The following is a 144179-nucleotide window of genomic DNA, read 5'->3' on the forward strand; positions in this document are numbered from 1 at the left end:
TTATTTTGGCTAAATTGGGCTAGAACAGGTCATAACTCATAACCCACACCACTCAGTGTTTACTAAATTTATTTTTTTGTTTTCTTATAATTTATTTGATTATCTAATTAAAAAATCTCTTATATAATCACTATATATAGCACATCAAATAAAATAAAACTCTTTTTAAAAATATTTAAACAAAATATTTCATGGATCAATATGAATTACATATATGTTCAATTTTGAAATAAATTGAATTAAGCAAATTAAATTAATAAATAAGTTGATTCTCATTTCTCAATCCACCTAAACTTAAACAGGTCAGTTGATTTCACCACCACTAGCGATTAACATAATTTTGAATAATTCCATTGATTTATGAGTCTTGGAGTACTTTTGATATACCAAATAAACATCATGTAATATGGATGGATATATCGCCCAACATAATTATATTAATCATACACCTTGTAGTTGCTAGAAAAAGTTATTCACTCACTTAAATGTATCAAATTAATCATGCTACAATAATTGGTCAAATATAAAATCAAATCATAGATTCATACAACTATATATATATATATGTAAAAAGTTTAAATTTAAATCTAATTGATCATTCACAACCTCAACCTCCAATACCAGTCTCTCTCTATATATAAAATTCAACATTGCATATTCCAGCTTCTTAGTGCAACTTAGGAGTTATATCTTATCCGATCCGATTCATCCATTTGCACAACTCTAATAAATTCAAGCAACTCGAGTTGACTATTATTACAATCGCGAAATCTGTGAGTTGATAGGGAAGTAAGAAAGAATAATTGGAGCACTTGATGATGATTTCTTTTTAGTTTTTGCAACTGATGATTCTAATTTGTTTGCATCATCACAAACTCTTGAAGAAACACTGTTGCTACTAAAACAGCTCAACAAACCTGAAAAAAATGTCATATCTTATGATTTTAATTTTTTTTGCTAATAAAGGATTTACTATTTTTTTTTTCTATTGAGAGTTAGCTAAATGGAACCACCAGAAGAAGAACTATATATAGGGAATTAATTAAAAATGTACAGTTAATTATGTGGCTTTTATTTTCTTGTTGACCAAGTAAATATAATAAGAAGATGCATGCTGAGGTTCATTTTTCTTTATCAATCCCTATCAACCCTCTGCTGCATTTTCTCCTTATGAATTAAAAATATTATATCTTAACATAGTTTTTTACAATTAGTCTTGCATTGTGGTCTAGGTTAGGTGGCATGTGATGATTGAATTAATAAATAAGTAGATTAATTATTGGCTTATTCAAAAGTTACTTGGGATGAAATAAATTTAAAATGGGTCATAATCCAATTTATTTAATTTTTATTAAGTTTTAATATTTTTATTTATTTTTTTATAATTTATTTGTTTACCTAATAAAACATTGTTCTATATTATGACTATATATATAGTAAATCAAATAAAAAATTTCTTTTTAAAACTATTTAGATAATTTTCACATGGTCAATCTTAAATTACATATCAGCTCAATTATTAAATGGACTTAATTAAATGGATCAAAATATATTGACTTAATAAACTTATGATCAACATTAATTCCCACTGATTAAAGTCTTGGAGTACTTTTGATATACAAAATAAATATCATGTTGCATTGACGGATATATCACCCAACATGATCACTAGTTAGTAGTTTCTAAAACTAGACTATTAAACGATATAAAATGCACGTTTTTAGTCTGATAAACTTCTGAATAAAAATGAGTCAATTTCCTAAATGGTCACCCAAGTTTAGGGAATTGCCTTAAAATATCATTTTATGTTTTATTTAGGATCAAAATACCACTCAACTATCACTATTTTCCTTCAAATATACTTAACATTTTAAAAGTCTCACCCTCTCCTAGTTGGCATGTCATGACATCATATCATTGAAGCCTTTTATTTTAAATAATAGACTTATTTAATTCATCAAATTCATTTAACTAAAATAATGATCTTACTATTTTAAAAATATATATATATTATTAGTTTATTGAGAAGAAATTTCATACATAAGAATCTTTTATCATAATTAACTTTTTATTTTCTCATGCTATGAAGAATAGCTTTTTAAAACTTACTATAATGTCATCAATTTAAATACTTATAAAAACATATATTAAAAAATTATTCATATAAATCTCTCATGAATGCCAACTTACATCAATTAATCATATATTATATAAGGAATTAATAATATTAGAGGTCAATTAACTATTAAAATATGATTAATTGTGTACTTTGAAATCCATACTTATAATATCTTTTTTTGGAAAAAATATAAATTGAAAGTGGATAATATTTATATTAGAAAGTTAAATTCTGATCTTTATTTATCAACATATTAATCTCATATAATATGTGTACTATTGAATTTAAATAGGCAATTTAATTAATTATTACTTGTGCTTCATGAATTTGGGATGAGATAAGAATATATATTGGTGTTTAATTGTATGATAAGTTAAAATATATATAATATCAATAAAAGAATACAAATAAACTATTAAATTAAAAACAAAAGTTAAATAATAAATTTCTCTATTTTACCAACTTTTTTGTCAACCTTACAAATTTATTTGAAAACTTTTATGAAAAATATTGTTTAAAATCTTCAAATAATTTACATATGGTTTCAAAAACTCTCAGGTAACAATTGCACACAAAAAAAAAAATCATTGAATTTTGTTTGGTAGGAAAATATGAAGGAATTAGATTTTTTAAGTTTTTTTTTTTATAATCTTCATAAATTCTCACGTACGTAATTTATATATTTGTTTTGTAGAGGCATAAATTTACTGAATTAAATAGGTTTATTTATTTTTTACAAGATACAAAATTTTATACGTAGAACACGTGTGTCTATTTATTTAATTTTATACAAATTTAAGTGTCTATTTATGTACGTCCAAAGTTAAAAATCATAATTATAATCTGAGACCAAATTAAGAGTCATATTCATATTCATGTATTATGAATTAATTCTTTAGTCCAATTAACTTCTCTATCGCTAAGCTTTTTCTTTCCTAGACGTAATGAATACATTATAAAATACTACCATATCCCATGATGACTAGTCTTCTCTCAAAATGATGGTAATACTTTGTAGCAGCCATATTAATAAATAAATCATAATTAAGGACATTCTAGAATTACCTCTAATGGCTTTCTAAAATATACCTGCACTTCTGAAGCATTTATAAGTATACTGCACCTTATTCCGAAATAAGTTGGGATCGACTATTAAAATTCGTAATTTTTTATAAGATACATTTAAAGAGATGTATAAACTTATTTAATGATGGACAATCATAATAACTCAGTTGATTAGCTATTTGAATTTTCACCTCGTTTGTAAAAGTTCAATTCTCCTAAATTAGTGGACTGACATGAGGTAAGTGCTTAAGTCATATCCTTAAACAAAAGTCCATAATTTTAACTTCTCTACTAAATAGTGAAATTATTGTTCCCTTTATATACAAAGTAAAGTATTCTTTCCCCAAAAAATTCTCCAAGAAAAAAAGAGTTAAATTTATGATACAAATATGGGAGAGGTGAAAGTTCATGGTATTTTTGCAGGGCCATTTAATAAAAGAGTTGAATTAGCCTTGAAATTGAAGGGGATCAACTATGAATATATTGAAGAAGATAGATCCAATAAGAGTGATGAACTTGTAAATTATAATCCAATTTATAAACAAGTTCCAGTTCTTGTGCATAATGGGAAGCCAATATGTGAATCAATAATAATTCTTGAATATATTGATGATACTTGGGAAAGTAATACTATTCCTCTCTTGCCTAAACATCCATATCAAAGATCCATAGCTCGTTTCTTGGCTAAGTTAATTGATGAAAAGGTACATATATATTTTTCCCACTTTCTTGTATTTACTTTTTTCCTATCTAACCAACTAATCTAAATTCGCAACGAGTAGAGTCAATTAGGCTATGTATGATATTTTTCGATTTTCTTATGTTTGATTAGTCAAAAAAAAAAAAGAGGCAAGTTTTTTTAAGAATCACTAAAATGACTTCCTTAATAAGAGTAAGAAAAACAAGTTTCGTCAAAAATAAGAAAATCACTTGAAAAATCTCAGTAGCTCAATTGATAGACTATCTAAACTAGGTTTAATTCCTCGCCCTATAATCCCCTACCATTCTCCACCTCCCCTACCCCTAATTCTTTAGAAGATAAGAAAATCAATTATTTTTCAAAAAATATTTTCCTATGGGAAACTTTTTTCCTTCCTACCAAACACACAACTATATTACTACTATACTATGAAGTTTGAACTTAAAAGAGTTTGATTTAAATTTAAAAAGAGTACCAAGTGTTTTACATTTAATTTATGATATTGTCTACTAACAACAATGTGTCATCAGTTAATGGGAGCAATGTACAAAGTTTGTTATGGAAAAGGAGAAGAAAAGGAGAAAGGTTGTGATGAAACTTTTGAAGTCCTAAAATATCTAGACAATGAGCTTCAAAACAAGAAATTCTTTGGAGGAGACAACATTGGATTCATCGACATCGTTGCCAGTTACATAGCCCTCTGGTTTGGAGCAATTCAAGAAGCAATAGGGATGGAACTATTGACTAAACAAAAATTTCCCAGGTTAAGCAAATGGATTGATGAGTTCTTGTGCTGTAGAATTGTCAAGGAAAATCTCCCTAATAGAGAAGTATTAGTGCCTTTATACAAAGCTCAATTTGCAGCAGCAACTCAAAAGGTATCCAGCTGAATTTATGTCATTAAAAATAAAGTATGTTGAACATTTTGCTATTACTATACAAAAAAAGAGTTTGAGCAGCTTAAATGCACAGTAAGCAGGACAATCTTTGTACAATGATGAACATTTTGCAATTATTATATTCATCACGGATGCCACTTCCACCTTGTTCTGTATAGCTTAATCACTTAGTAATGCATAATAATTTAGACAAAATGACTGCCAGGATTATACGTCTTCATGAGCGCTGCATCTCTGTACAATGTTTTAACTGCAATCACATTGAGATTTGTTAGGAAAATAACCATAGAAATATTTGTGCTAAAGACACCAAATAGAAGAGAGCTTATTCAAAATACAATCCAAAAAAGTTTTAACTTCTGCATTGCTGCACAGTAATTTAACTGCATTTTACAGAAGGAAAATCACACCCTGATGTGTCAACAAAGCAATATTCTATAATACATGTATGTGTGCGTGCACACGACTGCTGCTTTAGAGGCATAACAAGGCTATTGGAGTCTTGATCTTCAGATATCATTGAGAAATAAATAGGAAAAGGTGCTATCGAACGATTTCCTGCAACTCTTCCCACTATGAAATGAGTAAAAGAATCAAGTCTCTATCTATATGAAAAGCATTGGTTTTTTATTAACTGAAGCTTTGGGATAAATCTACCTCTGAAACTTTTCTGCATTGACAGGTCAAAACTAAGCTAATAAGACGACTGTCTTTAATTTGTTTAAGCAGAAGAAAGGGTGCAGTCAAAACTAGGACAAATTATACCTCTATATGTAGATCTACACAATGGTCTCATCTTGAAAATTTCTCCGTCAGTTTGGAAGTCACTTTCAGAGTTATATCACCATAAGGTTCATGTTGATTCGCACGTACAAGTCCACAATTCCCCAACACCTGTATTCAATTTCCAGAAGGATGACAGTAAGGATCTTATGAAATAACTCCTAAAACGATACACATTATACCAAATATGATTGATTAAGCAATAAAGCATACCGTAGACAACTAAACAGAGAAACTTATATATACACCTTTTCTTGACACAATTCAAACACCCACAAAGAGTTCAAAATGAAAAAAATGATATTAGTACTACAAGCTATACGAATATCAGAAGACCTCTAGGCTCCCAATATTTGAAAATTGACGTGCATCCCCAAGTAAGAGCAATTAATCATGAAAATATTGTAAGGACTTACCAGAGTCTCATAAAACATTCGGGCACATATTCTTTTCTTTTTGCCTTCTAAAATTGCATTTAAGCTGATATCTCCAGTCTCTTCTGAGATGGGGGTTACTGGTGACTGCCCCTTCAAATATTGAGCCACAGCTCTGCAATCATAGAGTTAAAAGACTATCCTGCAAAGTAAATATATATTATGAGAAGAATGTTGATGGAGTGTTACCTTGTTCTAGCAGATAATGTGTCAAACTCTGGCGTTCCCTTTTGCTTACTTGATAAAGGAGTTCCTCGAAGTCCTGGTTTAGCATATGGATATATAAGCTTCAGGCATATGTTACATCATTAAAAAAGATATACAGAAATACCATGCTGCAGACAGTAGTACATAAAATTGACCAACATTATCCAAATTAATGCAAACCCTCAAAACTAAAAGGAAAAAAAAGAAGAGGTTCTTAGCATACCAATAGGAGTGTCGTCATCTTGTTCTAGAAAACTTAGATCCTGCATTGGCATTTAGTGATTTATCAGATGCAAAGCAAGGAAGAACTAGTTGAATAGTCATATTGGGTGACAAGTTGACCATAGCAGTGCACTAGGTAATGAAGCATTGAATGAGAATAACCGTAAGAACGTCAAAATATAAGCCCTTTACAAATCTAAGTCTAAAATTGATTAAAGATGTGTTAAAGGGTCAATGAGACTACTATGGATGATACAAAGCTGCTGAAAAAGTTATCAAGATAATTATCAAAGTAGATTCACAATTTAATAGAAAGTGACCATGATCAAACATACCCCAGCAGAATTATCAAACTCAGGAATATCAGATAGAACAGTATCCTCCACACCTAGTCCTTCTCCAAACCATGTTGAAGGGGTCTCCATATCAGAACCAACATGCCCAGTAGAAGCTGCTGGGTCGGGCGTGGGCTGCACCCCACTATCCATGGTTCTTCCTATCTGACTAGATTCTGTCCCAAAAGTTGTAGTAGCAGGACTGAAGTCATCTCTTCTGCTTGTGGAAGGCATGGACATCAGTGGAGAAGAAATGAGTCTACTTGGGGACGGCATAGACATCTGTGGAGAGGAAATGGGCCTATTTGGTGAAGGCAAAATCTCAGACAGCAAATTGGTGCTTGCAAGGTCTTGGTTATCACGTAATCTTTCAATTTCCACCGGAAGATCATTCTCAGATGGAGGGGCTTGGTTATTGCTGGGTTCCGCATGATTCTCCTGTGAGGAAGCCATCTTGACTTTTGCTGAAATGAAGTCTTTCTTGTAGATATTGCAAAGATCATCACATAATCCTACAGATTAACAGAAGCTGAATTTTTAGGCGAAGAACAATAGACTCATTAGATAATGACTGTGAGACACCCACCAGTTATTATAGGCTCAAAGAAAATTCCATCCTTTCTTAGTCTCTGGTTTTGTTTCCAGATGTCCAAAGAAGAACAAGGAACCTTCTTCTTTTCGCGTGGTTTTATACCAATGCCCTTTAGTCTCCTTTTCATCTCACTGTAGAGTTGAACATGATACATTGTCAAAATACCAATGGTTGAAGAAAATATATAGTTAATGATGATAAAACATTAACATACTTATTTGGCAATACTATGTCTTTATCATAGATGAGTAGCTTTCGCTTTCTTCTTATTTTTGGCGCCTCGAGAGGAGGTGTTGAAAGAAGTGCTAAATCAGGTGACTGATGCCCTGAATATCCAAGAAAAGAAGTTTCATGTTAGAATATCAACATGGCAAATATGTAATTTCAGTTTAAGAATAAGAACCCTGCATGCCAGCACCCACCAAATGATATCTGTGGATCAGCAAATTCATGAGCCTCCGCTGAAGTAGTTGACGGTGGTTCTTGTCGTTGTTGAGATGGGATTGAATGTCCTCCGGGGGCCAATATCTCTTTCACAACTGGGCTTGCAGTTTCCTTGTCTCTCATGATCTGTTCCTCCAGAACTCTATCTGGTTCCATCACATCATTCCCTCGGTCTGACCACAAGGGAACATTCTCAAAACTGTGATCATGGACAGCGTCACGCATGAGTTCAATATCTGGAATATCTTGAGGGATGTCATCACAAACAGTTCTTTTGTTTAGTCCTTCCTGATTTTTAGGGGAAGAATGTTGGGGTTGAGCAGCAGTTTCATCTGGATTTGAAGGATCAGAACTGCATCATTAAAGAAATGTCTATTACAAACATGGCAATAAACAGAAACAATCCACATCTATAGTCAATAATATGCGTACTCTATCTCCATAGGCATGGCACCTAATCCAGAAACTTCACCTGATTTTGACAAACTCTTCACTATGTCCTGTAAAAACAGACTCTTTGTCAAACTAGTGTTGCAACTTACGTGAATAAATCTAAACTTCCCTGCTAATTATGAAGCAAAAGATTTACCCACCTCATCAATGAAAATAGCAACATACTGATCTTCATGCGATACAATTTGATCTATACAAAGAAAAATTCAGAAATGAAAGTTCAATTGAAAATGAAACAGAAAAAGATACAAAAGAAGAATTAAAGTAAACACGATACATACCTTCCAAAGTTATCTCTTCGTAACTTTTAACATGAGTATCCTTAATCCTGAAATTCCAAATGCACGTGTAACTAACTACAGATTCTAGATGACAACTAAAAAAGTACTAAAGAAAATTACCTGTTCAGGTCAAGATCTTCATCAAAAACTATGGCATCAAGTTCAAACGTTTCTGGTAAAGTGATGGAGCTGTATGGTGCATGAGTGGCATCTTCTGGGAGATTGACATTTGTGGACGAGAAGGCCTTTATAACTCCCATTAGTAATGTTTTGCAGTCCTCGGAAAAGTATTCAACCTGCTTCGAGTATATCCGAACAACTCCAAGTAGAAGGTGGCCAGACGTTCGCAGTGCAATAGGTACTTCAGGAGTCATGATGCGCTCTACAAATAGATTTCAAAAAATAAGGAACAGTATCATGAGCAAAGACAAAAAAATATCATATGCATATCAAAGCTACTGCTATGTTCTTGTGTAGAGCAACTTATACATCCTTTCTGGCTTTTATGACATCATGCTTAAGTCCAAACCTAGCAACATCAGTGGGGAAAAAGCTTTGTATTTAATTAAAAAGCTATCAACTTCAGCAAGACTTCTTTATGACCGTGTTGTCTGGCTAATTTATACACACCTTGATAGTTCCACTGAGTACCCAAGAAAGCATCAAAGACTAACTAATCAAAACAAAATACATTTGGCATATACCAGAAAAAATAGCAACATTTGTACCATTGAAAGTTTAAGGTTACATATGTGCAAGATTTAGTGTCCAGCATAAGATAAATCTACAACATTCCTAAATACTATGACATAATAAAAATTTTAAAAATCTAATTTATCCCCTAAATAATTCAAAATGGGAAATCTTTGCCCTCCATTAGATTTGGCAGAAAAATACCCTTATCGTCAATCAAGTAGCTAAAAAATGTCCTCATAGTTAGCCAAGTAGCTCAAAAATATCCTCCCTCTAACTATTGCTTTAGCTCAAATGCAAAAGGGTTAATTTTAGCCCTAAACTTATTGAAATGGGACCATTTTGTCTTTCTTTCGCTATAGTTCAGTCAATATCAACCAAAAAATTGTTGTTATGATTGGATTGTTGTTTGCATTATGTCCAAATTCTAAGAACATACTTATTTACTTAACTTGTCCAACCCTTTTCCATTACCCCTGAAAGCTTCCCCTATAAATGCCATCTTATCTTTGTTAAATTCTATCACTTATCGAGAAATGGAAATGGGGCAATTTTTGAGCTATTCGATTATTGATAAGGGTATTTTTGTGTCCAAAGCGAAACAAAGAACACAGTTACATTTCAAATAATTTAGATGCAAATTTGATCCTTTTCCCAAATAAAAATCATGGATAGGATCATCTAAACTTCAAATCTTTAATCTCTCTTCAAGAGAAAGATCCAGAGTTCACATTTATCATACAAAAGATTCCAATGAACCTTATTTTATTTGTGTGATGAACACATTTGTTCTCTCCTACTTACCTAAGAACTTAAGAGTTGATATAGTGTCTAAGTTCATGTTCCAATCTTTTATGCTTAGAGTTAAAGTAGTCCAGTCTCCTCTAAATATATTAGTAATTTTTTTCACAGCTAAAAAACAGCCCATCATATCCTCCTTCCCGCTATTCAATCATTATCATATGTATGGAACATGCATATTACTCTTCATAGACAATTTTACCACTTAAAATTCAAGATCAAAATGAAAATACTCATTTTGACCTCTTAAAATGTTCAATGAAGAACTAACAACACAGGTGACAATACACTGTACATAAGCTCAGACTAGTCCAAGAGTTCAACTATCACGACTAGAACAGAAGAAAAAAATCTCCACTAAATTAGAAATCAATTCATCTTTGCAAATGACAGAAACTTCTGTATCAAACCAAATCCCAATACTTAAATCAAAAATGCAATCTTTAATGTTAAAGAATAAATCTTTATCTCACAGAAAGATCCTAATTGATATCAGCAAAACAAGAACTGAATAATAAACTAATTCTCAAGCAACAAAAATAACATTAGAAACATAAAATTACATTCAATCAACACTCAGCAACAATGACTTGAATTATAAACTTAAAAAAACACATTTCAATCTAACCTTCAACTAGCCTTACTAAAACAGAGAGAAAACCTTGAAGTACGGGTATTCATGCGTTCAAATAAAACTTCCAAGCTGAATTAAAAGATTCACAAGAGCAAATCTTTATCTCACGAAATCCTCAACTGATATCAGCAAAACAAGAATCGTATATCAACCAAGAGAAATTAGGAAAATCAATTTTTTTCTCTTTTTTCGAAAATCTCAAGAAATAAACAAAACAAAACAAAAAAACAATCCATTAAAAGAAAAGATAAATCTTGGCAATGGGGCAAATAAAAAGGAGCAATTTTTTTCAAGAAAAAATTAAAGACATTAGAAAACATACCAACAGTAGATGGAATGTTAGTAGAAGTATAATGAGGCTTCTTCAACTTGTGTTGCAAGTGTGCAGCGCACCATACAGTCCCTAATGGACCCTTTCGAGCCAAGAATGTGTGCGAATAAAACATTTCTCCGTCAACAAATTAGCAACCAAGAACGGCAATTGGCGGGCGATTGATGGTGATTGGCGGCGAACGGCGGCAACCCTTTTCAGTTCAGAGGATTCTCCGATGACCTAATTCTCTTCGGCTCAGTTCTGTGTGTATAGTTAATTGGGGTTTTATGTTCGAAATTTTTGAGGTTCTAAGACAGAAACCGCGGGAGAAAGTGGCGCCAATGCGGCAAGAAAATAACTTAACGCTTTGTGTTTCCTTAAAAGGGCTGACTGGTTTTGGTTATTTACGCAGACGCCACTTCTGTTTAATTCGCGTTAGTTAAACGATACCGTTTTAATCAGGGAGAATTGTACGGTTATGCAAACCTATACTAGTTAATTAGTCATTATAACTCCAATTTATTATCACTCGCGACTAGTATTCGGTAATATATACATGGGTTGGGTTTTAAGTTTGTATAATTCGAAATTTGTATAATACACTTTATTTTACTTTTATATAATGTAATTTGAATAACTGTTTAAAGTTCAGATGTTTGTATTTGTATAAATTTGTTAGTTCGAGTTTATATAATAATAACTCAATTAAATAAACGTACCCGCAAATTATGCAAACTCGCTGTGTAATGAGGTTAGAATGCAAAAAAAATATGGCTTCAAGTTTATGTCGAAATGGTGCATTTAATCTCATTGATCACCTCATCCAAAACCTTCAATTAGATCAATGTATTCAAAGAATTTTAAGATTATCAACAAATTAGTGAACTATGAAAGACGATAAGATATCAATATATATTTATTGAGACATATAATTAATTTCATAGAGAAAAATGTTTGGTTAATAGTTAGATGACCGTCAACATAGTTAGATGACCTTCAACAAAGTCATACGTTACTCTTTTGAACCAAGAGAAAATATAAACTCACGACAGTATAAAAATAAATTACAAATACAAAACAAAAAGAAGTCATAAAGAGAACTACAAAAACAAATGCATCATTATTCTTATAATCTTAATCATTGAAAAAAAAATACGAAATCAATACACAATCTTTCGAGTCCTTGTCGACATCCATTCTCACAAGCCGATCATCAGGGGCGGACCCACATGGTATCCAAGGGGTTCACCCGACCCCCCTCGGCAAAAAATTGCACTGTATATATAAGGTAAATTTTATGTATTTCTACAAATATATATTTTTTGAACCCCCTCAATAACAAAGAGAAATTAATGGCGCATTGGCAAGTACCCCTGAAATTAAGTTGTATGTCACCGGTTCAAATCCCAGTGAAAGCATTTTATTTTTTTCAATTTAATTTTTTTTTAGTTTTTTTTAAAAAAAAATTCAATTATGTTTTTCAAGTTTTTTTTAGTTTTTTTTTTTTACTTTAAAAAATGTGCTAAAAGCTTGGTTTTAAACCCAAAAGAATTCAAGATTTTCATTTCTAACGGCTTATTTGCACATTTATACTTTTATTTTTCGAACCCCTTGAACGAAAATCCTGAGTCCGCCACTGCCGATCACCATTCAACAACATTCATTTTATTCTTCAAATCAAACTAAAATATGAATAAAATAAGTACCGAAAACATAACAATAATTGAAAAGGCTAATGTGATCATTTTTCCAAAATCTTACAATGCTTTTGTTTATAGGACTATAATATGAATAACAAATAATCTCATGAATATGACTATTAATTATTTTAGAGTTTATGGTAATAAAAATTACGAGAGTAATGAAAATAACGACCATTAAGTTTTGCATTAAAATAATGAAAGAATGATTGATTGATATATTTATTATTCAGCAATAAAAAAAATAGAATTTTGAGCCAAAGATTATAGTAAAGATGAAAAACTCAAGAGACTTAAGGCACTATTGTGTGGATTTTAGTATTATTTAAATTTTGTAGTGAAGGATTTGTAATTGAAAATTCATGGGGAAAAATATATTTAGACATTTTTGAGGAAGTTAAAGACCAAAAAAAAAAGAAAAAGATAAGAGTCAATTATGTCCAACAAAGTCATAACTTACTATTTTGAACCAATTTTTTTTATAAATTTACAACAATCAAACTTTATATAAAATACAAAAAAAAGAGATGAAATAACTAAAATAAATAAATAAATAATACAATATCATTCTTACGATTTAATCATCAAAACATTTTTAAAAATATAAAATCAATGTACAATCTTTTGAGCTTTTGTTGATGTCCATTTCCACAATCACCATTCAATAGCCTTCGTCTTATTCTTTCAAGTCAACCAAAGCATCAAGATAATAAGCATCGAAAACATGACAAGTTAAAATGTAATGTGCTCATTTCAACAAAGTTTTACAATATCTCTATTTACAGGACAACAACATAGAATACCAACTAATATCATGAATTTGACTATTAATTATTATAGAGGTTATAATAAAAAAAAGTCACGAGAGTAACTAAAAAAAAGACCATTAAGTTTTACATTAAAGGAAATTAAAAAATGATTTTGTAGCAATTTCACATTAAGCATTTGATATAAAATTTGCATAACTTGAATTTCTTGTCCAGCTCTTACAATAAAATTCAAGTAATAAAAGTATGACTTACGTATAGATAAAATTCAATCCGTTCATCAAATGTCATGAAAAAAATAAAAAATTTCATTCAACAAAAAAAGTACCTGCAATAAAATAATCAAATCTCATAGAAGTAAAAAACTAATATATAAAATAATATTTTATAAAGTTGTAAAAAAACATTGAGATTCTTGGCCAAAAAGATGAGATGACTTTACCTAGTTAATCCCTAGCTTTACTATACATATAAATTTGATCATTTCTTTTGTAACAAAATTTTCTAATGCTTCTATTTATAGGACCATAATGGAATACCAAAAGATATCTCAAACATGACTATTAATATGAATTAAAAGTTATGATTATCAAAAGTCATGAGAATAATGAAAATAAAGATAATTAAGTTACTATATTAATATGAATAAGTGGAGTAGGAATTGTTCATTTTTGTACAATAATAATAAAAAAAAAATAGAAATAAAAAAAAAAAAATGAGAAAAAAGATAAATAGGATCCTTGGTCAAAGAGAGGTTCCACATCAATTTTTCTTTTATTTAACTTTATAATATTATATATATAGAGATTATTTGACTTACTTGAGATTTAACTTAAGTTTGATTTGTTATCAATTAGAAAAATCAATTTATCTGAAATAAACAAGTCACATTCAAAATTAAGCTTTAACATAATAACTTAAAATGTGATTAATTTATGCTAATTAATTTTGATAAAATGATTCTTTTGTTCCCTTTTTACATAAATTATTTGTTGCTGTTATTTTGCAAATGAACCTTCTTTTTTTTAAGACACACAAGGAGCAATTGCCGTTTAAAAGGTTTGAGTCAATTTTGGTCTTGAAAATTAAGAATCATAACGTTGGTACTTGGTATATAATGAGGACAATAAATGCACCTTCAAATTTCAATACACTTTAAGGTATTGGAATAGACTATATTAATTAATACTTAACGTCAATTATTTTTTTAATAAGTGTGTCAAATTTAATTTTGACAAGTAAATAAAAATAGAAAAAGTACTAGCTAGTATTAAACTCCCAAAAATAAAATAAAATACTACTAGTAGACGTAGTAAACACATGCAAATCAACTTTGCTCGTTGTTTATATTATCGAATTAAAAAAATATATCTTTGTCCCATAAAAAATAGAATAAAGCGGATAAATATTTCTTGTCTTCCCTTCTTCATTTATCTATCCTCTTTTTAAATAATTAATAATAATTGTTATAGTTAATTAAGGAGAATTAGTTACAACCAAATCAGAATTCATCATTAATACAATGACTAATTCAAACGTTTAAAACCCAATTAATTTTCTCCACCTTTAGCATATGGCCTTCCATTATCAGTTACTAATCAAATCAGAATTCATCCTTAATCAAATATCTAATTCCAAAAATTGTCACAATAAAACTAGTCGTCTACTAAATCAAAATTTTAAACAAAATGCCTATATTTTATTTCTTATTTTTTTCAAACTTTTCTTATTTTAGTCTAACTTTACAAAGTACTGGTCATGAGATTAATTCAAATTAATAAGATATTACATAAAAAAATTATTTACCAATATGATGATTTGAGTAGATTAAAAGTCAAAATTCTAAAATATCATCTAATACAAAGACTAGACATATTTTTTTCTTTTAATCTAAATTCTATATTGTTTGAAGCAAAAAGTTCATTATTATTTATTAATTTATTTTTTGGGCAAACGTTTCATTAGCCTCACTAATTCAAACTTTAAAACTCAATTATCAGTTACCAAAATCTTAGGAGTCCATCCCTATTTGTATGAACTTGTTAAAACTTTTCAAATAAACTTGATCATTACCTTCTTGAAAATACCCTCATCAAGCTTTGTTCTTGCTATACTATGTCTAACCAAAAGAAAAACCAAAACCAAAACCAAAATCCAAGTAAAAACCAAAATGCAAACCAAAACCATAACAAAAACCAAAACCAGTATCCAAATCAAAACCATAATTCATATCCATTAGTAAATGAAGATTTTAATCTAAAGGAGACAAAACCAACTCTTGGTGGTGGAAGAGTTACTGAAAATGACAGACTTGGCACAGCATTTGATCTTGTTGAGCAAATGCATTACTTATATGTAAGGGTAGTCAAGGCAAAGGACATACCTTTAAAAAAAGATGGCAATAGCAATCCTCATCCTTTTGTTGAAGTGCAACTTGGGAATTTAAAGGGTCTAACTTTTCACTTTGAACACAAGTCTAGTCCTGAGTGGAGCCAAGTGTTTGTCGTGTTGAAGGACCGGATTCAATCAAGAGTTCTTGAAGTTTGCTTGAAGGATAAATCAAGAATTGGTGATAGTGATGATGGTTTAATTGGAAAAGTAAATTTTGAGATCAATGAGGTTCCGAAAAGGGTACCTCCAGATAGCCCTTTGGCACCTCAATGGTACTGGATGGAGAATAGGAAAGGGGAAAAAGTGAAAGGAGAGTTGATGTTGGCTGTTTGGATTGGGACACAAGCTGATGAGGCATTTCAAGAAGCTTTACATCTAGATGCCACAGCAGTGAATGGTGACGGTGTTGCGAATATAAAATCTAAGGTTTATTTATCACCTAGACTTTGGTATCTGAGAGTTAATGTGATAGAAGCTCAAGAATTGGAGATAGGCAACAAGAACAGGCTGCAACCGGAGATTTATGCGAGGATTACACTAGGAAATGTGGTTTTAAGGACTAAGAATTCTTTGAGTAAGAATGTTTGCCCATCATGGAATGAAGATTTGATGTTTGTAGTTGCAGAACCTTTTGAGGAGCAGTTGGTTTTGAGTGTGGAAGATAAGGTGGCACCAAACAAGGATGAATTGCTGGGGAAGTGTGTCATATCTTTACAAGATGTAGAAAAAAGGGTTGATTTTAGTACTCCAATTAGTAAGTGGTATGGTCTTGAGAAGGAGGTTGTGTCTGAGGGTGGCAACAGCAAAGTTTCTAAACTAAACAGCAAGGTTCATTTGAGGTTATCTTTTGATGGTGGATATCATGTTCTTGATGAATTAACACATTATAGTAGTGATCTCAAGGCAACATCCAAGGAGTTGTGGAAACCAAGTATTGGGGTTTTAGAACTTGGAATCTTGAATGCTCAAGGTTTATCACCAATGAAGAACAGAGATGGCTGCGGAATAACAGATCCTTATTGTGTGGCGAAATATGGTCAGAAATGGATTAGGACAAGAACAATTATCAACAGTTTCAATCCCAATTGGAATGAACAATACACTTGGGAGGTGTTTGATCCTTGCACCGTGATCACGATAGGAGTGTTTGATAATTGTCATTTGCAAGGTGAAGATAAAAATGACAAAGCTAAGGATTCAAAAATTGGGAAGGTAAGGATTAGACTCTCTACACTTGAGACTAATAGAGTTTACACTCATTCATATCCTCTCATAGTGTTGACACCAGCAGGGGTGAAAAAGATGGGTGAAATTCAACTGGCTGTGAGATTTTCTTGTTCATCTTTATTCAACATGTTGGCTATGTACTCTCAACCCCTATTACCAACTCTTCATTACCTTCACCCGCTGACTTATTACCAGATCGATAACCTAAGGCATCAGGCAACACAAATTGTTGCCACGAGGTTAAGTCGTGCAGAGCCACCATTGAGAAGAGAATTGGTGGAGTACATGCTTGATGTGGGCTCAAACACGTGGAGCATAAGAAGATGCAAAGCAAACTATGTTAGAATAGCTGGGATCCTAACAGGCCTAATTGCAATTTGCAAATGGTTCAATGGGATTTGCACTTGGAAGAACCCTTTCACAACTGTGCTAGTGCACATCATATTCTTCCTATTCGTGTGCTTCCCGAGGCTGATCTTAAGCAGCATGTTCGTCATTGTTTTCTTCATTGGTACATGGAACTACAGAATGAGGCCTAGAAAGCCACCACATATGGACATCAAGTTGTCACAAGCTGAAAGAGTACCTTGGGATGAATTGGATGAGGAGTTTGACACTTTCCCAACGTCTCGAAACAATGATGCTGTGAGAATGAGGTATGACAGATTAAGAAGCATTGGATCAAGAATGCAAGCTGTTGCAGGGGATTTAGCTAATCAAGGGGAAAGATTCTATAACTTGTTAACTTGGAGAGATCCAAGAGCTACTGCTCTTTTTCTTATCTTCTGTTTGGTTGCATCAGTAGTGTTATATGTCACTCCTTTTACAGTTTTAGTGAGTCTTATGGGATTCTATACAATGAGGCATCCAAAATTCAGAGAGAAACTCCCTTCTGTGCCCTTAAGTTTCTTCAGAAGATTGCCTGCAAAAACAGACAGCTTGTTGTGAGGATATGAATTTGTAGCCATGCTGAGTTTGGTGTTGGATAAGGCTGCATACAATAAATCCTCGTGGTTTGGCCCTTTCCCTGGACCTGTGGGAGCTTTAGTGCATCGGGCTGAATTTGGTGTTGGACTTTGAAAGCTACTTCCCTTTATTTAATTGGTTTAGTTTTTGTTGTTTAGGTCAGATTGTGGGAGCATTTACATTCTGTTCATTAGTGAATGGACTGTTTGAATCAATCTTTTACTAATATAATTCTTTTTCCATGCATTTTGTCTGAGACTTCTGCAACAACAATATAACCAGTGAAATCTCACTAGTGAGGTTTGAAAACGGTAGAATATGCATCACTAACTACCTCGTGATGGTAGAACGATTGTTTTAGTATTTCAACCTTTTAGTGTTTGTTTTTTCTGCATTGAAAGTGCTCATAGAACAATAGGGACAAGCTGGGAGAGCATAGAATTGCTATAGTTTCTTTAATTTAGAGGATTCATTATATTAAAGGAAGTAACTAATAAGCCATCAAAAGGGAAATTGTGGTTTCTATTTTTCTGTTTTTTTTTTGGGTAATCCTTGATGAAAAAATATTAGTGTTATAGCTGAAAAAGATAAGAACTATATTTGCTAATAATTTGATCAAAAGAATTAAATATATAGTATTTATTAGTCTTAATAGCAGCATTCATTTGCTCTTATTTTTTGTCACAGTATAACTAAGTGCCAACATTCAAAAATTCAATTTTGTAGGATAAAATTGTCTTTATCACCATTATAATAATTAGTACTACTATTCTTTAATTTTATTTTTTTCCCGTTGGTAAAACTGTGAGTGAAAAACAGAAAATAGAAAACAGTGAGTAACTTTCTTCCTCTTCTCATGTTTTTCTTGGGTTTTATATTATTTATTATTTTTTGTTAGTTTATGTGCTTTTAATTTATATTAAAAAAATAACTTGTTAAATCATGCAAAAGTATCTTTTTCAGTCAAATATTTTAAAAGATAATATCCTTAACATGCCTCAAGCTACAATTTTTTTTTATAATTTGCAAAATTTATGTCCAATATATCGATAATCCTTTAAATTTGTTTTTTTTTTAAATGGAGAGAATGTTTGTCTACGCAAAGAGTTATAAGAAGAAATTATTTTCTTAACAAATCGTAAATTATAAAAAATATTAAATATAGCATATTGGCGAAACAAAAATACTTTATATAGTACGTGGCAGCCATTTATTAATTTGCTTATAAAAGGCGAGTCGTTTCTAAAACTCGTCTTGTGTATTTTTTTCTTAAACCCTAAACCCTAGCTGTCTCAGTAATTGTTTCATACACAGCAGCAAGAAGATGGAAGAAGAAAAGCCAAAAACCGAAGGAACCAAGGCAATGTCACGGCCTCATTTGGTGGCAGAGAAAGATTACTCAGCTTTGAAAGAGCTATTCAGTCATCATATTGAATCTTTTGATTATATGGTCGATAATGGACTTGAAACCATGCTCTTGAATATCAAGCCTATTGAAATTGTTGATTCCTTTTCCTCCCTCAAGCTAAGAAATATCCTTTTCTTGGGGTTTATTCTTGCTTGTGTTAATCCGTTGCTAATTCCTTTTTATTTTTCCTGAATAAAACTGAAAATTCAATTCTTCATTAAAGATTCGATTTTTAGGTATGCATATTTATTGAATTTCTGACTATTTTGTTGCTGCTATGAGTTGATTTTTAACGTCATCATTGCACACGTTTGAGGTTGCCTTAGCTGTGTTTTTAATTAGTATAGGAATGCTGTGGATGCTTCTCTTATTAAGTGTTTTTTTTTTGTCTTAACTTCAATATTAAGTTCCATCATCTATTTAATAATTTTTCTTAACCTGAGAATACTCTGGTTCGGCAAACCTGAATTATTTCCACCTCAAAAAGAACGCGCTTCCAAGACCATGCATGATGCTTTATATCCTTTTGAGGTACAAATTTATGTTCATGTATAGTTCTGTTAGTGGATATACAGACCTGCAGCTAATCTATGGTCTATTGCGTGTGTGAAACAGTGTAGACAAGCTAAACTTTCATATACAGGAAAGTTTTTGGTGGATATCTGTTTCCAGTATGGTGATGGAGCTGTAATCCGGGAGAAATTTAATTTTGGACAGTTCCCTATCATGTTGAAGGTGAGTTTTATATTTCCCTAAGTTTCAGCTAATTTTTGCTGAAAATGTTGCAAGTTGAGAAAAAGAAAATAGACATGGTGGGATAGTTACAAAAAAAAAATCCGATGATGCACCCCTTAAAAGTGATTCTGATCATTACATGTGTTTTAAGCCAACATCTATAAGTCACAGATGTTTAAAAAGTAAGCTCTTAATCGTAGAACCACCAATACAAAATGTGTTGCCTCCTTTTTTTCCTTTTTAATGACAGTACTATTGTTAATGCTTGTATGACCTTTATTTGTTCATTTTTCTTCTTTTAGTCAAAGCTATGTCACTTGAGAGGTGCTGATGACTCCAGAAAGTTAATTGCATACAAGGAAGAGCCATCAGAAATGGGCGGGTGAGAGCTGGAATTCTAATGATCAATCTCTTTATCCCAACTCTATTCAGCTCCTTTTCTCTGCTAGTTTTGGGTGTCCTGCCTTTTTCCATTAGGAATTATAGAACTTGAGAAGAATCTGTCATATTTTTGTAACTCAGAAATATTTGTTGGGTGTGTTCACAGATATTTCATTCTTAAAGGGCTTGAGAGAGTTATTCGTCTTATAATTTTGCCAAAGCGAAACTATGTGAGTCCTCCTTGCTTATTTGTTCTCCGTCTATGACAAAGTTTTGACACTTCTATCATTTACACTGGTTTCTCTACATTATGTTTTACTCCACTGGGATATTCTTTTCATGTGATTCATTGGTTTCATTTAACATTTTATTATAGCCAACGAGTATGGCACGGAATTCATTTCGTGATAGGCGAGAAGGATATTCTGATAAAGCTGTTGTTATAAGGTTCTTTCTCCACACTCTTACTTGATGAATTGTTTATGTAGCAAGTTGCGTTTGGTTCTGCTTTGGTGCTTGTTTATGAAGAGATGCTATCTTGCTTGTGATAGTTCCTGAAGACTGTGTCTTTGTAGTCTGCCGAAAAAAATATCGTCTCTGAATAAGGGTATTCTCATGAACATTGTGTACTAGAATTTTTTTTAGAGATCCTCGTGCTGACAAATATCATAAAAAAGAAAGCAAGCAATGTACTATGATTAACGGCAGTAAGACATCTGAAAACAGATAACACTTTCTAGCTTTTTAAAATATCAAGTAAAATAACTGTGAAGGCTGAAGGAAGGGGTGGGAGAATGAAGAGGTGAGATCCTATTCCGTCATGCTGATAGGGTTGGTTGAATTGCTAATCTTTCCTCTTCTGATAGGGTTCCAATGGTAACTACTTAAAGATTACATCTACAGTAATTGTTTTGATCTTGAGACTGCCTAAAATAATTCATCTATAGGACAAAAAAGTACAAAACAATGTTTTACATCTATTGTGATCCAAGGAAAAGTTCGTCTAGGAGTTGTATATTTTACCAATAAACAATCAGTACACTTTAAATCATTTATATATCAGTGAAAATTACTAAAGCTGATTTGAGGTTGCCTGATTGACCATATTGATTTTTCTGACTCAAGGGAGGAGAGAGTTTTGGATAAGGTTGATGCTTTCTGATACTTCTTTGCTATCTGCTATACAAGAAGAACCTTTGGCTTATTTAGTCAGCAAAAATAAATTAGGATGCAATAAATGTCAAAATGTTTTTCCCATCTATTATATGATACTGCCTCAGTTCTTTATTTGTGGGGCTCACATGTGTTTTGGGGCAATACTAATCCATCTATTTGGACTTCAGATGTGTAAGGGAAGATCAATCTGCAGTCTCACTTAAATTGTATTATCTAAACAATGGAAGTGCAAGACTTGGATTCTGGTGAGGAACTAAAACTTAGCATGATTGAACTGTCTTCTTGTATGATGTCTGAGACATGCTTCTTGCTATCTGCTTGCAGGATACAAGGAAGGGAATACTTGCTCCCTGTTGGTATCATATTAAAGGTAAACTGGCATTCTCTAGTCTTGTTAGATTTGTCTTCGAGAGACTAGAATGTTTTGATTTATTGCAATATGTGAAACTTGCAATCAAATTTTACATTAAAAAGCTAAGCATTACATTTATAACTATCCTTTCAAGTAATGGAGAAGTATCTAGTAATGTTGAATTTTTGTTCATGGCAATTTGCCGAGTATGATCTGACATTCTGGTGATCATGTTCGAGATAAACTGGCTGGCATAGGAAATACAAACAAGGCTCTGCCAGTTGGTGATTCTGTTTTCACATTTCTCCAGGACCTATGCCTTTGGATTTGCTTTTAGCTCCCAAAGGCATGCCTAGATAAGTAGCTGGAAGCTCCCCAACCTTTCCACCTAGTTTGCTGGCCAAGCTTTCTAACAAGCACATTGTTGACGAGATAGATGAGGCTTTTCCCCCACTTTATGTGGAGATCAGAGACGGCTTCAAAAATGACAAAAATAATCCTCAGTATCGGGGTTTGTTCTGCCTATGCTTCACAGAACACCAATGTATCATCTTCATATTGTAGATGAGTTATCTCCATATTACATAATTCTCCTGCTTGGAACCCTTTGATCCACCCCTTCCCCCTTGCTGTATTAATTAGGTTGCTCATCCCTTCCTTTGCTAAGATGAATAAAAGGGGGAGAGAGGGTCCCCTTGCCTCAGGCCTCTCTGAGAAGAGAAGAATCCAATAGGTTCTCTATTGACAAGTATAGAGAACTTAACAGTGCCAATACAGTGCTTCATCCATCTATCCCCAAAACCTGTTCTTTCCGGAATCTGGGTAAGAAAGTCATAAGCTTTCTGTATATCCAACTTGCATGCAATTCCTCGCTTCTAGCTCCTCTGTTTGGCCTCTATGCATTAATTGGCTATCAAAACAACATCCATGATCTGCCTTCCCTTAATAAATGCCATCTGCTGTCTATCCACTAGGCCTATGTATCACCATCTTGAGTTTTCTGCTAGAAGCTTTGCAATGATCCTGTACACCCTCAATATGGCTAATGGGTTGGAGTCTTTTAATTCCTCAGCACCCACCTTCTTTTGGATCAAAGCTACAAAGGTTGCATTCAGACACTTTCCAAAGTATCTTCATGGAAGTTCTGAATTGCTTCAACCAGGTCCCAGGTGATGATATCCTAACTTTGTTTGGGGTCTCCGCACCTCTGTTTCCGCATAAAGGTTCTCATAAAGGCCACTATTTCCTTTTTGATCTCTTCTGGATCCTACTTTATCACCTCCCCCACTTTCAGCCTGTCTATTGTGTTAGCTCTCCTATGTGCATTTGTGGTTCTGTGGATATAAAGCATCATGCATAGTCTTGGAAGCGTGTTCCTTTTGAGATGGGAATAAATCAGGTTTGCCGAACCAGAGTATTCTCGGGTAAAGAGAAGTAATTATATATAGATTGAGGATAAGAAGAACAGTAATAAAAGATTTCTTACTGCATTTATCTGTCCCCAAGGTTGATCTTGCTGCATCGCATGTAGTTTTAACACAAGTTTTTCCTTCGAAATCCGCATTAGGTTTGCATAGTAATTTGATCCAGCTATGCTTGTTCATTCTGCTAGATTTCTTACTGCATTTTATCTGTCCCCAGGCCCTTGTTGACACCACTGATCACGAGATATACGTCAATTTAACATGTTGCTACAATGAGGAATGTGACCGTGTAAAGGGATCTGTCGGCACCCAGCTTGTCGGTGAAAGAGCAAAAATTATCCTGGATGAAGTTCAGGCCCTATCTCTTTTCACCCGAGCACAGTGCCTGCGACATATTGGTACTTGTTTTTATTTACTATCATGGTTAACTGTGATCTTATCACATGACTGTCAACTGCATATGATCAATCTTCCACTTTTCAGGGGAGCATTTCCAACCTGTTGTGATTGGAATGCAAAATGATAGTTACAAAACTGTAAGTGTTATCTTGGTTGTACTTGACATGATTTAGTTCTAGTAGTCAGAACAGACATCTTTGTCTAGAGATAATACCCTTACATCACATCCTCTCTCTCTCACTTGACAGGTTGCTGATGCTGTGCTTAGAGACTACATATTTGTCCATCTGGATAACAATCATGATAAATTTAATCTACTTATGTTAGTATTTTTTTCTCTGGCAAATTGTCTTGTGATTTTATGGTAACTCTTCCATCTACCGTTGTATGTTTTGGCTATTGATATATTGATACTCCTGCTTTATTTAGCTTTATGTTGCAGAAGCTTTTCTCTCTGATAGATCAGACTTCTGTCCTAGACAATCCAGACTCTCTGCAAAATCAAGAAGTTTTGCTGCCGGGTCACTTAATTACCATATATCTGAAGGTCCAAACTTTAAAATTACCTTTTTAAGGAATAATTGTTATGTGACATTGAATGTAATGCTTATATAGTAAGTGCCTCATAGAAATGTGTATTGTCATTCTTCTTTGTGCTAAAAGAACCTTATATCCCGGATCAATTAATTGGAGAGTTAAGTGATTATTCAATCAATCAACTACACCTAGTTGGCTATTGCTTTATGAACCATCTGTATCAATCATGCTCTATTCAAGCCCATCGCAGTCCAGTATTGAGTACGTTTTTTAAGTGGAGTGTTAGGCATCATCCAAGTGCTAAAGTTGTCTGTGACTTCTTATGGTTGCAGTACATGATATGAATGAATGTTTTCTTTTGGTTTCACAAGGCAAAAAAGAATGGGTGATGTTTTTAAGGACAATTGGCCACTCTCGACTGTAATAGGTTCTGTAGTAACCGTTTGCACTTCGGTGTTACATGGGAATATCAAAGAAATGGATGGGTACTTATAACTTTTGAGCTCCTTGGAGCTATACAGTTAGACGTCACTTCCTTAGTAATCTTTACCTGATTAACAGAGTACTTTAAGGATCTTCTATTGCATTCTTAATTAGCAAGAGACTTATTGCGAATATTCTATTCCTGTTTGGCACATATTGGGTCATGCCTCTACTTACAAGACTGCATTACATCATGGTCTAGTTTGAAGATAGGAAAGAAGATAACAAATTCTGTTCATGAGTCTCAATTTTAATGCTTCTTGTATCTTATTTATAAAGAAGGGGATCTGAAAATTGGTACAGTTCATGAACTTCCTAAATTTCCACTTGATTAGTTTTTTGATCCTTTCACACTTTCTACTTTGATTTTTACTTTGCTTCTTCTTTCATTCCACTTTCTTGGTGCTTTTATTTCCACTATTCATTCGCTTTTATCAGAAAAACATGAGGATGAGAATTGATTGTTTCATTCGCTGGACATTTATGAAATCAGTTGCAGAAGCTTATGACTTGAAATGTCTTAACTTGTTCAAGTTCTTTTAACTTTTATATGCTCAAAAAGTAATGTTATTTAAGTATGAATATGTTAATCTGATTGTGTATGTTAAAATATATCTATAAAATAGTTGTCACCTGAATCTTTCAATATGTTGTTTTTTGAATTTGAGTTTATAATTTATATGAGTTGTGATATATACCATGTAGTAGTTGACCAGTTTCAGATTAAGTCTAGTTGATTTTATGTTATAATTCGTAAAGCGAGGAAGAAAGTGTTTATTAAGTGCAGAATCACAGAGAGGCTACCTCAAACAGAAGAATACAATATTTTCAAGAGACGGAAGGCCTCTTTATCGAGTATTCCTACATATTGCATGTCCCTATTCAATTCACCTACCATTGTTATTAGGGAAGTTGGAAAGGTTGAAAAGAAGCTTTCTTTGGCATGCGATGGACAGGGCAAAGAAATTCCACCCTGTTCATTGGGAAACTGGGACAACTCCTAAACAGTGTGGAGGGCTTGGGGTTAAAAACGTGAAGGTTTTAGATTTAGGTAAATGATTGTGTGGAGATTTGGAGTGGAGGGAGAAGCTTTATGGAGAGGGTTGATAGTGTACAAATTTAGAGTAACGGAGGGGGATGGAGAACCAATGTGATTACTATGTCTTTCGGCTATGGTGTGTGGAGGAATATAATGAAGGGATGATAACATTGTAATGAAAACATTGCTTTGAAAGTTGGGGTTGAGAATAGAGTTAGTTTTTGGGGGCTAAAATGGTCAAGGAGGAGTTCCTGGTATTGTATAGAGCTTCTTGCCAATAGGAATTGTCTGTTCAGCAAGCTAGGGGACACGAGGGAATGAAACTTTTTGGGATCTGAGGTTCATGAGCAATTTCCAGGATTGGGAGGTGATCGAGATTTAGAGATTTCTTGCTTTACTTCACATACAATGCCAACCAATTGACAGACTCGATGCTTTAAGTTGGGAAATAACAAAGTGTTCTCTGTCAGTCCTTCTATGAGAAGCGTCTGGTTAGGGCAGAGGATAGTTTCCCATATGAATCAGTCTTGATACCTAAGGTGTCGAGGAAGGTGTGCTTCAAGTGGAATAGAGGGGTGATACTGACGGCGAAGAATATTAAGAAGAGAGAAAGGCTGATTGCCAAAGCTGGTGTATCTTGTGTAAGGAGGTAGGTGAGGACATGGATCATATGCTATTGCACTGCAAAATAGCCTCGAGGTTATGGTGGGATATATTTAGTTGGTTTGGAGTTTCTTGGACTATGCCAAAATCCGTGTTGGAGTTAATGTTTAGATGGAAGAGTGGAGCTAGGAGAAGAGGCACAAAGCTTGGGATGTTACTCCTCTTGCTTTTTTTAATTCTAGATCATTTGGAAAGAGAAAGTATGTGAGCTTTTGAAGGGGTAGAGATGAGCTTTGATTAATTGAGGAGTAGTCTCCGATATTTTCTTTTGGTGCACCTATATAGTTCCTGTTTGCATAGAGAATTGAGTGTCTTCGGGAGAGAACCACATTTTGTAGATCTCTCCTTTTTGGTGTACCTCTTGTATACTGCCATATGACCTTGTTATTGTCAATGAAATCTTTTACTTGGATTTAAAAAAAATAAAATATATTAAGCGACCTTCTAATTCTGTTATCAAACACGTCTAATGTCTTTCTCACCTGATATATTCAATTTTTTATGTTTAGTTTTGTTATCAAGCAGCCTTTATAGCTCCACACCATTAATGAATTAGAAGGTCTGTGTTATCCATATGAGATTGCTATCTGCTTGGTTTTTGCACTGTTTTGTCTTGACGTTCTCTAACACATCTACAGGAAAAGCTACAAGATTGGCTGCTTAAATTACAACGGTCACTTCAGGAAGAAACTGATGGTGAAAAAAAGAAGTTTGAGCTAAGTAGCTGTATGTTCAATCAACCTATTTCATCTATCTTAGTTTGTACCACTTACATAGATAGCTGTTCGTGGCTATGCTACACCATTGTATGGTGTGGGCGCCACCCACAACATTTGACTGGGTGTGGTCACACTAGTAAGAAGTAATTAATGTTCTGTTCCAAACCAATTCGTTTCTGGTAGTGAGATTTTCAGTTATCCTCTTCATTTTTTAATTTTATCTCTCAGGAAAATCTTCCTTTGTCCTATTTTTTTTTTTGTTGACTCCTAGCTTCACAATCTGTTAAAAATCTTGCTCGTCTTATCTGTTTGCTAGTTAGAGTCACAGGGGGAATAAGAGATTTACCAAGAGCCTGTTTGGATTGGCTTTTGACTTATAAGCCACAAGTAAGCCAGAAGTCATAAGTTAGAAATTCTAACTTATGGCTTGTCTTATTTTAATCATTTTAGCTTAAAACCAAGTGCTTATAAGCACTTCTTTAATTTTACCCGAACACTCCAAAAGTGTTTAAAAGTTATTTTGGCTTAAAAGTTAAAATAAGACAATCCAAGCAGGCTCTAAGAAGCTCCAAGTTTACATGCTTTTCTGTTAGTTTAATGGTGCTGATAGACGTACTAAAGTTCAGAAGATTTGGGCTTTCATTTTCTTCTTCTTTTAATCATCTCAGTTTTTACATAGATCAAATCCGGGCATATTGGATTCTAGAACTTGGTTAGAATTTTGAGTAGACTTCATCTGCTTTTATGGCATATTGCAGTGACAGACGTCAAGAAGGCTATTGAAAAAAATGCTCCCAAACAGATTGGCTTGGCTATTGAGAGCATGTTGAAGACTGGGAGATTGGCTACACAATCAGGTCTTGATTTGCAGCAGGTATTTAGTTGTGCAGCTTTTATGTGAAGCACCACTAACTCTTTTTTTTTTTTTTTTTTGACAAGGTAACAGACAAGCACCAATAATTCTTTATTGAAAAACAACTGTGAATCCCAGTAACTAGGAAATTTACATTGCAACAGATGTATCTTCGTTCCAGTCTTTTTCTTGTTCTTTGTATGGCAAATTTCGAACTTCTTTATCTTATGAAAGGAAAACTAAATTAGCATTCTCTATTTCATCTGATAACCACCATAGGATGTCATATAGGAGGGTAGGCCTATCAAATTAAATAAAAAAGACAACATACAAGAATACTAACAGAAATTAAACAGTTAATAATAGGAAGAAGGTTCTCAAGGAGGGAAAAGCTAATTACTATTACCAGGAAAAAGCCAAACTAAACTGACAGAAATGGAAAAAAGTTCAATTGAATTACGTCTGAAAATTCTGTCTTCTTCTCCCCCAAAGTTAACATACATACAGTGTTGGATGGAAATACTTGACAAAAAATAATACTCAAGTGCATTATTGAAGAAGCTCTGCACCAAGTAGATTGGAGTACCATTTCCTCCAGGACTCTGGTCAGTGGCAAGAGCACAGTTGATTAGGCGATGAGTTTGAACCATGCCACAAACAAAATCCTTGTATTTAAGTGGAAAAGGGTAGAGGGCGGGCTCATTATCCACGGAGTTTCGACCGTGCACCATTAACACTCCGGGATTTCTCGGTTATGAAAATGAAAGGTAGATTGGAGTATCATAGCGAGCAAGAAGAATGTGTGCTTAAAGATATTCGATTTCTAGTGGTTTTCTATGTGTCTTTGTAAATCTTTACCCAACAACTTGTGAGAATAGGGGTTTTATCTTTCATATCAGTGGCAAAATTGTCTTTTCCCTTCATGATAAATCAACAGGGTTTATTATAAAGTGTTTTTTTTCACTTAAAAAGAACTGTATTCTAATTGCACCAAAATAATAATTAGTATGTTATCACTCCTTAGTTATCCAATAGTTACTGCAGTAATTTCTCTTTAGTAGCAGTTAACAGTTATTTTCCTGTAGTAGTGCAATCTTTCATTCCAGTTAAGTTAGGAAGTCATGTCCTAGTTTCTAGGGGTAGTTATTTTATAAGTATTGTATTTAAAATATCTGGTGTCTGAGAAAATATAAGCAGAAAGTTATTCAAGTCTTTGAGTACTTCAAACTCAAGAGATTGCAGGTTCTCTCTTAACGAACCAGCACCATAGGTCGTAGGAAGAAAACATTTGATTTCACACTACAACGCCCCATAACCAGATCCATATCAGGGGACCATAACAACTTGGTATCAGAGCCAGATGTTATGGCAGATCAAATTCAACATCAACTAGCACTATTGGTGAACTTATTTCAAGAAGAATGTGCAGCCAATATAGCGAGACAGGAAGCAATAAATGCTCGCTTAGATGCACTCACAAAGGATCTAGCGAATTCGAAGGTTGATTCTGAATCAACTGATCATACCAGTCAGACTCCGGGCTGGAAGGGTAAAAGTGGAGAGGTAGAAGGGTCAAAATCAGATGCAGGAGGAAGTTCCTTCATTCCTAGGTATACAAAGTTGGATTTTCCACGGTTTACTGGCCAAGGGGACCCTTTGGGATGGCTGAACAGATGTGATCACTTTTTTCGACACCAACAGACTCCAGATGAAGAAAAAGTTAGTCTTGCTTCTTTTCATTTAGAGGGGAATGCACAACTTTGGTTTCTTCAACTAGAGACAGATTTGCCTGAACCGTCTTGGGATGAGTTCAAACGTTATTGTAACCTTCGTTTTGGGCCACCAATCATAAGTCAGAAGTTAGGAGAATTGGCTAAGTTGCACCATATTGGGTCCGTGGCCGATTACCAAGAAAAAATTGAGCAATTAATTTCGCAGGCTGGTATTCTCACAAAGTCACAAAAAATTGAACTTTATATCAGTGGTCTTGCTGATTATATAGCAATTGAGGTTGAGTTGCATAATCCTCCAGATTTGGCTACAACGATGAGTTTATCCCGGCTTTATGAACGCAAGGAACAATCAGTTTATTCACAATCGTTAGATGCTTGCAAATCCAAGACAACAGATTTCTCACCTCAACAACATGCCAGATTTGTGAAGAAACTAACCAGACCTGAAATGGAGGAAAGGTGACTTAAGAGACTTTGTTTCAATTGTGATGAACCATTCACCCGAGGTCATCAATGCAAGAAATTATTCTGGATTGACTTTATAGACGATGAGGAAGAGTTTGTTGGAAAGGAGGGAAATACTAATTTCCGCACTTAGCGCTTGTCAGCTTGAGGACAAGCGCGATTTGAAGGAGGAGAGTAATGTTATCACTCCTTAGTTATCCAATAGTTACTGCAGTAATTTCTCTTTAGTAGCAGTTATTTTCCTGTAATAGTGCAGTTATTTTCCTGTAGTAGTGCAGTCTTTCATTCCAGTTAAGTTAGGAAGTCATGTCCTAGTTTCTAGGGGTAGTTATTTTATAAGTATTGTATTTAAACTACCTGGTGTCTGAGAAAATATAAGCAGAAAGTTATTCAAGTCTTTGAGTACTTCAAACTCAAGAGATTGCAGGTTCTCTCTTAACGAACCAACACCATAGGTCGTAGGAAGAAAACATTTGATTTCACACTACAATGCCCCATAACCAGATCCATATCAGGGGACCATAACATAGTACAAGTGTGCAAACAGATTCACTGTGAATGTGCGATTCAGGGCTAAACTTTTGGCAGTGAATCAATATCGGTTTGTAATGCAACGTCCACACGTGGAGCTATTCAAGAGGAATCCCTGCACCCCAATTTCTTGTCCATAGCTCATAGTTAGACTGAGATGAAGGCCCTCACTGTGATTCTGTTATTCATGTTGTAGTTCAAATGATTGACAACAGAGGGGTTTGATAGGATTCTCTTCTTTCCTCGAGGGTTATTGGCGTTGGATAGAATAAGAAGCAACAACTTGCAGGTGTTTGTGAAACATCGAGTAGGTTCTCTTTTTTTTATGGGGTGGGGGGTGGGGGAGTGTAAAGGTGGGTACAACAAGAACATATCCAGTGTAATCCCGCAAGTGAGATTTGAGGAGGTTAGAGTGTACGTAGACTTACACATACCTTGTGGAGGTAGTGAGTATAAAAGTGAGTGACTACATGAAATAGATAGATGGATAGCAGCTTTGCGTTGGATAATCTGATTAACTGTAAGAGAAATTTTACTCCATTTTCAATTGCTTCTGCTAGTACCTCTAGTTAAGCAGGTTCTTCCCATTTTAGAGGAAGTGAATTGCTGTAATTAATGATGGTTGTTACGAAAAAAAGTTGTATGAAAAAGATAATTCTTGTTGCAGAAGATAGCACAGCTCGTACAGAATGGAGGTTAATTTTGGCTTCTCTGATATTAGACTTATTTACATTATTTTATGGAAAGTAGACCTTTGCAATCATCTACTCATGAGTATCTTGACTTGGTTGTTTTTTGGTTAGAGAGCTGGAATGACTGTCCAGGCAGAAAAGTTAAATTTCCTCCGTTTTCTTTCACATTTTCGAGCGGTTCATCGAGGTGCTTCATTTGCTGGTCTTCGTACTACAAGTGTGCGGAAGTTGTTACCTGAGTATGTTGTCTTTTTATCTGTGAGCCAATTGCTTTATTTTCATGAAAAATCACTTGAGTTTCCATTCATGTTTTCCTGGTCCACCATTTTTCAGATCTTGGGGTTTCCTTTGTCCTGTTCACACACCTGATGGGGAGCCATGCGGGTTGCTTAATCATATGACTGCATCTTGCCGTAAGTTACTTTTTTTTTTTTTATAATATCAGTTGTATACACCAACCTAAATTTGTGGATGTAATCTTGTTTTTACTCTTATTTTCCTTGGCCTTTTTCTGTTATGGAATGTCGCTTTTGCTCCCATTGTCCAAGGAACATTTTTATTCTTGGCCAGTTTGAGAAGTGACAGTGTTCCTTATGTTCTGCGTTCACAATAAATTTTCTCCCCATCATATTGATTCTGCCAGAGGTGAAATCCAGTCACCATTTTTTGGCAAGAGTTCATACAAACTGGTACTTTCAGGGGTGGAGTTAACCTTTATATCACAAATGTTTATATATTGCTACATACATTGCTCCAATAGCCTATTATTTGCTGCACATATCTCTAACTCCCTGCATCATAATCACATCACTGATTAAACAACTCATATCACACAGGAAATGTGAGGTCCTGTTCTAGTTGTGGTTCAGATTGTGTCTTTGTTATTTATTAGTCAAATAATGAATTTTTGCACTAAATGCATTCATATTTATGATTGTAAGTCCTAATCCTATTGCCGTTGATTAGTTTTGTTAACTTCATTTATAATACACAGTACAATATTAGCTCCCTTCACTTTAATACAATCATTCTGTCACCAGGCATAACCTCATACTATGATTCAAAGGGCAATGTTAAAGACTTCTTCAAAATGCGGATGTCCATATTGAATGTGCTGATTGCAATTGGAATGACACCACCATCACCAAAGCTTGTGCAAGCTGGTCCTCCTGAATTGCTGTCTGTCCTACTGGATGGTCGTATTGCGGGCTATATACCATCGGATTTAATTGAAAAAGCTATTACCCACTTGCGGAGATTGAAATTGTCATCAACATCATCGGTTTGTTTCTGATCGACTTCTTTTAGCCAAAGATCTTTTGCTTAGCGACTTATTATGCTCCTACTGCACAGTAGATTCCAGTTGATTTGGAGGTTGGATACATCCCTTTGAGCATGAATGGAGCATATCCAGGCCTATATCTGTTCACATCTCCTTCTAGGTTTGTTCGTCCTGTAAGAAACATCTCTGCACCTGCTGAAGAGGGCAATGATCTTGAACTCGTTGGACCCTTTGAACAGGTGGGTTCTTCATTTCTTGATTTTTCCTTTTATAAATTTTCATCTTCTTTTATCAACAAACATGGACTTGATGAGCTTTTTTACTAATGAGAACCTCCAATATAATGATTGCTAGGTTGTGTATTTGTAATGTGCAGGTGTATATGGAGATAAGCTGCCCGGATGGTGGAGATGGAGGAAGGAAAACCTTATTCCCTGCCACACATCAAGAAATTCATCCAACTAATATTTTGAGTGTTGTTGGCAATCTTACACCTTGGTCTGATCATAATCAGAGTCCACGTAATATGTATCAGTGTCAGGTATTGAGTTAAATTTGAAATGATCTGTGGATAATGTTATATGGACTGCTGAGGCTCAATACATTATTGTATCTCATGTTTCATCTATTGTGCAGATGGGTAAACAAACAATGGGTTTCTCCTCACAAGCATTAAATTGTCGTGCTGATCAAAAGTTATATCATCTTCAGGTTTGTCCTGGTTATTATTTGCAATTTGATGCGTTCATGAGTTAGTTGTTGCCGGCCCCCAAGTTGAGTTCAATGGCATCCTATTTTAAAAGAGTTTTTGAAGTGCGTTGTTGATTTATATTGAGAATTCGGTGCTTGGGCCAGCACTTTTGTGTAGTTTTTCTTGTGGAAGGGATGTTGAGGCAGAAAGGCAAGAGATGTATGGGATTAGTTAAAGGAATCGCAACATACTGTTTCCATACAGCAGTTTACAGTGAATAGAAGAAATAATGAAAGCATGAATGGATTATGTTATATTTGAAATTGATGCTCATGTTCTTGCTGTTTCAGTGACCAAGGATGTTTGCTACAGTGAGCTGATTTTTTTTATGTGTTATGCATCTTGGTATTATTTATTTTTATCTTGTGAAAATGCGTAGCAAGCAAGCATTCAGCTGAAAGATTCTTTGGGACAGTGGGTAAGGTGGATCATCTTCGAATAGGATAGTTTTATGAGACTATCAGTCAGAGCATGCTTAACATATTCAATAAAACATTCTTTATGGTGTTGTTTTTGCTGTTGTTGGATTACCTGTGGGTATATCTAGTTTCAGATGCTACTGGTTCACATTTTTTTATGTCATTTCCTTGTAACAGCTGTAATTGTTCAGATTTAAGAACTTATGATGATAATTTTCTTGCTTTTGAGATATTATTTTCTCCTGTTTGATCTTTTTTTTTTTTTTTTGGGAAATTGGATCTTTACAGACTCCTCAAACCCCAATTGTACGCACAAAAGCTTATGAGAAGTACTGTGTTGATGACTATCCATTAGGAACAAATGCAATTGTGGCAGTTTTGGCTTATTCAGGGTAAGAGTTCTGTACCGTGCCTTGTTTTTTTTTTCTATCAGCGGAAACATAAAATACATACCTTCATGTTATGCAGATATGACATGGAGGACGCTATGGTCTTAAATAAATCATCTGTAGATCGTGGTATGTGTCATGGGCATATATACCAGGTAATATTTGACATTTTAAAAATCTTTTTGGACTTTGGTTTGATTTAGAAACAACTTTTTTTGTTCAACCTATACCCCCCCCCCCCCCCACCCACCCCACCCCCACCCCCCCCCCCCCGGAAATACAAATACAAAATACATCTTACTGAACTATGATATTTTCCTTTTGATACGACATTGATGGAGTTTTAAGTTTTTGAGTACCAATGATTTGTCTACGACAAGTTTTCAGAAGGATGATTCTCATCAATTCAAAACCTTCTTTCTGAGACCACACACAACACCACGAACTTTGATGCTTGATTGTCTTTTTGTTTCTCTTCTTTAGTCGGAGGGTCGGAGAATGAAAACCAGATCTATCTCTGTTCTTTTTTCCTATTTTGGGTTTTTGGATTCTTATATAATTAATCCCTCCCTTGCTAAACTGCTTATCCTACTACTCTTTGTGGAGGGAGTTTTCTGATCTTTCATGTGGATGTCTTTTATTGACCAATATATGATCTTCTGATTTGCAGACAGAAACCATTGACTTGACTGAGCAAAGCGCCAAATCTGATCGTGCTCAGAGATTGTTTAGAAGAAGCAAGTTGGATAAGTCGTCTCATCAGCTGATTGATACTGATGGTCTTCCATACGTGGGACAGGTAACAGGATATTTTTTTCTTATTTTTTTGGTGAGTCAAGTTGCACCTGAACCAACATGATCATTTGATTGCAGAGGATTAATCCCAATGAGCCATATTGTAGCATTTACAATGAAATAACCAGTCAGACAACTAGTATGAAGTTAAAGGGTTCGGAGCCTGTTGTTGTTGATTATGTTGCTGTTGATGTGAAAAATAAAACACATCTGCAGAAGGTGAGCAATTCCTAGATATATTTGACTCTGTTGTTACTTTTACTGGGTTTCTAATCCACTTTGCTGTTGTTATCCTCTTTGTTAGGATATATAAGTTGGGGTAATTCTTTCATCTTTTGCTTTTCTGTTTCTCTTGAACTCAATGTCAACTTTTATTTAGCATAGATGACTCCTCAGTGAAGTCTCTGTTGTTTGCTATAAGATCTTCGTATTATTGCCAGGTCAATATCTCTCTTTATTTCATTGTATCAAGGTAATTTGATGTTTTCTTGGGTATTCATGTTCTTCAGGGGGTTTTGGTACTATTTACTGTCTTTTCTGTCTTCTAAAGTATGGGATGATTCCTTTGATGCTGCACTTGTAGGTTTATTGTGCTTGTCAAATTTTGCAACTATCGCTATCAGTTTTTTTTTGTTGTCGGTGTAATAACAGAAATTTTGGTAGTTCATAATGGACAATCCTCTCTTCGCTACAAAATTTACTTCTGGTGTCATGACTTCAAAAAGCTTCAAATTTATCAACTTATTTTCATTTGTTCTGGGCAGGCGAATATACGTTTTAGGCGCTCCAGGAATCCTGTAATTGGTGATAAATTTAGCAGCCGACATGGGCAAAAGGGTGTTTGCTCTCAATTATGGCCTGATGTTGATATGCCCTTCTCAGCAGTTACAGGAATGAGGCCAGATCTTATTATTAATCCTCATGCTTTCCCTTCAAGGATGACGATTGCTATGCTGTTGGAGTCAATTGCTGCTAAGGTCTGTTTTCTCTTCTGCCGTATGGTGTTATTTATTTCAAGCAAAAGTATTTTGGTTACGAGATTGTAGCTCTCCAGACAATAATATATTCAAGTAGTTTTTGTGGTAGTTTATATTTGTTTATTGGGTGATGGCTTCATATGCTGAAGATTTCTCTCTCTTATGGAATATATTGTTCATCTAGCTTGACATGGATGATCACAAGAACTTATATATATGCTATCTTCGAACAGGGAGGTGCTTTACATGGGAAGTTTGTTGATGCAACGCCGTTCTCTAACACAATGAAGGAATCAGAATCGGAATCCAGTTCACTGGTGGATGACCTTGGTTCCATGTTAGCGGCTTGTGGCTTCAATCACCATGGTACGGAAGTACTATATAGTGGAGTATATGGGACAGAACTGACTTGTCTAATATTTATTGGACCTGTTTATTATCAGCGTCTGCGACACATGGTTTCTGATAAATTTCAGGTTAGTATCACCTAGATATTAGAGTGAATGATCCTGTCTATTCTTCCTGCCCGCTTTGACCCATTTACGCTGATTTCTGTTTTCATCTAGTGTAGCAAACATTGACTGTTTGATGAATAGCTGTTTACATAACCATCTCCTGTGCTCGACTCTGATGTAAACTGTTAAGTTTGAAAATTGGAAGCTAAAACAAGAAAAGAACGCGATGTTCGTGCTCATCATTGACTTCCAAATGAAACCAAGATCAAGAAATGCTTCCACTACCTAGTTTTCCTTTCCTGCTTGAATAATTCATTTATTACATTATTTATCCTTGTGCACTCTGGGGTTGACAGATTTCATGCTATGGGTCTCTTTTTTCCCATTTAACCCCACCCACCCCCAAAAGGAAACAGATTCAGTTCGATAATTGAACTTCCAAGTATTACTTTATATATCCTTATTCCTTGTCAGGTTAAATTCGGTACTGAATTTGGCTTGTATTGCTGTACAGGTCCGTTCTACTGGACAGGTAGACCATATCACTCGGCAGCCTATCAAAGGGAGAAAGCGTGGTGGAGGTGTCCGCTTTGGTGAAATGGAACGAGATTCACTCCTTGCTCATGGAGCAGCATATTTGCTGCATGATAGACTCCATACAAGCTCAGATCATCACATTGCAGATGTGTGCTCTGAATGTGGAAGTGTCCTAACATCATCTGTTATTCAGCCGCCAAAACGAGCAGTGCAAGTGATTTTGAAACAGCTACCTGCTAGAGAACCCAAAAAGGTTACTTGTGTTGCTTGTCGTTCAAGTAAAGGAATGGAGACTGTTGCAATGCCTTACGTGTTTAAATATTTAGCGGCTGAACTGGCAGCCATGAACATCAAGATGACCCTCAAACTAAGTAATGAGGCTGGAGCTTGATACACATTTCTGGCAGTTGGAATATTCTAATGCCTAGAAGCAAGCAGGGAGCTTGATTACCATTTCATCTGTACCTGTACTTTCTCAATGTGCAATATGTCCAAAAAGGGGTTTGCAGCATCAGATAACGGGATTCTGGCAACAGTGATTTGGTTTAGACATCGGAAGGCCAGTTTCCTAGTGGGCTACCAAGAAAGAAAGTGTGCTGCAAACAAGACCCGCTGCTTTTCATCTCATAATGCAGGATGGGTCAAAATATAGAGATAAAGAATCCCGAGTTTTACAGTTTTGCTGTCTGGCTCAAGAGGTGCAAACACCTCCTTATGATGATGGCCATGTGAAGTGTAGACTAAAATATAGAACTGTGTTTTTTGCTTTATTTGTTATAGCTTTTTGTACATTGTGGGGGCTATATTGTATCATGGCTGAGGCTCTATTGAAGCCAATGTTTTTGTTCATCCCAGTATACTTCTAATTCACTTTCATGAGATAAAATTATTTTGGCCATACAGTAACTTGTAATGTATTTAAATTAAAGGCTATCTTCTAACCTGATGTAGTGACCAAAAGCTAAATCAAGAGTAAATTCATATATTGTCTTGGAATTTTACATAAAACTGCAACTTATAAGAAGGATTAACCATGAAGATGATTATATTGAAATACAGACTGGAAAAATAAAAGTAGAGCTGGACGTTGAGCCTCTTGCATCACAGCATGCTATCAGTTCTGGCTGGTAATCTCTTGAAGAAGTTGCTGGGAACAGAAGGCATCTTGCTTCTGAACCTGGGATGCCTCAACATATATAACCCAGCAACTAAAGCCACCACTCTGAAGGGAGTCACATAAAGCGTAACTGCAGCAAAAAGACTGAACATGATAAACAAGCTTGTTGCTCTTGGATCTCTCCAGCTTAGCACCCCCTGCAGCCTCTCTCCTTGTGTTGCTATGTCACCGACCACGGTCTGAATCCTCCCAGCCACACTTCTCAGCCTATCGTACCTCATTCGAACAATGTCGTGGGGTCTAGACGTTGGAAACGTGTCGAATTCTTCATCAAGCTCATCAGGGTGAGCTGTTTCTGCCCATGAAAGCTTAGTGTCCATGTGAGGAGGGTGCCTTGGCCGGAACCGATAGTTCCACAGTCCAATGAGGAACATATAGAGAAACAGAGTTGGAAGAATCAACTCCGGATACCAGATCAGTATCAGGAAGAGGATGTGAACCAAGACTGAGGTGACTGGATTTTTCCAGTGACATATATCACCAAACCATCGATTAACAGAGATTAAGCCTGAAAGAAGTGACATGATCCTAAAGAAATTAGCCTTGCTTCTTCTCATACTCCACATGTGGGAATCCACATCTAGCATGTACTCTACAACTTCTTTCCTGAGTGGTGGTTCAGCTCTAGCAAGTCTAACAGCAACAATGCTCATAGCTTGGTACCTCAAGTTGTCTACTTGGTTGACAGTAAAGGGATGAAGGTAGTGCATTTTGGGAAGCAAAGGGTGGCCATAAGTATGTATCATGTTGGCTAAAGAGAGGCTTGTGAATCTTACTGCCAATTGGAGTTCCCCCATTTTCTTAACCCCTGATGGGTGCAGAACAAGAAGGGGATAAGAATGAGTGTAAATTCGATGAGATTCTAACGTTGATAATCTTATACGTACCTTCCCTATTCGTGAGTCTCGTGCTGCTCCAGTCCCTTGCTTCTCAACTCCCAAATGACAGTTATCAAAGACACCCAATGTGATAACTGTGGAAGGATCATAAACTTCCCAAGTGTATTGCTCATTCCATTTGGGGCTGAAAGTGTCAAGAATGGTTCTTGTCCTTACCCATTTCTGACCATATTTAGCCACACAATAGGCATCTGTGCTTCCTCTGCTGTCCTTCATCTTCATTGGAAGAAGCCCTTCTGCACCTAATATGCCAACTTCCAATATTCCCACCGGTGGTTTCCACAGCTGTCGTGCTGTTGGCCTTTGATCACTTATGTACATGGTTGATTCATCCAGCACGTGATATCCCCCTTCAAGGCATACTCTGAGGTGAACTCTGCTTGAAAACTTGAGCTCTTTCCTCCTGTCAACTTCCAAGGAACCAAAACCAAACTTCTCAAGGTTGAACCAACGAGAATGGACCGGCCTGTGGTCAAGCCTCTTCTCGAATGTGTTGAGTGGGAAACTTATCTTTCCAAGAATCTCATCTTTCATCGGGTGAACACGGTCCTCAATGCTGAGGACTAGCTGCTCCTCAAAAGGCTCAGCAGCTACAAAAACCAAATCCTCATTCCACATTGGATTTGCTGTTCGAGCAGGGCATATATCGGTTTTGAGCACCTGATTTCCCACCTGGGCTTTCACAAAAACTTCAGGGAGACGGCTCTGGTCATTCGGGATGATGTCTTGAGCTTCAATAACATTTACTCTCAGGTACCAAAGTTTTGGAGAGACATAAACTTTGGACCTGACGCTCATTACCCCCTCTCCATGAACAAAGGCAGCATCTGCATGCCAGGCATCTGAAAATGCTTCATCTGCTTGTGTTCCCATCCAAACAGCAAGCATGATCTCCCCTGTTACTTTCCTTTCTCCTCGTCGATCCTCCAGTCTATACCATTGAGGAGCCAGGGGACTATCAGGAGGAACTCTTGTTGGGACCTCATTCAAGTCAAAAACCACCCTTCCAAAATTATCATCTCTTCCCATCATATCTTTATCCTTCACATAAACTTCAAGAACTGAAGACTGAATTCGATCTTTAGAGAAAGCAAATACCTGGTTCCACTCTGGATTCATTTTCTTATCAAAATGCTTTGTCCTTCCTTTGTAATTCCCCATCTTCACCTCCACATATGGGTCACAGCTACCGGTGAGGACACTTGGTTGAAGATCTTTGGACTTAACCACTCGAACATAAAGATAAAACATCTGCTCCACAAGGTCATATGTGCTTGCATGTCTATCACTGTTCATCCATCCTCTTCCTCCATAACCTCCACCACGTGGCCATTGCTCACCAAGCTGAGGATTCGTGTCCTTCAGCTCATAGTCATCTTTAGGGTGGTTCTGCATAGTTCGGGGTTGGTCTACTTGATACTGCATTGGCGGTTGGACACCTGGCTGGCCATGAATAGCTCGGGGGTGGTCTACTTGATGCTGCATTGGCAGTTGGACACCTGGGTGGCTAGGAATAGCTCGGGGGTGGTCTACTTGATGCTGCATTGTCGGTTGGAAACCTGGTCTCTTCCTTATTGATATGACTGGTTGCTGCATAGCTTGATGCTTGAATAGAAATTGAGATGTTTCTTCAATGTGCTCAACTGATTCTGTGGCCTGCTCACTTGGAGTAAGATGACCAGTTTTTTCTATTACAGCAAAGCTTGAAGACTGATCAGCAGCAGAAATTGCAGTGTTTTCAGTCTTTTGTACTTCTGAACTGTTACTAGCTTTAGGAGTATCAAGACTAGAAACTTCAGAGGCAGGAAGTGAAGGTGGTGGATTATCTAAATGTTCTGGATTTTCGATGGACGGGATATTTGAAGGACTAGAAGATTTTGGGGTTGGCTGGATAGAAGTTTTTTTAGGATATAAATTTGGATCAGATGGTGATGAAATATATATTTTTAGGCCAATCTCTCCTTTAACAAATGAGGAAAACCATTTCTTTTCAAGTTGGAATCTTTGATAAACTTCTTCCCCTTTCTTGACAATATTTGAGCAAGGAATTCTCACCCTTCCAAGAAAGTTTCTCCCTGGTATAGGCCTTCTCTCATGATACACAGAAACATCAATGTATTTGTATCGATGATTTTTGATATCGTCAAGATGGAAAATTAGTTTATGGTTCCAGGTGGGGTTGAGATTTTTTGGGACAGTTCTAGTTTTGCTAAGTTGGTTTTCAAAATCAACTTCTACAAATGCACTTACTGATCCTTCACCATCTTTTGGCATAAGATCATAAGCATCTATTACTTCTACTATTAGCTTCATATCTCCCTCCCTTTTTGTTCTTGTTTTTGCCACCAAGAAATAACTCTTTTCAAGATATCTCAAGACTCAAGTCTCAAGCAACCAGATTCTAATATTTAACAAAGATAGTTTCAGAGTAGTAAGTTAAAGGAATGAAGTAAACAACTTTGTATTTGTTGTTTTTAGTGTAGTATATGAAGGTGCATTCTACAAGAAAAGAATGATTTGATGAAGAAGCTGTTCAATAGTTCTAGGAAAATATTCTATGAAACAGAAATAGAGTGAAAGGAATAATTTTTTTGGCAAAGTAGAAAACAAATTAACAGTACAATGTGATATATGCAGAGAAAAGAAGAGGAAAATGAGAAAAATATAGAAGAAGAATGAATTTGTTAATGTATGCTTGAACATGAAGCAGTTTAACTTATATGTACTGACAATATTATGTACGTCATCACGTTAACATGACCTACAATAACATGTAACTGTCGATATAAGCCTACTGTATTACACTGATCGTGTAAAAATTCTTTATATTATTCAAACCAACCTAGGAAATCTTGGCAAAAAGTGAATGCTGATACTCTTCTAATGGTGTCAAACATACACTTTTGAATTAAGATATACTCTTGCTGGTTAATTTGTTCCACACTTCATTCTCTTTTAGCTTTTATTAGTTACTTTAAGCTAGAAATTGAGAACATTCTAGATGTAGATCCAATGATTATTCTTTTCTTGTTTTATATTCTTGCTTTAAGTCTTGATTTTTTTTTTTATAGTTGCTATGATTACCCCGACTTGAGTAAGTTTAACCACTTTTAGGCAAGAGCTCCTCTCAAGAGCTATGGTCATCCCCAAAAAGATACTATCAGATCGTTTAAAAGATAAAAGTAAAATCTATAACTTGGACAAACCCTCTTCAATATTTTAAAATGCATTGATAGTACGGAATTCTTTTGAGACTGACAATGTATATAGGTTAATCTTGCAACAATCGGCAAAACATAGAGAAAAAGATTTTTTTTTTTAAAAAAAAAAAAAGAGAAGAGAGAATTTAAAAAGGGAAAAGGAGAGAATAAAATGAAAATGCCTTACTTGGATCTTGTGATCTTTTAAGGCATTCCATTCTTGTTAGTAGAGCATGAAGAGAAGCATGTGAGGATCCAAAGATGTCACACACTCAACTGAAGCCCAAAAAAAAGGCTAAAGCAAATACTTAAATTCCCAAAGATGCCTTTTAATGCTTTATTCTTTTCTTAATCACTTCCATAATTACTTCCCTTACTTTGGACTAGAAAAAAGTTGCATTTCCTTTACTCTCTGTTTGGATTATTATTACCTATTGTATTGTATCGTTACCATACCTACAATATTTGTTTTGATTGTTACTTAAAATGTATTGTATTGTATTGTTAAATTTCGTTGTTACATAACAATGGAAACCCCCATTTTATGGAACAACCGATTTGGTGTGTTTTCATTGTTACTTAATTTCTTTTTCCAATTATATCATGACATAATATTTCATAATATTTTTTTACCCTTTACCCTATATTATTTAATTCTAGTCAAACCTCCTACCCTAGAATAATTAAGGATATTTTAGTAAATTTATAAATTACAATACAGTACGATACAGTCAAACCAAACAATAAAAATGTTATTAAACAACAACAAACAATATAGTCTAGCCAAACATTGTATCTACCATATAGTACAGTACAATATAGTACAATACATTACAGTACATTATGAAACAATGGGTAACAATGATCCAAACAGAGTGTTAAAGAATTATTTCAATATTCACCTAGGTTATCTTAGTAATCATATAGAGGATTATATTTTTTATGGGTTTAATTTGTGATAATAATGTATACTAGCACATCTGATTGTTCCCTTTAGTTAAACTGAAATAATTATGTGATGAGGATAGTGTGAATCTTTTGCTATTTGACACTATAAAAAATTAATCTTTAGCGGCAATTAATTAATGCTAGTAGACTAATTGCTGCTAAATTTTTTTAAGAGGCTATTAACACTCTTTGTAAATGTTCCTAAAACTTACAATGACATTGAATTTAATGGTAATTAACTAATATCGTTAAAAATTGTTAATGTGCATATTTTTTATCGCTAAATTATTATTTTTTTACAAAGAAAAAAAATATTATTTTTTGGGGCCAAAATTTTATAGCAAAATCTAATTAATTTGTTTGACATTGCTAGACCTAGTTCAATTTTTCATAAATATTTTAAATGATTGAATTCAATATTGACAAGTACAAATGGTCAAATTATTCCTTGTAATTACTAGAATTCAATATTTAATTAAAACACTACTAATTTTATGCGCAAAACAGGAATTACTTCACCACCAATTCATTCCACGGAGAATTAGTTAGCTTAACTTTGATAATATTATGCAAACTCGCACTATAATTTTATAGTACAGTATATATACTTTTTTTTTTACCCTCCCTAGGAGCTCCCACGCCTTTTTGCTTCCTTGGTGACTTGAACTCGCAACCTTCGGGTTGGAAGTGAGGGGTGCTTACCATCCGAGCAACTCCCTCTCGTCAGTACAACTAGATAATGTTGCCCGTGCTATGCACGGGCCCAATAATATAAATGGTATGTTTTGGGGCTAATAACCGAGTTTTTGAAGCGATTGTTTGCGTGGATAAAGGAATAAGTTTTTTTTTTATCACAAACCTGTACTTTTTTTGACGCTATTTAAGGCATAATAAGACTACCCACATACAACATTTTTGAAATATTTTATGTTGTCAATTACCATGATTTATAGTATTTTTACGATAGATTCACTTCAAGAATCAGTGGAATTTTTTGTATTTTTTTCAAAACATATTTTATGTTGTCAATTATCATGATTTATAGTATTTTTACGCAATTTTAAATATAAAAAAAAACAAAAAAAAAATAAGACAAATAAATTAAAATGGACCCAATATATGTTATTTTTGTTGTCTCAATTTATGTGACACAAATGAAATTTGGAGAGTCATCCAAATTTTCATATGTTTTTTTTTAAAAATTTAAGTTATTAATTATTGTGATTTATAATATTTTTATGTAACTTTGAAATAACGAACATTACTGGTCACATTGTCCTAATTTATGTGATATGGATAAAATTACAAAATTAACCCTTTTAAAATATCTATATTTTAAGTTGTTGATTATTATTATTTATAATACTTTTTTGGTAATTTTAAAATGATATGTGTTATTTTTTCTGTCCCAATATATGTGAGTCTGATACAATTCTGAGAGTCAACCTATTTTATTATATAGCTTTTAAATATTTATTGATAATTATTATAATTTTTAATGCTTTTTAAGTCATTTGTAAATGATATATGTTGCTTCCTTGATTGAGACTTTTCCATTTGTGACATATATATATATATATATATTTCTACTATATTATAAAAGGGAGTTTAGGCCCAATTATTTTTATATATATATATGTCACAAATGGAAAAGTCTCAATCAAGGAAACAACATATATCATTTACAAATGACTTAAAAAGCATTAAAAATTACATTAATTATCAATATATATATATATTATTTTAAAAGGGAGTTTATGCCCAAGTTCTACTATATAATAAATATAATATATAATATTCAAGAAAGTCCCAATTTTGAATATTATATATTATACTTGGGCATAGTAGAAATTTTAAAAGTCCCACAAGTATAGTATATAATATTCAAAATTGGGAAAAGTCTCAATCTTGAATATTATATATTATAATTGGGCCTAAACTCCCTTTTATAATATAGTAGAATATATATACATAATTTGTGTGGAGCTCATAAGTCATAACATGTCACTATATCAAAAATAATTTTTAACGGTAATTTGTTAACGACAATAATTTTACTGCTGCTAAATATGTTTTCTAGAGGCAACTAATTCTCTTATTAAATATCTTTTAAGTCTATAACAACATTGATTTAATTGCAATTAACTACTCCCTCCATCCAACAATACCTGTCCATTATACTAAAAATAGATGTCCATGGAATCCCTCACTCTCAAGTCTCAAGTCCTCCACTTATATATGAACACTATAATTGTGCATCAATAATGAGAATCGTAATATCCTCACGCAAATTGATAAGTCTATTTCATCCTTATCTTGTTTGGTCGTGTTTTTGTATTCAAATTTTGATCTTGTGAGCAGAGGTGGAGCTAAAATTAGGAGTTTGGATTCTAAATTTTAGCATAAAAGATTGATAGTGGGGTTTGAACCCACATCACTAGTGTGGAAGACATTTTCATTGCACCTTCCTTACCACTAATTTGTCAATCAATTGTTGGAGGATTCACATGTTAATATACATATATATTTATTTAAGGGAAAAAGGACAAATATACCTCTGAACTATCGTAAATATTATGCAAATATCCTCCGTCATACTTTTGAGACATTGGTGCCACTGCCGTCCAAAAACTAGAGCATATATGCCCTTCAATCTAACGGAAGACTAAATGGGGACATGCGACACAATCTTATCTGTCAATTTGATATTTAATAAATGTCGGATCGACGGATAGGATTATGACACGTGTATGTCCGTTAGTATAAAGGGTATATATGCTCTAGTTTTTGGACAGCAGGGGTACCAATGTCCCAAAAGTATGACGGAGGGTATTTGCATACCATTTACGATAGTTCGGGGATATATTTGTCCTTTTTTCCTTTATTTAATTTTCTAATACAAATACAAAGTCTACAGAAAAGTTAGTGTGTTTGTCCGAACCCACGAAACCCCACCTAACTCCGCCTCTGATCTTGTGTCTCCGGAGTTTGACAAACTTTATATTTATCCAATAATATCAAATCCAAAACCATCCCAAACTGAGTTACATGTATTGGTCATGTCTCGAAAATGTTAGTGATTCCTTATTATCAGATTGCTATAATCGATTATTCTTACCTCATCAATACATCAATTATTTACCTACTCTAAATCGTTCTCTCCATACAACTTTATCCACAATTTGTTATTAGTTGTCATGCTATAGGGTATTGTTATTACATATTTCCAAGTTAAAAAATAATCTAAGTGTGACTTTAAAGGGTGTGTGGAAGGTTAAATTATTACGTAAGTCTAAACTTCTAGAAACAGAAAGCGTTGACATTATTCCTAAATCCAAATTTATACTCTATGCTAAAAAATAAAAATAAAAAAGAGGAAAGAAGAAGGAAAAACTCAAAAAGCCACCAGGCACCAGCTTTGACATTTTCTTGGTCAAATTTTGTCTACCCTTTTCGTAACTTTTGAGCTTCCAATATGATCCTTTATTCTTTCTGCACATAATTTAAATCTGCAGTCCGAAGAAAGACCATATTTTAACTATACCTCGTGTTTTATCAACGCATTCAATTGCCAGTACTCTGTCTATTGTGAACAATATCTGAGGCAGGGGGGAAACTACCTGATTCAAAGAGAGTTCAATTGAATCAAGTTCATCGTAAAATTATATTGTGCTCTTTTAGCATAGTGGCAAAGATGTTGGCTCAAAAATTGTTTTAGGTTGCAGGTTTGTATTTTTAATTTCCTTGTTAGAATTTCTGAATCGGCGAGTGTGTGTTTTATCCATCCATGGGGGATTGGGTAATTGGAGCGTTAATCAATTTGTTAGGAAGCATTTTCATCAACTTTGGAACAAACCTACTTAAATTAGCTCATGATGAGAGAAATTCAAGGGCTAGGATGAAGCCCATTATATACTTCCAAGCATGGAGAATAGGTATTCTCTTCTTCACAATTGGAAATTGTCTCAATTTCATTTCATTTGGTTATGCTGCTCAATCACTTCTAGCAGCTTTAGGATCTATACAATTCATCTCAAACATCGGATTCGCCTACTTCGTGTTAAACAAAACAGTGACAATCAAATTACTGTTAGCCACTGCTTTTGTTGTTGCTGGAAACATTTTCCTTGTAGCTTTTGGTAATCACCAGTCCCCTGTTTACACAACAGAGCAATTGGGTGAAAATTACATAAACATTGTGTTTCTCGTGTACTGTATCAGTTTGTTCTTAGTTGTTATTTTCCATCATTCAATTTACAAAAGAGGAAAAGGGAAAATGCTGGTTCCATTTTCATATGCAGTTGTTTCTGGTGCAATTGGATCGTGTTCAGTATTGTTTGCGAAGTCTCTTTCAAACATGTTGAGATTGTCAATGTCATCGAGTGTTGATGGTGATGGTGGTGGTGGTGGTTATTCAACACTGCACAGTGGGTTCACGTATTCAATGCTCTTGATGTTTATAAGTACAGGTGGATTTTGGATGGCGAGGTTAAATGAAGGGCTATCGCGATTTGATGCAATTCTTATTGTCCCTATGTTTCAAATTGCTTGGACGTTTTTCTCAATTTGTACTGGATTTGTCTACTTTGAGGAATACAAGGTGTTTGATGCTTTAAGAACAACTATGTTCGTTCTTGGAATGATTTCTGTGTTTGTTGGCATTTATTTGCTAGCACCGGAGGATGATGAAGTATTGAAGGATGGTTCTTTAGAAGTGGAGAGGCTTTTCATGCCATCTGATCAAATTAGGGATATAGAGATCATTTGGACGAGATATGCTGATGAAAACTGCTGATATGATTGGACTACGCGAGCGCCAGGTCATTGGTGTGTGGTGACGGACATGACAATGACACATGCAATTATCTGTCTCGTCGAAAAATTATATTGTGTATATAAAAGCAATTTTTGTGTGTATATACATTGGTAAATTCCTTTTGATAGTAGTGAAGCTTCTATTGTAATTGGCAAAAGTAGCTTGAAATTTTGTTTTAGGTTGCTAATTAACTCATGAGGTACTAGTGTATCTTTGCATTTCTTCCTCCTTATATATATGGAAAAAATAATCAACAATTCAGCCTTTACTTTTCCGTTCAATGTTTGTTATATGTATTAGGGCCTTATAAAATCTTATCAATTCCTCGTCATAATAAAGTGCTTTCAATCCATGACAATACTACTCATCTAATTCACTTATTAGAAAAAATAACTTCTTTGCATATTCATCCTAGATGTAGTCTCCGTAACATAATTGGACTTCTTTTATAATGTTACTGATCACGTCGAAAATTTGAATTATAAGTGTTCCTTTTCGAGACATATTATAAGTCAATTGAAGAGCAAAGCATACATTGACATCCAATGATAAAATTCTTCACAAAATCTAGTTCTTAATTCCGTTATAAATGTTGTTACTTAATCGTTATTTATCATTTATGTAAAATTAATATTTTGAGCTAAGTGGAGTATGAAGATAATTTTTTTTTACTTTTAATTATTAATGATTTATCTTGAATTGAATATATGAATCAACAATTTCAAATGGTGCTATGTTTATCTGTTATTTGTCTTGAGCAAACAATAATTATCAGGATATGAGATTACTAATAATTTTCAGATTGACAAAATGGCATGTTCAACTATAGTCCACTTTTAGTTGGTAACTGTAAGCATTTATATTGATATCTATTTTATCTCACGATCAAGAGTAAATAAATACTATAAAAAAAAAGGTTTCAAGATTCATATAAGGTGTTTTTAAAATAATACTAGTTGATTGACTTTATTATTCTAAAAAACAAAGTTAAAAAGTAAATGAGTACTATAAAAAAGAGATTTCAAGGTGTTCATACCATAGTTGATTGACTTTATTGTTCTAAAAATAAATAAAAGTTACTTTGATAGGATATCTTCATGAGTTAAGTATTTTTCCTATCATAAAAAGAACAAAAATAATTTTAACAAGATATTTTCATAAACTTAGTGACTATCCAAAGAATTAACTCAACATAACTTACGTAAAATATTATATAACTCCGTTGACTTCTAATACGATATAGTAACTCTTTTTACTTCTCCCTATCCTCTTAATATTTTGAATTTAAAAAATAATATCCTTCACATTTCGATTAATACGATGAATTTCCTTTGATCTTAGATCAATAACTAAAATAAATTAGATTATAATACTTTTTTAAGATGTCAAGTAATTACCAAAGCATATATTAACAAAATGGAATGTAAGTTTATCGGAATAATAAGTTTATATAATTATTCACAGATTATTATAATGATTTAATAGAGTTCAAAAATGATAAGAAAGATAAAATCTGTATTTAAATGAAATTAATATGTATAAACTTTATCCTTATATATTACTTACTTAAAATTAGAAGATGGGGTGAAAGTGAAATCATAATATATACATTACTAAAATGTTTTTATTTCGGAATTATTAATGTTTAAAGCTCCTCTTTCTTGGAGAAAAAGAAAGTTTAATTTTTGTTTCCACACTGTTCTAAACATTTGCGTATGCCCTAGATTCACTTTATAGAACACAAAAGATCTATATATTTGTCAAATAAGCCCCTGTATTTCAGTCTAATACCCAATTAGGCCCTGTGAAAGGGCTTCCACAAAAGAAGGAGCCTCTGATACTACTTCCGCCATTAAACTAGAACCTTCCATTGCAAAGCTCGCAAAGAAGCTTGAGGCTTGTGGGTAGACGTCTATATTCTCTATCAAAACCCCATCAATTGAAAAGGCCAATCTCTTTTCACTTGACCAACTAGGGTTTTTCTAGGGTTTATTATAGTTGAGAACCCTTTTACTTTCTGTTTTGCTTTAGATTTTTTCAGTGTACTGAAATGGTCAGCTCAAATGGTCTTCGTCTTGCTCACCGGCTTGCTCGCTGCACCTTTTCTTCTGTATTGTCCTCTCCTTCTCTCTCTGTCTCTCTCTCCATTTATTTTTTTGTATATTGATGTGTGAGCAATGTTAAATTTGTAGGTTACTGGATCTTTGTTAAAGGGTGGTTGTAGGGGGTATAACACGGCAGTGTGCAATCAAACAAGGGGATTGTTTTATTTCAATTCTAAGAATGGTATGGGTAAATTGACCTTCTGTTTGTAGCTATGGATGCATAATTCATTTGCTTTAAAAAAAATTGAATTTGATTTTTGATATTGTGTACTCATAGGGGGCAGCGAAAGGGATTGGTTAAGACTTGGGCAATTCAAATCCAATTTTGGTGCCACAAGATCAATTCATGGAACAGGTACCAGTTAACCACTCCCTTCCAAGTATTGAGCTTCCATTATCTCGCTTCTGAATATGGCCTTGTCTACATTTATGTCTCTCTATCCGTGCCTCATTTAATGATCTTGAGGAATTATCTGTTTTGTGTTAGTCAGTTGGTCTACTGCTCTACTTGAATGTAGTAAATTTTAGGTCTTTATGGACTCTAAATTGGAGTTCTTGTGTAAAACAGATGAATTGATGGGTAAAATATTTCTGTAGATTTTTCTCATTAGGCTAATGGGACCAGATAAAATACCTTGTTTTACCATCATGTTCCTTGTTGCCAGTCGATAGCATAGATTGTGGCAATCTAGCTATAATTTCTTCTGGATGTGTTTAATGTTATTTCTAGGGGTTAGTTTCATTAGGTAAATCGGTTGTTAACTTGCTGTCCTTTGACTATTTTTCCATGTTAATTGAAAAACATTTGGCCTCTAAAACCCAGTGTTGTAAAAAGCGCAAAAAAGCGCGCTTAAAGCGAGAAGCGAGGCGAGGCGAGGCCCTTGCGCTTTTATTTCGTGAAGCGAGGCGACATTGAAAAGGCGCTCGCTTCTACTGTAGAAGCGAGAAGCGCAGAAAAGCAAAAGCGTAAAAAAAGCGCGCTTAATTTGAAAAAGCGCAAATTAGGGTTTTTTTTTTTTTTTTTTTTGACAAGGTAACAGTTTAGGGTTTCTTTTTTTAAAATTGTAAGTTTTTTTTTTTTTTTAATTGCTGAAATCCTTATGCGACTTAATATACTCTTTGCGACTTCAAATTCTTTTTTGGACTGCTCTTTTCCTTCTTCTTCTCTGCTGCATGAGTTCTCCTTCTTCTTCTCTGCTGCGACTGCTCTTCTCCTTCTTCTTCTCTGCTGCGTAAGTTTTCTTCTTCTCTTCTTCTTTGCAACTGATCTGCGATTTTTTTTCTATTTTTGGTTGCTGCCAGGTTGCCACTGCTGTAAGTTCTCTTCTTCTTCTTCTTCTCCTCCTTCTCTTCTTCTCTTTGAGGCTGCTGCTACTGCTTTTTTTTTTTTGGTTGCTGCTGGGTGTTATCTATATTTTTATTGCTGCATTTTTTTTTTCCAATTTCTGTTTGCTGCTCTGTTTTTCAATCTCTATTACTGACCTGCTTTTTTTTTCAATTAATATTACTGCTCTGTTTTTTCCAATTCTTTTGCTGCTCTGTTTTCTTTCCACTTGAAGAGTTTGAGGATCTTGTTGAAGAATAGGAGTTTGATTCTTTTGTGATTTAATTATGTTTTTGATTTTTTGCTTTATATGTTATGACTTATGAGTATTATTGACTATCTATTTACTTTTAATCTAAGAATATATTACCTCTATTCAGTTATTTAATATTTTTTTATTTTTATACTAAATATCGCTTTACTTAAAAAAAGCGCGCGCTTCGCTTCTCGCTTCTCGCTTCTGTGAAGCGAGCCCTCGTCGCTTTTTTCCGCTTCTCGCTTCCCAAAACACTGCAGTAAAACCTGATGAGTACTCATTATGCATGTTCATAGAGACCGGTAAGACGGAGGTAGAAATTGTCACACTTCCACGGCGTTTCTTGGTTTCTTCTGTAAATTGCAAGTCTGCAACTTTTTTCCAAGAAGAGGTAAAAAAAAGTGGTACAGAAGCTCTAGCTAGCAGGCAGAGCTTGTTTATGCCTTCTATGGAGAATGATGGTAGGCAGATAGATAGGGTGTGTGTTTGTGTGTGTGTATATATGTGTATGTGTGTGTGATTATTTAGAGGGGGGGGGGGGGGAGAGAGAACAGCTTGTGTATAATTGGAAGAGGAAAGCTCATAGCAGAGATAGTCTAAATTTATTTTTCTTATGCCCAATGGTGCATTCTGAGTTTCTCCCAGAGAGTGGAGGTGAGGTGAAGATTAGTCACATCTACTGGTTTCTTCCTTTAAATCGATAGATTCTCTTTTTTAATTGTGAAAAAAATAAAAAAACTTTTTAATTGCTCTCTATTTTCCCCTTCAAAATTGTTGAATGAGATCTGTTATTATGTATACTAGTAGGTGAATTATTCTTTCTAAATAAATTTAGTAAGTAAATTGTTGAAGTAACAACTTGATATAAAACTTTCCATCTCACAAAAAAGTAAAAATTGTGCTCCCAGGGCTATGGTCTAGTTGTAAGAGTGCAGCGTGTGATGTGTGGGTTAACCGCACGTCGTGAGTTCGAACCCTGCTCTAGGCAAAAGTCAGGTATTTAAGTGAAGAAGGGGGTAGAGGGGCGGGCCCATTATCCAATTTATATAAACGTTATCAAAAAGTAACAAATTCCTGGTTGAAAATGTTTCATATAGGGCATGCTTTCATTATCTTGGTTTCCAGGATGTGCAATGGTTACATCTTACTCTGTTAATAACATATATGTGACTAATTTACCCATGTGAATGGTATATCTGTGTATCTGGAAGCAGATAAGATTTGTATTATAAATTATTGTTCACTGTGAAATGCTTTCCATATCTGTGTATCTGGAAGCAGATAAGATTTGTATTGTAAAACATTATTGTTCACTGTGAAATGCTTTCCATATGATGTTTCATCTTGGAAATTTTGGTGGTAATCTTTCAAAGTGGTAATGGAGGTATTTGTTAGAATTAGTTTTTGATTCTCTGGTATGTATTTTCATATTAGATTGGTTATGAATTTTGACTAACATAACCTCTTCCCTGTTCAATGTTTGGTTAGGCATGAGTATGAAAGATTTTTATGAGGTTCTTGGCGTCAATCGAAATGCAACTGCCTCTGAAATAAAAAAGGCTTATTATGGGGTATGTTTATCATCCCCCCTTCTGGATTAGTTAATATTGTTTGCAATTATAAGATTGGCTAAGTTCTAGTCAAGTAGGACTTTGTAATGACTGAACTAGCATCTTGCAATTCAAAGTTTTTGGAGTTAGTATCACCTTATCTTTGTTACTGATTATACATTGTGCTATGCTTAGCTTGCAAAGCAACTGCATCCAGATATGAACAAAGATGATCCAGATGCTGAAAAAAAGTTTCAAGAAGTCTCGAAGGCTTATGAGGTACTAGCCACTTTGGAGAAGTTTTTTGCTCTATAAAGAAGTTATTGCTGAAGTCATTACTGTATGGAATTTTGGATGACCAATTGTTTGTTCATCTATGTGGCAATTGCAGGTTTTGAAGGATGATAGTACACGTGAACAATATGATCAGGTTTGACATGCCTTGTGGGTTACTTTGCACTTGAACCTGGCAAACATTTACTTTGCTGTTTGTTTTTATTTGCATATTAGGGTTTTATTTGCCTATAAACATTCATGACTTTGATTATATTTCCTCTTGAATGAGAAGCATTCTGATGCATTGTTGAATATGCAGCTTGGGCATGATGCATTTAATAATATGAACAATGGTGGAGGTGGAGGTCCTGGATTTGATCCATTTGGTGGCTTCAAAAGTCCATTTGAAGACATGTTCAAAAATGCTGATGTAAGGACCATATTCTGGTTTAGTTCTGATAATTCATTTGCATTTGTCTTGGAAAATTACTATGGTGGTATTCTGGATTTTTAATTTTTTCTCTAGCTGTTTGTTAAGCATTGAATTCTACTAATTCACCTCTGATTCAAAAAATTGGTTCTTGAGCTAGATACAAAGTTGAGTAATTGTGCTTTTCATGAGAGAGGTCCTCTGGTGAACTGATATGACCCTCTGTTCTCTCTTCCACAGATATTTCAAGAGATTATTGGTTGTGTTTTTGCTAAACAGCATCACAGCCGGCATTAGAGAGTGTGTGCACATGATTGCCAAAACAATCTGAATTATTCCCCTCCTTGACTTTTTCTCCCCTTTCCATGAATTTTAGCCCCATTTCTAGAAAGCTATTTGAGTCAATGACGTTTGAGGGAGTTTGTAGAAGGATAGAGTCTACAAAGACAATGTTTGTGAAGAGCTACTTGTTCGGCAGCGAATTAAGTATTACTCCCCTCTATACCAATTTATGTGGCACTGTTTGACTGGGGATTGAATTTATGGAAGAATTGAAGACTTTTGGAACTTGTAGTCTAAAACAAGCCTTGGACATTTGTGTGGCTTTAAATAATCTCATTAAGGGTAGAATGACAACTTTTTTGGGACATACTAAAAAGCTAATTGGGACAGAAAGTAACTAATACAAATATTGGAAATAAAAGAGTAATAAATAGCTGATGTCATTTTTACCTGTTGAGGTGTTCGATGAGGTACTGTGAAAACAGATGCTTTGATAGCTCTCTTTAACCTCTTAGGCATCCACTTTTATGGTCTTTTCAGATGCATCACGACTGTAAAAGCTTAAAAGTCATTTTATGCTAAACATGCCACAATATTAGGTGAACCTGCAACAGATTACTCTGTTATGCCCATTTCTTTGCATCCTTACTTTCAATCCTTGAGATCTAACCCTTCTCCATTTTCCGTTGGCATTTATTGGAGATTAGATTTTTGGCAACATCTTTAACAGAGACATGGGTGGAGAGGATGTCAAGGTTTTCTCCTTTTCTGTCTCCTTCATCTGTTGTTGTGGCTGTTTTTATCTATGTTCTTCCGCCATTTATCTTTTTAACTGTTTTTGTCCCTTATACTGCAGGTTCCGATTGAACTATCCTTCATGGAAGCTGTTCAGGGGTGCTCTAAGACTATAACATTCCAAACAGATTTGCCTTGCACTGCTTGTGGTATATATGCACTTCCAGCAATTTGCTTGTTTGCCTTTTTTCCTTTTGGAGGGGGGGTGGGATGGGGTGGGGGGAATCTAAATAGGAGATCAATGTCTTAAGTACTGTTGTGTGATACATGAGCATTGAAGTGCCTACAAGTTAATCAAAGTCTGGTTATTAACAAGATTAAATAAGTTTTTTTTCCTGATAAGGAACAAGACATTAAATAAGTTACTGCTGGGTTTTGAGTGAGAGCTGTGACAGGTGATATCTTGCGAATTTGCTTATAATAGTTTGTCTGCCCCTTTCAACCTATAAAATTTAGTCAAAGTAGTCCAGACCTGCTAGCTCATGTTAGTGAGGTGGACTCCACTGTACTTGGTACTTACTGTAGCTCCTTTTTCTTCTTCTTCCCTTGTTTCTCTTTTAGGTGGAAGTGGTGTGCCCCCTGGCACTAAACCTGAAACTTGTAGGCGCTGCAAAGGTTCAGGCGTGGTGAGTACCTCTTTGCTTATTTCCACTCTTTACTTCCAGCAACATGCATGTTTCTTTGTGTATAATGTTGGCTCCTTTTATCTCATATTTTCAATAATCCTTTGCAGTCAATCTCGCAAACTGGTCCTTTCACACTTCAGACGACTTGTCCTGCATGCAAAGGAACAGGGAAAATCGTATCGGTATGACATCCTGTCTACAAAAAACAGAGTTGTTAGTTACGCATGCATATAACTGATTGGTCTTTTCCTTCTTTTTTAAATGGAAAATGATCATTGTGCTTGGTTTGCTACATAAATAGGTATAGTTATTATCCTTAACAGATGTCATGACCATCGCAGGAGGAATCTTTAATTTCACTTCATCCCAGTAGGGCAAGAATATTATCCAACATAAAGTTCCTAAATGTACATCCTATACAAAGAGTGTCTTCAGTCGGGTGATATTTGGAAGAATTACTCTTAGGTTTTTAAAAAAAAAGGAAGAATACTACTCTAGTTTACGGAGGAAGTGTCTGATCTCTAGTGTTCTATATCCCGTAAGATGATTGAAGTCTTGCTCTTGAAACAATGAACTGTTAAAAATTATTCTTTTCCACTCTTCACCTACGCTTTTAGTCGTATAATTATGTAATGCGTACATTACTTAGAGGAGGAGTGCAACAATGATCTTTGGACTCTTAAACCACTGCCACTTGGAGTATTAACTAGCAGTTCAACTTTTACTTTGATGAATTGGCTTTGTTTGATGCATAGTTGTGTTAGAGATTGAAACATTAATATAATTATTCTTTGCCTACAGAGTTTCTGCAAGTCTTGCAAAGGAAACCGTGTACTACGAGGACCAAAGACAGTGAAAGTAGATATCATGCCTGGTATGCTGTAACCACAGATATATCTATGCACGAAGTAATTATGGTGTGAAATATACCTGATTTGTCAACATAATGTATCTTGATGCATTTTTTGTAATCTGCTGGTTTGAAATCCATTAGTTAGAGTCTGTTCATTATTGATTTAGCAACTTAAGTTGATGTAACCCATGTTATAGAACTATAGCATAGTTGGGACTTGTGCACCACAATGGCCCTTTTTGCCCTTCGCCAAAAATATGCCAAAGAAACCAAAATGAGGAAAATATAATGTCAGATGAAAGCATCTTATTGCTAAAATATGAATGTGGGCTGTTGTGAATTTACTTCCACTCAAACTTTTTTTCTTTCACCAATGGATGCTCATACAGTTCTTTTAGCATTAGAGCTTCTATATAGCACAGGGTAAAACTGTGTGTGTTGAACAACTTTTGCCTCCACTGTTTTCTCTATTGCTATTCTGTGATGTTTAATGGTTCTTTGCCTCTTCCGGGAAACCGAAGAAACAGATGAAACCATAAAAACACACATGGATAAGTATCTTGTCCATAAAAACACACATGGATAAGTATCTTGTCCATAAAAACACACATACAAATATTCTTGTCTACATACAGATCAATTCAAGAAGGGGAAACCCATACATGCTGTAGCAAGGGACATAATATGTTGTGGCTTGTGCCTATGCATGCCCCTAGATATTCTGTATCACTCATTATTTTTCATCAACAGGAGTTGACACTGACGAGACACTCAAAGTGTATGGAAGTGGTGGAGCAGATCCTGAAGGCAATCGACCTGGAGATCTTTACGTTGTTCTTAAGGTTCGGTTGAAAACTTTCATGGTTCTTTTGTATGTCAGGTTTCTTCTGTTCTCAAATTTGATTCATGTTACTCATAGAGGCCTTTGGTATTCCTTTTTTAGGTCAGAGAAGACCCTGTTTTCCGGAGAGAAGGCTCTGATATTCATGTCGATGCTGTTTTGAGTATCACCCAGGTACTATTTCCATAACCAACTATAAGCTTTGTTGATCTAAACAAATTTGTCGCTGCAGTATATTAAGGAATATAGAGTAACTACAGTTAACTATTCCCTCGCAAATCTTGAGTAGATTTTTGCCTACTGTTTCCAGTGTTATTTTTGGCATCTAAATTATCATCCTCATTTTACTGTTTCCTAGCGTTTTTTTTGTCTTCAAATCTTATTCTTGTGATGATAATATTTTAAACCTTTCAAAATCCCATTTACCTCTAAACAAAAACATTATGATGTTACCTAAGTTCTTGACGTAGATTAACACTGATTGAAAACTATATGTACTTAGTGGATAGAGGATACCAGATGAAACATTGTGCATTAATATTCTACACATCGAGCTAATTGATAAATTTTATGACATTAACACCTGCTGGGAACTCGGGACCAAAAAGTAATTATGCATCATTTCTGGGCATCTGATAGCCATAACAGTTGTCAACCTGAGGCCACATACTTCCGCCATTTTGTTGTTTCTTTTTATGGTTCCTAAAGCTATGAATTATGAATCTTCTCTGTGTATTATGGTTAGATTCTGATGAATACTTAACTGCAGGCAATCTTGGGAGGAACAATCCAAGTCCCAACTCTGACAGGAGATGTTGTTGTTAAGGTACTAAAATACTACTAAGCTAATCATGGTTAATCTTTATCCTCTATTTTCCTTCTTAGAATGTTTAAAATTTTGATGCTTATGCACTTTGATTGTCTCTACAACTTGGTAAAGTGAGATGCTTCTTCCAGCATATCTCAGCATGTCTAATACTCATTGTAAAAGGCAATGTTCAAGTAAACACTAAAAGGGTAGAAATATGTTTGGACGATACTGGTTTTATGATGGTTGGGCTTAGGGTTGAAAATAGCAGGAAGAGATGAACCACAGGGAGCACTCAGGGACTACTGGGAGGCAATGTTGAAAGTTGGATTTGTTTCCGCATTACCCGGAATTTTATGAATTGAAAAGTGAGAGCAGCATGATATTATCATGAAATATAAACACTAATGCATGTCATATAAACTGATAGTGAACAAACTCATTGTACTACTACATTTTGCTGAAGTTCTAGTGAGGGTCCACCTAAACTATTCAAAAAAAATTAAGTGGAAAATCTCCTGACAATTGAGGCTATTTGATCTATAACTGCAACTGCCAAAATACCACTTGGCCAGAAAGTTCCCGGAGTTGGAATTTAAGGCAAAGAAGTAGATCAAATATTCTGCACTTAAACTAGGTGGTAAATTAGGCAAGCTCTTGTTTGATCTGTATCCAGATATTTATTAATTCCTTTTTTATTTGGGTTAAGAATCTTCTACTACTTGGCCAGAAAGTGTTTCCAAACATAAAAAGTTTAGGGGATAAAGTAGATTCTATTTTCTGCACTGACTAGGTTAATTAAGCAATTATCGGTACTTGTTCAATCTGCATCGAGATAGTACATTGTCAGTTTTTGAGTCTTCAAATCATTCTTACCCTGCATTATATGAGTTCTGAGAAGTAGTTACTGGTTTGTTTCTTGTGGGCAATGGTCATTGCAAGAATATTAAGGTTAATTAAGCAATTATCGGTACTTGTTCAATCTGCATTGAGATGGTACATTGTCAGTTTTTGAGTCTTCAAATCATTATTACCCTGCATTATATGAGTTCTGAGAAGTAGTTACTGGTTTGTTTCTTGTGGGCAATGGTCATTGCAAGAATATTAAGGCTCTTTATACAAGCCGATTTGCTTTATTGTCTGTTCAAAATAAAGGAGGAATTAATTTTATTGTTTGTTCCTTTGATACTTTGATCTCTGTGCCCAAATTTTGACATCCTGTTGTTTGTAGGTTCGTGCTGGCACTCAACCTGGCCAAAAGGTTGTCCTCAAAAAGAAAGGTAAGAACTTCATTTACTTTGTTTGATGCAGATTTTTTCTTCTGGTTTAGTTCTTTTGATGAATGCTCAAAATATACTTGAATGTCAGTTGATTTGGATATTTACCATTATCATCAAGTCACAGTGTGAGATGTAGTTGGAGTTGTATCAATTTACAATCTGATGTGTGTAATAACAAATAACTACATTGTTCGCAAGGCCTCCCAGCTTCTCAAAGCATTTTTCTTTAATGTGCACAGAGTCAGTTAACCTTGTTATAAACTTTCTCGTTCAAGCTTATAACATTTCTGTGTGCTCATGCAGGAATAAAAGGACGGAATTCCTTCTCATTTGGGGATCAGTTTGTTCACTTCAATGTCAGCATTCCCACGTAGGTGCCCTTTGTGTAAAATGTCGAAACGACTGCCAACTACTGCACTTTTTTACTACCCTAGACTCTTTCTTAAGCCTAATCTTTAGAATTTTATAGTTTGATGGCCTCTAAATACTCGTAAAACATCTTCTACTGGAGGAGGTACACCCCTGAAGCTATCCTGTATTACGCTATCTAATGATTAAATTTGCCAAATTGGGTGCAGGAATTTGACACCAAGACAGCGTCAATTGATTGAAGAGTTTGCCAAGGAAGAGCAAGGGGAGTATGATAAAGGTGCTGCAGCAGGAGCCTCGAGGTGAGGGCAGGGCACAGTGCTTACAAGGTAGGTTAGGGGATATAGGCGAGTCAAAAGTGTGTACTATCACGTATTCTTTCTCTCATGAGCTGGGGAACTTAGCCAGAGCAATTTTGGGGTTTGGTCATATCACCATTTTATCGGTTTCCTTTACATTCAAGTAAGGATTTAATTGTTGCTTGATGGAGGAGACAGGTTGGTTATAGTATTATTATTGTGACAATGAGATAATGTAGCACTTGATCTGCAACTTAGTGTTGTATATAAATATGATGAAACAAATAAATGTTTCTAAAGGAAAGTGAAATTCTACCATGATATTGGTCCTTTTTCTGCGCTTATTGAATTGGATAATAGCAAAAGAACGATTCAACTAAGTAATTGACTCGGTTAAGTTGTGTAATATCACTTTTTAAAGAAGTCTAAATCCCTTGGGTGCAAGTATTGGTAGGGATGAACTTAAAATTCAAATGTTGAAATAGTTGTAATTGTAAATTTGTTATCTTATTGGATGGAATCAGGTTTTGTTTAAATTGTAACTTGAGCTTCACTCTAAAGGTACAATTGAAGTTCAATTAAGTACTTACTTAATTGTTGGCTGAATATGAAGTTCAATTAAGTACTTGCTAATTAGCTTATTATGAACTTAATAATTCTAGAGACGTTGCATATATGCTAAAACGAATGTCAATTTTCCCAGGCACGATCCGTGAGTAGCACTTGTTCTATATGTTGAGGCCAATGAAGTTGAGGTAGGCAAAGATTGGTAGCCTTCCATGATGCATCATGGTCCAGAAGAAGAATTTGAGAAACACATTTTTATTAGATCTGAGTACATTTTAGGGAGGCTGATCACCAGCTTTCCTATTTCCCATGAGGCATCTTTATATATGCAGATGTTGAAGCATCTTTGATCACACTGATAAAAAGGTCTTTCAACTCAGCGGGAGTCATTTTATATGGCGGAATAGAGATAGGTTGAGTATCAGGAAGAATATCTATACCGAAGTCTATTTCTCTAGGAGGGACTCCGGGAAGATCATCTGGAAAGACCTCTAGAAACTCACTCACAACTGGAATTAACTGAATAGGCGGTGTCTCAACACTAAAGTCATTAACTCGGACTAAGTGATAGATGCACCCCTTGGAAACTAACTTTTTGGCCTTAAGGTACAAAATAAAACGACCCTTAGGCACTGTTGAACTACTTCTCCACTCAATAATTGGCTCATTAGGAAACTGGAACTTAACTACTCGAGTTCTACAATCAACTGAGGCATAACAGATATGAAGTCAGTCCATACCTAGAATTAGGGTTGTTCATGGTTATGGTTATAAAACCAAATCGAACCGCAATTCGAATCAAACCGATTAAAATAACCATTATTTGGTTTAATTTGGTTAGGTTTGATTTTAAATTTTGAAAAACCAATACTATTTGGTTTGGTTTTGGTTTTACTAAAAATTAACTGCAAAAATAACCAAACCTAACCGAGAAGTTATATGTATAAATTTTATAATTATTTATAAATGAAATATATGTATTTTGATAAAGTTTAATTAACTCAAGTCTTTAATTTTACTATTTTCTGAAGCCCAACTCTTAAAACCTTAAGTCTAAATCCCTCAATTTCATTACTTTAAGGATCACACTTTCTCTGTTCTTTATAAAATTTTCTAACGTAGCATTGAATAATTTAAAGCTCAAGCTAAAGAAGATGGTAATTGATTAGTTTTGATTATGAAATATTGGTTGTTGTTTTTTTAGAAGTAATTTCTCAATATTTTAAGGTGTAATTTTATTGAAAAGTCTATTGATAAGATGTTGAGATCTCCAGAATATTGAACTAACTTTATGCTATTGACAATAAGTTTTTTTAGTTTCTGAAACTTGGTACGTTGGATGAATCACTTTGTTCGTGCAATAGTTTTTTTGTGAGTTATTCATGTACTAAGTGTTTGTGTCTATCGAGATGCATATGTCCTCAACAAACTTATTACTTTCTAACCGAACCAAATTGACAATAACCAAACCAACGGTTATTTTTTTGGTTTGGTTTGATTTGATTTTAGAAATTTAAAAATCGATTAAGTTGGTTTGGTTGTGGTTTTAACTAATAACCGATCCAAACCGAACCATGAACACCCCTACCTAGAATAACATCAAAGTCCACCATGTCTAGCTCGAATGAGTCAGCCATGGTGTCCTTGTGATTGTCAGAAATGGTACAATCACGATAAACTCTCTTAGCTAGAATAGACTCACCAACATGTTGTGACAAATATTTCCTGTCTTAATTTTTATCATGTGTCACGATCTGATTCATCCCTTTACTAGATGTGATTCCCCTATAATATGAATAATCCATACAAAAAGAAGAAGAAAAAACTTTTAACAAGGATAGGACTATAGCTTCCACTTCATTTTGATTATCGAATCAGGTAAAAAAAAAAACATACTCAAAGAGTCCCGTTGCGAAGCTCAATTTAGCAGTTTGGTAACAAAAATCTTTTTCCTGGACATGTATTTGGTTCTTCTGGGTTGATAGTCGATACAACACAAGGATCATTATTACATTGTGGAGATAGTGTTGCATTCATATCACGACTCAATCGTAGAAGAAGAAATTGCTGACTCTTGAGAACAAAAAATGGCTTGTATGTGCAGTTCTAAATTATGAGGCTTACCAAATTACTTTTCCACGATATATCATATATCATATCATGTAATGGCCGAGAGCGGACCTTTTTTGATATATAATCCAAGTCGAGAATAGAGTTATAGGAAAAGTCGTCTGATGGAAAACTACTTTCACGTTCGATTCAGAGAGCACTTTTTTCATTGAGAATTCCTCGTTCCCTTTCGTGTGAATTCCCCAGCGGCGAATTTCAAAATATAAAAGAGAATCCTAGGCCCGCCTACGTGGCGCCACCACAAATCAGAATTTCCTTTTAATTTATTTATTTCCAAAACTTGCCTTCCCCTTTCATGAAAAGTTGCGACTTTTATGAAAGTTGTAACTTTTATGAAGAGTTGCGACTTTTATGAAAGATTGTGACGTTTATGAAAGGTTGCGACTTTTCAAAAGAGTTGTGACCTTTTCGATAAGGCACAATAAGCATTTGTTCACACTACCTTTTGTTGTCTATAAATAGAGGGATTTCCTTTCATTTTAAAACAACAAAAATTCTGAAATACTTCTAATTCTTCACAATTAAATATTCGGACTTTGCTCATGTTGAGTGACTCACTAACACCATTGTTTTTGTATCAATACGCTGGTGAATAAAATCGTTCCATCCTGAGAGGGTCTATTTCTTTAAACCTCGAGTATTAGAGGGAAATAATTTTCTTAAGGAGACACTGTGCATTCAGTGAACTCGATTTTTTCCTTTCTGTTTCACTCTATTGTTTTAGATCCTGTTTTTTTTTACAGTAATTAATTTATGCTTCTGATATTAATTGTTGTTTTTTGTGTACATGTTTTAAACTCTATTGTTTTGTTTCTGCAAAGTTATTGTCTCCGATTATATTGAACATATACACATATAATAGGTATATCAGTGTGCAGAAAATAATTATGGTACTCAGTTCTAAGAATTCATGTTTTGATATTCTATATAAAATTCTATAACTTAAAAGTATCAGCTTACATATTATGTATTTTTACATAGATATAAAGCTTCTCACTTATCAATTGAAGAAATTCATTACGCAAGTTCAAAAGTTAATTTTTTGAATTTTTTCCCAGGACATATATCACAATTGTACAATCTATGCAACTTAAATGTGTTTTTTTTCTTACGAAATGCCTAGATTCTTATTTTCTTCTTTATTTTCCTTTTAATGTCTATTAAAGAACCAATGATTTATAATTTCCTAAATAATTCATTCATTAGAGGTTCTTGAGTTATGTGATAATGACAAATAATCAAATTCATGTTGGAATATTGCTAGTACTTTTTTAAGAACCTTTTTTCTATTATTTTTAATGTATTGATATTAGTAAAGGATTATTTGCAAGTTCAATGCAATTATTTATGACCGCGAGAAGCGCGGACAAATTGCCTAGTATTATATATAAAGTAAATCGGAGCTGATAATCAGCTTTAAGAAATGAGCAAAACAAAAATGGAAATTCAAGAAAGTGCTCTTCACAAAAATCAAGAACATTACTTATATCTTAGAAAGTCACCTCAATACAGAAAAACGATTTCATTCCAACGATAAATAAGTAACAAAATAGAAAGTCTAAGTTTAACCGGAAACGAAAAAAGTGTCCAAGAAAGAGCACCTTTCAACTGAAATGGGTGGGCAGCTTCACTCACTAGATAATACATTCCCAGACACGAGGGAAAGGGATTGAATAAAGAAGGTCAAAATTTTTAGGATGACATCAACACCCAGACAGATGATGGACCTCTCTACTTAACATTATTCAAAACACCAAAACCATGCATACTAAACCTATCTTCTCAAACTAGGCCTACAAGTTATGTCATCTCAGCAATAATAATCAAGATGAGAGGAACTACAGCTCGAATACTTAAATCTCCATGAGAGACTTATTGTAAGAATGGAATCGAAGTATAAGCGTTCACCCGTGCAGTGAGTACCTGAAGAATGAGGTGGCTGCAAGCGAAAATCCATGATAGGCTCGAACCGGCCATTGACATGTTTGTTAGTACATTCTGCAATATACGCTTCAAGATGCAGCTTTCACTTTTGATTTTTGTTTCTTGGTATCCAACGCCCCCAAACCTGTCCCTAAACCAACAGGAGTTTGATCTTGTTCCCCTGCTTTGGATAGGTCTGCTTGGGTATCTCCAGATCCATTAGAAGAATTACTGTTTGCTTCTTTCTTTTCTTCATTAGTTCCACTAGGATTTGCAGCATCCGGTGTTGTGCCAGAATTTATTACATTGAGTAGCTGGGTAAGAGGAGGTAAAGTTGATGCAGGAACACCACTGGGACGTACAAGAAGACCCCTTGCTGCAGCTTTTTTCCGTACTTCAGCAGCAGCTCGTGCAGCTCTTTCATCAACTCCTCTTCCCCGAGGAAGCCCATCACCAAGTGCTGCAGAACTTAATGATTGGTTCATTCCACCAATACCAGTACCTCCAGCAGCAGCTTGAAATGCGTGTAACAAGCTAGGATGAGCCTGCAATATTCAACTCACTAGTGTGAACATTCAATTTCTCATTGACATAGTAAAGCAAATCCAAGGCGACTAGAACCATAACCCTAGAATGAAAAATCCACTCCAAATTGGCCATCAAACAAGAAAAAGGAATAGCGGCCAAGATCCTATACATTATATTGTAATTGTTGATCCAAGGCTTCTGAAGAGGATTAAACATGCAACTAGTGTGAGAGACATAGCAATGACGAAGTAATGAAAACTAGAAAAGCAAGTCTAAATCCCCCCCAGAACAAGCCTTCCATTTCTGCCTCAAGGTGAGGGTTTAGGGTAAGCAAATATGTCGAGATTATTTAATGATCCCTTCAAAGGATCATAAAGGGTACAAAACTGTTATGAAAAAGTTACCTTCAAAATATCGTAAGCCTTCTGTGCAGAAGCCACATTCAGAGATTGACCTTTCTGCTTTTGCGCATTCATCTGTTAAGGATTTCCATATTGCAAAAAGCACATAAGGGAATGATAATCTTGTTACAAGAAATTAGAGATCATCAGGCTTGAGTAACTTATACCTGCAGCTCACGCATCTTAAATGTTTTCATCCAGTTCTGAGAATCGCGTGTCCTTGAATCCTCCTCTCCCAGCTGTTTGGCTAGTATATCATAAGTTTTCTTTTCATGCTGTTGAATTTTTTTTAATTAAAATGGTTAAAACAGTAACTATCATTTTCTTAGCACAGTAAACTATCCAGTTAAAGTGCATGCCTGGTGCGAAAGCTTGAAAGCACCCATACAGTTGAACGCAATTGCCAGAGCATGATAACAAACAGCAGTCTGAATATGTTCCTCCCCAAGCAACCGTTCATTCTTTTTCAATGCTTCTTGGAGATAACGAAGTGCTGTATCCATCTTTCCAATATCCTGGTACATCATTGCAACATTTATAAATGTTGCAGCAACATCCGGATGATCAGGACCTGATGACAAGCCAAGAAGAAGCAAGGCCCGTGACATATGCCTCAATGCAAGTTCTGTTTGGTTAAGACCATGATAGAAAAGAGCCATGTTTCCATAACTGCAGCAACATTACCAAACTCACATTACACATAATGATCCCGAAATACAGGTTTCCGGCATCAAAATCGACACTAGTAAGCCAATAGGCATCATATAGCAAAAGAAAGAAAAAGAGTTCAAAGACAAGAAAATTGCCTGTGTGCAGTGTCGGGATGGTCCAGTCCAAGGCATCTTTCATTTATGATAAGTTCCTTGTGCTGTTGCATTATAGCACCAGCCATATCTCCAGCATGATATAGAACCATAGCAAGGTAGCTGAAAGAGAACAAAATTATAGAAAAGAATAATTATAAGACAGAAAAGCCAATGAAAGCAAAAGACAGAAAACACAATAACCAAAAACTACAATGCACAAGCATATTCTCTCACAAAAAGAGTGAAGTGGTAGAGCACAAGACTACTTACCGACAACAATTGGCAACTTCCCGGTGCATTGGACCCGTCACCTGCATTTTTAAAATTATTGCAATCAGAACTAAATAATAATTTTGGCAAAATCAGAACTAAATAATATAAGACATCAAAGCATCGCAGAGAAAAAATAATCAGTAATATACCTGCTGAAGTATTGTGAATGCTTCGGAAAATAAAGTGTAGGCCTCACTAAGCAAACCCTGAAATGTATGAGGATGTTATTCCACCTAGGTAGGCTCCAAACTAAACAGTACAACAAAAGGCAACAAAGATTGACAGCTAGCCTCTCAAGATATCCATGACTAACATGAGAATCTCCACTTCTTTCACCAATTGAAACAGTTAATACCTCAGCTAATTGAGCCTTTCCTGTTTCAACGAGGTCCTTAGCTTCTGAACTAACTGGGATAGAATGCTTCACCACTGGTTGGAGATTCATAATATCTGATGCTTGAAAAGGTGCAGCAGAGTCAAGGTCATATTTACGAGCTGCAACGGTTACACCTACCTGTTAAAAGAAAAGTTCTAGGAGTCATTTGGACATATTAAGGTAGAATTCTGTGTCTAACATGGGGCAATAACATGGGGCAATAGATTGGCCTGCTGCGCAAGAAAAGCACAACCCGCGGATTTCAAAGGGAAGACTATTATCAAATTGTGCTCATATTACTTATAGCTATCTAAAATAAGCAGAAAAGATGCTTTATTAATCTTTAGCCCAAATACTAAGAGGGGAAATTTATGAACAAAATTTCATCAACCACGGCAAGGACAAGTTAACAATCTCCAATCATCTCTACCACCAAGGTATAGTGATCTCCATCTAACAGCTCATATTCAAATAAAATTTTTAATTCAATTTAAACATAAAGACAACAATGTAATTGCTGTGTCAAATAACAGCACAAATTTTTCACTGTGCCTCATCACCCATATTAAGATTTGCATATCTGGAAGGAAATTTCACTACTTGACTTTGATGGTCTTGAGAAGTTGAACACTCAAAAGAACAGGGACAACTTTTTCCCAACTTCACTTGCGCTAAGAGAACTAATGCCGCAAAGCAGTCCACACACAACAAATAAATAAAATGCTGGCCGTCTCTAAAGCAGGACAATAGACGGTAAAAGATTTCCAGCGGACTACCTCTGGATGATCTAGAAAAGAGTCTCAACTCTTAAAATACAATGAAACAGTCATGCATATAGAAAGTACAAAAGCTAACACCAAACAAGTTTCCATTTTCACTTTGCAGCAAAGTTTCGAGTCAGTAGTCACAGTAAAATAAACAAGATTTGTGTTTTTCACCATATGAATTCTAGCGATCTCGATATATGAATTATGACATGGCACTAAGGGTACAAAATCAAACCAAACCCACCCAATCCGTTCAAGTTTGGGCGGGTCATTGACCTACCCATCTATTAGCTCAACCAATTTCAGCCCATTAAAATTTGGGCTGCTATGTAGCCCAAATTTACTCATGAAAAATCTTGTAAAAAAAAAGACATTTTTTTTTAAACTGGAAAAAAAGACATTTTTATTTGATATGTTTATTATATAGTCATAATAAAGAAAAAGAAAATTATTAGGCCATAAAAATTTATAAAAGAACAAATAAAGCAATTAAAACTTAGTAAGAATTGTGTGGGTTGGGTTATGACCCGCATTTTAGCCCATTTCAGCCCAACCCGTCCATTTGACACCTCTATATAGCACCATAGCCACTTCGAAAAGATGATAATGATTGACCAATATAAGATAATACGGGGATAAAGGGGAAATAGCATTAGCAAGAAATGCATAATCACAACTAAATCTAAGAATTCCTGGATGAAAATACCTTCTGACAGAGATTGCGTACAACTGGAATTTTCTTTACCAGCACTTTTGCATCCTCAGGCAACTCAAACTGAAGAGAGAGAGAGAGAGAGAGAGAGAGAGAGATAAATCAACCTTAACTGATAACTTAAAACATCTGGGCAAGCAACTGGAAGAGGTTCTTAAAAGAATATGATACCTGATACTTGAGTTTCGCAAATTCTTGGATGTCAGACCACAAACTGTCAGACGTGATGCTCAAATAGGAGGACTGTTTCTTCTTGGCAGATCCTACATTTTTTCGCTTTCCTTGTCCCTTGGATGACTTTTGCTGGTTCCCGATGTGGTCCTATGAAATGTGTTTCAGAGAATTAATTTTATTAAAATCATTTACCATATACTCGTCTCTGAGAAACAATGAATATATATATATATATTTTATTTTATTTTGAGATGAAGGTAACAGTGTATTCACAAAAAGCTCATCATCAAACAAATGATGAGCATAGATCACTTACAATGAAGAATATATTAGCCCAGCAAGCTTAAATGATTCTAGAAAATGCTTGCTCTATATCGGCAACATAAATTTTCAAACAATGGAACTAATAATCTCCATATGCTTCTTCAAATATCAGCATACAAATGAATAATATTGGCCAAGCATGGGAATGCTACAAAACTGTATATAAAAAGAGGGAAAAAAGTAACCAACCCTAATAGCTCAAGCTTTTACATGAGGTGGTATGCATAATTCAACATGGTATTAGAGCTGCTAGAGATCTTATACTCAAGTCTCTGTCACTCATCAACAATATATTTTCAGTGATGGCCGAAGAAAAAGAATCACATCAGCACTTGAGGGGCGTGTTGTAAACCTAAATAAATAAATAAAACTATCCCCTATTTTTTAATAGGTTAAGCTTTTAGATGAGGTGGTACACTCAATTCAACAGAACTTCTTCATGATATTTTACTACAAGAAAAAGCAATAAATGGCAGTAAGTTATGATAATAAGCACTCTCTCTCTCTCTCTACCTTCTTTTGGTTTCTAGAACTGTTGGCGCCGCCTTTATTAGATACTGTTTGCATATTTCCAAACAAACAGTTGTAAAAATGTGAGATTGTGTTTGCAAGATCATGGTCCTCAGCATCCCTCAGCAAATCCTGCATGTCCCATCAGATCAAATTGTTAGTAATTCCAAAATCCACAAACATATAAATTAATATTCAATTTCTTCAGTTTCGTGCATCAAGATAATCAGAGTAAAATATCACGTGTGCTCCAGCTTACACACCATGTGGTTCAGCGTAAATGAATATTCTGAAACCACCAGAGCCTAAAAAAGCCCTTTTGTTGATTTAAGAGAGCTTTTGACCAGAAGAAATAAGAAATAAAAGCAGGTGAAAAAAATTACACTTCACATTCTACTAATAATGCTAAACAAAAATGTTGAGACATGACTGAGACACAAAATAATTGATCCTCTGAGAGAATTACAAAAATGTTGTTCAAGACCAAATGGCAAAGCATATTCTCAAGTGGGACTACACTTGTCAAAGCATAAGATAAAGTGCATTCACAATTCAATATTATTAAGGCCTTTTTGAAGTAGCAATGAAAAACTTGTTTTTTATCGACAGCATTCAAAAACATATTTCAATCTGAAGAACAAGATTAATCACCTTGAGGATGTGCTTTGCACATCTGACAAGAATCTCGTTGGAACAAAGATCCCATAAATGAGGCAAGTTCCTGGTTCCCTCGGCCACCTGGAAAACAAAGGACAAGACAAAGCCAAGCTTTACTACTTTTAACTGACATAAACTTCCGTTCGTGCTAAGAAAATTATTATATTTGTTGGAAAAGCCTAAGCAATACAACAATTGGATGAGCGTTTTTGGAGATCCTTACTGTTCCTAGATAACGCAAATTAATTCCATGTGCATGGAGTGCCTCAGTTAAAGTTTGCCCATCCATGGGTGAAACTTCAAGTGTGCAGAGATCTTGAACGAACTTCGGAAGCACAGCGTCTTTCAGATACAAACTCACTTTCTTCACAAGTTCTTGGTCAGCAACTATCTCCTGGTCGAGTTGGCAGAAAAGAACCGTATAAGTATTTAACACCTTAAAAAAAACAAGCAAGGAATAATAATCAAAAGCAAAAAAATCACCTCTTCACTTCCAGCCAACTTAAAATCTGTAAAAACGTTAGGATTGAAAAGTATATCATCAGTATCTTTTCTTCCTGAGTGAAAACAGCAGTGGTTGGCAGCATCCTTCACACTTTTCTCTCCCTAGATAAAAGCCAAAAGAACATACACAGTTGACAAGTAGGGTCTGGAGAGGGTAAAGAGGTCATTTCCGGAGGACCCTCGGCTCAAGTATAACATATCAAAATAGGTATGAAAAAGAGAAAACGACAGTAGAAAAACAAAGAAACTAATAAGGAATCAGTAACAACCACAAAATATTGCAATAACCTAAACACAATGAATAACTATGATGGTGGAATCAAAAGCAAGACACTATAAGAATACGGCTAAACCCCTCGAAAATCAAGAGAACACTCCATACCTACTAACCTTGCCTAAAGGAAGTAATTTTCCTACTTCTATTAAGGAAGCAATTTTCCTCATTTTTAAGGAACTTGTTTTCCTAGAGAAAATGTTTTCCAAAAAATTTGTCCAACCAAAAATGGAAAATAAGAAAATATTTTCCTCCATACCAAACACGCCCACAAAAATCAGGAAGCGTTGAAAGCAATTATAAATAGGATATGTCATTAACAATCAAAGCTGAGATCATTAACTAGAACTTTCTGATCTCATCAAGCAAATTATTAAAGAAATATCTTTTGAGAAGTGTCTTGATAAAAAATATATTATCCAACAACAAATATGGTCAAGTAAAATAGGTAACTTATACCCAACAATAGCGCAACTTCAGTAATTATTGCGGTAAGAAACTGGCTTTCAAAAATGCATTCCCTATCATTATAACCAGACACAGAAAAGTACTTCAGTAGAAGAGGCTTCACTTAAGCAGGAGATCACTACCTCATTGCTGTTAACTTCAGTCGGGGCAACGACATCATTTGTTGGTAATTCTTCAGTGTTATTTACACTAGTACAATCAGCGGCCACTGGTGCCTCCCCTTCTAACTCACACTTGGATTTTGATCTCTCGGCAACTTCAGCCTAAGAGAAAGAGGATGAGGAACCAACATAAAATTTTGAAAATATAAAATGTCAGAAATCAGATCCCCAAGAATAAAAGCAAGCACTAACCCCAAAAAAACCAGGTTCAGAGATACGGAATTAATATAAGAAACAAAATAAATTGAATACAAATGAAAATATGAAAGCAAACTTGTCATAGTACAAGCAGGACTAACTTGGCAAAATGCAGTTATCAACTCAGGTCGCAAAATACAAAATCTGGACCCTGGACCAGTATAATTTGCATCACGAGGAGTGACCCTCATCAAGTCCAACAGATAATGCCTGAAAACCACAATCTCAATAAAATGATAAAAGTGCTCCCACTAAAGTTGGTTGAGTCAAAGAAATCATATTATTGGGGAAAAGAGGGCGGTCACATATTATCAAAAGATACACACATGCATTAAACTGCAATTAATGAAGTCCAGTATATCACAATTTCTCATCTCCAAGTTATACATCTAAACAATATGAAATTATTAAGCTTGGAGGGGTGTGTTGTGTGCATATTTAGCAGGACTTCAATCATTTGAATCCTATGGAGAAACAGAACTTGACATCACCAATGAACCAAACTTAGCTTTCATCATAACGAAAATGAGCCCCCCCCCCTCCTCTCCTAGAGCAGTAACATATCAAATAATAATCACCTATCATCACTACCAACAATGCCCTTGCATTCCACCGGTGCAGCTAATTTGAATTCATTTCCAGATCCATCAAGGACAGTATGTTCCTTCAAGTGCAGACGTTTTGCAGCTTCTAGAACCTAAGACAAATATAGCAGGATGAAATTTCAGGCACATGAGAGAACCAGATATAAGTTCAAATGAACAAGATGAATCAAGAATGATAAAAAGGAAAAGTAACATCACCCATCACTACAATTCACATTGAAATATCACCCCTGTGATCCCGATCAACAAACATCATTCTTTACCATCTAAATTATCAGGAATTAAGGAAGCTCCCCCCCACCCACTCACCCTCACACCAAAAAAAAGGAATTAAAATGATCGCTCACAATAACCAAAGGCACAAAAGGAAAAAGCCGAATAATCCAGCAAGACATGTTGATCTCCACAACAATCATGTCCACTTGAGCACAACTTAGAAGCTCAGAATCTTCAAATGAAGTCGTTACGACAACATATAGGACCAAATTGATAGTTAGTTAAGAATCATGACAAACCAAACGAAAATCCTAATAGACCTTATACTTTCCACAACTATGCCAACACCAGAGAGGCATACACATCCTAAATTGTTGTGCAAACAATACAAGGGAAAAAGAAGGTGGCCCAAAAGTTTACGGTCCGCTCCTACCTTGGAATGAAACTCATCACTCCAGCAGATTTTCTTGCCATTATCAACAGAACCGTATAAGAGGGAATCTGATTTATCACCTTGAAGGATACCAGGTAAAACACTCTACAAAGAAAAACAGAAAAAAGGTTTATAAACTTTCAATAAATAAGCAGAATAATACATCTTTAACAGTAAGCCTTGCAGCTGAAAGTAAAATTAGAAGATTAAATTAAACACAAATATCAAGAAGAGTGCCCACCAAAAAGACCCATATAAGCTTATTATTATTAATCAGAAATGCAACAACAGTATGTCTAAAAACCCTGCTTATGTCACAATTAATTATTACAAGTACAGTTCACTTATAAATCTCCAAATGGTTAGATTTGGTAACCTAATTGTGGTATACTATGTGCCACTTTAATACACTTTCCTTTTTAGCCTTATCCCAGAAAAAATGACACCTCCTTTTGAAAACTATTAAACCTTCTGACATGACTTATTGGGAGCTGAGACCCTCTTGATCGCTCATTCTTTTATAAAAAGAGAGAAAAAGCAAAGACATGAGGAACTCTCATCACTCATTATTAAAAGGATAAGTTGGGTACTTCGTATATATTTGGGTTACATGTCAAAGGTCTTCTTTAATTTCTTTAGTTTACTGCCCAGTCAAACGCCTTCACACTAAATGGAACCGTGTAAGTACAATATTTCATACAGGAAAAATGTCAAGACAGAGTGAAGCCACTACTAATATAGCAGTCCCAACTTCGACGTCAGATGCATGAAAAATTGAAAATTAGAAAATTCATGAAGATGGTTTCCAGAGGAAAACTCATGTTCATTAGCACTCTGACATTCATGTCTGAACTTGTGTAAAGCGTTTAACTACAGCATACAACTAAATATAGATCACTGCAAGTTCAATAAGCACCTGGGCCACCACTCTATGTCCTCTATAATCAATTATCGCCATAGCTAGGTTGTATAGTCCATGGACATCAGCTTCCTGATATGCTTTTGTGCCTTTCAAGTCATTATTTGCACTTGCATAAGTGGCTTGCTCACTTTCAGTCAACTGAGTTTCACCAGACACTTCAGGAGGACAATCCAAGTTGATGTTTGCAGCTTCTACAACTGAGCCGGCATGCTCATTTCCATTGGAAACTTCGGAGACTCCCTGTGGCAAATTATTGGTGGTTTTCTCTGACAAATTACGTAATAAGCCTGTGCCCTCAACTTTAGGATCAGCAACCTGTTTCCTGGACAGTTGCTCGAGATCCGCATCAACAGCAAAGCTGAAGAATATATTGTTGTGGACATACCTAGATCCATACAGAATAAGTATCAGGCAAAAGTGGCAATAAATAGTATAAGAATTTTTTAGTAGTCTAAAAACATTCCGCCAGCAAGGATAATGGAGAAACAGAGTGTTAATCTTTAACATGTTACAAAAAAGGAAGTATACATGTCTCTCCCTCACGGATATTCTCCACAGCGGGAAGCTTGTGAATAATGGATCAGGCACATTGTCAGCTTAGAGCACAGAGAAGGATAACAATCTCTCTTCCATCTCCACACCCAGCACCTGCCGTCTCATCATGATTAACTTCCAATGTCCTTGTGACCGTTTCTCCATCCGGTGGCTGGGCTAAGGGGTGAAAGAGCATATGAGACTATAGGTTTCAACTTAAGTTGGTAATCAACTCAACCGCCCATATTTCAGGGTCTTGGGTGGTTAATATGTTAATTGACAGGTCAAAACAGACCATAAAAACATTGGGACAGTTTGGGATAACACTAGCCCAAATTTATCGGAGTGGATGACGGGAATGGTTATGCAATTCATGTACTCAGGCAACCAAAAAAAAAAAGGTCGCAAGCAAAATGGGATTAAGGCAACCGTTTAGCTGCCTGTTGGCTCTAAAATAATGTATTTTTGTTTAGTTACACATTTGCATTCCTACAATCTTTATTTGTTCCTATTACCTTGCTTGCTCCCCTTTGCTTTGTTTTCCACTTTCAGTGTAGAACTAATTTCAAGGAATTATAAAGCAAATTTGATACTCTGACCAGTGGACTTGTAAAATACATAATGACTGTCACAGTGCAACAATTATGATGAACATATTTTACCCAGCCTAGTTGCCTGGAGGCCTTTAGTTGGCAGTTTAGTTATCATCTATTACTCAACACGCTTCTTCTACTCATCCCATTTCAACCTACCATTTAACAACCTTCTGTGGAGCTAGGGGATATCAGTTGAAAGAAAATTTATATTTTTATCCCCACCCTTCACCCCCTTTATTTTGTTTACAAAATTTCAACTTCTAGTGCACTATATTTTCAATGATAAAGGTCAAACTATACTATATCTAGTGCACTATATTTTCAATGATAAAGGTCAAACGAAGTTAATTTTAAGTGAACATATAGTCAACAGGAAATTACTTGTACTGATCTACAGCTGAATACTTACATATGAAAGCACTCTGGATCAGTTGGATTAATTGGGGGGATACACCTGTTGATAACTCCAATAGCACCACTAATTGCAGCATCTACAAAGTCAGAACTGACTTTGTACAAGGCCCTATCTCGCAGTATCCTGTGATAAAAAAGAGCAAGACGTATGAACAGAGGCAAACCAGCCTTCATTGACAGACTTAGGAAGAGACGAAGAGTATTGCATAAATAAGTAGAATCTATTAAGAAATCAATTAATTCACTCTAGAATGCTGTACAAGCTAATTTAGATCTGTCGAGATGCACCTTTCCTGGGGGTTTGTATGGGGGAATTCCCGACAAGATTGCAATTCTTCATTCCAATCCCTTTGCATGCCAATCAGCTCACTTCCAAAAGAAAGTGTAAGTGCATTCTCAGCCCGTGCTGCATCACGTTTGTGATCTGACACCATAGAATCCACAAGGAACTAGAACTAGTGAGGCAACTAATAATAGAAAGACAGGTTATTGTAAGAGAATGTAGTGTAGAAGTTTTTAAGATATCAGACGTTACTATAATATCTACATAAACAAGTCTATCTACATAAACAAGTCCCTCATTGTAACAAAGAAACTGAGGAATAGTGCTCCCTCCACCACATCTTATATGATGCCTTGACATGAGACGGTTTAAAATGTCAACTTAAATTATGGATTGAATTAGTGGTACCGGATATAGTACGTAATCTAGTGGCATTAAATGAAAGAGAACATTCACCCCTCATGTTACTTCACGAATTGTTGTGCCAACTACCATTTCCAAATTTTTATCAAGGAAATGTGCTTCAGTTGCAAAAATCCAGTTTCATATTTTCCAATACAGCATTCTCATCACCTCAGCCATACCATTAACCAGAAAAAGAAAAATCAAAAATAATTATCTCATTTGCCATCTATATTCAATATTGCTCTTGCATAAATTTTCCTCTAGTATACACATAGTGGCACACCCTATATATGTATGTATGTATGAATGTATTGTTGTACTAGTTTTCTATGCATCCTTTTACAGACTTTCATAGTCATCCAGGTAAATAGCACCAATCAATACAGTACACACTATTCACGGGAAATTGAAGAACTTTCTAGGAAGATAAAGCAAATACAAGAATTAGAAATTTTACTAGAGTTCTACAAGTTCCTTTTTTTTATTTCATGTGCTTTAATTCTATATATCTTGAAAGTGTAAAGGAACATGTTTGAGCATAAGATATCTTCAGAAGGAATCAAATTAAAACATGATCAACTACCTGTAAGACATATTTTCCATCAGGTTCAACAGAAAGACATGTTGCAAATTGTTGTGCATCACAATTTTCAACTACATGGTCCACTAAGTAATATTATTCTTACAGATTGTAACAGACCTCCCAGGAATTCTTACACCACAAAATATACCTCATTTTTGGCATCTATGACCCAGCATCCAGCAGACTAATGTATGTATACAACAGACAGCAACATGAAGTAGAGATAGCCAGAGGTTAAGAGTGCACAAAAAACAACTTACCAGGGATAGGATATGACCCAAGCCAAGAATTTGGTGGTAGGATAGATGGAACATTTTCAAAAGGATGTGCAGAAGCCTTCCACTCCAATATCTCACGAAAAGCTTCATTTGAAGATAAAATCCTTTATTACAATAAGACAAGATGATTGACAATTGGACTCCAAATGAAGTGCTAGCTAATTTTTCTTCTTCTTATTTTTTTATTTTTTTTGAGGGGGAGGGAGGAATAAATTACTTTCTACCATGCTCCTACCTTTCTTAAATCTGGAGCTGATCTTTTGCAAAAGCCCAATAAGAGTAGTTGCTTCTGAACCAGTTTTATTTGGCCTAGGATCAAGACCAGTTGTGGTGCTGGAATTGACATAAAAAGTTTTGGTTGTTCCAGTAATACAATACTTATTTCCTTCCAGAGTAACTACATCCAAATAAATCAAATCCCCAGAGAGCCTGGATTCAAGAGAAACCATGGTCAGAATGTCAGAATGAACCTTCCTGAGAGAAATTAGTTGGATCATAATTAGTAAAATAATGATTAGAAACCTTCTGTAGCTAGGAGGAGGATTAAACGAAGAGAACACAATGCTTTCAACACATTTAATTTCCTTTGAAGGTGCTGACAGCAAACTAGAGACTGAACCAGAAACATCCTCCACAAAACCCAAGTTTTCAAGTTCTGGTACATCGACCTTCACAGGCTCTAAAACACACAAAAGGCAAAAATGTTTGTTAGACCAATTCAATTGAAAATGGCTGTCAAATTATTAAACAACACAAACATCAGCAAGAAGGCAAAGAAAAACAAATGAACAGCGAACCTCCAGATTTCGCAACATTACTTCTGATTTCATGCTGCAGTGCAAGTGACGTTGATAGTGAGGAGTGCAATGTGGAAAGAGAGAGCAATTCTCGAGTGCGGTGAACATGAGCCCTTATGGATCGATCATCATACAATGCTGTACAGCCAGGTTTAAGTTAGACGAAACATGTAATAAGCTCGTTGGCAACTGCTAAAATCTATGTTGCTCGGACTCTTCAAAAATGTCAATGGGTACCAGATTCTCCAAATGTAGTGTATTTTTAGAGAATCCGACCTGGGTGGGGCATCGAAAGTGAAGAGTCCACGCAACTTAGGCTAAAATCAATAACTCGTGGTCCACATAAATAAGACACACCTGGCACCATCTCCAGGAAGCAATCTCCTGTGGTGATATCAGCTACTTCAGAGATTTCGTTATAATCTTCTAGATGATGAACAGACCCGTCCTTTATATGCAACGATAGATCATAGCATGTAACGAAGCATGTCTCTGGAGCATCAAGAAGAAACTGCCGCACATCCATAACAGAATCACCAGGACTCAACTGAAACACGTATCCATCAGAAACTCCAAATTAGACAAACTAACACACTAGAATCACAAATATTTAAGTATAGTTGGTCCTGAATGCCTAAAGATAAACATCTACACATAAGGAAGGCAGGATAACAAATGACAAGCTCAGAAAGTCAAAAACAAAAGAGGAAGAGTGGCTTTCAATGACTGACAATCCAGATATAAAATGTAAAAACAAAGAGAAAGAATGGCTTTTCAATATTGACAATCCAGATCTAAAATACAAGAAGCGTTTGAGCGATGGCACATACTAATAAGACTTCACATGTATGCAATGGAAAAAATTTAGCCACTCTCTTAAATCTGAAGGATGAGGGCATCACCAAAGGAGAATGATAAAGAAAAAACAAGTTTTCTAACAGAACTATCAACAAAAAAGAAAGCCAATAAAATTAGTAACACATCTTACCTGTAGATCTAGCTTATCCCCTCCTTGGGTTTTGACAGAAACAGGATAAAGATGGATGTCACCTGCAAAATAGATTAAAGCAGAAAGGCTCTTCATTTCATCCAATTTTTTAATTAGAAAGAAATTTAGACTATTAAACAAAAGTCATACAAGAATGTAAGACCGTTATCTTCAAGTAATATGGGAAAGTGAAACTGGAAGAGAACCTAGACTCAATTAGTATGAGTTTGATACATGTGGCATCTACATGAACCAACAAATACATAGGCAGAAAGACAGAGACAGTTTGACAAGAATAATACACACGTGAAGAAATGTTGTTATGAGGCTAGCATTGTACATTGCTCTGAATTCAAAAACAAACATATGACAGAGATCTAGAATAAAACAACAAACATTTCATGGAGCATGACAGAAGGAGGCACATCGTGTATGGAATACACTAGCCACTCTAATAAGTAATATCTTATAGTTCAAGAATCACCAAACAGACATATGTGATGACATAAGTGTTACCGTTTGCTGCATATGCTTTACCGGATTATTAAGGGGTCATGGAAACTTATCCAGCAAGAATATAGTGAAAGAACATAGCAAACAGATTGCATTCACATATTACACAATAGACCTTGTGACCATCTACAGCTTGATCTCTGCAACATTGAAAAAATCAGGTTTTTCTTGGTTTTTTCTTTCTTTTTTGGATAAGTTGAAAGCTGAAACAACAGATGAAGGCTTGTCTTCCATATTTGGTAAGCTTTTGGTGCATCCATGAGGTTTCAATCAGTATAGATAACTGTGTATCCTTTTGTATACAACTTAATATTGGGAATTTCCAACTACATGAATAGCTGAAACCAAAAAATGCGGATACTGATTCCAATAGCAGCACAGTCCCAAACAAGTAAGCCACAAATTTTTGATGAAGAACAAGTAAGCCACAAATTTGTAAAACCAGCACTTGTCTCTTTGGCAAATAAAGGAGACAGAGCAGAAATTCAAGGGAGAATGTCTAGACTCTAAACTCAACTTAGAGTAAATGATTAGGGAAAATGGTTAATGTTCTAAATCCAATTATACCAGGTACAAATCACCTAGTTTTTATTGTCTCTACATGAATTTGAATCTTGGTCTCCAAGACCCACTTAATTGACCGTCCACTACGTCACATCCGCGGGTGTGGCGGGTGTGGCGGGTGTGATGAGTTATTTACATATTTAAATCAAAATTTGATATTGCCAAGGTTCACCTTGCTTTGCCTCCTGTGTGGAGGTCTCATTTCCAGACTCCTTTGCCTCCGTTTTTGTATCAGTTTGAGCAGTCACAACTGTGGTTCCATTAGACTCCGCATGCGTTGCAGTATCATTCACATTAGCATCAGGTGGGGCTGCTTGCTCTGACGAACTGGTAGCATTTTGAACTGCCTTCCGATTCTTCCCTTTGTTTGATTTCCCGGCCATTTTTATCCCCTGAAATATACATAATAAGTCTTCTAATCCAAGAATCAAATAAAAGTTTCTTTCTCAAGCACTTTGTGACCTGATAAAATGATTATAATTAACCTTTAGATTGAAAAACTACAAACTCTAAACGTCGAAATACAAACAACCCAATATACAAAATAATCGCATAACCTCAAATACTCTAGGAATACTCTTAAATGGTCAAAAAGAGTAACACTTGAAAGTAGTAACTCATTATACATAATACGAAGAAATAAACAAATAATTTTCAATTTTTTCAAAAAGATTACTAACTCAATCCACATAATGAGCTCATAACATAGATTTTTTCACTAGCAGTATAAAAATCAAAACATGAAATAGTAATAACACGTTCATTAACAATTCAATAATCACAAGCACCAATTCACTAAAAAATATGTTTTTAACATTAAACAATAGCAAAAACAATACCCTCTTTCGCTGAATTAGAGATACGTAACAAGCAAAGGTAAAATAGAAGCATACAAATTAACTTCGTCGGAGAGAGAAAAAGGTCGAGAGGTTCTGCAGAGAAGATACAAAGGAAGACAACGTTAGGGTATAAGCAAACGGATCTTGTATTCAGCCCAATACAGAGGAATTGGGCTTGGGATGGGTTGCCCTGCCCTTTTTTTCTTCTTTTTTTCAGATTTATATAGTTTGTCCATAGTTAGCCATTGTTTGAAAAAATAAAATAAAATTAAATCTTCATTCATTTAAAAGGGAAAATTGTATGAAATAGCAAATTATTAATTCAAATTAAATGTTATACTTATAGTTTATTTTAATTATAATTCGCAGCAAACATCCCATTTTTTTGCCATCTGATTCAGTATACAATTAGTCATTTTATACATTTCGGTATAAAATGCGTTTATGTTTGTATAAAGCGAGAGAAAAGTGTATATACAAATACAAATACATATATTTTCGTCTTATACACTTATAATTATACAAATACAAATCTTATTATACAAATTACAATGTATAAATAATTTTTTACAAAACTGAACAATTTGTATAAAACTGGATGTTTTTAGCAAATTATACAAATCAAAAGCTCCATAGAAAACAAAAAAAAATTATATGGAGCACAATTATGCGAACTATAGCTATAACATACAAATATGATTTTTATGTTTGTTATAGGTAAAAGTTGCTCCATTTAAAATAGGGAAAACTAGACAAATTGGATCAATTAGGCAAATTGCAAAGTATTTAGTAAAAAAATTACATAAATCTTGAAGTGTTAAGAGTTAATTACATTATATCTTTATTCTTTCCCAAATTACAAAAATCCCTTAAATTTATAGGATTTCTAATACATCTGGAAACATGGGGATACATAGCTCACGGATTGCGAATGATACATTACTTAATGGAAGGGATGTATTCGAGAGTGGAAAGGGATGTATCCGAGAGGGATATGGATGTATCTAAGAAGAGATTTTTGCAATTTTTTTATATGGTAGGAGATTTTAGAGATTATGGTAAAATAAGATGTGTAATTATGTAAAAAAAATCAAGTATTTACAAAATTTTGACGCAACCCAATATATTTACCCTGATTGGACCTACAGCCTAAATTATTTACCACACTACCCCTTGTTCTATTCACTGAACCACTATTTCTTCATCCTTATTCAATCTTTCAAAACATCACACATTAATTTTAGTAACAATTTTATGAATCCACAATTTGAAGTTAAGCTTCAAAACTCTCTCATGGATGACAATGTAGTTCAATAAATCATCTTGAGCCAATGATGACGACGATTTATCAAAGAAAAGGAGAAAAGGTGCAACGTCGTTAAGTTTGAATTTAAAAAGATTGGAAAGAATCATCCATAGAAGTAAAATAATCATCCACGAAAGAAGGAACATTGTGCTAATTCAGGTTATACACTAATTTAGAGAGGAAAAAAAAAAGAAAATATAGATAATTGATAAATACAATGCCTAGAATCAAGCCTAGAAATACATTAATTGGAATGTACACTTTTAAATTGGAAAATAGTTATTAAATGGACATTATAGATGTGAATTATAATTATATTAAACTATAGTTATATATAATAAAGGGATAAGGCACAAGTAACCCTCTACTATACGCAAAATTCCAACGACACACCATAACTGTACATGAGTTTTATTACCCCTGAATTATTTTAAAGTGTAATAAACACACCATTCCGTGTTGAGGTGGCACAGAGAGCTTGTTCACTCTCTTAGAGGTGTGTGAGATAAGAATAAGAGATATTAAAATCTTATTAATACGGACATGTGTTCATTTTTAATTGGACATTTTTATAATTAATTATTTAACATTAAAACTTAAATTGATATCTTTTTATTAAATTTCTTTTTCCCCTTATGAAATAGATTCAAAATTAATTATTTTTTCACAACATATTTAAATTGTCGGATAATTTTTTTCAGTATTTTTTTATTAATTTGTATAGCGTCGAGAGATTTTATTATTTACTCAAATACATAACTTGAAATTCACTATGAGGAAAAAGTTGCATATTAGAAATTTAATTTAGGCAACATATAAAGAGTACAACTTAAATTAGAGTTTTTTTAATAAATAATTTAATTAACCCACCCCCCCTCAATTATCCACATCATACCCCCTACTTAACCCCTACCCCAGCTCCACCCCACCCTTTGCTTCAGTTCTCCAACAATATGACATCTCATTTCTATCCCAATCCCAACTTCAATCCGCTTCAGTTTTCCATCAATAGCACCCCGTATATTTCTCTTCCCTTCTCACTTCAATCAACCTTTTTTAATCTAAATTCAATCACAAAAAAATGACCTCAAATTTTTGAATTATTCTCATATTAGAATTCAAAATTTAGGTTGTTTCTTCAATGGAGATTTTGAACCATGTTTTGTGAAATTTATTTTTTACTTGTTTTGTTAGGTCACAAACTTCAATAAAAATATAGAACATTTTAAAATTCAGATAGAATAGCTTGAGTGTTTGAGGATTGAAGTTATATTTTGTGGTGGATTTAAATGTGGGTGGTAACATATATGGTCTATATTTTTGATGTTTTGTGGTAGAAAAATGCAATTGATAGAAGATTGAATTTGGTGGTAGTGAAGGGATAAATTTGGTAGTGAGTTATAATTTTCATGGTGATTACTATGAGTTTTAATGGTCAAAATAAGTGAATTTATTGGTTATGGAGTAAGTGTTGATAATGAAGAAGAAGGAATCAATTGACGTGGATTTTTTTTAGATCCGACTGTTTATTGACGTGACACTGACATAATAATGATTTAGAGGCGAGTGTAAAACAACTTTCCATCATGTGAGTAGCTATATATATTTTAGGTTGTGTTAAGGATGTGTTTATTACACTTTAAAATAATTCGGAGAGGTAATATGACTCATGTATGGTTAAAATGTGTCGCTCAAGTTTCATGTATAGTTGATGGGGTTATTTGTGTCTCTTCGTGGAATTTCATATATAGTTGATATGGCTATTTGTTCCAATATCCTCATCCTTATTTATCATCAATGCTAAAATGTTGAATAACTTATATGATAAACAAGGCTACAAGGGGTTCTATATGAACACCAATGGCCCAAGGATAAACTACTTATCCTTTGTAGATGATACTATCATATTTTGTAATGGTAGCATGAAACCTTTTGAAATGATGCTTAAAACTTTGAAAGTATATGAAGAAATTTCTGGACAACTACTCAATAAAGACAAAAGTTGTTTTGCAGTGGCCAATAATACCAAAGTTACCAATATTAATTGGCTCAAGAATATTACTAATATGAAGCATCAACTATTTCATATTAGATACCTTGATTGCCCTCTTATTACTGGAAAAAAAATAAGATTTCCCACTACTCAGATAAGGTAACCAAGATCCTCAACAAGATTAGAGGTTGGCAAACTAAATTTCTTTCCAACAGTAGAAGAACTATTTTGATTATACATGTGTTTCCTTGCTCTCGATTCATCTCCTTACAACTACCAACCCTCCCAAAGGTACCATTGAGCTTATAGAGAAGTACATTGTTAATTTTTTTAGACAGGGCAAGACAGTGGAGGTAAGTATCATTGGGCCTCTTGGAAGAAATTGTGTTACCCTTATAAGGAAGGTGGAACAAACATTAGAAATCTTAATGACACGTGCAATGCTTTTCAAACAAAACAATGACGGAACTTCAGAACCACAACTTCACTATAGAGGAATTTCATGAAAGCTAAATACTTCAATAATATGTACCCTATCAAGGCTCAATGGAGTTAGGCCAACCACAATGTTGGAAAGTCCTTTGCAACATTAAAGAAGAGGTGGATAATAATATCATATTGAGAGAAGAGATTTGGACTTTTGGTATGATAATTGGACTAATGTTGGCCCTCTATATCTTTTGGTTCCTAAAAATAAACAACATTAACAAATCAGTATCAAAGATGTCTACATTGATGAAATGTGTGATTGGGATAAGTTTCATAATCAACCTGATTTGGACACTAAAGATAAAATTAAAGAGCTCCATATTGTGTTGCATAATAACAGAAAAGACAAAGTCATTTGGATCCTTAACACCAATAGAAATTTCACTATTAAATCCTCTTGGAGTGATTGTAGGCAGAGAAGTAACAGTAACAATTTTATTTTAAAAAAACTGGCATGAGGATATTCCTTTTAAAATCTCTTTCCTCAACTGGAGTGTCATTAGAAATAAACTTTCTACCAATGAAAAAGTCTCAAGGTTTGATATTCAAGTTGATCTTACCTGCTATTGTTGTAACGACAACAATATGGATCGTATCACAGAAGACACTGACCATATTTTCTGTCAAGGTGACCATGCTAAAATAATTTAAAGTCTTTTTGCAAGTCCTCTAAGAATTGATCACACTAACAGTAGCTATAAGACGATGTTACTTAATTGGTGGAATTATAAGTCTCACAACATTTTTGCGACGTATATTGTCACGCCCCGCGGCTATCCCTTTGACGTAAACAAGGGACCTAGGATCACAAGTGACCCCAAGCTAACCCTGAGCTGACATATCATAAGCATACTTAAGATAAACTGAGATAAAAAATATTATGCGGAAGCTTAAAACCATAAGATAATTGAAATAATGGGGAAATACCTAATACTGTCTGAATATAAATACTGAATAAGAGTTAATAACACTGGACTATAACTCAAGAACTAAAGCTAAATCTAACTATATCTGAAATAAGCCTCTAATTGACTAGAGATGTTGGGACATGCCCCCAGCTAACTTTAGCAAAACTGGAACTAAAATGAAAAACTGAATGTAAAAGAACATGTTTATCGTCCTTGAAGAATGATGACTCACCACTGATACTATTAAATATGGATCGGGAACCGATCTACACGTGATCTAAATGCTGAGGACCTGAACCTACATCACGAAAAGATCTAGCGCAGAGTATGCGTCAGTATTTGAAAGGTACAAAACATGCATAATATGATAAAACTGAACAACATATAACTGAGCAAAGCATACTGAACAATGATATAATCTGAACATGATGGAAATACTGATATATACTGAATATGAACTAAATTGAATGCAATGACTAAGTACATAACATGCTGAAGTTGAATACTGAAAAATAACTAGAACCTGGTCAATGCACCAGAATTTGGACTATGAAATCTACTATTAACCGACATAAAATCACGTGAGCTAAACGTGGAGTCCGATGTAAACGCCCCATCGAGAGGACCTAATATACCTTGCCAAGGGTATATAGATATGCTGGCGTAATCACTAAAACTGATGCCTACAGAGGGGACTTATAAACCTACGGGGCATGTAGTTCTGGGACTATGAGGGTGACTGACCCTAGTCTTAACTCATCTAAGCCTACTCCCACTGGAAATATGTACAATACAACATAACTGAAATATACTGGATAGCTCAATATTATGACATGCTAACTGAAAGTGCAACATTAAGTACCGATAATGAAACATTTGAAAATTGAGGCATGTATATCTGTTTATCTGTCCTAGCTAGTGTAATTCATGAACTAAATGAATCTACACCACTAGGGTTCTAAATTTCATGCAAGGAACTAATCAACATCATTACGAAAATATGATAATATGATTAGGAATATCCTACCAGCTAAATCACAACAATTATCTAAAGTTCTAGAAACCCTAGGTCTAAGCAATATTCAGGGAATCAAAATTCTGACTGAAAACTAGGGACCTAGTGGATGAAAGGAATCCACCAGTGAAATCCCACATAGCTGGTGACGAATTCCACGGAGAAATCTTTCAATTTCGCAGATGGAACCGAAGAAAACCTGTTGTGTTCTTGGAAAGGGTTTGGTCGACTGGTTCTCCTCTTTTCGTTCTAATTGGATGAATTTTGGAAAATGAATTGACTAGGATAAGTTCTGATTAAGTTACTAAGCATAAACTGACCAAAACGACGTAGTTTAAGGGTCCAACGCATAGGGAAAAAAACCAAACAACCCCTAACTTAAAAGCTGTCGGGGCCAACGACGGACCGTTGACTGACCTATAGTTCGTCCTGGTTAGTCGTCGTTCGGCTTCAGAGAGGGCTACTGAGGGTCATGATCCACGGACCTGGACCACGGCCCATGGTCTGACCTACGGTCCGTGGGTCGTGCCTTAGCTGGATTTTCTAGGGTTTTAGGGATGGAGTTGCAGGTGGCCAACCACGGACCCCACCTACAGTACATGAGTCAACCTACAGTCCGTAGGTGGCCTCCGTTGGTGGACCTGTAACTTCTGAAAATCTGCATTTTGGTCTTTCTAGCATACGGGGTGTTAAATATATAATCAAAATTCTTCCCCTAATCAAAGTGTGATAGCTATGAGAAGCAAGATGTAGTAGAAAGTTTGAAAACTTGAGGGTATCCTTTTAGAGGACCAAAACTAATGTTTTAAATACATTTGTGCAGGTTCTAAAAATGAAGTTTTAAAAAGCTAACTTAGGAGAGGAATGAAGTGCAATTTGCAACGCTTCTGAAACAAACATTTAGCAAAGAGTTTTCAGAGCTATTAAATGGAACAAGCATCCCCCCACATTGTCAAGTTAAGTAGTGATGGAAGTTGTTTATGTGGTATATGTGGAGGAGAGAGAGTGGTCAGAAACAACGAAAGAAGAATTATTTGTGCTTACTCAATACCTCTAGAACCAGGAACATCCAACATGGCGGAAGCAACTTCAACGTTGTTTGGCATAAAATGGTGTGTAAATAATGGCATAGTATGATCATTGAAGAAATCGACTCTCTCCTCATTAATAAATGCATCAAAAAAGAATGGAAAGTGCCTTGGAGGATTCTACACATCATTAATGAAATCCAAGAGTTAGTTGAAAAACATGGCTTTGAAATCAAGCATTATTTCCGAGAAACTAATAGACCACCTGATATTGGCAAGCAAGAGCCATAATTTTGAGTCAATCCATGTCTTCAACTTGCATACTGAGCTTCCCAATCAAGTAAATGGGCTAGTTAATATGGACAAATGTGATATTCACTCTTTCAGGATCAAAATGAACAAACCATCCCATATCACCTATGACCCCCCATAGGTTTTGACTATAATCATATTTTTGATTAAGTATAGCCTGGTAAACTCCCCTCAATGATCATGTACAAAGTTTGGTATGCCAGACTCAAATTGTATATTTTTGCACATCAATAATTAATGAAATTATTTAAAAAGTAAATTAAAAACACGTAGCATATATTTGTCTTACTACATCGCTTTTCCACAAAGTTATTGCTTTTTCAACATTGACTATCATTGCTGAGTTTGATATTAGTGTTTCTTAAAAAAAATTATTTTGAAAATTTTGTTTTGGACACCAAAAAAGGTACTCATAAGTTTGGGAGCTACGAGTATATTACTATATTTTATCTCTTTAAAGTACTACCGTCATAAATAATTTCCTTATCTGTGTAATGTTAACAAACATAAAAATATAACTTACATTAATGAAGACTTAAATTTTTTAAAAAAAATTATCGCGTATTAAATAGTGAATCAGATAATCGTTATAACGAAGTTCATAGAAGCACAAACTCAATTTCAACATTCACAACTTTTCAGAAATAAGTTCAAACTCTAATAAAAAAATAATGTAGAACTTTTTTAAGATTTAACTACAAGTGCATTTGTAGATATTAAAAGTGAATAATCATTTGACTAGTTAAAAATACTTTCTAAAAGTGGTTATACTCAATTTCTTCCACTGAGTAAAGTCTTCTACTTTAAATTGAGCTCCCATGTTTTATTTTATTTTGTAAAACTTATTACATACACTAAAGTATTTGTAAGTGTAGTCATACTAAAACTAATCACGCGTGTATACATATATACTAGATACGACCCGTGCCAGTACGGGGTTCAATATATGTTACTCTTTCTGTTTTAATTATGTCATACATATGAAATTTTGAAGTTAACCAATTTTTAACATGTATTTAAATATTTTGGGACACATAGGCTATTATAGACGCATCTAAGTTGTTAATTATTACTATCATTTATAGTACGTTTTACACGTAACTTTTACTTGATATATGTTAGTTCTTTTGTCTCAATTTAAGTGACAGATAAATTTGGGAGTCAATCAATTTTTTATTATTATATATTTTTAGATATTTTAATTGCTAATTATTGTGATTTATAGTACTTTTTATGTAATTTTCACATAATATATATTACTCCTTTTGTCCCGATTTATGCTAATACATCAAATCAAATATGAAATAAAATAAAATTTCAGGTTTTATCTTTTTTTTTTCTAGGCCCAATTAAACAAGACGAGGTGTACTTCCATCTCAAATTGATTATCCATCTTACATTTAATTAACATGATCACAATGAGAAGACATAATAATAATAATAATAATAATAATATATTTATGCAAAATAATTTCAATTTGTAACTTGTCTTTATTTATGTTCGAGAGAAAAGAATAGATTACAACTAATGTTTAATTAAAAAAGTAAACATGAATCTCATAGAACTTATTGTGGTACAAATAGATTGCATGACTTTTAACTTAAAAATAATTTCTACATATTTGATTGTGTAATATTTAAAATTGTGAATCAAATATTACATTAATTTTATTTATCAATAACTCAATATTATGCAATATTATGAATTTAATAGTTATTATTTCAAAACAAATATAATATATTTCTAACAACATAAATTAATTTAAATAATACTGAAATATTTAAATTCGCATAGTATAATAGATTATCTATGTAAATTGACCAAATATGAAATCAATCACTGTTTAGCAAATTTTAAGATGGAAACACAAACAAGGTCCAATCCCATATGGGCCTACCATCTGTAGGCTGTAGCCATTTCCTGAAAGGAAGGTGGCGAAAATTATAATCCACGTGGCATTATCCATTTGTTAATAAAGTAGCACGCGGATTGATATCATAGCAAACATTTACATTTGAGATCTCGACCGTTAACAACAAATCTTCTTAATCCAACGGTTGTTATTCCCTTCCAATTTCACAGCCCAAAATTTCAAACTCCTTTCCAAATTTCTTATGATTCCCGCCTACTTCACTCCTATATAATAATATCTCTCGAATTCACCGTTCTTCACAATCCATCAATTTGCTTTTCAATTTAGCATACAATCAAAATGGCTCGTACCAAGCAAACTGCCCGCAAATCCACTGGTGGAAAGGCTCCAAGGAAGCAACTGGCCACCAAGGCTGCCAGAAAGTCAGCTCCGGCCACCGGAGGAGTGAAGAAGCCTCACCGTTTCAGGCCAGGAACTGTGGCTCTAAGAGAAATCAGGAAGTACCAGAAGTCTACTGAGTTGTTGATCAGGAAGTTGCCATTTCAGAGGCTGGTTAGGGAAATTGCTCAGGATTTCAAGACAGATCTGAGGTTTCAGAGCAGTGCTGTGGCTGCTCTACAAGAGGCTGCTGAGGCTTACCTCGTTGGGCTCTTTGAAGATACCAATCTCTGTGCAATCCACGCAAAGAGGGTTACCATCATGCCCAAGGATATTCAGCTTGCTAGGAGGATTCGAGGAGAAAGGGCTTAGGAATCTTCTTTTATGTTTATGATTAATGTGTGTTTTGTATTAGGGCTTTGTTTGTTTCTTCTGTTGAATGATAGTGTAAATCAAATTATGTAAACCTCTGGTTTAGTACTATTTTGTGATCTGGTTAGTGAAATCTGTAGTTCATTTTGTTTCAATTGAAGGTGCTGCCCATACTATGATTCGGAGTATATTTTGAGTTAAATCTGTAGTTCATTTTGTAGAGTGTAGGGCTTTCATTAATAGCTCTCTTTTGCACAATGTTTCATTCGTTAACATTTTGATTATTTGTTGCATTGTATTCTGCAATTGAGGGAAGAAATATAAGCATTTAGATTTCATTTTCTGTAAGAAAGGTCCAGCTGGTGTTTTGACACTTTTGGTAATACATTATATAGAAATGGTGTTTCATGTATGGATCCCTAATACTCTGTATTGCCTAATGTATGACAGTTAGCTAATAATTATTTCAACAATGATTTTGCATATCCTTTATGCCTTGTTGAAATTTAGTTTATTCTGTTAATCAAATTTGGTTGTTTATAGATACTATTAGTGGTAGGGGCTGGGTGGGCGTTGATTTTTCTTCCTAAAGCTACCATAGGTTGAGGTGGTAGCTGTTTTGAAGTAATTTACGTTTGATTTTAACTTCTTGAAACATGGTGCTGCAGCTGTTGCATTTAAACTGAGACTGAGCTATTCTTTTTCAGATTTCATCTCCAGCTAACACAATGCCCCAAATTTAGACCACAAAGTTGTAAGTTGCTCAACTCAGTTAAACTTTTGTGGTATGGACTAGTTATATATTCATTTATGATGATCAAATTGAAGAGCTTGATTTTTTTTTGGGCAAATGTACTGCGATGTTAGGTGTTGGTGTAAATATCATCATATTGAACAAATGAGCATATATAAAGATAAAGCCTAGAGCTGTTTGTTCTCTTAAGTCATTAAATCTGTAATATTTTGCTTTAGTTTAAAGTTTCCATGAATCTGCTGCTTTATAACGGGAAGGCTGCCTAATACTTCTGTTTTCTTAAACATTACTTTGCCTTCCCCCCCACCAATCCCCCCTTGCAACTTTAAAGTGTCAACTGTTTGAAGCTAAAACAAGAGGTACATAACCTGATTAAACATTGACATTTGAAAATTTTATTTTCTGTATTTAAACAGACAGCTTTAGCATGTTGACATTGAGGAGTGCAGCACTTCCATGCAAAGGTTTTTAATGACATCACATTAATTTTTTTAAAGGTGTTCAGCCATGAATACAGGTATTAGGAGACCAGCGGAAGCATTCTAACTCATTGCACATCTGGAAACAAACCAGACTACAGGAAAATTAGTCTCAGGTGCTCTGCTGCTCCTAAGAATCTCTACTCTTATTAATTCAACATTGACTATAAAAATCCTTGCTATGTTGAATGAGAAGTGTACAGCCTTTGCATTTACTTACTCCTCGTAAGGTAATTTTAGTTTTGTTGTCTTGCAAAATAAGTCTTGTTTATTACTTCTCTCGTTTCTAATTTGAGATGAACCAATCTACTTTCAGATGTCTTGTCTCCTGCAAGTCTTTATATTAAATTTGAATTTAGAGCTGATTGGGTTTGTGAATGTATGACTATAGAAAGGGGATGTGTTAGTTACTAGTTACAGTCTTACAGATTAGAGAGCCCCTTTACTTAATAATTATTTCTTGCTTAAATAGGTGATCGACTTTCTGTAGAGAAAAGTGTAATCAAATTGTTGTCTCCTGATGTTTTAAGTAATCATGTGGCTCGACTAGCCAAGAGAAAACATAGAGCCAGGACATAAGTAATCATGTCCTTCGAGCTGTTTTTATGAATGTAACTTCTCTATTTCAAAGTAAAAGATCATTCATACATACAAAAAATGAAGTGAGTGCTGATACTCTCCAAAATTACAAGACAAAAGTAAGAACAAAAAATCTGGTGAGAAATTTACAACTCGAATCATCATAATCTCAACTCTTTTTCCTATTCCAACAGCGCTTGGGAGCACGAGGGTCATTAGCAGCTTTAGGCATCTGATGAAAGTCTACCAATACAATTCGTCTCTTATCTTCCCTTTGATCTGCTAACCTTTGCTCGAACTTCCTCTTGCTTGATTCAAATTTTTTCTTCATATCACTGTCGCTTTGTGTTTCTTTTTGCATTGGTCTTGCAACTGCAGAGCTTGGTGATGTTTTCTGCATTGGTCTTGTACTTGAACTGCAGTTGCTTTGTTTTGGATGAAGAGGAGAAACTTGTACATTCATCTTCATCAACGGCGGCAGCATGCTCTTTGTTGAACCATTGGTGCACTCTTTTCTCCTGCATTGGGTAGGGGTCTTTTGCGCTCCTTCTTCTCTTTTCTTTTCTGTGTGATGATCACTCTCCATCTTCTTGAAACCTTTGTGGCTCTGCTTGTCTCTGTCAAGGTTCCTCTCGAAAGATAAATCAGAAAGAAGTCTTACACGAGGAGGAGCAACTTGTACTCGTTTGGTGGACTCGTTCATCCTCTTTCTTGATGACATAGTAGTACTATTATGGGACTGTGGTGTTCCTTGTTTATCCAATTGTTGAACCAAGTCAGTTTTCTTCAACTCTGTGCTGCTTTCTGTTATTGCACTGCAATTGTTCTGTTTCTCTGCAGGAGCAACTTGTACAGACTTGCGGATGACTATTCTAATCTTCGTCACCAAGGGTTTGTTGCTTTCTGCAGTAATTAGTTGTGTTCCTAACCCATCCTCTTCTTTCTCAGGCTCTTCAACGCTGGTCACGTCATCTTGATCACCAACATTGTCCTCGATAACCTCTTCTTCTTCTTCTTCATCATCATCATCATCAGTTGATGTTATGGAGGGATTCATGAGGAACTTGATTATCCTGGCTTTGCGCTTTTCGAACTGTGGCTGATACTTGAATGCGCCAACACGCAGAGCTAATTCGATCAAATTGAAAATATCATCAGGCTGCTCCTCGATCTTGTAACAACTCATGAAAACTCTTTCAATATCCATTCTTCTCACACACTCGAACAAGAACAACAATTATGAGGAAAAAAAAAGTAATTTGGTAAAAGTGTAATAAGAAACTTCAACTCATCAAACCCCTCTTATAAAGGATTTTTAGAAACTTATTCCCCTTTTTCAATATTGTTTAGGACTAGCCACAAATTCAGAAACTTTTTCCCCTTTTCCATATTATTTAGGACTGGCCACAAATTTAGAAACTTTTTCCCCTTTTCCCATAGTATTTAGGACTGCCCACAAGTTTTCAAAATTATTTTTTCCTTTTCCTGTATGTTTTATGAGTACCGTGCCTTGCAACCTTGAATAACAATAGTGATATTTATTTTATTTTTATAGTCAAACGGCCACTTAGCTTCTCTTTTTTGCTATCCACATTAAGATCCTGTTTGCATAAGTACCAGCGTAAGAGAAAGTATGATTAAACCAACAGTTCTGCTAAGATGATAATATACAATTACTAAATTCTGAATCATCAAAAAGATTTAAGACTCAGATTAAAAGATAAAGAAGACTTATTGGTTTGCGGATAACTTGCTTTGTGTATTTTTTTTTCTTCCTTTAGTCATATGAAGACTCTTTTAAAATTGAGTTACTACAAGGGAAAAAGAACAAATATACCTCCGAACTATTGTAAATGGTATGTGTATACCCTTCGTTATACTTTTAGGATGTCAATATCTTTACCGTCCAAATTTTGGTGCGTATATACCCTTTATACTAACGGTGGTACACATGTCTCAATCTTAACCGTCGATTCGTTATTTGTTAAATTTCTATCCAAAATTAAAAAAAACCTACTAGAATTATTAAAATATCCACATGAATAATTAAAAAATCCACCCAAATACCACTTGACTAGTAAGGGAAAAGCCCTTTACTAAACTAAGAAAATAGAATAGATAGGCTTTTTTCGCTTCTTCGTCACCCCCCTTTGCTCTATCTAAGTTGGCGTGCGCTCCTTCCGGCCCTGCGAGTCATCTTTTGCCCGATATTAAAGAGGTATCTTAACTCTTCTTTAATATGGGAGCGTAGACATTCCGGTGCAACTTGATTATCCGGTAGATCTAGCGCCATTTCCCATTCATCAGGCTTGGGAGAGGAGGTAGACGCTCCCCCACCCGAATCCTTTCCTGCGCAATCTATCAATTCACTTAATTCCAAATTAAGAGACTTAAAACACAGCAGCATCCTTTCCCCAATCATCATCCCCAAAGCATCCTCATTCTCAATAAGATATCCCATTGTTCTTCCATGATTCCAATTTTCTTATGGGAGGTTTTTTTTGGGGCTTCAATGGCTGAATTACTGGATTTCAAGGTTTCTTAGTGAGTCTTCTTCTTCTACTTCTTGATGTTGCTTTTCCTATTATAGATATGGTGGGGTTTCATCTCTTACTAATGAAGTTTTGATCGGAAACTTCCCTAAGGCCATGATGGCGAAAATAACAGAGACACTGATTGATAATTATACGGAAGCGAGAGCAAAACCGTGATGAATGGCGGTGAGATTTACGAGATGCCTCATATTCAAAGTAGGATAGTAGGGGATCAACGACTACTACTAGAACTCACGAGTTTGAAGTCGTGAGAGGTTACATAACACCTGAGTTTCCAACTAATAGTAATAGCGACATAGAAGTTGGCGTGTACGCATTTGGAGTTGTGTTGTTGGTATTATTCTCCGGCGAATAGAGATGTTCAAGTACGAGAAGGCAACCGGAAGTTACTGCGAAATTTCTCTTATAATTTGGGTGTGGGTATTTTTTATTTGGACGGATTTTCAATTAATCAGGTGGGTTTTTTTGGGTAGAAATTTATTTAATCGGATCGGCTGATAGGATTAAGACACGTGTACCATCATTAATATGAAGGGTATATATGCACCAAAATTTGGCCGGCAAGGGCATTGACATCCTAAAAGTATAACGAAGGGTATACACATACCATTTACGATAGTTCGGAGACATATTTGTCCTTTTTCCCTTACTACAATAATACCATTAAAAAGAGCTACTCTAAATTATAATATCATAGAATACTAACACTAGAAAACTTTGTTGTTCATCTTGTATTCCTAAGATACTTAGAACAAAACTTCGAAGAACTTGGTAAGAAACAACAAAATTTAAAGAGTATTTTCAAACTAGAAAATTAAAACTAGTAGAGAAAATATAATTAGAAACAAATTAGAAACAATATAAAAATATTTTTCTCAAAGAAAGAAAATCGAGCCCACTGAATGCACAGTGTCCCCTTAAGGAAATTATTCCCCTCAAGTATCCGAGGTTAATGGAATATATCCTCCTAGGATAGAACGAGCAGTACCTAAAACCACAATGTTAGTGAACCACTCAATGACAGTAAAATATACTTAGAATACTAGATTTAGTAGTAGTAGAAGAAGTCCAGAAAAATTAGTTCAACTAAAATGAGAGGAAATCCCTCAATTTATAGAAAATAAAGGGTGTGTGAAAAAGTTCTTATTGTGCATTACCGGGAAGGTCACAAACCTTTGGAAAAGTCACAATCTTTCATAAAAGTCACAACTCTTCATAAAAGTCACAACTTTTCATAAAGGTCATAACTATTCATAAAAATCGCAACTTTTCATTTTTCATTCACATCTTTTAATACCCAACAATCCCCCGCATGAATGAGGAATGACTCCAAGACAAAGAAACAGACAAGTATGTGTACTTTACAAGCAAAAATTAATTGCATCTGGATAAGTAGGTTTCCCCTTGAATTTTCCGTAGTGAACATATGTCGTATATACTCGATCAATCGGTGGATACGGTATCTTTGAACCGTTGAGCTTTGGTGTATACCTAGACAACCATATGTCACATAATTAACCCTTTACCGTTTATGGTTCTTACGGTTGTGTTCGTTTTAGCCATGAACACCTCCTGATTTCATGAGTGTATAAAGAATAGGCTATTGACAATAATTCTCTTTGAAATGCCTTACACTTCACACTCACATAGGTGATTTCTAACCGTGTCATCATGTAGATATACTATTTGGTCAAGTCTGCCAAACTTAGCAAATCATTAAAAACTTTAAGCTTTATTAACTCATTAACAAGCCTTAATGTTTTAACCTCGTTCCTGAACATTGTCTTCATCATGAGAATGGATTGAGTTGATTGACAATGTCGAACCGTCAATCACAATTTTGTTTTTTTCCTTGAATCTAGCTCTTGGGATCTCCAGTCTGCTAGATAGAGTTACTGCCATGATGACTTGTCCTATGCCGTAAACCCATTCCCTTAGATGATCTTTCAACTTTCTCTCTAGTTAGGCCTTTCTTGTAAGTGGATCTGACACATTATCCTTTGACTTTACATAGTCAATTGTGATAATTCCACTAGAGAGTAGTTGTTTTCTAATGGTATTATGTCTATCTCTTATATGACGAGACTTTTCGTTATACATCATGCTCTATGCCCTACTTATTGCATCTTGACTATGAAAGTGTATGCGTACTGATGCCAAAGGTTTGGACAAAAAAAGAATATCTATCAAGAAATTTCGGAGTCTTTCAACTTATTCACCGACCTTATCTAGAGCACCTAGCTCATACATCATTGTAGAGCTAGCGATACATGTCTTTTTGGAAGATTTCCAAGAGACTACTCTTCCACCTAGAGTAAATGCATATTCACTCGTGAATTTTACTTCATTTGATTCCGGTGATCCAATTTGCATCACTATATCCTTTCAATACTGTAGGATATTTGTATAATATAGGATATAGTTTTGAGTATGTTTTAAATACCCCAAAACTTTTTTCATTGTCATCCAATGAGTTTGATTGGGATTATGCGTGAATCGACTCAGTTTATTAATAACACATACTATATCTAATCGCGTACACTTTCTGATATATGTCATACTTCCCAATACTCTAGCATAATCCAATTGTGAGTCACTTTCACCTTCATTCTTTTGAAGTGCAAAGCTCACATTTATTGGAGTCTTGACAATATTAAAATCCAAATATTTAGGCTAGTTAAGCACCTTTTCAATGTAATGAAACTGTGACAATGCTAAACATCTTGGAGTTCTAAGAATTCTTATACCTAAGATCACATCAGCAACTCCACAATCTTTCATATCAAAGTTATTTTCTAGCATATGTTTAGTAGCATTTATGTCATTAGTGTCTCTACTGATAATTAACATATCACCAATATACAAACAAACAATGACCTTGTGATTATAATGTAAACACATTTATCACTTCCATCATTCTTAAATCCATTTACCAACATAGTTTGGTCAAATTTCTTATGTCATTGTTTGGGTGCTTGTTTTAGTCTATAAAGTGACTTAACAAGTTCGCACACTCTTTTTTCTTTAACAGGAACCACAACACCCTCGGGCTGCTCCATGTAAATTTCTTCCTCCAATTCTTTATTTATGAAAATTGTTTTCACATTCATTTGATGAATTTGGAGGTCATATACCGCATCTAATGCAATTAACATCCGAATGAATGTAATTCTAGTTACTGGAGAGTATGTGTCGACAAAATCAAAACCTTATTTTTGTCTACAACCTTTGACAAAAAGTCTTGCTTTGTATTTGTCAATAGTTCCATCGACTTTCATTTTCCTTTTGAAGATTCACTTTGAACCCAAAGGTTTATTTTCTAGAAGAAAATCAATCAACTTCCAATATGGTTGCTCAATATTGAATCTATCTCACTATTGACACCATCTTTCCAAAAGGATGAGTCTACAAAAGACACAAGAAATGTTACAAAATCATATTCGAAGGAAGTAGATGTCCTTTGACATTTACTACACATCTGAATCTCTTTATTAAGTACATTCTCCTATTTTCTTTCTAAGGTCTTTTAGACCCTTCACTAGACTACTTAAGTCTAATTTTACAATCCACAGTCATAGGTCCTATTTTAATCCTTTTAGGAATAGGAACTTGGACTTTGGCTAGACATCCCACACTTTGAAATATTTCAAGTTGGATTTCCTTCCTTTTCATTACTCATATGGAATAGATTGTGTCATGAACAAACAAAACTTTTTATTGCTTTCTTTCTGAAAAGACAACTTTTTGTTGTTCCCTTTTGCTGTAAGGATAGCTTCTCCACACAAGTTTTGTGGTAAACCTGAACTTATAAATAATGTAGCCATCACTTCCTCCAAAGTTCGATTTTTTTTCCATTCTACAATTCTATTAGATTGAGGTGAATATGACAGTAGTTTGATGGATAAATCCACTTTCGAAACATATTTTCGCAAAAGGAGATTTATATTCTCCATCCCTATCACTTCTTATATTTTTCCCAACTGATTTTCTACTTCAATATTATATTGTCTAGACATTTCTATTGTTTCATCCTTACCATTCAGCAAATAGACAGTCGTTTCTAATGCAATTGTCAATGAAAGTTATGAGATACATTTTCCCACCATGAGATAGTGTTGAATTCATATCACAAATGTCAGTGTAAATCAACTCTAAGAGATTAGAATTCCTTTCAACAGATTTATAAGAATTCTCAGCATACTTAGATTTCACACAAAGTTGACATTTTTATTTATTGCACTCAAAGTTAGACAAAACTTCTAAGTTGATCAGTTTTCCTTAAAAGGTTTTGTAATTGACATGCCCCAAGTGTTCATGTCACAAACAGTTTGACTCAAGCAAGTAAGTACAAATAAAATATTGATTTTGAAAGCTCTCCGCGAGGTAGCTTTTTCTTACAAATATATTTTGTTCCGCTTTCTTACAATTTTGTGTGATAAAACACTGTTTAAAGTCATTAACTTGTCAAATGTCCTTTTCAGAAGGACCTTTCCATAACTTTCAATGTGAGTGTTATAGAACTACCCATGAACAAAGTTTCATCGGGTCCAATAAATGCAATATAGTCCAAATGCTTCTTTTACAAAACATGACAAATGACTATTCACCAATATTCATGTCTATACAAATAGTTATATTTAATAGACATATCTTTTCATGGAAAATCACAACATTTTAAATGACACTTTTTTCATAAAAGAAGTCAATCATTTTGAACAAGTATACATATAATTTGGTGGTTTCATACTTATCATACCATATACTAGTAAACGAGAAACTGAAATACCACAATATCAAATGTACTCCAAGAATTTTGTGGGTCTAACATAATACAAAAGTATTATCGAATTTCATATCTTGTGCTCCAAATTTAAATTATACACTAAGTCTAATTTTATCTTTGTCTTAAGCAAATAATCCCCCACATTTTAAATATGATCTCAAAAATATTTTATAAGTATTTGAAAATAGTTTTTCCACATATTTTTTTTCCTCATGCTATCAAAGTGTCATTGGCAACATGAAACCACTTTTGAAAATATTATTCTACAAAAGAATTTATAGTGCTTCAATTCCATTTGACAATTTTTACACAATATCAAAGTTCATTCCATAGAGGCACAAAATCACAAACTCTAAGTCACTAGTATTTTTCCTCTATCACAAATTGACATACCATTTAGTATTTAAAATACTAACAATAAAGACAATTTTTTTTGTACAATTTGTTTCTGTATAACAATGAAGTTTATAGAAAATCAAAAGTACAACATTGACGTATTATGTGAAGTTTTCATATTCTTCAAACCAATTGCATAGTCTAATTTATCCAGAGCAGAAAACTACAAAAGTTTTTAGTCTACAAAAATCATACACAATCAAATTTCACATGGAGTACAAAACTACAAAAGTTTTTTTTCGTCTCCAAATAAAATTGAACATATTCATAGATTATCACATAAATATGCTTTTCTTTTCAAATAACCTTCCAACTATAACATTTTGACATACTATTTAATCAAACAAAAATGTGCATCTCTCATTCTGCAAACTAAAGAATTTTAAAAGCAACACTTTTTGTCAAGGAAAATTCATTCAAAAAACCATATGGTTTGCATATCTTTTTCCAAAGACATACATGATAAATATCAAAACTGTTAACTTTTAGAAACTATTTTCCTCCTTAGATAAATAATAAGAAGGCTACCTGGTGTAATCTTTAACCGAAATACCACCATTTTTTCTAGTACATTCTCACTTCGACCTTGCTAAACAAAGCATCGAATTCTTGAGAAGTAATGCATTAATCTTCTACTTCCATGATCTGTTTCTCTCAATCAGTAGATTACAAGAAATACCAACAGTGTAGTAATTTCCTTAAGATTGTTGTTCATCTTGTATTCATAAGATATTTAAAACAAAACTTTGAAGAACTTGGTAAGAAACAACAAAGTTTAAAGAGTATTTTCAAACTAAAAAATTAAAACTAGTAGAGAAAATAGAATCAGAAACAAATTAGAAACAATATAAAAATATTTTTCTCAAAGAAAGAAAATCGATCCCACTGAATGCAATGTGTCTCCTTAAGGAAATTATTCCCCTCAAGTTAGGGGTGTGCATCGGTCGGTTCGGTTCGGTTTATCGGTTTTCGGTTTTTAAATACGCTAAACCAATAACGAACCAATAAGATAATTTTTTATCAGTTTTCGGTTTATCGATTTTGGTCCTTAACGGTTCAATTTTCGGTTTAACCAATAAGAAAATGCTTATAAAACAAGTATATGGTTTCTCTAATAAATTTGACATGACAAGATAATAATGTAACTTTACAAAAGCTCATAAAATAGCAATAATAATAACAAACATGAAAAGAACTATACATGTGTAAGACAAAGAGAAATCAAGAGGAATATGGTTCTTACTTTAGGTTTTGACGATTTGTATAATGTAAAGTTGTGAATTCAAAGTCACAACGAAGTATGAATTGATGGCTAAATGACAAAGACATAACTATTAAGATATTGAGATTAATATTTACTAATATGTATGTATATGTAAAAGTAGTAAATTACTATAGTCTTAACTCTTAATGGGTTATCGGTTTACCCAATAACTCAATATTAAAAACCAATACCGAACCGATAACCCAATAATTTTTTTTATAAAACCATTAAGAAACCGTTAACCCAATAACCCAATAACAATAAACCAATAACACTTTTCTTGATTCGGTTTATCGGTCGATTCGATTTTTGCGCACCCCTACCTCAAGTACCCGAGGTTAATGGAATATATCCTCCTAGGATAGAACGATCGTACTCACCGTGTATTGGTACCTAAAACCACGATGTTAGCGAACCACTCAACGGCAGTAACGTACACTTAGAATACTAGATTTGGTAGTAGTAGAAGAAGTCCAAAAAAATTAGTTCAACTAAAATGAGAGGAAATCCCTCAATTTATAAAAAACAACGGGTGGTGTGAAAATGTTCTTATTGTGCCTTACCGGAAAATCACAATCTTTCATAAAAATCACAACTATTCATAAAAGTCGCAACTTTTCATAAAGGTCATAACTCTTCATAAAAGTCACAACTTTCATTTTCCATTCGCATCTTTTAATACAACAAACTTGTCTACGGAATGAAAGATCATTCATACATAGCAAAGGTAATACCCCACAGTAGATTTAAAAAATGAAGTGAATTCTGACACTAGTAAGAACAAAGATTCTGCCGAGAAATTTCCAACAACGCGAAGCTTCATAATCTCAAGACCTTCTCCTATCCCAACAACGCTTGGGAGCATGATAGTCATTAGCAGATTTAAGCATATTATGAAAGTCCACCATTACTATCCTTCTCTTGGCCTCCCTTTGCTCTGCTAATCTTTCCTCAAATTTCCTTTTGCTTGATTCAATTTTCTTTGTATTACTGATGCTTTGTGTATCTTTTTGCATTGGTCTTGTAATTGAACTGCAGTTGCTCTGTTTCTGAGGTGAGCAATCAGAAAGTTGTTTTTGATGAGCAACTTCTACAGGCTTAGTGGCCACAGACCCACAGTCATCTTCATCAATGGCAGAGGCGGCGGCATGCTCTTTGCATTAACACTACTCCGTTGGGTAGGGGTCTGTTGTGATCCTCCTCCTCTCTTCTTTTCTGTATTAACACTCTGTTTCTGGATTTTCTTGAAAGAAGAGAGCTGTTTTTGACGAGGAGCAACTCCCACACGTTTGGTGGACATGTTCGACATCCTCTTTCTTGATGGCATAGTAGTAGTATTATGGGCCTGGGGTGTTCCTTGTTTTTCAGCAACATCCAATTGTTGTTCACTCTCCGATCTTTTCTTCAACTCCGTCATGCTTTCCTTAATTGCATTGCAATTGTCCTTTGTTTTCGGCGGAGCAACTTTTACGGTTTTATTGATTGCCACTTCAATCTTCTTCATCAACCTTTGGGCATGAATCTCTTCTTCTTTTTCTTCTTCACCAACACTCACTTCTTCTACTTCATCATCAAGAATGCAGTCGTCTAATGCTAATGTGGAATCGGAACTTGATTATCCTATTTTTACGTTTTTTAACTGTGCGGGATCCTTTGATGCCCCAACTTCGAGAGCAGCTTCTATCAAAGTGAATATATCATGAGGCTTCTTCTCAATAGAGAAACAATTCAGGAACACTGTTTCAATTTCCATTCTTCTTACACTACTCTAACAAAGAACAAGAACAAAAACAAAAGATGAACAATTTATAAAAGTTTAGAAACAAGAAAAATATATGTGATAATGTTTAGCAAAGCGTATGCGCTCTTATAAGAGAAATTTAGAAACTTTGTTTTACCCATGTATTTTCGGAAACGGAAAGTTTTCCTTTTCCCGTACAAGGTTGGAGATACTTTTGGTAACTCACAAATTTAATACTCCCTCCGTTTAAAAAAGAATGACCTCTTTTTCTTTTTAGTCTGTTTAAAAAAGAATGATCAACTTTCCACGTGGCATATTTAAAACCACAAAATTAAAGGGCAATTTATTACATTTGACATAACTTTAATTTAAGACTATAAGATTCAAAAGTCTTTTTTATTTTCTAAAACTTCGTGCCAAGTCAAATTAGGTCACTCTTTGTGAAACGGAAGGAGTAACTTTTTACTTTCTTCAAGCTCAAGTAATCATAAAATTTACAACGGAATACGGATAATGATCTTTTTCTTGTCACTTACAAAAAATTACCATTTCACATGTTACAATATTTAGTTCAAATGTGATTTTTTTTTATATAAAGATAAAACTTAATTTTATTTTTTTATAAATAAATTAATATTTAGGATTTTAACAGATTTTTTCACTTTAGATTTCTACAATACTCACCTAAACGTATAAGCTAATATTCAATTAATCTCTTCGTTAATTTTTACTTATCATGTTTCGCTTTTTGAGCGTCAACTTTGACCAACATCTCTGCCATACTAAATAACGAAATAATAAAATGCTATTCACAGTACCGTTATATACTTTTACTTACCCCGTCAATTATTAAATTTTCCTTGTTAGAATTTATGAATAAAAACATGTAAACTTTTGATTCTTCTCTCCATGATCATTAGCTGAAGAGCTTTGCTTTGTTCTTTTATGAAAAAGTTTTAGTAAAATCCTATCACTAATATTAATTTGTCTATCATTATAATATTATTTAATAAATATATATAATAAATAATGTTTAATATAAATAATAATACAAAAGACGAATAAATGACTTCTTTTTGAATCTGCATCTTCACTGACATAATAGGAGAGAAAAATTAACCCTAAGGAATAATTAAAACTATTTCTCTTTCTAAATTTTTTTCGAGCTTGAATGGATGGAATACTTATTGGAATTTTACTACGAATATTGAGCCAAACTTTGATTATAGTCGAGGTATGCAACTCACCAGTGGCGAAACCATGAATTTCGCAAAAAGTGTCCAGAAATAGCACAATATAATCTATTTTCAAGAAGTAGAAATAGTGAAATTTGAACATACAAGCACTACTCATTCCAAGAAGGTAAAACCATTGGGCCACAATAGCTTGTTGTGTTAACGGTGTGCAAAATATGTTATTTACTTGTATACACGGTATTTTTTTTCCGATGAAGGGTGTCCTTGACCACCATGTGGCTACGCCACTGCGACTCACCACTTGGAGACGAAGACTTATTGGTTTGCGGATAAATGGCAGATCATCACCGAAAGAGTTGAGCTTCTCTGTGTATTTCTTTTTTTTTCTTCCTTCAGTCGTATAAAGACTCTTTTATATTGGCACGAGCTAGGGCTTGAGCGTACTTTGATCTTCAAGTAATTCTAGCAGATTTTTTAGGCTTGAAGAGCATGGGTTGAGCTCGTCTTGTCAACGTAACAGATTCCCCCAAATGTAATTGGACTTCATTTAAGTCATATAGTCTAACTATGCATAGATGAAAAAGTGCACAAACATACAAACAAAGAGGTTGGAAAATGCAACTCTGAGAATCCACAAAACTCTTCTAAACAAATTACTGAAAGTTGCACTATATTACAGCAAGTTCACTTTTGCAATGTTAAAAAAGCATAAAAAAATTATATACACTGCTTATTACAACAGGAAAAGTAAATTGCTTTCAAGTCTGATGAAGGATCAGAGAAAGATTATTTACACAGAAATTGGAAGGAGAGTGGAGCTCTACGTCCTTCAAGCGACTAGAGGGAATTTCGCCTTCCATAGGTCCTAGTGACAGCTCCAGACTGATCAGAAATCTGAATTTTCTCCTTTTCCTTTAGTGAATGTACCATCCAACAACCGTCCCTCCAATATGTATAGAATACTTCACGGATATGTGAAACTTTCCAAGCATCAGCACCTAGTTTTTCTGGACGCAATGTCATGATAAATTCATCAGGCATGTCAAAGAATTCAAGAACCTTCAGATTTAGGAGGTACTCGATTCCAGTTGGCACAGTTTCAAGCAAAGCACATCTCTGGATAACCAGCTTCTCAAGATGAGGTACTGCACCTTCGCCGATTGTCACCTGGCTTAGTCCTTCCAGCTTGTCCAAATTTAAAAGCTTAAGCCTTTGAAATTTCCCTTGCTCAAAGTAGAGTTCCTTTCCTGTGTATCCTACAAGAAATTCAAGATGGACAAGATTGGGCAAATCTTGGAGATATTTCAGTGGATCTTCTGTTAAATGAGTCCACCTGAAGTAAATTTTGACCAAGGAATTAAGATCTTGAATCCACGCAGGCAACTTAACAATGTGTCCTGTCAAATACAGGCGCTGAAGAAGAGGAGGAGGAGACGACAGATAAGAAAGATCAAGGATCTCATGCTCTTCCACTGATTTAAGATTTAAAGACTCAAGCTTGCGGAGCTTTTGAATTGATGAGCACACAGTCCTCCCATCTTCTTTTCTCAACTTCAGAATACAAAGTCGTCTCAGTTCACCCAACATTCCTACTTCTCTAAGTATGCCACTGCCAGGGGTTGCTTCAATATACACAAGTTTCTGCAAGGCTCTCAAAGCTCCAATTCCTCGGAAAGCCTTAAAACCTGGTGAACAATTGTAAGGAAGATACGAATAGGATACGTGGCTATAGACTAAAAGGTGACGGAGATTTTGAAGTTTTAAAATCTCCACAGGCAACTCAGTGACATATGTCTGCTTCAGATCTAATATTTCTAGCTGTTTGAGTTTTCTAATGGATCTTGGAAGCACTTTCACATTGGTATTCCTCAAGCTTAAATACTTTAAGTGAAACAATTGGAAGACCGTCTCTGGAATCATATTTAGAGGAGCTCCTCTCAAATCTAAAACTCTTAGCATCCGGGAGCTACCAAGCACTTGACTTATGCAAGACAAGGACTGTGGATCTGCTACACCAAATGTAAGCAAAGAGCGAAGTTTAGTGACTGACCTTTTCACTTGTAGGTTGCCCAACATGCCATGCATTGACAGCCGTCGAGTTTTTTCAGGCCACAATTTATTATGCTCATCCACTGTTGCAGTAAAGTTATCATCTCTTGATTTTGATAGAATAAGCTCGCGGTATAAATCATGAATCCTACCCAATTTCATGCTACCGTCATCATTGTACTGCACTGGATGGATTAAGCTTCTGTTGATGAGCTCATTGAGATAGCTGTCTGCAACGTCTTCAACTGTCCTCCGTTCTTTTTGTTTTACAAATCCTTCCGTTATCCACCGGTAGATCAGTGTATTGCGCTCAATTAGATGATCCTCAGGATAAATGCTCAAATACAGGAAACATGGCTTAAGATAGTAGGGGAGATCATTGAAACTGAGTAACAAAACTATTCTCATACTCTCAAATTTGTCATTGCTATCCAGTTCAGGGCCAAGGCTGTGATTAAGCATTCCCCATTCCCTAATGTTGTTCCTGTTCTTTGTAGCCAAAACCCCACCAACGGCCACAACAGCCAGCGGCAGTCCACCACATTTTTTCAAGATGTTCCTTGAAATGCTCTCCAAGTGTGAAGGGCATGAATAACCATGAAATGCCTTTTGGCAGAAAAGAATCCATGACTCTTCAGTAGACAAGGGTTTCACCTCATAAACATAGCCATTGGTCTCTATGCTACAGAAGGAAGCCACATCCAAAAGACGTGTTGTGAGGATAACACGACTTCCATTATTTACATCAGGCAATGCATGTCTGATAGCTTCCCAAGCATGAATGGTCCAGACATCATCAAAAACTAGCACATACGTTCTCGATTGGAGGAATACTTTTGCTATTGTTTTTAGCCTGTTACTACTCATGGTGTTTAGACCTTCAGGTGCTGGCTGCTTCACTTCATCATAGAGCTGTTGAATCATATCTTTCAAAACTTCCTCAACCTTGAAGGACTTGGAAACTGTTATCCAAGCAAGGCTATTGAAGTTTTTCTTGACTGCTGCATCCTCGTACACTTTCTTAACCAGGGTGGTCTTTCCTGAACCTCCCATCCCCACCACCGAAACCACTTTAAGTCTAGGATCATCCTCCACGAGCCAACCGATTAGCTGCTGTGTGGGATTTTCAATGCCCACAAGCTCAGCTTCTTCTAACAATAATGCATCACCTCTGCGATCATTTGCAGTATCGTAGGCATGGTTAGAATTTGAACCTTGCTCCGGGACATAAAATTTGTAACGGTACCTATGATGTCCCATTGCAATATTGTCAACTCTTGATTTGATGGCTTGGATTTCAATGCCAAGTTTATGGCGGAATTTGATTTTTCTGATTGAGAAAACCAATTTAGCAATGAAACAACAAGATCCACGGTAGTGATGATCATACGACAAGAGCATGGACTCATCAAGAACATCCTCAATGTCATTAGCGACATCTCTCACTTGCCTAACCCAGACTTTGACCTCAGCATCTCCCTCTTCGAAAGCATCAGCCACACCAAGAAAGGCTATCATTCTCTCCAATTCATCTTTGATATACTGGATATCATGCTTCACTCCCTGAAGCAATATTGCTTCTTCCGCTAATAAGTTTGTGAGTTTGTCAAGTAAGAAAACGACAGCACAGTCTGCCATCTCTACCTGATCTTCACAAGTGTCTCTGTTCATCTCTTTTTGTAATGAAAATAAGAACAGCCCCATCTTCCTGGTAAATTCTTATGAAGAGGCAAAACTCAAAACAAAAACAAGTCAATCTGGGAATATTCTATATTGTGGTCCCCTGATTTAGTCACTGAAGCTGAAGACCTTGGACAGACTAGACTAGAAATTTCAGAACAATTACTCAGAAAGTTTTAGCAAACACAAGTAATTAGGTCAAATTACAAGGAACTTCTCTGGAAATTTTGGGAACTCCTTATTAAACAAATAACTAAACTTACTTTGGCTGTCTTCTGCCAGAGTTTGACTCAACAAAACGATATATTATTTTTGTTCGGTAAAGTCCCACGTTGGAATAAAATACTCTCTAACAAAGGCGACTCCGTATTAAAAAACTTAAACTGAAGACCTTTTTATTAAAAATGAGGGAGTAGTTATCTCTGCACCACAACTCTAATCCGTAACAAAAGGATATAGATAGAAGCTTAAGATGAAAACTTACTTACTCTGATGGAACAGCTCTTCTTCTAGGTTACCAAAAACTAGCAGAGGGAGAAGAGATAGCAGACAAGATGATAAGTATGTGGCTCCAAATGTTACCTTAAGTCAATACAGTTTCAAGTGATGAATAACATTGAATATTCTCAATTGTTGAGTGGGAAAATGACTCATCACCAATTCTATGTTTTTTTAACAAATAGTAAGTATAGAAGTTGACAGACACTTTTAGTGGCATTTGCAAATAATGTGTATGTACATGTAAATGATTTGACATCTCACTATTTAGTCAATCAAGTGACCAGTAAAGTACTGAGTTGGTTAGAAAGTAAAGTACAATATCAAAATGAGCTTAAGTGAGAGCAAATGAACTGAGTTGGTTAGAAAGAGCTATACAATTTTCCAAAAGCGAATTGAGATTTAGTCCGTCCTAATATAGAAAATGCAAAAAGAGAAGAAGGGGATTTGACCATAAAAACAAAAGAAAATTATTATTTTTAGAATTTTTAAAGTTGAAATTAGAGTTGTGTTTAATCATTTTTAAAAAAAATAAAATAATATGGTTTATACATAAGTTGGAAAATTTTGAAGTTAGAGTTGAAAATAAAGTTGCGTTTGATTATAGTTTGCAAATAATATTTGGTTATTGGAATGTACTTTTCCTTAAACAAACATGAAATATAATTCAAATATGGTTATTTTTTCTTATTTTATAAATACAACAAATTTGGAAAAGAAAAATATAGTGAAAGTGAAAAAAATGAATTTTCAAATACAACTAAAATTGTATTTATTATTTTCACCGCCAGCCGTTGATTTTCAAGTAAAGTGAAAAAAAACAAAAAATCATAGGCAAACAAATTAATAATATAAGACGTCTCAAATATATCATCTCCCTTGGTATAAACTACAATAGTTGTAGCACCACAACTTATTTTGCTAGAGGCTAAATTGAAGAAGAAAATCATTATAAACGGCTATCACTGTGCACTGGTCCTACCCCGAACCACAATACGTTATTATACGCAATTTTATTTTACGAAAGACGATTTTCACATCTTAAACTTGAGAGCTCCTAATCATACGACACCAACTTTACTCTTATCCAAAATTCCCCTCCTTTGGATGCATTTATTCCTTCCTAGAGTTACATGAACAGCGAGGAGTCCTAAACAAGCGCGAAGGCTTGGAATTCAATTCACCCACTCATTCGAATTGAGCTACTAATTTGGAGTACAAGCGCGAAGGCATGAAGCGGGAATGTCTTCACCATTTGATATTGCATTATAAAGAGCTTCTATTGCATCAATAGTGGAAATAAGATTTACTTTCCCTTTACACCCTTTTTCTTAATTATGGAATAAAGTTATATAAAAAATGAACGGACAAAGTGTTTGTTCACAAAAATTGTTATAGTTTCTATAGTTCAGTTGTGCCTCTCATGGTTGAATGTGAAAAAAATATTTATTCATTCTTTTCTCTACAAAATTTATGACAGTGATAATTATACGAGAAACATATGAACTAAAAAGAGTACTTACCAATCTACTCCATCAATTTGTATCAAGAAGAAAGATACCAGACATGATAATATTATTCTTCTATTCTGTGTTTGAAATCCTAGCATAGGTTGGTGGTTGGTAATGTGTCACAAAGTCAATGCAGGTCAAGTGATCAAGAACATTGAACATAGAAGTTTACATGCACTTTAAGTGGCATTTGCAAATATTGTTTGTCTATGTGAATGATTTGACATCTCATTATTTAGTCAATCAAGTGATCTAAAAACTAATTTAGAACTAGTACAATATCAAAATGAGCTTAGAAGCAAATGGACTGAATTTGTTTTTTAGAAAGAGTTTTACTCCTAATGTGTTAGGAGGCTTTCCGGTGCAATATGAATAGATAGTCACATAATGTTATAGATAAAAACTCACATACGAGCTATTCCATATTATTATTTCTTATAGTAATATACATCATATATATTATTTTTTATGAATAATTTTAAACATCTTATAAATATTTTCATCAAGATTTATTTATAATATTTATTTATGAAGCAAAAAAGCTCCAAGCAAAAAGTATTCTAAACAAAAAATATTTTGAACATGAACGTTATTTTATTCTCCTTCCCCACCTTGTCTTTTGATTTTATTTTCATGTATGTTTAATAATCAAACCAAATCGATAACAATCAAATAGATAAATGTATATTAAATCAGATTTGATTTTAATAATTTAAAAACAAATTAAATTGATTTGATTTTAATTTTGGGCTAATAACCGACCCAAATATCAATTTTCTTGCCAATAATTTCCTAGTTGTCTATCAAGATTTTAAAAAATCTCACAAGCTTTCAATTGACTTGAAATGCTATTGATATCTTCTGAATAACTAGTATATCTAAAACGGAATAGAGTAACTTTGTGGCTATTCAGGCAATAATAAAATTTTGAATTGTATATAACATAACTTTAAAGCATGAATATAACATTATTTAGGGAAATTGCAACTATATTAAATTATAATTTAATCATTGAGATCATTTGCATATAGAAAACCATGATCAAATTAAAAATAGTAGTCATGCTACTACTGTCCATAATTTATTAGACGAAAAAAGAAGAAGATTCTGATGTAAAATTTACAATAGATTGAATTATGAGATAATCAAAATCTCTTTCTATCCCAATAGTGTCTTCTGAGAGAACGAGAGTCATTAGCATGTTTAGGCATATCGTGAAAGTCCACCATTATAGTCCCTCTCTTGACTTCCCTTTGCTCTGTCATCCTTTCCTCAAATTTCCTCTTGGTTGATTCAAACTTCATCTCTATGTTTTTGATACTTTATGTTTCTTTTTGCACTAATCTCACAATTGCAAAGCTTTGTGCTATTCTCTCAATTGGTTTTGTAATTGCACGACAATCGCTTTGTTTTTGTAGTGAGCAATCTGAAAGAAGTTATTTTTTATGAGGAGCAACTTGTACAGTTGGTTTCTGATTTGTAGGCAAAGTAATCTGGTGTGTTTCTATGTCACTTTATCTTTTTTTCTCAGATATTTTTTCTTGATTACTTCATCTTCATCATCAACATCAAGAATCAAGTAATCGTGGTCTTTAGAGTGCATTATTTTGTTGAATATTCTATTTATGCATTTTCTTAAAGTGCACGAGATATATCACAATTTTTTATTTTTTCCTGAATTATGAGAGTCTTATTTATAGTTATAGGCTGAAAAAATTGTGATAAGGACAATTTCTTTTGGTCAATTATATTGAATTGACATAGTCATAGTTGATTGGCATAAACATGTCATTTATACACGTCGTGCATTTTCATTGATTTTAATTTGACGAGGCAGGCATGCTATGCCCTTTTGATATATGACATAATAATATTAGCTCCTTCAATAGACTTGACGTGCCACACTATTTCACACGCGATGCCAATTTACTGACCTCATCATTTGTAGCTCAATTAAATTGACAGTCCAACAAAGTTTGACCATTAATAAAAAGGGAAAACTACAAACAAATATTCATGTTATATTTATTGACTCCCGATCAATAACAATCAATGTAATGTACAGATACACTGATGAATGTATCAGGACGTACTTTAACACTAGATATATGTATCTTTAGTATCACATACATGTATTTATGCATGAAAACACTTTATACAAGATACACTGGTGAAATTGATATCATATATACGAGATGAAACTAATTATGGATACACATATTCAAGAAATTGATACTAGATATACATATACACAAAATTTGTAAAACTCAAATGGATTCTGAAATACAGATACACAGGGAGAGAGGCGAGCGAAAGAGTAAATATATCTCATAATACATCTATATCTCATATAAATGTGAATCACGCTTGAATACAACATATTTGGAATAAATTACACCTAATTTTACTCGCCTATTCCGGAGATACATATACCCAAGATAATTATTTTGGCAAATAAAGTAAAATTGTTATTTCAACATGTAATTAGCATAAATAATAGTGTGCTTTGCGTTGTTTCATCTCAATAAAATTCAAAATTATTGGAGTCAAATAATTAATTAACTTATATTCATTCCCTATATTTATTTGGATAGTATATTTTGATTATCTTTTACTTTTATATAATTTTAATTTCTTATGGATTTAAATGTTATCCACAATTGAAATTCGAAGAACAAATTGAAAATGTGTACACTTATATTTTATTTGTATGTAGTTAATATTCATAGGAGCGGAGCTACGGTTGTTCATTGAAAAACTACCCTATACATAAAAGTCAGATTTTACTTCGTATTGATATGTTTAGAATTTTGGACACCCTCTCTTCGTGTTTAGACTCTAAACTTTAGGTGTCAAAAGAGATAGAGTATTGGATAACAAGACAATTTAGATATTTGCAGTATATTTTGTCCATTCTATTGTAGTTTACTTTGATTTTTTAGTTCGATTTTATCAAACTTCAATTCGATATTTCGATGTGCATATGCTAATTTTAATTTATATAGTAACAATAAATGGACAATTTTTTTTTAATATCCTATTTAGGGTACTTTGATCCTTCCAAGTGTGCTATTACTTCAGCAGATCTGAATTTGGGGGGTTTGGGCTTTAGAGTGAGCCGCCCTTGTTCCTAAAAACATATAGGAAAAAGAAAAAATAAATAAACGGCAGTCCTAAACAATATAGGAAAAGGAAAAAATAATTTAGTAAATTTGTTGGAAGTCCTAAACAATATTGGAAAAAGGGAAAAAATTTCTAAAAATCGTACAATTCAAAAATGAAATTATTGAAAAGGATAATTTTGTAGCACTCCTAGTCCTAAAAGATGTGAAAAAAAGTTTCCAAAAAATCTTATTAGAGGGGTTTGATGAGTTAAAGTTTCTTATTACACTTTTAACAAATTACTTTTTTTTCCTTTCATAATTGTTGTTGTTGTTCGAGTGAGTGTGAGAAGAATGGATATTGAAAGAGTTTTCATGAGTTGTTACAAGATCGAGGAGCAGCCTGATGATATTTTCAACTTGATCGAATTAGCTCTGCATGTTGGTGCATTCAAGTATCAGCCACAGTTTGAAAAGCGCAAAGCCAGGATAATCAAGTTCCTGATGAATCCCTCGATAACATCAACTGATGATGATGATGATGATGAAGAAGAAGAAGAAGAAGAGGTTATCGAGGACAATGTTGGTGATCAAGATGACGTGACCAGCATTGAAGAGCCTGAGAAAGAAGAAGAGGATGGGTTAGGAACACAACAAAAAACTGCAGAAAGCAACAAACCCTTGGTGACGAAGATTAGAATAGTCATCCGCAAGTCTGTACAAGTTGCTGCTGCAGAGAAACAGAACAATTGCAATGCAATAACAGAAACCAGAACGGAGTTGAAGAAAACTGACTTGGTTCAACAATTGGATAAACAAGGAACACCACAGTCCCATAATAGTACTACTATGCCATCAAGAAAGAGGATGAACGAGTCCACCAAACTAGTACAAGTTGCTCCTCCTCGTGTAAGACTTCTTTCTGATTTATCTTTCGAGAAGCACCTTGACAGAGACAAGCAGAGCCACAAAGGTTTCAAGAAGATGGAGAGTGATCATCACACAGAAAAGAAGAGAGAAGAAGGAGCACAAAAGACCCCTACCCAATGCAGGAGAAAAGAGTGCACCACTGGTTCAACAAAGAGCATGCTGCAGCCATTGATGAAGATGAATGTAGAAGTTGCTCCTCCTCCCCATCCAAAACAAAGCAATTGCAGTTCAAGTACAAGACCAATGCAGAAAACATCACAAAGCTCTTCAGTTGCAAGACCAATGCAAAAAGAAACACAAAGCGACAGTGATATGAAGAAGAAATTTGAATCAAGCAAGAGGAAGTTTGAACAAAGGTTAGCAGATCAAAGGGAAGCCAAGAGACGGATTGTAGTGGTAGACTTTCATCAAATGCCTAAATCTGCTAATGACCCTCCTGCTCCCAAGTGCTGTTGGAATAGGAAAAGGTTTTGAGATTATGATGATTCGAGTTGTTGTAAATTTCTCACCAGAATTTTTGTTCTTACTTTTTTGTCTTGTTATTTTGGAGAGTATCAGCCTTCGCTTCATTTTTTGTATGTATGAATGATCTTTTACTTTGAAATAGAGAAGTTACATTCATAAAAACAGCTCGAAGGACATGATTACCTATGTCCTGGCTCTACGTTTTCTCTTGGCTAGTCGAGCCACATGATTACTTAAAACATCGCCAACAAACTGATTACACTTTTCTCTACAGAAAATCGATCACCTATTTAAGAGAGAAATAATTATTAAGTAAAGGGGCTCTCTAATCTGTAAGACTGTAACTACTAACTAACACATCCCCTTTTCATAGTCATACATTCACAAACTCAATCAGCTCTAAGTTCAAATTTAATATAGAAAGACTTGCAGGAGATAAGACATCTGGAAGTAGATCGGTTCATTTAAAATAAGAAATGAGAGAAGTAATAAACAAGACTTATTTTGCATGACAACAAAACTAAAATTACCTTATGAGGAGTATGTAAATCCAATGGCAAGGATTTTTATTGTCAATGTTGAATTAATAAGAGTAGAGATTCTTAAGAGCAGCAGAACACCTCAGCCTCATTTTCCTATAGTCTGGTTTGTTTCCAGATCTGCAATGAATTAGAATGCCTCCGCTGTTCTCCTAATAGCAGTATTCATGCCTAAATTCTTACTCTATCGCTGGCACAAAAAGTCATCAACCATTGGAATCGAGTAAAATTCTGACCCGAGGATGATCTCATGAGCTTGAAAAAAGATTGTTGTCTCAAGGTTAAGTTGATAATAAAGATGTTTCTTATTTGTGCCAAACAACTGTTATTGTTCAAGATGTGCTAAAGAAATATTGAATGATTATAAGAAGAAACTGAAGTCATAGATGAATAAACGATCTTTTGTTCTGTATTTTAGTTATTTGGCAGCAGTAGTAAAGTAGCAATATCAGAAGGAGATTCTAATAAATGAAAGTAAGTTTTAAAACTCTGTACCGCTATTTGTTGCAGGTAAACCCAGTCAAATTGCTTAGATGAGCTAGATATTAGATGCCTCGAAATAGACCATCTCGCTCCATTTAAAACATAACCAGTTGCCCTGCCACAGCTCATTTTGGCTGAAGCTAAAGTGAAACAGAAAATCCTTTACGATTGCTACCACTTCAATTGCATCCAAGCTCCACCTGTAATGCTATTGGTAAAAGAATAAACATCAGCCCACCCCCTGCAACTAATAGTATACACTATCACTTAAAACCTATACAGTTGCATTTGGATAACAAACCCAAATCAACTCAGTTTCGGACAACTGATAACGGGAACACATAGCTTGTAACATGGTGATGCCGCAGACTGACTTTCTAAGCCAATGGTATTTGAGTCTCTGGTCTCACTGTCTGCTAACCTGCCTGAGTTTAAAAGTTCCCATCTTGAATATACAGAAAGCCACTCAATTTACAAATCTTGTAAATGCATACATATAGATGTTCAGGTCTGGCGAATTTTGAAGATTTATAGCAAGTATATTACTGTAACACTACTTATCCTGATGGATTAAGTTAACTGGTTCCATCACTTCTTTTCTTTTGGCATAATATCAATATCATTCAGCATAGTAAAAAAATTTGTAGGCTGCACTCTTTCTATCTCTTCAGAAAATTGATGACCTATTTAAGCAACAAACAATTAGAAAGGGATTTCTGATCTTAAGACTGTAACTAGTAACCAACGCATCCCTCTTTATAGTCACATATTCACAAACTCAATCAGCTCTAAGTTCAAATTCAATTTAGAAAGACTTGCAGGAGACAAGATATCTGAAAGTAGATTAGTTCATCTCAAGTTAGAATGAGAGAAGTAATAAACAAGGCTAAGTAAGTAAATGCATAGGCTGAACGTTTCTGATTCAACATAGCAAGGATATTTACTGTCAACTTTGTGGTCTAAATTTGTCATCTCTGTGTTCGCAGGAGATGAAATCTGAAAAAGAATACCTCAGGCTTAGTTTAAATGTAACATCTGCAGCATCATGTTTCATGAAGTTAAAATCAAACGTAAACTTCTTCAAAACAGCTACCACTTCAACCTCATAACTTTAGAAAGAAAACTAAACATCGACCCAGCCCCTACAACTAACTGTATCTGTAAACAATCAAATTTGATTAACAAAACAAAATCAAATTCAATTTCAAAAAGGTACAAAGGATCTGCAGAGTTTCTACCATTACAATGCTAATAAATGAGGACTAATAATAAGTCGTTGATGATACATATACTTCTCCCCTCAATAGCAGCATACAAGGCAACAAATAATTTAACAAATGAACTTTGTGCAGAAGAGGAAAATTTATGAAAGGCGTACACTCTACACTACCAAAAGGCGAAATCAATAAAGAAGGAAATGTAAAATATAATCCAGACCATAGTATGCGCAGAAGCTTTAATTGAAACAAAATGAACTACATATTTCATTAATCAGACTTCAGAATAGTACTAAACCAGAAGTTTACATATACTTTGATTGAAAAAAGTCATTTGATTTACATAGCCAATCCTAACATTCAACAAAGATTCCTAAGCCCTTTCTCCACGAATCCTCCTAGCAAGCTGAATATCCTTGGGCATAATAGTGATCCTCTTGGCATGGATTGCACAAAGATTGGTATCTTCGAAAAGCCCAACTAGGTAGGCCTCAGCAGCCTCTTGTAGAGCAGCCACAGCACTGCTCTGAAACCTCAGATCTGTTTTAAAATCCTGAGTAATTTCCCTCACTAGCATCTGAAATGGGAGCTCCCTGATTTACTCAGTAGACTTTTGGTACTTCCTGATTTCTCCAAGAGCCACAGTTCCTGGCATGAACCAGCTAGGCTTCTTCACTCCTCCAGTGGCAGGAGCTGACTTTCTTTGCAGCCTTTGTGGCTAGCTGCTTCCTTGGAGCCTTTCCTCCAGTGGATTTGCGGGCAGTTTGCTTGGTACAAGCCATGTCAATTGAATGCTAAAAGGAAGAAAAAAATTGGTAGATTGAGAAAAGCTTTAATTGTCCATTAGTGGTGAATTTGAGAGATTGTATATGAGTGAAGTAGGCAGTGAAATTGGAAGTGTATAACAGCTGTTGGATTATATAGATTTGGTGTTAACGGTAGACATCTCACAAACAAATGTTTGCCTAAACCTGGTATGCAATCAGGATTGTATTTGAGTGGCCTCACCATCTGCTGACATACCTAAGTTTAGAAGTTCCAATCTTGAAAATACAGAAAAACATCTCAATTTACAACTCTTTTAGGGCATACCAGCTGTTCAGAAGACATTGATATCCACAAATAGAGTTTCAGGTCAATTTCAAAAATCTCTAGTAATCTGGTTAGCCAAGTATACTTTAGCATACTTCCACATCATAATAGGATTATAAGGCCACAAAAGTGTTAAACTTGTGTGCATCAAATATAATGACTTTTGGTCAACAAAATATACAACTCGGAAGCTTGTACACGCTAGATCTAGCATAGTATTTTGGGATCTAGATGCATTTATTCGTCCCCAAAGTACATGGCAACAGCAAGCAGTGAACTAGACCAAGGAAAAGATAAATTGCTGAAAGCTCAAAGAATATGGCACCAAAAAGCCATAGCTGAGATTGGTGCAGCTGCAATATTGGTGCTGTTGCAATTTAATATTTCCATTTAATCACCTTTTAATATAAGCCAAGTCATCAAATACTATGTATTACTTCAATCATTAATCATTGGAAATTTTGAATCATCAGTACAGATGTAAGGGAAAGATCTTAGATTTTTAAAAAAAGTACAAATTTTCATTAATCAGATCCAGAAACTGGTAAACCAGCAGTTTACACCTACTTCAACTAAAACTATCTATTAGGATTTACACCACTAAGCCTAGCAGATAAACCCTAATTCACTTTAACCATTAAAAGTTTCTTCTTAAGCCCTTTCTCCGCGGATCCTCCTAGCAAGCTGAATATCCTTGGGCATGATAGTGACCCTCTTGGCGTGGATTGCACAAAGATTGGTATCTTCAAAGAGACCAACGAGGTAAGCCTCAGCAGCCTCTTGTAGAGCAGCCACAGCACTGCTCTGGAACCTCAGATCTGTTTTGAAATCCTGAGCAATTTCCCTCACGAGCCTCTGAAATGGAAGCTTCCTGATCAACAACTCAGTAGACTTCTGGTACTTCCTGATTTCCCTTAAAGCCACAGTTCCTGGCCTGAAACGGTGAGGCTTCTTCACTCCTCCGGTAGCCGGAGCTGACTTTCTTGCAGCCTTAGTGGCTAGTTGCTTCCTTGGAGCCTTTCCACCAGTGGATTTGCGGGCAGTTTGCTTGGTACGGGCCATTTTGATTTTTACTGAAGAAAACTCGAGTTCTGTTTCAATGGTGAACATGGATGAATGGGTAATGGAGGATTTATACAGAGAGAAAGGCGGGAAGGTTGAAAATTTGGAGAAGTGTTTAAATTTTTGGCATTGAGAGTCAATCTAGACTGTTGATTTTGATTTTGTGTTAACGATGGAGATTGGAGAAGAGATGATTACCCGGATGTCGATCTAAGTAATACTAAAGTAACAAATGCGTAGTCGCCACGTGGATATCAAATTTAATTAGTCCGTAATTGTTTTCTTTTGTTTTGTACCACACAAGATTAGGTGGGTTATTTAACTTGATAAACATGGTGTTATTTTGTGAATAATTTGTTGAAACCGTTAAAAAATAATTTCCAAAAAGAGTTAAATAATGGGTTTTTTTACCTTTATTTTACATCTAAATCATGAACCTTACTGTAATGGATCTTTTAATTTTCATAAATTAAAATTACTAATTTCTTGAATCCATGACTATATATGTAAGAGACTATTTATTGGCATAAACTCAGTAAATTTATGTTATTTTGACTATGGTTAAATCGGAAGTAGGATTGAAAGATGAATTAAATTTGTGATTGATGGTATTAACACGTTTAGTATATTTTAATTTTTGGATTTTATTATGTATAGGTTGAACTCCAAGGAGTCGTTTGGAATAGACCAAGATATCTCATGAGATTATTTTATTCCATATTAAGATAGTGAAATAAAATGATCTCGAGACTAAATAATACTCATTGCCAGACTAAATAATCCTGCCATTCTAGTTAGTCTTGACCTTACATTAGTTTTCCGATGAACTTATAATTCTTATTTTCCAACTTAATTAACTATTTGCAAAGCACTAATAACACTTATCATAACCAGTTCAAATGAGGAAGGTGAGTCATGAGAATTGAATTTTAACTACTTATTTACAAGCATAAAAATCATGATCATATTAGTAAAAGAGTTAGTTAGCTCATCAATTAAATTAACCCAACTAACTCCCTATATATACAATTCAAGTGTCACTCCATTTTCCACAAACTCCTCCAAATTGTGTAGTAGTCCAAAATTTTAAAAATATGAGCAAAAACATGATGACTAGTCGTACTTTAGTAATGCTCATATTTGTAATAACATACAGTATCGCGGTGAAAGGAAGCAATGGTCATCCTTGTAGCAGCACATTCTTTTCAGCGTTGATTCAGCTGATACCTTGTAGGGCATCGGTGGTTCCGTTCAGTTCGGTACCACCGAGCGAAGCGTGCTGCGCTTCCATCAAGGCTTTAGGGCAGCCGTGTCTGTGTGTTCTTATCAATGGCCCTCCTATTTCTGGTGTTGATCGAAGCATGGCCGTACAGCTTCCTGATAAGTGCACTGCCAACTTTGAACAATGTAAAAATCGACCTCTATTTTAATTATCTCATTTCTTTCCTCTCTTATAAACTGTTCTGGAAAATATTTTTGGTATTAATTGGTTGGCAAGTGAAAAAATAACTAGTATAAGGATTAATTAAAAAAAAAAAGATAGTGTAATTTTGATCGATGAAATTTTTGAATATTTAGTTTTGACGATTAATGAATATCTATTTTGAACAATTTTGAAAGTTTGTAAAAGAAAATGATTTGTGTTCGTGAAGGAAGTTATTTTTCCCCTTTTGATAAAAGAATATATTCTCTAGTGACCAAATACAAGAAATAATTGTCTTTATGATAGAAAATATTTTTTAAATGACTTTCGTTGTACTATCTCAATGAAGTTTTTGTTATGAAAAAGCTTATAAGTACAATTAATTGACCATCAGAACTTTCACTTTATTGGTGAGGATTCGATTCTATACCTTGTAATCTTCTTCTCATTTCTCCTTCTCACGCTCGTAAATTGTTTTTGTTTTTATTAAAAAATTATCTGTTGTCTTTCTCTTTTACAGGTGAATTTGGAAAGTAGGAATACTAGATTGATTCTAGTAGGTGTGGTGAAGGAAGAAGTCTAGATCAATAAATATGTGCAGGGGAGCTTAGCAACTCTGAACAATTAGAAATATGTACTAAATCAAATTAAGTGTTTACTTAATTGTTATAATAGTTTATTTAGCTTGTCTTAATATCCTTGTTATGGTAATAATGGCCAACATTAGTATTATGTAATGCAAAATGGTCGCTTTGAAATGGTAATTAAACATTACTCCTAAGGAATTAGTGAATATTTATCATTTTGCTGTCATTACATTTATTCAAATTTATGCGCTTATCAGGCATTACAAAACAAAAATAAGTATCAATCAATATATCTATCATATAATTGGCTAATAGTGGTGTTGTGAGTGGTAGCTAGCGATGATAGTACGTAGTTGCTAGTAAGTGGTTGATGGTGATAGTTGGTGGCATAGACTAATAGTTTTGATGAATGATAGTGATAGCTAATAATGGTGGTAACTGGTGATGGTGGTTGACGATATATAATGGTGAATGATAATAATGATTATCTGTTGTAATTAATAATGATGGTTGAACTCAAAATGCTTATATATCATATGAACATGCGAAGAAGAATGACTAGATTTCATTTTTATTTATTTTTATTTTATAAGATACAAACCTATCATAAAGTTATATATCAACGTGTATCTAATTAATATCATCAAACTGTATTAATTGTTGAGGTTAGTTCTTAATTGATAAATATAGTTTTTATATACCATGCGTGTATCAAACACCACGGCTAAAGGTATGGCAAACACCACAAAAATAAACTTAATTATTGAATTTCTAGTTATTACACTCTAAAAAATTGACATGATTACTTTATAAAAAATAATTCATACATTATGGAAAAAAAATTATAGGGAGTTTTTTAAATTTTTTATGTTAAAATATTATTATTTTTTTCCTCACAAATTCAATCAAAATATATGTGAGACAGTAAAAATAACCATGAACATTTTCATTTTTCACTATATTCATAAAAGCACACCAAATTTTTTTTTAACTTTATCAGCAATTGATGCAAAATCGAGTGATCCTGTGATTTTGAAAAAGCTGTATTTGAAAGCCTCGAAATATTTCCAGGACCACATTCAAAAAAAATCGAAGAGAATTTAAAAAGGAAAACTTATCTAAATATATCATATTTAAAAGATATATATCATTTATAGCTATATATTTTTTTACCAAAATAAGTCTAATATATTTAAGACACTTATAGTACATATATAATTTACTTTTAACACATAATACAATGATTATAAATGCTAAACATTTTTAAAATATGGTATATTAAAGTACTCTACAAATAAAAGAATATGTTTGAAAGTAGTAAATATTTTATATAAGCCCTCAAAAAGGTAATTATCCCTTTAAATAAAATAAAAAAGGAAAGACTAGAAAATGTAAAGGCTAATTAATGTGTTTGTGATAACTTTCTCAATTAATTACTTACTCTGGTCTATATTAAGTGAATTGAAATATGACATATCTTTTAAAAAAAATATTTAAGTGAATTGATATATGACATATCTTTTAAGAAAAATATATAAGGAAAACAATTTAAAAAAATATTTTTTACTCTCTTCTTTTTAATTATCTCTAAATCATTCTCCTAAAAAAATGTAATATAATTAATAACCTCATTTAAGAAAGAAGATAAACATGGAAAAAGATCCCAACAATTCAATTGATCTTTTAAGAAATTCAATCATTTTTAACTATAAAAAGAAATTGTAACAATACACTTGATATAAATTAATTGGTGAAAATAAAATCAACCATTCATTTCATTTACGTAGACAAAATCACAAAATCAATCACATTCTATTTCTTCTACTTTTGCATGATTTTACCAAAAAAATTAAAAAATTCTATCTAGGCATGTGAAGTTAATCTTCTTTTCAAACTCATTTATATATACAACTTCTAAGTTCAATTTATCACTCAAACTTATATATACACCATCAATTTCAACACCCAAATATCTTCAACTCAAAATAGTTAATAATCATCAATATGGAATCACATTTCCAACTGGTTCTCATCCTTCAACTTCTCTTTTTCATTGGTGAGTAGATCATCAAACCTCTCTACAACCATCATCATTAGTCATACTTTATATGAAATTAATTTTCATGTTATGCTATATTATATGTGGTCTATAATAACAATATTATATTGTTATATACAGGTGGAGATTGTGCAGTTTTCACATTGAAAAACAATTGTAATGTGACAATATGGCCAGGAAGTTTATCAGGAGCAGGTCATCCCCTACTAATTAATGGAGGTTTGGAATTGCAACCATATGAGACTACAGAAATCAATGCACCTACTGGTTGGTCAGGTCGCTTCTGGGCACGAACCCACTGCCAATTTGACACCTCAGGTAATTAAACACGAGTACGTCAGTTGTGTCAGGACGTGGTACTTTTACTGGTCACTTTTAGCATATCAAAAGAAAAAAAATATTTTTTTCATGCTTTATACTCTCAACATTTTTGTTAGTTATTTCTCAAATTATTTTTCAAGACCTAAGACTAAACGTGGGTTTGTGGCTAAATACTCATATATATTGTTGTTTCTTGACTTGTATTAACTTCGTGTGGCTAGTAGGGGAACTTTAATGTAATTGTGGATCAAGATCTATTAGAAAAAAAACTTGGGGGTTGGCCCAACATAATCCTCCTAAGAGGTCGTCAAAGATGGTGAGGATCATATAGTTAGCTAACGAAGTTGATGTTGAAATAGAAAGAAGGCTAATAAAATAAGGGGCATGCAAAGTTTAAATTGGACATGTACAAGTGGTTGGAGGGAGTAGTATATTGTACATAATTCTTTTTTTACCCATAATATCCTTACTATGTGACGTTTTCGTCTTTTCATTAAAAAAATCTTCTTTCATGTCCTAAAAGTTGAATTGTAACAATAGACTGATGTTATCTAATTACTCTAAATTCTGCATACGCCACTGCAGGTAAAGGGACATGTGCCACAGCAGACTGCGGCGGAGTACTCCAATGCAATGGTGCTGGTGGCACTCCACCAGCCTCACTAGCAGAGTTCACACTTGATAGTCCAATGGATTTCTATGATGTTAGCTTTGTTGATGGTTTCAATATTCCAATATCAGTTTACCCTTCAGGTGGATCTGGAAATTGTTCAAATATACAATGTTCTTCAGACATAAACTTACAATGTCCTCAAGAATTACAAGTGAAAACATATGATGGTACAACTGTTGCATGTAAAAGTGCATGTTTTGCTTTTAATAAACCAGAGTATTGTTGCACTGGGGAATTCAACAATCCCAGCACATGTAAGCCTACAGAGTACTCACAATATTTCAAGAATAGTTGTAGAGATGCTTATAGTTATGCTTATGATGATGCAACTAGTATTTTTACATGTAAGGGGGCTAATTATTTGATCTCATTTTGTTGAAATATACAAATGTCAAGTTAGGGGGCTATTTTGTTTATGTATTTATTGCACAAGTTTAATGAAAAGTTTGTGGATTCAAGAAATACCTTATTGAATAGGGCAATATGTGTGGATGAATATTGATACATACATGAAAATCATGTGGGTTCATAGGTGGAATGAGAAAATAATTGTACCATTTACTTTTGAAGGAATGAAGGATAATACTTGTTTTCATTCAACCAGAGGCAAAACTACATGTTCAATCGAATTTAGTAGCTTCGACTCAAACATTATATATATATGTCGGAAACATGCTAAACAGGTATAAATAATATGTCAGAAAATCAAATAAGCTATGAGTTCAAGATTTTCTATACTAAAAGGGAAATCCATTGCACTAAAGCTTTCGTGCTATGCGCAGCAGCGCAGGGGTCCGGGGAAGGGCCCAACCACAAGGGCCAATTGTATACCATGTTAAGAAATCATCACCAATTAAATTAATATCCAAGACATTTCAAAGAAGAATCTAGAATATTCAAGAGTTATAATGAAATAAAGGAAGATCTCTAGGATAAGTATTCTAGCTCTAGGGTGAGTATTAGAAAGTCTAGAGATGTTCTAGAAATAGGTAGTTAGAAGAACATTCTAGAATATAGTATAGCAAAACCCTTAGCTAGATTCTTCCATCACCACCTATAAATAAAGGTGGTTCTGTAAAAATTGTAATAAAAATTGTAAGACCGAAGCGGGTTCTTACTTTGCAATAATAATATTCAATTTGTGAGAAATCGATTGTGTCCAGCTCCACAAACAATATTCAACAGTTGTTTCTAAAACTTGAACTCATGACCTCCTCGTCACATGACAACAACTTTACCGGTTACTCCAAGGCACCCCTTCTAGGATTTTCTTAACTCATAAAATTAAAATTTTGAAAACTCCTCTGCATTCAAGAACTGGGAAACTAAATATTGGATAATTGGTGGTTGGCAAATGAAAAAGATGATACTAATATGTACGTGTGGAAGAAAATTCAGTAGTCTAGTAGTTTCTTCTATTCCAATAAATCAAAGTAGGGATTGATTCTTGACATATCAACAAAATGTGGTTCATTTGGGTATCTATCAAACAGATTATGATACATTAACAGACAATAAGTGTGAAGTAGATATCTTCCTATTACTCTTAATTCATTGTGTTACATTAACGACCAGGAAATCATGTCAGGAGTTCCGAACCGAGAACCCCCATTTAAGGTGTCACCTGCTCAATCAACTCGGATACCCTTGCAGGTTAGATTTTTGTTCTTATAAGAAGAAAAACTTAATAACATCAAAAAAAATATAAAATAGTCTAGCATATAAAGATTTGTTGCAAAATGTTCTTCATAAAAGTTTCAGTCACGAAGGATGATTAGTCAGACTCCTTTTTTGGGATGGTCAAATACACATTTAGCATAAGACCAAGATTGAAATTTAATGGTTTTGAACTGTAATTCTTTTTACACTTATGACGAAAGTGCAAATTAGAGAGAGGAAAGTGGATGAATACCAATGTAGCATCATGTAGTTGTAGCACTCAAATTTGCATTTGATAGACGTGCATGGAATTAAAATCTGATACAGGTAAAAACATATACAACTTTGAGAACCACTTTGACCGACTCCTATGATGATCTGCAACAGCTGTATGAGCTCCCACTTGGTACAGGTCCTTGGCCAGGAACAACAATTTCCTTTCCCCTGAGGAGAGCTGAACTCCCAGCGGCGGATTCTGCCTCGTTGGCAACAAGGGATTTCTTGCTGACAACCCTATATATCTCCGTCAAGACATTAACAAAAGCTGTATCCACATTTGTTGCTTCTAGGGCCGATGTTTCAATAAAGAACAGGTTCTCTTTCTCAGCAAACTCTTTCGCATCCTCAGTAGGTACAGCACGAAGACTACCCAAGTCGGTCTTGTTGCCTACAAGCATGATGACAATGTTCTTATCAACATGGCCCCGTAGTTCCTCCAACCACCTGGCGATATGATCAAAAGATTGACGTTTGGTGATGTCATAGACCAGCATTGCTCCAACAGCACCTCGGTAGTACGCACTTGTCACTGCCCTATATCTGGAGCCACACCCCATATATAAGATTTTAGTCCCAAAAGGCCACAGGGATTATCAGGAAGGAAGCAGACATTTTTTGAGCAAGCACAAGTATAATCACATATGATCATGGTAATGTCACATATAGCCATATTGAACCAAAACAGCTAAGACGTCCAGAATGGTTTGGCACATTTAGAACAACATAACTGCATGATAATAGACAAGCATAATTATGCATGATAAAGCACATTTATTTGATTCTACATCTGATTTAGACTAACAAAATTACTTGAGCCAACATGACTCAACCAGTGTGTTCCACTGGATCAATAATTACTGGACTAGGTCAAATTTGTCAACTATCTTTTAGAGGAAATCACTGTTCTTTCTTTAGTAACTCTTTCTACCTTCCTGTGAGGGGCCATACCAGAAACGGGAAAAAACACCACAAGGCATATGTAGTAATCCAGATAAAATAAGTGCAGCAACCATAACTATTAAATACATTCAGTTCAACTCTCTATTTTCATGATTCAAATTAGATTGAAATTATATTGAACTTTAAAATCTTGACTGCATATTGAAATTCGATTTACTTTCTTTTGTTTCTTGGGAGGGTACTCATTCCCCACATGTAAAATATAAACCTTCACACAGGACTAAACTTCTTAAGCATTCTGGTGTTCATTGCACGTGATTAGTCTCGTGGAGATAATAACTTCCACATATTTGCTCATGATAATATTTCATTGGTTTTACTATTCCAAAAAAAACATTGACTGATGTTAGACAGTCTACACCAGATGCCATGATTCACAGTCCCTCCTCAAGGCACATAAAATGATGCGCAATACATTCTCCCTTCGAGGTGACATAGAGTACTGATAATTATATCTGCAGGCTGCAGCTATCCAACACTCCTAAAACTAAAAAAGGAAATAGAAGTTGCAACTGTCATTCTCTCCATAATCAAAGCCGGCCTAAGTCTGTTATTCATTTAATACAGAGTAATCATTCACCGCCAGCATGGATTTTATTTAGCTATAGTCCACCTACCTGACTTATAGTGGGTTTCTTTTTTGATAGGTGAACCAGACTTGCAAACCTAAACTTATAAATCAGGGAAGGAGTTCCCTGGGAGTTCATGAAAGGTTTAAGGTAGCTCAAGCACCTGCCCACTCTGTGGTTGGAAAAGAAATTCACTAATAGCTATCTTTTAAAGAAACTTCTGAAGTCTAAATTGAAAACCAGGGCAGAAAAAAGAATAAGCAAAGGAAATGGTAAGAACTTGACAAAATACAAAATGAACAAGTCTAAAGAAAAATAAAATACATAGCCTAATTCTCCTTTTGGGAAGTTAAAAAATCACATTTTTTTTTTCTTTTTGGAGATTTGAGGTGTTGACCAAAACAGAAAAAGTGATTTTGAGCAGTAGCATAAACAATTTGGAAGAAGTTATAAATTGTAGCCTTTTCCAATAAGCAGAAGCAGGAAACTATTTTTTCGGGACAAAAATATCCTCATCACTGTATTTTATTTACCAAACCTTCCCCTTATTGATTCGAAAAGGAAATCAACCAGAATGTCGTCCCTTTCTCCTTCTTCATCTTGGTTTTTTCCCATTACCACTTCAAACTCTTTCTTTCAAGAAATTTCACCAAAATTTCAAACAAAAGGCAAAACAGTTTAATTTAATTGACACTTAATAAAAGTCTCGACTCTCAAGTAATAAAATCATTTTTCTTCTTAAACAATGTCAAATGTAAAGTAAAATTGCATATTTTTATGTCCTATTTGGTGTTTCACGAGTAAGACTGTAAGAGGTCGGAAAATCTGTTATCCACCAAGTTCCGAACCATTCGCCACTGATGCTTGAGATTTCTCGGTTATCAAAAAAGAAAAGAAGTTGTAGAACAATGTGAATCACTTGCTACTACACTTTCAGGTTGTGCACTCTTGTGTAGCACAAGTTGGACAGGTTTTTAGTTTTGAATAAGTAATGCCGACAATTGTTAGAGATTCATTACTAAGTTGGGTATTCAGAAGGAAAAGGAGGATGAGCAGAGCAGGGGAATGGAACCTTTGGCACTTTTTGGAATTATGGTGTAAATTGAAAAATGTACATGACACGAAAAATTTACTAGATTCTCTCAGTACCCTACATTTGGAAGATTTAAAGGCATTGTGTGTACTAGATGTATATAGAAGCACCAGTTTGGTGCAGTTTAATCAATGAAATTATTTACTTACTAAAGTCAAAAGAAAAAGCAACTAGGAAGGTAATTCAGACTATGGGTGATGAAACATGAGTAAGAAAAAGATAATAAACAATCAATAACGGTGAATATGAGGCAAATTAGATTAGTTTTAAGCCGACAACCCTTTACAATTTAAAAGGATGTTGCTTGTTGAGAGACCTAACCTATCACCGTCCAAGTACCCCCAAGTCCACATCGCAGGTTCATCAAAGAAATGAATTTTGTTTCCCTAGTCACATTTTGCTTCCAGGTTAATGTTAGCTAGAAAACATTGTCGCCAAAGGCTTGCCTAAGGTGCACTTCATTGCCCAATGTATAAGAGAAGCAAATGGGACAAAATGGGGTCCCAATTCCCAAGCTTGAGGCAGGCAAAAGAAAATTCCCCATTGAGATTTCTTGTATTTCTACTTTTTAAAGATACCCATACTCACCCTACTTCTTTAAGTCTCCAAACTACCTGGCCCTTTTGCATTTCATACAGCAACTCCCTAGACGACTTGTGCTTATTCAAACTAAAGATCTTGAGGTTAAGGCTCATCTAGTCAAATTCTATAAACTCTACAGTTAAGTCATAACATTTCCAAAGTTTCAGCTTTTTCTTGAAAAGGGCGTAACATTACCACTTCTAAGGAACCAAGGTGATGAAACACTCATTCACTCACATTTCAAATATCACGAATGCTACGTGGTAACCCACCTCTATTGTTTACAATTAATACATATAAGGGCAGTCTTAAGAAACACGGGAAAACTATTACATACTACTGTTAGTGGCAGCTACCAACCTCAATCCTATAGACTATTGAGTAAGTTGTGATCACCATTTGGTTGATCAACAACAACATACCCAGTAAGAGACTATTGAGTAAGTTGTGATCAATGTAAAATAAATCCATAAAACGCAATTAAGATCCATCACTTAAGAATAATCTCTTCTCATAGTGATAAATAAGCAATCACCTTAGAAATCTCTTATTAAAGTTGTTAGAAAAATAATAGTAGGAAATATAATTGAAGAAGAAGATGGCTTTGAGGCGTGTAATCACTTTCTTTAAAGAGATATTGCCCATAGACATATTGGGGTAAATACAAACAATTCTCTTCAAGTATACAACAAAGCCCTTCGTTTATTCATGCAGATTTTTTATAGGTTATTTTTAGAGAGTTATAGATCTTAAGAGATGACTCTTCATAAGAGTCACGTTCTTTCATGAACATATGACTCTTCATAAGAGTCATGTTATGAAGAGTCATGTTCTTTGATATGCCTATGTGAAAGATTTGTTTAATTTATATTAATCTTGTAAAATTTAGTTTCAAAAGATGCGGTATAATAAATGTGTGAATGAATAAGGCTAAAATACTTAAACTAAACACAAGTAATGGGAACCCAGCTTTGAGTTAGTATACACTCTAATAATACAAGTTCAACGGGTAATAACAAGTTACTTTGTGTTGCTAAAGCACGAGTTTTCATTTTAGAGTCTTGATTCAAGTTTACTAAATACTGTTATGTGAGAAGTTGAGGTGTTGTTAAATGCTTGAAATAATAGGGGCATAGTGATAAACTCCATAGTACAGACTGTTACATGGAGGTTGAATTAATTCTTAATGAAATTAGTAAATGTCTACAGGGACATAGTACCTAATTTCACCTATATGTATATTAAAGTGGTGCCGCTTCAAGCAAGATCTAGAGGATTGGTCTTGTAAATATTCATGAAATCGGGATGAGCACATGGCCATAAACGTGCTAAAGCAAATACTGGGGTTTCTAAACTACAAATAATATTATGTGTGTGATATTTTCGGTTTTGACACTTGGAGTTGTGGTTCAAATCTTTTAAGATACCAATTACTTCGTCAGAACTTTAAAGTACTTGCACTAACGAAAAGTTCAAATCTATTATAAGAGAGTAATTATTACAAACTAGTGGGGGATTGTTGGATATTTTGTAATATATAGAGGTATTAAATTGAATAGACGCATTTGTTCGTGAAAGAACATGACTGTTGTGAAAAGTCATTTGTTCATGAAAGAACGTGATCTTTATGAAAAGTCATATGTTCATCAAAGAATATGACTCTTATGAAAAGACACATATGTTCATGAAAGAAGAGTCATCCCTTAAGTTCTATAAATATAAAGACTATCTAGAAGTAGCCGAAGAAAAATCTGCATGTATAAACAAAGGGTTGTGTTGTATCCTTGAAGAGAATTGTTTGTATTTACCCCAATATGTATATGGGCAATATCTCTTGAAAGAAAGTGATTACACGCCTCAAAGCCATCTTCTTCTTCAATTATATTTCCTACTATTATTTTTCTAACGAGTGTTAGTCGTTGTATAACAAATCAGATACCCATATGATCAAAAGCACATATCAGCCAAAAAACTGCATCACCATATGTACCAAACACAAATTAACCAAGCAAACTCCACAACTCGGACTAAATCACAATCACCATGAGATATTACCAGATCTTACAGAATAAACATAGAAACACTGGATCATGATCACTATAAATAAATCTCGATAAACGAAAAGAAGAAACAAAATTCAGAAAAGGGGCTAAAGAAGAAGAAGTTCAAACTACCTCTCCTGACCAGCAGTATCCCAAATCTGAGCCTTAATAGTCTTATGATCGATTTCTAACGTCCTCGTCTGGAACTCAACACCGATGGTTGCCTTTGAATCCAGACTAAACTCATTCCTCGAAAACCGTGCCAATAACTGCGATTTTCCAACTGCAGAATCTCCGATCAGCACCGCCTTGAACACATAATCTATTTTCTGATTGAAATCTCCTCCATACAATTTTGACATCTTTCTAAACAAAAAACTATAACCCGATCGATCAAATTGGAGAAAGATCGGGTTTTTGAACTTCGTAGTGCTTAATTCATAAACTTGGGTTGATCTTTTTCCCCTTCAGAGAACAATCGGAGTAGAGGGTTAGGGTTTAATGGGGAAATGAGGAAGATAATGGAAAGGGTTTATATTGATTTTGACTGAGCAATCAATCAATTGTTGAAAAGGTGGACATAGAGACTCGGGTATTTGTTGGTTGTCAAGGTTTGGAGGGAAGGAACCGCGTCCTCCACAATGATTAACGGCTTTGCGCCTCCCCTCTAACAATTTTAAAATTTTCTTTTTTCCAACAACTTATTTTGAAGGCATTTTTATTTCCGCAATCCTCATTTGGTCACAAGAATTTTTAACTAGCCAACATTCCTTCGTGCAATATAGTTGGTCTAAACATCAATATGTAAAACATACCATTTTAAGTTTAAGTGGTATTTTCTCATTACACATGAAGCTTCGAAAACAAGCCTTCATTTCTTTCATCTCACACATATACATTGTGTGACATCATCGTCTATCGCCTTATTCCTTGAATATTATGTATCGTGAGTCTCGTTAATCAATATTATGTCATTTGTAACATATGTTGTGATGCTTCACTTTGGATATGACGTGTCAATTCATCCATCGCCAGGACAATCATAAATGAACATAAAGTTTACACCTCATGCAACACCATTGTGACTAGAAAATATTTTGAGTCTCCTTTCACTATCCTTACTCGGGTCTTGAATATCCTACATATCTTAATCACCCTAGCGTGTGACATCAATACACCTCTAGCCTCCAAACATCTTCATGAAACCTTTCTTGAGACTTTCTCACATGCCTTTTTGAGTTAATAAGCACCACATATAAGTCATTTTTCTTCATGCTGCACTGCTCTACTAGTCTCTTAATCAAGAAAAATCACACCATATACATATTTAAGAGACAATTTACGGGTTTTAACCCTACTTTTAAAAAATTCTTGATTATAGCAGTTTAATTACGGGTTATAACATATCACTATTTATTTATAAATCAATTAAATTTTACTTTATTAAATAATTAATCTTTTTATAATTTTATATTATTATTAAATTATTTAAATAAATAATACACCATAATTATCTCTTACACAATTATAGAGATTTACATTGATTATTGTTCCTTTTTTACAATTACACACCAATCCCACCCCCCACGTCAATCACACACCCCTAATCATCACACCTCTGCTATACAACACGCTACCACCCCACCACCCCACGTTACCAGTTCATCTTTCTTCTCTTTCAACCATATTCCATTGAAACCGTTTTTCAACATGTAACTATTGATTAGGAGAAAATTTTCATCATACAATCAAAAGAAAGGGCGGATTCACAACTCTAAGAATCAAGATTTTAAGATCTTCGACAAAACATGTCGAAGAAATCTGAGCATACTTCTCGAAAGAGCCCTCGATTGGTAGAAGCGACTTCTACTATTGAAATAGATGCTCCAACCTTCAACATTTTGACTCAAACGCCGCAGCCAAACAAGAATGAAAGTCCGGTGAAAAAAGGGTGGTACTTCTCAAAGGAAGAAACATGTTACAAAAAAGGGGAAGAAAAGTCAAGCAAAGAAAATTGAAAGTTCTGCAAATCAAAAGGTACAAAAGAGGAAGGGGAAAATGGTAGAACCCCCTTCTAATTCGGACTCAGATTTTGTAAGTGAGAAAAAGAAAAAAAATTAACAAATGTCGAGTTGGGTCAGTCTTCAAAACCATAAAAAAGAAGAGCAACAACGAAGGAGGACTCGGAAATCCCAATATCCAAAAAAGGCAAAAATGTAGTTAGGCTAAATATTGTATTTAATTTATTTTCCAATTTTCAATTTAGTAAATTTTTTGTTAAAACTGTTATATTATGCATATTATTGTTTGATATGAATTTTGTTTTAATGTTGGCATGAAATTGTTGTGGTATATGCATACGCATGTATATTATCTGTCGTGGAATTGATATTAAGTTGGGTATTTTGTTTATCAAAAATGGCATGACATTAGGGTTTTAATTAGTTGCATTGATTGTATGAAATTGGTATAGAAAATGGTATGATGTATTACTAATATTGGGGTGAAACTTATTTAAATCTGATATGAAGTTGGTACACAGTTTAGTAGGAAAACTAGTTTTTCAAATTATTCTCATTATATCTATTAATCTGAAACATGAATAATATTGGTATGAAACTGACTTAATATATGATTTATGAAAACGACAGGGAGGACATGTTCATCGTCAAAATAAACGATATTGTACTACGTTTTGGGGTAAGGAATTTGCAGTAGTTATTGGTCTCAAATGTAGACCCCGTATAGCAAAAGAACATGCTTCAGATACCAGCAATTATCCTATACCAAGACCGCAGAGATCAAATTTGAGATAGTTGATTGCAGTGTAGACTCTTTAATACCACATTTTTTTTTTTTACTTTTGGACTATATATATTTGTTTTTGCTACAGTTTAAGTATTGGATGATATACAATATGCATTGTTTTCTTCCAGTTAGATACCCACTACATATAAATTACAAATTTGCTCTCATAATTTCAGGATACTAGTTATACACAAACTGCATACCAATTGGATACAAATTACTCATTGCCTATAATAATTTCTGGATACCAATTATATACAAACTGCATACCAATTGAATTCTTAAACAGTTTTAGTTTTGATATTAATTGGAAACCAGATGAACCCCAATTTAGAGATCATGAAATAATAATGTCATAAATTGGCATCCAAACTGTATATACTTAGCATCCAATTCATACATGATTGGTATTTTTTACTTCATAATCCAAGACAAAAACTAAAAAAATAAAAAATGTATGAAGTTGGTATCCAACGTGTATAAATATTGGAAGAAATGATTATGACAATGTAAAACAATGATCATTATATTTTGTACCAACCTAAATTAAATCATATTTTATATTTTTTTCAAGTTGATCTCCGGATGGATACCAAATTAATACTAATTGAAAAATTAATTGCCTTAATCAGTGTGGGTTCAATTTAAAAAATGTATAAAGTTGGTATCCCACATGTATAAATATTGGAAGAAATGAATCTGACAATGTAAAACAGTTATCATTATTTTGGACTAACCTCAATTACATCCTGTTTTATATTTTTTTGAAGTTGGACACCTGATGGATACCAAATTAATACTCACTGTAAATTACATTACCTAATATCAGTATGGATTCAATTGCATACCAAATGCATACCATAATTACCTAATAAATTACTCAATAAACATTTTTGAAAAAAAATAATCACAATCAAAACAAAACATGAGTCTAAAAGACAAAATAAAATAAAAATTATTTTGTTACAAACAATAAACTATGTGTTTTTTGGCGGAGGGTAATTTGAATATGGCTTCCTGTTGTGGCCCTCTCGACGACATGTACTGCAAGTGACTTTAGACCTTTTGAATTTCACATCAGCAAACTCCTTTCAGCGTTCAAGTTGTGGTCTTCCTACCATTCTTTTTTAACTAGACGACATCAACTTAGGCTCAAGAACATAACTTGGTATATCCCATGTACTCTCGCATGGGAGAGGTTCAACAGGGATCGCATATGCATCTTCAAAATTCTTCAAGCAATATTAAAAAATCACAGTCAGTCTTACATAACACAAAAGGAAAAATAAATTTGTTGTATTTATATTCAAATTTCATACCAACCTAATACTAATTTCATACAAAACATCATACTTCTCGTACACATTTTTACACAATAATCATTACTTATTCATACTAATATCATGCCAAATAGAATATCAAATTAATTCCACCCTATAAATATTAATTATAATTTCATACAAAAAAAAAAAACAGTATACAAAATTATACTTTTAAACAGTATACCAAATTCATTTCATTATTATTATCAAATTACATTCAAATCAATATTCATACCTTAAAAAACACATTTCATACATTTATTCTGGCACACATTTCATAAATTTATAGTGCTAACATTGTTACTATTTCATACACTATCATTTATCAAGAAAATAGTATACTCAAATCATTCAAATATAAATTCAAAATCGCAAACATCCATGGTATAAACAAAATACAAATTACAAAAAACAATATACAAAAATTTCATACCAATGTTTATTTAAGTTTCACAAAAATTATTATGTCATATGAACAAAAGAATGTTCATATAAAAAACATTACAATTTAAATCTATTGTACACAAACAAAATCAGCAAAATTTACTTTACAGTTTCATTAATTTTTTTTTACGTTTCATTAATATAAAATAAATAAATAATAAATCGCAAAGAATACTAACCAGAATGATCCCATCAACCACCATGTTTATTAATATCGATAAGAAACTGTCTATTACATTAAAATGAAGATTATTGAACCAAAAATATTTGTAACTAGTCATGAATGACGACAATTACAACAACAAAAAATCGTGGAGAGAGAATGTTTAAACAAAAGAAGAAAATCTGCTTTTTGAAATACTTTTAACTGATTTGAGTAAAAAAAGGAAAATAAATATTCCCATTTTGTTTTGAATCTCCTAAATATATGGCAATTAATAATTCTCATTAATGTATTCAAATTTATTATTACAATTATTCCCGTTTTTTACCATTTATTAATATTTTTAAAACTATTTTTACTATTATTTTAAAACAAAATCTGCTTTTTGAAATACTTTTAAATGATTTGAGTAAAAAAAGGAAAACAAATATTCCTATTTTGTTTTGAATCTCCTATATTTATGACAATTAATAATTATCATTAATGTATTCAAATTTATTATTACAACTATTTCCATTTTTTACTATTTATTATTTTTAATAAAACGATTTTTACTATTTTTTAATTTATTTATTTTTAATAAAATGTTATAACCTGAAATTTTTTATTGTTACAACTTGAAAGAATTATTATACTGTCATAATTTGAAATTATTAGTCTTACATATGTCATTTATAAAATTTTCACCTTAATCAAATAGATGGCTTATGTAGTAAATAAACATGGCATAAAACTGAATTGGTTCTAAACATAGACACTCTTTCATCATGTTCATCACTGTAAATATAAGAAATGAAAAATAATTATATCTTAGTGATTCACACCTAATATAAATATAAATCTCCATCGTTGAATATGATGAGTCCCATTTAAAAAATCTTGACAAAATTATGAAATAGCTAGACTCAAGTTAATATTTCACCAGAAAGACAAAGCGGTTCATATTCATAATTATGATGGTTAAACTGATAACTAAGTAATAATATTGAAAGAAGAAAGTGGCTGACGATATATAATGATTTGTTTGTTTTTTTTTGAGAAAAGACATAAAGTGACCATCGAAACTGTCTCAAATTTTCAAAAAGACACCTTAACTTTGCAACCGTCCTATTACCCCACTAAACAATTATGAACTGATATTATTATATTATTTTTCAATCAACCCTAGATTTTAAGAAGCAAGTGTGTTCATACACCAATTATAACATGACATGTGTTACATTAATTAAAAATATAAAAAAAATCATTTTAAGTTTTTTTTTTCTCTCTCTCCCCCCCCCCCCTGCCCCCTCCCCCCTCCCCCTCTCTCTCACTTTCACTCTTAATTTTGATTTCATCTTAAATTCCACTTTATCTGCCACCCCCACTTTAAAGTTGATCCATACCTCCATTTTCTTTCTTTTTCTTCACCTCCTACCCTCACCCCACCCCCACATCAAGTTGAACCCCTCTCCCCTTTTTTTCTTTTATTTTTCTTCTTCTTCTTCTCCAATCCATTTCCTTCTTTCGATGATTTTTTTTATTTGAATTATTGATGACAAAACTAATTATTTTTCTAAGAAAATTTAAAATTTTGAAGGTATCATTAATTACTCATTTTCATATAACTTCAAAAAAATAAAAATGATAATTTTAAAAGAACAAATGAATTTCCCGACAATTAAAAGAACTTGATTGAAATCAGATAAAAAAAACTATATGATACCTCCTAATCATCTTGAAATCTAATGGATTTATCAAATTGTTCGAAATGTAAAAAAAAATATTTAGATAAAGTTTTAAAATTAAAGAGAGTAAAACTAATAGTAGTAAAAAAAGGAAGGTGAAGTTGTGGTAAAAGCGATGACATTGAAAGTGAGAAGCGTCAATGGAGATGACAATGAATTTTTGAAGAAGAAAGAGAAACAATAATAAGGAAAAAAAGTTAAAATAACAAAAAATATATTTTATAATAAAATACTTGTAAAAATAAATCATATTAGTTATTTTAGGTTGCTCACTCTCTTTGAGAGAGTGCATACTCTCTATGTAAGGTGGACAAAAAATGATGTAATAATATAAGTTCAAGATTGTTTAGTGGGGTAATAGGACGCCCTCATAGTTAAAGTGCTCTTTTGAAAATTCGGGACAAGTTCAGGTGTCAGTTTATGTCTTTTTTTTCTTTCTTTTTAAAAAGATATATAATAATAATTGATGATTTTGAATGTGCATAGTTATTGATCTTTGTAATGATAGTTGATTGTAAATGATGTAATTAATAATTAAATAATTTACGATATAGACAATAGTAAGTGTAAATGGTGGTACTTTATGATGACCTTGTTGAACTATGAAAATAGATGAATAGTAATGAAGTGCCATTTTTCAAAAAGAAATTCTTAAATAACCATCTCAATGATGTTAAATTTTATTAAAAATAGTAAACATGAATCTATTTAGACATATCATTATTGTAAAATAAATAGAACAAATCTCATTCTAAAAAAGTGTGGGATTTTTCGGACGCCCGGGGGTATTTCGGTCAATCTCACTTTGGTTGTCTGGGGTATTTTAGGTATTTCATAGTCTTTTCCATTGAAAATCTCAAGTGTGTTCTGCATCTGCAATGCTCCTTTGCCGACTCTCTTCTTTTTCCCATGCTCAAGCTCTCTGGTCTCCTTCTCATATTCCATCTTCATCTCCGGTTGTAATCAGGTGTCCGTTTTTTCGTCTATTCTTTCGCGATAATTGTTTTCTCCTATTAATTTCTCTTATTGCACTTGTTTGTGGGTAAATTTTTACCTGAGTATGTTTATGTGACCTTCACATATATATATCTATACATAAATTGATACTCTAATTACTGATTTGGATGATTATTGTTTGGTGACTCTTCTGATGTATTTTGCTTTAGAAAATCGCTGATGGAAATACTCCTAATGGTGTTTTCTTAGTATTATCTTTTGGTACAAACTAATTACAGAAGTAGTCCTGTGTTGGAGAAAATCTGAGGCAAAAATTCTTTGGCTAACTGTTGGTATGTGTCAACTTCTGGTATTTGGTGATTCCTCAAGCGTAAGTTTTTCCCAGGAAGAAATATCATTTTGCTTGAGATAATCGTTGCACCACCCTCTCTGACCCCACTTGTGGAATTACACTTGATATGTGGTTGTTAGTTGAGGTAATCCTTGATTCTTATGTAGGAAATTAAACTTATTAGCTCTATTATATCATAATCACCAACTTCGTTTCTAAGGGATTGTGGAACTTTGGTTATATTTAGAGAGGAAACCCTTCACTTCTTTTCCAGTGCAGGTGTTCCTCCATTAGATCCATGTCAGGAATATCTGGCTTGAATCCGACCCCATTTTCCGTTATATGATGAGGTCCTGCTTTTACACCATTCTATATATTGTTTTCAGTTGGCTCGAGTCCATATAAGCACAACGTTAACTATTTTTGACATAGGATTGTTCTCAATTTCTTGACATGGGATTATCTTGGATGTTTACTGATTCTGTCTTGAGGAATCAAAAGTACTACATTAAAGTATATATTTAACTTGACATTAGGATTTTTAGATTTGAGATACTTTCCAACACCAGTATTCCTATGATAAATATGTCAACATTACCTAGAGTTTCTTCCCATATTTCAGGGCCAATTGTGTCAAAATGAAGCTGTTTTCGATATGAAGCAATTGAGAATTATGTAGTAAAACAGAGAATATATTAATTAAGTTAAGTTTCTTAAAATTACCCGAGTGTTTACATGGTTGGAAAATTGTTGAAGCATGAAAACATTAGGTGTAGATTCCAAAAGTTCATAAGCCTTCTTAACATTGCCTTCCATCCCTTTTGTTGGATCGGTGAGGATTAAATCTGCTCCAAATGCTCTCCTCTCCATGCTCGTGTACGAAGGCATTGTCAAAATCATTTTGTAGCCTTTCATTGCTGCCATAAATGCCATACTGATCCCCATATTTCCTGATGTTTGCTCAATCAACGTCCTCTAATTATAAATAATAATCAATAAACATGTTAGAGATCGAATTGAATGTGTGTTGAATCTGTTGCCATTGTTTTGTTTTAATTTTCAGATGTATTAGATTTTAAGACCAAGCCAATCAATTTTCAAACTACACACAAGTAATTACCTGTGAAAATTTCTCCTTCGTTTCAGACTGGTGCAATACCTTTTACTTTTTTGTTTTCTATCATGTTATGAAGATTATACATTTTTATTCATGTATGAATAGACTTTTTACTGACTAAATATATAAGTTTATTCTACATATTTTTTCTATTTACTCATAAGTAGATAGTTTGCCTTTACTTGAGCTGTTGAGTTTACTTTATTGGCCAATTCGCCTTCATCAGGTTATTTGTTTAGTAGCTTTTATATATCTTTACTTTAGGACTCTGGCTGATGATTGATTCCTTTATATAATTGAGGTTTACAAGTGTTAAGTTAGGTAACAGTGCAATCTTTTAATGTTGTTGTTTTGTATAAGATGGCTGAGATTTGGTTATTCGGATAAGCTTAAGTTTAATTGGAATTTGGCCAAGAGGAATGGACAATTAATCATCTCTTGTCTCTTTAATCTGAGTTTGAAGTATGGAGGATAAAACAAATTCGCCATGCCACGGATTGTTCTCCAGGCGATTATCAGCAATGTACTGCAGAAGAAAGTTGGCCATGAAACATAAGTGCTGAAAATGGCTGATACAAAGAAGGGTCTAAGACCTCAAGATCTTGGGTTAAAATCTTTCTAGAAGATTGATAGTCAGTATGAACATCTTGGAATGTGGAGGTCTTGGATAGTACATTCGGAATGCTGTCAAATGCAAATCTAGAACCCTTTTTTGCAAAAATTTTGGTTTGGAGTTACGTTATGAAGTGTTGCTCCAGGAATGCCATTTAAAGAGGGATATGCTTTCCTGTCAAGTGAAAACACCTTGCTGCTTGCCTAGAAAAAGAAATATTTTAGAAGCAATTTTGTACTAAATGAACTGGAAATGGTAAAGTTATAAGACACTTAGATTTAATTTTATACGTTTACTTCTCTGTGTCTCAAACTCTTAGTTATGTTGTAAAGTGTCTGTGTTTGCTTCTTAGTTAGATGCATTATGTCAACTCATATGCATGGGTCATTTGATTTGTTACTTTGTTTTCTATGTGATTTTTATTGAAGAAAATCTTGAGAAATTTTAACAGCTAAACAAATAATGATGTAGGATACGGACCCGTGCCTTGCACGGGCACACATCACCTAGTATACTTAATAATTAAGAGCTATATAATAAATATTTAGACTGAAAAATTAAATTTAATAACTGAAATTAGAAAATATAAATTAAGACATTCATTAAGTACGTAGAAATATGCTGATCTAAATACAATATTAAGGTGTTATATTAATATCTGAATTTTAAACAATTAAGTTCATCGTTTTTTTTTGTTGAAACTCATAGAAAAATATAGCCGATCGACAGTGGCTCCAAGGCAGAAATCCAACCCCCCAAAAAGGTCGTCGGTGGCTTCCCTTGCCACTCTCCGACTGTTTGCCGGTGGAATCTTGCTATTTAGGGTTTTCCATTACAGGTAATTTACAGTTCTCTTTGTTCTGTAATGTTTGTTTCTTCCCTGTGTGAATTCAATTTTGACTAATTTTTGGTTGTCTCTTTACATTCTTCTAGATTTTTACTTTGAAGCTTATCAATTGCTAGCCATCTGTGTACCTTCTTCAAAGATTTCCTTAACAGATTTCAAAATTTTAGCTTGTCCTTTCAAGTCAGGTTTTGAGCTTGTTTACCCTAATGGGTATTTCATGATTTTTGGTTATTTGTGTGCTTTGGCTATTGTTTGCTGTGATTTCAGCTGATGTTATTAAATTTTTTTATCATTTTCATCATTTATTGGATAATTGGTGTTTGATTATGACTGGGATTTGGGCGTTTGTGTGTTGAGGCTGTGGGTCTGGGCATTTGTGTGCTGAGGCAGATGCTCAAAATCAAAAGGAGGAGGGAGAGTTGCCTTTTGTTCTTTGTCATTTTGATTTTCCCTTTTTGGTTTGTCTGGTTATAGCTAATCTGTATATAGGGGAAAACATCAAGCTTTGAGGGATGTTGCTATGAATCTACTTGTTTGTTAATGTAAATAATTTGAAGGTGGTGCATGTGGGTGTTGTTGCTTTTCGAAAATAAGGTTTTATGTCATTTAGCTTTATCCATGTTCATCTAGTTTATTGTCTATCATGCCATTGGTCTTAGCCTTTAGCTTAGGAGGATTTGAAGAGAATATAGGATTGTGGATAAGCCTATTCCTTCTTCTTTTGTGTTGTACTTTTTGCCTTCTTTTCCTTTGTTCATCTACACTTCAAAGTCAAGTTGCATCTTGTTCATTTAGATGCTACAACCTTGGTAAATTGAAATAATTTAGTACTCCCTCTATTTATTTGGTGCGTCATATTTTTTTTAGCATTTTTAAAGAAGAATGTTATTCATATGTATTTATTGAACAGATTTATCTGCTTATGTATCCAGTTTGTCACTTGCTTACTTCTACTCTGCTTGTTCTCATTCACTTGTTTCCCCCTTTCTAATGTTTAGATCAATGGGAAATACTTTTATTTTTTCTAGAATAAAAATAGGAAGATTGACTACTTTGGTCAAAAGAAAGAGGAAGAGTCATTCCAGAGCCGAACTTGACTTATTGATGATGAATTTAAGACCATGGGAATTGGAAATAAAATATGCTTTTCGTGTTGATTCCACCCATCTATTGATAACATTTGGATTATTTACGCTGATACCCCATGCCTAACAGTCTGAGGGCCTGGTTGCTGGACAATGGGTTTACCATACTGCATTTTCTGGTTTTATAGTTTACACTCCTTATTTGACTTGAGGTTCAAGAACCGAGGAGAATGAGGAAAAATTCAAAGAAGAAATAGATAGTGACTAATGTTTAATAAAATATGCTATTGTATCTTCATTGTATACTGTTTGTAGTAGTCCTTGTCGTAATATTAACATTTTCGTAGTTTCTTCTTTTCAATTTAGGATGATTAAAATCAAAGACAAGCTAGCATAGTTATCATTTCTTTGTCATAATATTATCATTTCCTTAGTTTCTGCTTTTCAGCAGATTCATTGCCTCTGATGTCTATTCATGACAATAGTTAAAATTGGTTGCACTAATGCCCATCTTGAAGTAAATTTCCTTTAATTATTATCCTTTTGGTTCTCTTCAGAACATAGAGAGGAGTATTGTTCTTTATGCCTTTTATTGGTTTCTTCTAGTTTTAGTTTTCTTAATTTCTATCTTAACTGATTTTAGACAGATGGAAACTACAATGCTAACCCAGGAGATGCTGATTTATGTAGCAGCAGTTAATATCATATAACTTTGTTATAGACCTTAATCATTCAGATCTATTTAGACCTATTAAGTGATTGTAAAATAAAAAGTACACATAATGTTTAAGATCTAAATGAATTTTATTGGAGAGAGAAGGAACATTAGATATGAATATTAATCATTTAGATCTTAAACATTATGTGTGTTTTCTAATGCTCCTATCTAATGTTCCTTCTCTCTCCTGGGAACAGTGGGTGATTATTGGAGTTTTTCAAGTTTCCACTCACAAAACGTGAATTTTGTTCTCATGTAAATATCCCTTTTTATCTTAACTTCAAGTATTTCTTTCTTTTTTTCCTTTCAAATCTCAACTAAATTATGTTCAATCCTGTTTAAAATGGTTTATGGGGTTTGTGTGTGCGTGTGTGTTTGGGGGGGGGGGGGGGAGTTTACCTCAATCATCCATATACTCTAAACACAGCTATCAAAATTTCTAACAGTGATTCAGCTTCAGCCGGAAATTGATCTTCAATGTCAGGAGAAGTTCAGATGAGTTCAGAAAAGCAACCACGAAGAGGAGTGTCATGCACCACTTACTTCGATGCACTCTGGTTCTGCTACTGTAAGTTGAATTTCTTTAGCTTTATTCATTTGTTGACTGTAATTTTGAAAAGGATTTATATGCTCTAATCCATCAAATCTCCTGGTCATTTAGACCCTCTTAAGG

The 144179-nt window shown here is 34.1% G+C and overlaps 15 protein-coding genes and 2 pseudogenes across 16 annotated transcripts in view; 9 read left to right on the forward strand and 8 right to left on the reverse strand.

The window, feature by feature from the left end:
• The first annotated feature begins 3566 nt into the window (after nt 1-3566).
• LOC125833767 (probable glutathione S-transferase) lies at nt 3567-4938 on the forward strand. The gene is made up of 2 exons (XM_049512951.1): nt 3567-3888; nt 4415-4938. The coding sequence occupies exons 1-2, from the start codon at nt 3574-3576 to the stop codon at nt 4772-4774; spliced, it is 675 nt and encodes a 224-aa protein (XP_049368908.1). The 5' UTR covers nt 3567-3573; the 3' UTR covers nt 4775-4938.
• LOC125833766 (sister chromatid cohesion 1 protein 3) lies at nt 4901-11278 on the reverse strand. The gene is made up of 14 exons (XM_049512950.1): nt 10985-11278; nt 8655-8916; nt 8535-8581; nt 8394-8443; nt 8233-8300; nt 7779-8152; nt 7571-7682; nt 7351-7487; nt 6765-7276; nt 6431-6470; nt 6190-6262; nt 5983-6115; nt 5549-5677; nt 4901-5033 (listed from the first exon to the last, which is right to left on the reverse strand). The coding sequence occupies exons 1-13, from the start codon at nt 11106-11108 to the stop codon at nt 5576-5578; spliced, it is 2034 nt and encodes a 677-aa protein (XP_049368907.1). The 5' UTR covers nt 11109-11278; the 3' UTR covers nt 4901-5033; nt 5549-5575.
• A 4279-nt stretch (nt 11279-15557) lies between these two features.
• LOC125833572 (FT-interacting protein 4-like) lies at nt 15558-18008 on the forward strand. The gene has a single exon (XM_049512728.1). It carries the CDS (start codon nt 15558-15560, stop codon nt 18006-18008), a length of 2451 nt encoding a protein of 816 aa, XP_049368685.1.
• Nucleotides 18009-19332: 1324 nt separating this feature from the next.
• Nucleotides 19333-38206, forward strand: LOC125833626 (DNA-directed RNA polymerase I subunit 2). The gene is made up of 27 exons (XM_049512788.1): nt 19333-19558; nt 19883-19965; nt 20050-20169; nt 20472-20551; nt 20717-20780; nt 20927-20997; nt 21894-21971; nt 22051-22096; nt 23720-23900; nt 23986-24038; nt 24150-24223; nt 24331-24448; nt 27262-27349; nt 28101-28216; nt 31728-31855; nt 31950-32029; nt 32657-32898; nt 32973-33137; nt 33275-33439; nt 33535-33609; nt 34357-34460; nt 34537-34612; nt 35128-35256; nt 35331-35471; nt 36017-36229; nt 36463-36705; nt 37199-38206. The coding sequence occupies exons 1-27, from the start codon at nt 19351-19353 to the stop codon at nt 37610-37612; spliced, it is 3555 nt and encodes a 1184-aa protein (XP_049368745.1). The 5' UTR covers nt 19333-19350; the 3' UTR covers nt 37613-38206.
• On the reverse strand, nt 38197-41768 carry LOC125833627 (FT-interacting protein 1). 2 transcript variants are annotated; one of them, XM_049512790.1, is made up of 2 exons: nt 39286-41768; nt 38943-39206 (listed from the first exon to the last, which is right to left on the reverse strand). In XM_049512790.1, the coding sequence occupies exons 1-2, from the start codon at nt 41608-41610 to the stop codon at nt 39171-39173; spliced, it is 2361 nt and encodes a 786-aa protein (XP_049368747.1). In that variant the 5' UTR covers nt 41611-41768; the 3' UTR covers nt 38943-39170. The 2 variants fall into 2 exon arrangements, with proteins under 2 accessions (XP_049368746.1, XP_049368747.1); XM_049512789.1 differs by having other exon boundaries at nt 38197-41768.
• A 5464-nt stretch (nt 41769-47232) lies between these two features.
• On the forward strand, nt 47233-48240 carry LOC125833649 (probable magnesium transporter NIPA8). Its single transcript, XM_049512817.1, has one exon. It carries the CDS (start codon nt 47233-47235, stop codon nt 48238-48240), a length of 1008 nt encoding a protein of 335 aa, XP_049368774.1.
• A 1803-nt stretch (nt 48241-50043) lies between these two features.
• On the forward strand, nt 50044-60665 carry LOC125833639 (chaperone protein dnaJ GFA2, mitochondrial). Its single transcript, XM_049512808.1, has 18 exons — nt 50044-50371; nt 50454-50547; nt 50644-50721; nt 53435-53517; nt 53692-53775; nt 53888-53926; nt 54092-54202; nt 55192-55239; nt 55341-55428; nt 55841-55905; nt 56013-56087; nt 56707-56779; nt 57509-57600; nt 57702-57773; nt 58369-58425; nt 59639-59687; nt 59991-60057; nt 60266-60665. The coding sequence occupies exons 1-18, from the start codon at nt 50312-50314 to the stop codon at nt 60360-60362; spliced, it is 1332 nt and encodes a 443-aa protein (XP_049368765.1). The 5' UTR covers nt 50044-50311; the 3' UTR covers nt 60363-60665.
• A 3847-nt stretch (nt 60666-64512) lies between these two features.
• On the reverse strand, nt 64513-81255 carry LOC125833625 (clustered mitochondria protein). Its single transcript, XM_049512787.1, has 29 exons — nt 81133-81255; nt 80412-80631; nt 79163-79224; nt 78532-78721; nt 78175-78312; nt 77900-78056; nt 77613-77806; nt 77360-77461; nt 76117-76252; nt 75824-75952; nt 74279-74669; nt 73363-73467; nt 72687-72805; nt 72210-72318; nt 71872-72012; nt 70987-71109; nt 70727-70897; nt 70498-70584; nt 69850-69978; nt 69010-69159; nt 68833-68901; nt 67339-67497; nt 67133-67189; nt 66981-67021; nt 66711-66830; nt 66264-66573; nt 66072-66179; nt 65908-65979; nt 64513-65520 (listed from the first exon to the last, which is right to left on the reverse strand). Exons 2-29 carry the CDS (start codon nt 80620-80622, stop codon nt 65065-65067), a joined length of 4236 nt encoding a protein of 1411 aa, XP_049368744.1. The 5' UTR covers nt 80623-80631; nt 81133-81255; the 3' UTR covers nt 64513-65064.
• A 9060-nt stretch (nt 81256-90315) lies between these two features.
• On the forward strand, nt 90316-90941 carry LOC125833663 (histone H3.2). The gene has a single exon (XM_049512833.1). It carries the CDS (start codon nt 90343-90345, stop codon nt 90751-90753), a length of 411 nt encoding a protein of 136 aa, XP_049368790.1. The 5' UTR covers nt 90316-90342; the 3' UTR covers nt 90754-90941.
• Nucleotides 90942-105337: 14396 nt separating this feature from the next.
• LOC125833573 (disease resistance protein RPM1-like) lies at nt 105338-108253 on the reverse strand. The gene has a single exon (XM_049512730.1). It carries the CDS (start codon nt 108251-108253, stop codon nt 105338-105340), a length of 2916 nt encoding a protein of 971 aa, XP_049368687.1.
• Nucleotides 108254-117272: 9019 nt separating this feature from the next.
• Nucleotides 117273-117755, reverse strand: LOC125833664 (histone H3.2-like; annotated as a pseudogene).
• An 825-nt stretch (nt 117756-118580) lies between these two features.
• Nucleotides 118581-119163, reverse strand: LOC125833662 (histone H3.2). The gene has a single exon (XM_049512832.1). The coding sequence runs from the start codon at nt 119125-119127 to the stop codon at nt 118717-118719; it is 411 nt and encodes a 136-aa protein (XP_049368789.1). The 5' UTR covers nt 119128-119163; the 3' UTR covers nt 118581-118716.
• Nucleotides 119164-120205: 1042 nt separating this feature from the next.
• LOC125833665 (protein M7) lies at nt 120206-121405 on the forward strand. Its single transcript, XM_049512834.1, has 2 exons — nt 120206-120534; nt 121071-121405. Exons 1-2 carry the CDS (start codon nt 120222-120224, stop codon nt 121085-121087), a joined length of 330 nt encoding a protein of 109 aa, XP_049368791.1. The 5' UTR covers nt 120206-120221; the 3' UTR covers nt 121088-121405.
• A 1726-nt stretch (nt 121406-123131) lies between these two features.
• Nucleotides 123132-124569, forward strand: LOC125833657 (pathogenesis-related thaumatin-like protein 3.5). Its single transcript, XM_049512826.1, has 3 exons — nt 123132-123193; nt 123317-123514; nt 124103-124569. Exons 1-3 carry the CDS (start codon nt 123142-123144, stop codon nt 124567-124569), a joined length of 717 nt encoding a protein of 238 aa, XP_049368783.1. The 5' UTR covers nt 123132-123141.
• Nucleotides 124570-126019: 1450 nt separating this feature from the next.
• LOC125833658 (ras-related protein RGP1) lies at nt 126020-131997 on the reverse strand. Its single transcript, XM_049512827.1, has 2 exons — nt 131507-131997; nt 126020-126668 (listed from the first exon to the last, which is right to left on the reverse strand). The coding sequence occupies exons 1-2, from the start codon at nt 131734-131736 to the stop codon at nt 126218-126220; spliced, it is 681 nt and encodes a 226-aa protein (XP_049368784.1). The 5' UTR covers nt 131737-131997; the 3' UTR covers nt 126020-126217.
• A 7372-nt stretch (nt 131998-139369) lies between these two features.
• LOC125833574 (bifunctional L-3-cyanoalanine synthase/cysteine synthase 2, mitochondrial-like) lies at nt 139370-140097 on the reverse strand (annotated as a pseudogene).
• A 3831-nt stretch (nt 140098-143928) lies between these two features.
• Nucleotides 143929-144179, forward strand: part of LOC125833668 (uncharacterized) — a 7767-nt gene continuing 7516 nt past the window's right edge. The window contains exon 1 of the mRNA XM_049512836.1: nt 143929-144074. Within this exon, the coding sequence (XP_049368793.1) occupies nt 143984-144074 (91 nt within the window). The 5' untranslated portion in view covers nt 143929-143983. The remainder of the gene's footprint in view (nt 144075-144179) is intronic.

The sequence above is a fragment of the Solanum verrucosum genome, unplaced genomic scaffold, assembly GCF_900185275.1.
Source record: "Solanum verrucosum unplaced genomic scaffold, falcon-dt-bn FXZP01000307.1, whole genome shotgun sequence".
Lineage (NCBI taxonomy): Eukaryota > Viridiplantae > Streptophyta > Magnoliopsida > Solanales > Solanaceae > Solanum > Solanum verrucosum.

What these genes read in the sequence shown, in the direction of transcription:
- LOC125833767 (XM_049512951.1), top strand. Translation starts at nt 3,574, where the DNA reads ATGGGAGAGGTGAAAGTTCATGGTATTTTTGCAGGGCCATTTAATAAA. An exon ending in CTAAGTTAATTGATGAAAAG is followed by an intron (nt 3,889 to 4,414) that starts GTACATATATAT and finishes ATGTGTCATCAG; the next exon opens with TTAATGGGAGCAATGTACAA.
- LOC125833766 (XM_049512950.1), bottom strand. Translation starts at nt 11,108, where the DNA reads ATGTTTTATTCGCACACATTCTTGGCTCGAAAGGGTCCATTAGGGACT. An exon ending in TAACATTCCATCTACTGTTG is followed by an intron (nt 8,917 to 10,984) that starts GTATGTTTTCTA and finishes ATCTATTTGTAG; the next exon opens with AGCGCATCATGACTCCTGAA. An exon ending in TTGCTATTTTCATTGATGAG is followed by an intron (nt 8,301 to 8,393) that starts GTGGGTAAATCT and finishes CTGTTTTTACAG; the next exon opens with GACATAGTGAAGAGTTTGTC.
- LOC125833572 (XM_049512728.1), top strand. Translation starts at nt 15,558, where the DNA reads ATGTCTAACCAAAAGAAAAACCAAAACCAAAACCAAAATCCAAGTAAA.
- LOC125833626 (XM_049512788.1), top strand. Translation starts at nt 19,351, where the DNA reads ATGGAAGAAGAAAAGCCAAAAACCGAAGGAACCAAGGCAATGTCACGG. An exon ending in GAAGTTTGAGCTAAGTAGCT is followed by an intron (nt 27,350 to 28,100) that starts GTATGTTCAATC and finishes GGCATATTGCAG; the next exon opens with TGACAGACGTCAAGAAGGCT. An exon ending in GTCTTCCATACGTGGGACAG is followed by an intron (nt 35,257 to 35,330) that starts GTAACAGGATAT and finishes ATTTGATTGCAG; the next exon opens with AGGATTAATCCCAATGAGCC.
- LOC125833627 (XM_049512789.1), bottom strand. Translation starts at nt 41,610, where the DNA reads ATGAAGCTAATAGTAGAAGTAATAGATGCTTATGATCTTATGCCAAAA.
- LOC125833649 (XM_049512817.1), top strand. Translation starts at nt 47,233, where the DNA reads ATGGGGGATTGGGTAATTGGAGCGTTAATCAATTTGTTAGGAAGCATT.
- LOC125833639 (XM_049512808.1), top strand. Translation starts at nt 50,312, where the DNA reads ATGGTCAGCTCAAATGGTCTTCGTCTTGCTCACCGGCTTGCTCGCTGC. An exon ending in AAGATCAATTCATGGAACAG is followed by an intron (nt 50,722 to 53,434) that starts GTACCAGTTAAC and finishes ATGTTTGGTTAG; the next exon opens with GCATGAGTATGAAAGATTTT. An exon ending in GGTTGTCCTCAAAAAGAAAG is followed by an intron (nt 59,688 to 59,990) that starts GTAAGAACTTCA and finishes GTGCTCATGCAG; the next exon opens with GAATAAAAGGACGGAATTCC.
- LOC125833625 (XM_049512787.1), bottom strand. Translation starts at nt 80,622, where the DNA reads ATGGCCGGGAAATCAAACAAAGGGAAGAATCGGAAGGCAGTTCAAAAT. An exon ending in CATACAAACCCCCAGGAAAG is followed by an intron (nt 75,953 to 76,116) that starts GTGCATCTCGAC and finishes TTTTTATCACAG; the next exon opens with GATACTGCGAGATAGGGCCT. An exon ending in CATTCACAATACTTCAGCAG is followed by an intron (nt 67,022 to 67,132) that starts GTATATTACTGA and finishes TTAAAAATGCAG; the next exon opens with GTGACGGGTCCAATGCACCG.
- LOC125833663 (XM_049512833.1), top strand. Translation starts at nt 90,343, where the DNA reads ATGGCTCGTACCAAGCAAACTGCCCGCAAATCCACTGGTGGAAAGGCT.
- LOC125833573 (XM_049512730.1), bottom strand. Translation starts at nt 108,253, where the DNA reads ATGGGGCTGTTCTTATTTTCATTACAAAAAGAGATGAACAGAGACACT.
- LOC125833662 (XM_049512832.1), bottom strand. Translation starts at nt 119,127, where the DNA reads ATGGCCCGTACCAAGCAAACTGCCCGCAAATCCACTGGTGGAAAGGCT.
- LOC125833665 (XM_049512834.1), top strand. Translation starts at nt 120,222, where the DNA reads ATGAGCAAAAACATGATGACTAGTCGTACTTTAGTAATGCTCATATTT.
- LOC125833657 (XM_049512826.1), top strand. Translation starts at nt 123,142, where the DNA reads ATGGAATCACATTTCCAACTGGTTCTCATCCTTCAACTTCTCTTTTTC. An exon ending in TCAACTTCTCTTTTTCATTG is followed by an intron (nt 123,194 to 123,316) that starts GTGAGTAGATCA and finishes TGTTATATACAG; the next exon opens with GTGGAGATTGTGCAGTTTTC. An exon ending in CTGCCAATTTGACACCTCAG is followed by an intron (nt 123,515 to 124,102) that starts GTAATTAAACAC and finishes ACGCCACTGCAG; the next exon opens with GTAAAGGGACATGTGCCACA.
- LOC125833658 (XM_049512827.1), bottom strand. Translation starts at nt 131,736, where the DNA reads ATGTCAAAATTGTATGGAGGAGATTTCAATCAGAAAATAGATTATGTG. An exon ending in GATACTGCTGGTCAGGAGAG is followed by an intron (nt 126,669 to 131,506) that starts GTAGTTTGAACT and finishes GTGTGGCTCCAG; the next exon opens with ATATAGGGCAGTGACAAGTG.